Genomic DNA, 144179 nt, shown 5'->3' with positions numbered 1-144179 from the left:
TTTTTATTTTTAAAATATTTGTTTTGTTTCAAAAACCGAGGCCTAAAAAATTTTTGTACAATCGATTAATTTAATCGCTTGATCTGAGCAACCTGGCTCTGATACCACTGTTGGAGAACGCGGCTTTCAGATCAAACAAGATTGATACCCGGTGCAGCGGAAGTTTAAAATTATTTATTATATGGAACAATTCCATATTGGGTATCAAATCTTTACGATTAAATTACGTGTGTGTAAAAATTAAATAACAATTATAAAATTTTTACCTTTAATCTCGAATCGAGATTTTGGACACCAACAGATTTCTCTACTCTTGTTGTATCTCCTTGGAACCGATGGATGAACTGTTTTTCAATCAGGTCCACGAATAGAGATTTAATCCCTCTGATAGATTGCACTAGAAAATCTATCAGAAGTTTTCTACGAAGAGATTAACGAATTTGATTCGTTAAACCAGACTGTAATTCAAAATCACAAGCTGGATTTTTCTGACCGAGAGAGGGAAAGGGGGGGCGGCCACACACGTTAGAAAATTACTTAGGTTTTCGAAAATTGTGACCTATTGTATCTAATTTCTGTACTGCAATAACTTATTTATAATGTAGGCCACTAACAGCTTAGGGCCCATTAGTCATAAGTTCAGGCCCGACAAGCAAAGCCCGCATGTTCAGAAATTAATATAAAATTCATCGTGACTCCGATTGATAAACCGATTTTACCAATGTGCACAGAAACCATTTCTGCACCATTTAAAGTCAAGATAAATTTTTCTGAATCCGAATTCAGTGATTTCCAAAAATGGCCATCCCTATGTCATTTTTGGAAATCTTACTCCTCTTCTCTCAAATAAGAAGTCCAACTTCTTCGTTCATTAAATTTAACTCTTTAAATTTAACTATCTCAACGGGGATTAAAAATCCATTACACTGTGTGACCCTCAATGGTTCAGGGATACAGCTAGCCGTGGGCTCACAACTCCTTGTGACTCGGAACAACAATTTCCGACTTGCCCATCGAATCATGGTATGAGCGCCTAGCAACATCGCCCCATGATTCCCTAGGTATCACTGATAGTGCCTACAAGAACCAGTAGATTTTGGTTAGCGTACAGTACGGTCCCTTCATCCATATATCCCGATCGAATCAACAACCATTGGTATATCGAGAGTCGCTCGAGATTCGATAACTATGCAATGCATCTTGAAGATCAAATAGTGACATCGCATGTGCTACTAAGAAACCATTTCTTAAATCACATCATGTACTCTGGCCAGAGATTCGTCACACTAATATCTCCTCAGATCGCATAGGATATCCACACTCGCAAGTATGTGGTGAATCCTTGACAACAAAGCATCGACTCCTACATGTGTTGTAACTGTACCCAATCCCGACACCTGATGACCCCAATAGAGTCGGTAAACGAGTCAAAGCACAGTACTAGCATATAGAGTCTCAATGATGTCTCAAGTAGTAAGGACTAATGGTGTACAACCAAAACCGCGGACTTTATCCACTCGATAAGTGATAACCACTTGGAAAGTCCGGATAGGGTAGTTCGATCATTCATCATATGAATATCCATTTGCATGCTTTGAACATCTCTATGTTCCTTACCAATGAAACGTGGTACTCCGCATCGCAAATGCTAGTCTCAAACTCGAGCGATCCTTATCCTTATTATCGGACGGCTCAATCGACTAGGAACAGTTTAGAATATACAGTGGCTATAAGATGTGTTTCATGATAGACATCTCCATGTTCTACCACATCTTACATAAACTATAGTATATTCAAGGTCTTTATCAAAACAACAATAGTATATCACAATATAACAATATGAAGAAAGATAAAGTCATTGTCATTAATAAAAGTGTAAATTATATTAAACAAAATATTGTTTATACAAAGAGTCATCAAAGCCCTTAGCCACAAGTTGGCTCACCGGGCACCCACTCTTTCAATCTCCCACTTGCCCTATAGCCAACTAGTCATACTACGTAGACCCATTGCTTCGCGATGTTTGTCAAATAATGGTCCTGGCAAGGGCTTAGTAAGTGGATCAGCGATATTGTCTGCAGAGGCCACTCTTTCGACAGTAATGTCTCCTCTTTCCACAATCTCTCGGATGATGTGGTATTTCCTCAGTACGTGTTTGGATCTTTGATGAGACCTTGGTTCCTTTGCCTGAGCAATGGCACCCGTGTTGTCACAGTACACCGGGACTGGACCAACAACTTCAGGAATGACGCCCAACTCTTGGACGAAATTCCTCATCCAAACGGCCTCTTTAGCAGCAGCTGATGCTGCAATGTATTCAGCTTCAGTGGTGGAATCCGCTGTGGTGTCCTGCTTGGAACTCTTCCAAGAGACAGCACCGCCATTGAGCATGAACACAAATCCAGAGGTTGACTTCGAGTCATCCACGTCACTTTGGAAGCTAGAGTCGGTATAGCCTTCCAATTTTAGTTCTCTTCCTCCATATACCATGAACATATTCTTAGTCCTTCGTAAGTACTTAAGAATGTCCTTCACGGCTTTCCAATGCATTTGACCGGGATTAGCTTGATATCTGCTCGTGACACTCAGAGCAAATGCTACATCCGGTCTGGTAGATATCATCCCATACATGATACTACCTATGGCTGACGCATATGGTACATGTGTCATTTTCTCTATCTCTTCATCAGTCTTGGGACACATAGACTTGGATAGAGAAACTCCATGACACATGGGTAGATGTCCTCTCTTGGACCCATCCATTGAAAACCGTTTCAATATGGTGTCGATGTAGGTTGATTGAGTGAGTCCTATCATTCTCTTAGATCTATCTCTATAGATCTGTATCCCAAGAATATAGGATGCCTCACCCAAATCCTTCATCGAGAATCTACCTGATAACCATATCTTTGTTGACTGCAACATCCCTACATCATTCCCAATGAGTAGGATGTCATCAACATAAAGTACTAAGAATGTCACAGCATCCTTAACTACTTTCTTGTACACGCATGGTTCCTCTGGATTCTTGATGAAACCAAAATCTTTGATTGTTTCATCAAATTTTTGGTTCCAACTTCTTGATGCTTGTTTTAGACCATAAATTGATCTCTGAAGCTTGCATACCTTATGCTCGCTTCCCATGGATGTGAACCCCTCAGGCTGCTTCATATAGATTTCTTCCTTAATGTCTCCATTAAGAAAAGCAGTCTTCACATCCATTTGCCATATCTCATAGTCATACCATGCAGCTATGGCAATAAGGATTCTTATGGACTTGAACATTGCAACTGGTGAAAAGGTTTCATCATAGTCAACTCCTTGTCTTTGAGTATAACCTTTCGCCACCAATCGCGCCTTGTAGGTCAATACCTTACCATCAGGCCCATGCTTTCTCTTGTAGATCCATTTACACCCTATTGGAACAATTCCATCGGGAGGATCTACTAAAGACCAAACTTGGTTTTTATGCATCGAATCTATTTCCGACTGCATAGCTTCAAGCCATAAATTTGAATCCGCATCAGAAATGGCTTCCTTGAAGTTTCTTGGATCACATCCAACATCGGGTTCACCTTGATCCCCTTCAAGAAGAAGACCATATCGAATAGGAGGTCTAGAAGTCCTTTCGGATCTTCTAGGTATAGGCGTGTCCAGCAATGGTTCCTGAGGTGTAGGATCGTTATTTTGTATTTCGGGTTCTTCTCGAATTTCTTCGAGTTCCATCATCTCGCCTTTCTTATCCAATAAGAACTCCTTCTCCAAGAAGGTGGCATTCCTTGAAACAAACACCTTTGTTTCAGCAGGATAATAGAAATAATATCCGATTGAATTCTTCGGATACCCTACAAAATAACATAAGCTGGATCGACTATCCAACTTATCTCCCACTGTCCGCTTCACGTAAGCAGGACATCCCCAAATCCTCAAGTACGAATACTTAGGAGCTTTGCCATTCCATAACTCGTATGGTGTTTTGTCCACTGCTTTAGTGTGGACGTTGTTCAACAACAATACCGCCGTTTCAAGCGCATAGCCCCAAAACGAAGGTGGAAGCTCAGTGAAGCTCATCATGGATCGAACCATGTCCAACAAAGTTCGATTACGACGCTCCGATACACCATTCAGCTATGGTGTCATAGGAGGAGTCTACTGAGAGAGAATCCCATTCTCTTTCAGATAGTCCAAAAACTCGGTACTCAAGTATTCTCCACCTCGATCCGATCGAATTGCTTTAATACTTTTACCTAGCTTGTTTTCTACTTCAGCCTTGAATTCTTTGAACTTTTCAAATGCTTCAGACTTATATTTCATTAAATATAAATACCCATACCTTGAATAATCATTAGTAAAGGTAATGAAGTAGGTGTGGCCATATTGAGTCCCAACTCTAAATGGACCACAAACATCTGTATGGATCAAATCCAACAGATTTTGACTACGCTCAGGTTTCCCCTTAAAAGGAGATTTAGTCATTTTTCCTTTTAGGCAGGATTCACAAGTAGGTAGAGAGTTAATATCAGCCATATCAAACATGCCCTCTCCCACTAGCTTGTTCATCCTCCTTGAGGAAATATGACCTAGCCTAGCGTGCCAAAGGTTTGCCGGGTTTTGGCTATCGATTTTCCTTTTGTTTGTTGTTGCCGGTTTATCAACATAATTTATTGGAACGTCTTTTAGTTTTAAGTTGTATAGATCGTTTTCAAGTTGTCCATTTCCAATTAAACATTAATTTTGTAAATATTGCAAATCCCATTCACAAAATTGCAAGAATAACCATCTCTATCAAGCATAGAAACAGAAATAATGTTTTTAATTAAATCCGGAACAAATAAAACATCTCTTAAAAGTAACTTAAAACCGTTCTGCAAAATTAAATAAACATCTCCCACGGCTTTTGCTTCAACTCTGGAACCATTTCCGAGCCTCAGCTGGGTCTCACCCATCCTAAGCCTGCGACTTCTTGTCATCACCTGCAAATCATTGCAAATGTGAGATCCAAATCCGGTATCCAATACCCAAGAAGTAGTATTAAGTGAAACATTTATTTCAATATAGAACATACCCTTTGCAGTTCGCAACTGCTCTAGATATTCCTTGCAGTTACGCTTCCAATGACCGGGCTTCTTGCAGTAATGGCAAACATCCTTGGATTTTTCCATGTTTGAAGCCTTTGTCTTGTACTTCTTCTCGGGTTCGACTTTCTTGGGTGGGGCAGAACGTTTCTTACCCTTCGTACTTGGCCCCTTCTTAGCAGAAGAAGAGGAGCCCACCAAGAAAGCCGGTTTATCCTTCTTTAATGTGGATTCATATGTCACAAGCATATTGACCATCTCTTCAAGGGAGGCCTCTATCTTGTTCATATTGAAATTTACCACAAATCCGTCAAACGAAGAAGGAAGAGACAGAAGTAGTAAGTCCACGTTGAGTTCATGCTCCAACACCAAATCAAGGGTTACCAACTTCTGTATGAGCCAAATCACTCGTACCCCATGATCACGGACCGAAGTCCCTTCACGCATGCGACACGTCATTAGCTCATTTACAGTAGCGAACCTTTCAGCCCTCAATTGAGCCCCAAAAAGTTCCTTGAGTTGAACGTGAATGTCAGCAGCATTCACGGTGTCCTCAAATCGCCTCTGGAGTTCATCAGACATCGAGGCTTGCATATAGCATTTGGTCTTGATATCATGGTCCCACCATGTATCAAGTTTGGCTAACTCCTCCGGACTTACGTCAGCTGGTGCTTCCTTCGGAGGAGATTTCTCTAACACGTAGAGCATCTTCTCCGAAGTCAAGACAATCTTCAACTTACGGAACCATTCCGTATAGTTTGCGCCAGTCAACTTATTTTGTTCGAGGATCGAGAAAAGTGGATTACGCGAATTCATTGTATGAAATACTGAAAAGAAACAGACAAATATCAGTGATTGTTTAAGCAATTTACTAAGACATAAAATAGGCGAAATTTATTTTATGAATCTCACTCCCACTATTTTAACGATTTCACTACCCTCTAGTGAAAACGGGAAACTGTTTTCCTTAGTGAGAACATGGAGTCCAATTGACAAACTTATAGTCCCGAATAATATCAGCCAACCATAATTTTCAAAAGGTAGAGCCCAATTGCTTCCAAAGCAACCTCCACGTTTTTACCTCATGTCCAATAAGGGCCCAATAATATGACGCCGATTATTGTGACATGTCAAGATGACCCATCAATATTAAGTTGTGATGGACGGTCGCCATGTGGATCCCCCAATAATATGAGCCGATCCCATGGGAGTTCCACCCAACTTACAACATGTGTCGATCCAATGTACAGCTCTCCGACGAACGGGCCCCCCCAATAATATGAGCCGGACCGTATCCGCGGGTAGCATCTCATACATTGATCGTTGATGGAAGGTAGGAACATTTAAACAAATTTAAATTTCCTTTATTTATCTTGATATCAATTTTAAATCATATTTAAAATGAGGGATTTTTAATTATAAAAATTTGTCTCATCATTTTTAAATTTTTGTATGCTTGTCGGATTCACACAATTTTGTCTAAAACATGCATACAACTATAATATCACATATTATATAGGATGATCGATTCCATTTCTAATCGACCCGTGGTTGCCAATCACGAGTCTTAGTCCAATCCTAGGTAATATGCAGTATGCAATGCAATCCTATTACATTTGCTTCCAATTTACATTTCTTCTGTCTTTATTGTCTGCTGGGCCCACCTCCATCTTCAAATCTTGATCTCCCACTAAATCTAATGTATTTACAATAAATAACAATGACAAGTAGGGGATACATTTTTAAGGGGTGGGAACGGGCCATAAACCAAGCCCACTTTTATTACATATGACATTCATATTTGGGCCATAAACCAGGCCCATTAATAAAACCAACAACAATAAAACAAATGTAAATTCCTAACATACACCTACAAAATTGGTCATGGCAATCGATCATCCTTATCCAATAACATTTAATTCAAAATTAATTTATTGGATAACATGCAATGGCATTTTAAATTTAAAAAGATAAAATCATATCTCATACATAAAATCTTATTTTACATATAAAATCATATTTTATCTTTTTATCAAATAAAATCATATTTTATCTATAAAATCCAATTTTATACATAAAATCATATTTTACTCAATATATCCATAAGATCATATCTTATCATCAATTGTACCAAAAATTAATTAATTTCAAAATTCAATTAAAGGATAAAATATTAAAATTTTCCAAAAATTCAAATTTATCCAAAAATCAATTTTAAAATTTTCGGACTCGAACTATTCGATCCGACGCCTCGTGGACCAATCAAAACAACTTTCGATCGGACCAAAAATAGAATTTTAACATATTAAAATTTAATTTAAAAAATTAAAAATAATTTTTCCCGCGGGCCGCCCGGGACGTTCCCGGGCCGGGCAGCGACCATTGCAGCCCCTCCCGGGCAGAGATCCAATCGCTGCCCAGGTTTTTGCCCGAAAAAATATTTTTATTTTTAAAATATTTGTTTTGTTTCAAAAACCGAGGCCTAAAAAATTTTTGTACAATCGATTAATTTAATCGCTTGATCTGAGCAACCTGGCTCTGATACCACTGTTGGAGAACGCGGCTTTCAGATCAAACAAGATTGATACCCGGTGCAGCGGAAGTTTAATATTATTTATTATATGGAACAATTCCATATTGGGTATCAAATCTTTACGATTAAATTACGTGTGTGTAAAAATTAAATAACAATTATAAAATTTTTACCTTTAATCTCGAATCGAGATTTTGGACACCAACAGATTTCTCTGCTCTTGTTGTATCTCCCTGGAACCGATGGATGAACTGTTCTTCAATCAGGTCCACGAATAGAGATTTAATCCCTCTGATAGATTGCACTAGAAAATCTATCAGAAGTTTTCTACGAAGAGATTAACGAATTTGATTCGTTAAACCAGACTGTAATTCAAAATCACAAGCTGGATTTTTCTGACCGAGAGAGGGAAAGGGGGGGCGGCCACACACGTTAGAAAATTACTTAGGTTTTCGAAAATTGTGACCTATTGTATCTAATTTCTGTACTGCAATAACTTATTTATAATGTAGGCCACTAACAGCTTAGGGCCCATTAGTCATAAGTTCAGGCCCGACAAGCAAAGCCCGCATGTTCAGAAATTAATATAAAATTCATCGTGACTCCGATTGATAAACCGATTTTACCAATGTGCACAGAAACCATTTCTGCACCTTTTAAAGTCAAGATAAATTTTTCTGAATCCGAATTCAGTGATTTCCAAAAATGGCCATCCCTATGTCATTTTAGGAAATCTTACTCCTCTTCTGTCAAATAAGAAGTCCAACTTCTTCGTTCATTAAATTTAACTCTTTAAATTTAACTATCTCAACGGGGATTAAAAATCCATTACACTGTGTGACCCTCAATGGTTCAGGGATACAGCTAGCCGTGGGCTCACAACTCCTTGTGACTCGAAACAACAATTTCCGACTTTCCCATCGAATCATGGTATGAGCGCCTAGCAACATCGCCCCATGATTCCCTAGGTATCACTGATAGTTCCTACAAGAACTAGTAGATTTTGGTTAGCGTACAGTACGGTCCCTTCATCCATATATCCCGATCGAATCAACAACCATTGGTATATCGAGAGTCGCTCGAGATTCGATAACTATGCAATGCATCTTGAAGATCAAATAGTGACATCGCATGTGCTACTAAGAAACCATTTCTTAAATCACATCATGTACTCTGGCCAGAGATTCGTCACACTAATATCTCCTCAGATCGCATAGGATATCCACACTCGCAAGTATGTGGTGAATCCTTGACAACAAAGCATCGACTCCTACATGTGTTGTAACTGTACCCAATCCCGACACCTGATGACCCCAATAGAGTCGGTAAACGAGTCAAAGCACAGTACTAGCATATAGAGTCTCAATGATGTTTCAAGTAGTAAGGACTAATGGTGTACAACCAAAACCGCGGACTTTATCCACTCGATAAGTGATAACCACTTGGAAAGTCCGGATAGGGTAGTTCGATCATTCATCATATGAATATCCATTTGCATGCTTTGAACATCTCTATGTTCCTTACCAATGAAACGTGGTACTCCGCATCGCAAATGCTAGTCTCAAACTCGAGCGATCCTTATCCTTATTATCGAACGGCTCAATCGACTAGGAACAGTTTAGAATATACAGTGACTATAAGATGTGTTTCATGATAGACATCTCCATGTTCTACCACATCTTACATACACTATAGTATATTCAAGGTCTTTATCAAAACAACAATAGTATATCACAATATAACAATATGAAGAAAGATAAAGTCATTGCCATTAATAAAAGTGTAAATTATATTAAACAAAAGATTGTTTATACAAAGAGTCATCAAAGCCCTTAGCCACAAGTTGGCTCACCGGGCACCCACTCTTTCATTCAATGGATGGGTCCAAGAGAGGACATCTACCTATGTGTCATGGAGTTTCTCTATCCAAGTTTATGTGTCCCAAGACTGATGAAGAGATAGAGAAAATGACACATGTACCATATGCGTCAGCCATAGGTAGTATCATGTATGGGATGATATCTACCAGACCGGATGTAGCATTTGCTCTGAGTGTCACGAGCAGATATCAAGCTAATCCCGGTCAAATGCATTGGAAAGCCGTGAAGGACATTCTTAAGTACTTACGAAGGACTAAAAATATGTTCATGGTATATGGAGGAAGAGAACTAAAATTGGAAGGCTATACCGACTCTAGCTTCCAAAGTGACGTGGATGACTCGAAGTCAACCTCTGGATTTGTGTTCATGCTCAATGGCGGTGCTGTCTCTTGGAAGAGTTCCAAGCAGGACACCACAGCGGATTCCACCACTGAGGCAGAATACATTGCAGCATCAGCTGCTACTAAAGAGGCCGTTTGGATGAGGAATTTCGTCCAAGAGTTGGGCGTCATTCCTGAAGTTGTTGGTCCAGTCCCGATGTACTGTGACAACAAGGGTGCCGTTGCTCAGGCAAAGGAACCAAGGTCTCATCAAAGATCCAAACACGTACTGAGGAAATACCACATCATCCGGGAGATTGTTGAAAGAGGAGACATCACTGTCGAAAGAGTGGCCTTTGCAGACAATATCGCTGATCCACTTACTAAGCCCTTGCCAGGACCATTATTTGACAAACATCGCGAAGCAATAGGTCTACGTAGTATGACTAGTTGGCTTTAGGGCAAGTGGGAGATTGAAAGAGTGGGTGCCCGGTGAGCCAACTTGTGGCTAAGGGCTTTGATGACTCTTTGTATAAACAATCTTTTGTTTAATATAATTTACACTTTTATTAATGGCAATAACTTTATCTTTCTTCATATTGTTATATTGTGATATACTATTGTTGTTTTGATAAAGACCTTGAATATACTATAGTGTATGTAAGATGTGGTAGCACATGGGGATGGCTATCATGAAACACATCTTATAGTCACTGTATATTCTAAACTGTTCCTAGTCGATTGAGCCGTCCGATAATAAGGATAAGGATCGCTCGAGTTTGAGACTAGCATTTGCGATGCAGAGTACCACGTTTCATTGGTAAGGAACATAGAGATGTTCGAAGCATGCAAATGGATATTCATACGATGAATGATCGAACTACCCTATCCGGACTTTCCAAGTGGTTATCACTTATCGAGTGGATAAAGTCCGCGGTTTTGGTTGTACACCATTAGTCCTTACTACTTGAAACATCATTGAGACTCTATATGCTAGTACTGTGCTTTGACTCGTTTACCGACTCTATTGGGGTCATCAGGTGTCGGGATTGGGTACAGTTACAACACATATAGGAGTCGATGCTTTGTTGTCAAGGATTCACCACATACTTGCGAGTGTGGATATCCTATGCGATCTGAGGAGATATTAGTGTGACGAATCTCTGGCCAGAGTACATGATGTGTTTTAAGAAATGGTTTCTTAGTAACACATGCGATGTCACTATTTGATCTTCAAGATGTATTGCATAGTTATCGAATCTCGAATGACTCTCGATTTACCAATGGTTGTTGATTCGATCGGGATATATGGATGAAGGGACCGTACTGTACGCTAACCAAAATCTATTGGTTCTTGCAGGTACTATAAGTGATACCTAGGGAATCATGGGGCGATGTTGCTAGGCGCTCTTACCATGATTCGATGGGCAAGTCGGAAATTGTTGTTCCGAGTCACAAGGAGTTGTGAGCCCACGGCTAGCTGTATCCCTTAACCATTGAGGGTCACACAGAGTAATGGATTTTTAATCCCCGTTGAGATAGTTAAATTGAAAGAGTTAAATTTAATGAACAAAGAAGTGGGACTTCTTATTTAAGAGTAGAGGAGTAAGATTTCCTAAAATGACATAGGGATGGGCATTTTTGGAAATCACTGAATTCGGATTCAGAAAAATTTGTCTTGACTTTAAAAGGTGAAGAAATGGTTTCTGTGAACATTGGTAAAATCGGTTTATCAATCAGAGTCACGATGAATTTTATATTAATTTCTGAACATGCGGTCTTTGCTTGTCAGGCTTGAACTTATGACTAATGGGCCCTAAGCTGTTAGCGGCCTACATTATAAATAAGTTATTGCAGTACAGAAATAATACACAAGAGGTCACAATTTTCGAAAAACCCTAGTTTTCTCTCTAAAAGTGGCCGCCCCCCTCCCCTCTGCTCGGGAAAAATCCAGCCTGTGAATTTTGAATTATAGTCTGGTTTAACGGATCAAATTCGTTAATTCTCTTCGTAGAAACTTCTGATAGATTTTATAGTGCAATCTATCCGAGGGATTAAATCTCTGTTCGTGGACCTGATTGAAGAACAGTTCGTCCATCAGTTCCTGGGAGATACAACAAGAGCAGATCAATCTGTTGGTGTCAATAATCTCGATTCAAGATTGGAGGTAAAAATTTATAATTGTTATTTAATTTTTTACACACACAATTTAATCGTAAAGTTTTGATACCCATTATGGAATCGTTCCATATAAAATTTTTAAACTTCCGCTGCACCGGGTATCAATCTTGATTGATCTTATCGCCGTTCTCCAACACAATGCTCGATGACTCAGCCGCGAGTTTTGACAAGTGTTGGACGTAGAGCAGATCGGAAGCTCCGATTGAGTGATCGGAAGTTCCGATCCTGGCATGTCACACATGCACGCAGTGAGCTGGATCGGAAGCTCCGATCCTGAAATCGAAAGTTTCGATCCTGGCCGGGAATTTTGCCTATAAATAGGGATTCGCAGATTCATTTCTAAATACGAATTCCCGAGTTTCTTTCTTCAGTTATATAGTGTGAGTTATACACTTGAGGGCCCTATCGGTTATAATAGAGGTTCTGGAATAACCAAGGTGTGGTTATAGTCATCCGGGACTAGCGACTCCAAAGGGCTAACTACGGACGAAGGTATGGTCCGGGAATCTATTTAAGTTTTGGGATTACTTATTAGCTTAGTTAAGGCTTATAGAATTTATGTAGTGATACGGTGAAATTTTGAATATAGGCTTGGAACCTAGGATCTTACTATACTTGAACTAGCCTAGAGGTACGTACACATTGACTGAGATTGCCAGCGAGTATACATGTTTATATGTTGCATTTTTTTGGCATTATTATATGGCATGAAATATGATTTACCGCTTTCTATATTCATATGTCATGTGCATATACACGTTGAGCCTATACCTTGTTATACCTGACTATAGAGCCGCTCAGCTCTATACTCGATAGTCTGTCACTGAGAGTACCGCGACGGCGGGGGCATTTATGTCTGTCTACTCTGGTGTACTGGACGAGTGTGGTTGCACCCAGAGGTTGATCCGTGCGGTGGCAGCACTCATGTGGCGCCGGTTTTGAGCATGATTTTTCAGATGACCCTGTACCAGTCATCATGTTGCATGCATTATATACATATGTTTACTCATGTCTATGTACTGGGCGTTAGCGCTCACGTCCTAGTTGTTATCTTGGACACCCTATTCCATGAGGCAGGTCGCAGGATGGACGAAGCTGGTAGTTCAAGGCAGGACTAGGGAGCAGGAGCCTTGAGGATTTTACTATATAGCAGGATTCGATATAGCTGTATAATGTTTACTGTTTAAGATTTCGATTTGGTTGTATCACTACAGACTTAAGCCTGGATTATGTTACTAAGCTGATATGTAAATTATGGTTTTGTTTCCGCATATTTTACTCTGTTAAGTTATTTTGCTGTATTAAGTTTAATGCATGCTATTAGTTGCCAGTTAGTAGGTGATTCCATGCAGGGTCACTACATTTTTGGTATCAGAGCATGCTTAGATTTTGGGATTAGTACTTGGAATTTAGTTTAGTCTTGAGTAATTCTTGCGCATTTGGGATTTTAATGTGCAATTCTTTTCAGGATATGGCTGACGAGAGTCACGGTAGTGTTGGCCAGGGAGGTGGTCATCATCATCGTCATCACCGCCATCATGATGATCAACATCGTCATCATGAGGGTAGACGTCGCTACTCTATCAATAAGTTCATTCAAGTAGGATCGAAACCTTTGGTGGGAGGCGAGAATCCTGAACAGGCGAGTAGTTGGATGTCTAAACTCGAGAGTACTTTTCGTGCTTTCGATTGTACTGAGGATCAGAAACTGGAAGTTCTAGAATTTGTTCTAGAGGATCGAGCACGTTTTTGGTAGGATGCCAAAGCTGTTCAGGCACGTACTGAGAGAGGACAGGTGACTTGGGTAGATTTCTGTCGGGAGTTCCAGAAATTGTATTTTCCTCCGGCTGTTCGCCAAGCACGATCGATGGAGTTGCTTACTTTGAGGCAAGGATCAATGACTATTGATCAATATCAGCAACGATTTCTTGATCTGCTACCTTTCAGTCCCCATATCAATGAGAGTGATGCGTCGAAATATGATATCTTTTTACAAGGTTTGAATCAAGATATCTACTCTCAGGTTGTCGTCTGTGATGACCCGGTATTTTTTGAGACTTTGGTGAACCGTTGCCGTCTTGTAGAGACTAGCAACAGGCGGGCACAGTTGATGATACCAGGACAGCCTATTGGATCTTTTGAGCCTCGAGCTTAATCTGTTGTGCAATCTGGACCTACGTCTTCTTCTACTCCTACTACTTCATCTGGATCTCGTGGTTCACGAGGTATGTTCCGTTTTGGGAAGAAGAAGAAGATGAAGGAGTTTTGTAGTCACTGTGGAGGGAAGCATCCTGCAGCTTCATGTCGGAGAGCTACTGGTGCTTGTTATATTTGCGGTCAGCAGGGACATCTGCGGAGAGATTGTCCTCAGTGCATGAGTTCTGCTAGTGGATCGGGATCCCAGGTTGGATCTCAGGCTTCTATTGTTCCACGTCAGCAGCCAGCACCACAGAGTTCTTCTGGTTATCGTCCCCAGACTCAAGGGCAGGTGTTTGCTCTGTCTTAGGAGCAGGATACTGAGGGAAGCGATCGCATGTTGGCAGGTATCTTTTTGTTATGTGGTATTCCTGCACTTGTATTAATTGATACTGGAGCATCGCATTCCTTTATTTCTAGTCGCTTTGTTAAGAGACATAGATTACCTTATGTATCATTAGATATGGATTTAGTTGTATCTACTCCGTTGGAGCAAGAGATAGTAACTAAGCGTCTAGTGATGGGTTGCCTTCTGGAGTTTGAGGGTAATACGTTATCGGCTAATTTGATGATATTAGCGATGGCAGATTTTGATTGTATCTTGGGAATAGATATGCTGACTTTGTATCACGCTACTGTGGATTGTTATCAGCGTCTGGTACAGTTTCATCCGGTTGAGGGTGATAGCTGGTATTTTTATGGTGAGGGTGCGCGACCTCCGATGCCACTTGTGTCGGCTCTGAAGGCATGTCATGTCTTGGAGTCAGGTGGGGAGGGCTACCTCATCTATGCAGTTGATATGTCCACGAGTAGTACGGGTATTGATCAGTTACCGGTTGTCAGCGAGTTTCCTGATGTATTCCCTGATGAGATTCCTGGTTTTCCTCCGGTGCGAGAGGTTGAATTTGGTATTGATATAATACCAGGAACTACGCCTATATCCCGAGCACCTTATCGTCTGGCACCGTTAGAGATGAGGGAATTGAAACAGCAGTTACAGGATCTGCTTGATAAGGGATATATTCGTCCGAGTGTTTCTCCGTGGGGAGCACCTGTTTTATTTGTCAAGAAGAAGGATGGATCGATGCGATTGTTCATTGATTACAGTGATTGATGATCTATTTGATCAACTACAGGGTACTTCTGTTTACTCGAAGATAGATCTGAGATCTGGATACCATCAAATGCGGGTATGAGACTCAGATATATCTACGACTGCTTTTAGGACCAGATACGGGCATTATGAATTTTTGGTGATGCCATTCGGTTTGACGAATGCACCGGCAGTATTTATGAATCAGATAAATCAGGTATTTCGAAAATATCTGGATAGATTTGTCATCGTCTTCATTGATGATATTCTTGTCTATTCTCATGACAAGGATGAGCATGCACAACATCTAAAGATTGTTTTACAGACGTTACGAGATAAGAAGTTGTATGCGAAATTGAGCAAGTGTGAATTTTGGCTTGATCGGGTAGTGTTTCTCGGTCATTTGATTTCTAATGAAGGGATATCTGTTGATCCTAGTAAGATAGAGGCAGTGCTGAACTGGTCTCGTCCGAAAACGGTTGCTGAGATTCGTAGTTTCTTGGGTCTAGCTGGATATTACCATCGGTTCATCGAGAATTTTTCACAATTAGCAAGGCCTTTGACTCAGCTTACTCAAAAAGATATTTCCTTCATATGGTCCTCGGATTGTGAGGAGTCATTTCACGAGCTGCGCGGACGTCTTACTACTGCACCTGTGCTAGCTCTACCTTCTGGATCAAGATGTTATGTTGTTTATACTGATGCCTCTGGTCAGGGGTTAGGATGTGTTTTGACACAGCATGGACATGTTATTGCCTATGCTTCTCGACAGTTGAAGACGCATGAGACTAACTATCCAGTGCATGATCTCGAGTTAGCCGCCATTGTATTTGAGCTTAAGATTTGGAGGCATTATCTTTATGGCAAGAAATTTGAGATATTCACGTGTAGTAGCCCGTGCCCTAATTGAGTAATTAAAGGATTAATGCTAATTAAATAAATTGGGGATTGGACGGATCGGAAGCTCCGAAGGGACGATCGGAAGCTCCGATGGGGATCGGAAGCTCCGATGAGGATCGGAGGCACCGATGATATTACGTCATCCATGACGTGTGGCTGGATCGGAAGCTCCGATCAGGACCGGAGGCTCCGATCACCCCTATCTGGAGTCAACAAATGATATTTTGACACGTGGCAGATCAGGATCTTCGGAAGCTCCGATGGCAGGATCGGACGTTCCGATCGAGGTTCGGACGTTCCGAACGAGGATCGGAGGCTCCGATCGTTGTCTATAAATAGAAGGCCGAGACTTCATTTCTCCTTGCCAATTCCGGATTTCCTCCCTATTTCTAGTCATATTCGAGCTGTTCTAGTCTTCTTAGGCTTGGTCCGGAGGTCGGAGAGGCGTTCGATAGTCATAGCGGAGTTGTGCCCAAGTTCTGGAGGCATCGACATCAAAGGGCTAACGACGGACGAAGGTATAGCTTTTGCTTCCTATAAATATTTAGGAGTATGCAATAGCTTAGTAAAGGCTTTTAGGGCGCTATAATGATAGTAGTATCATTTCGCTGTGTAGGCAGACTTTAGGCTTGGACTTAGAGCTGGTAGTGCCTACCTGGTATTGAGGTACGAAAGTACTGTTCGAGATATCCTGACTGAGTATGCATGTATTATGTGACTGCATGATTTATATGCCATGATATTATGCTGCATTCATTTGCATCTTGCTGTATCTCTTTCGAGATGTCTGTTAGTAGGATTGTACCCTATCCTGTTAGTGGATGGACTTCCATCGATTTGGGTCCGGCGTATCCACAGTTATCTCGGTATGGGAGCCACCTCCTGAAGCGACGGCACAGCGTGCTACATACCAGGGCCCGGTCTGTCTCTGTTATCTGATCCTTGACCTCGAGTCTATAGGGAGTTCACTTTGCATGCATGTATACTCATACTCTCGCACTGAGCGTTTTATGCTCACGTCTCGTACTCTGTATTTTCTGGACACCCTATTCCATGGGGCAGGTTTGCGATTGGACGAGGAGGGTGGATCCAGGAGGGGCTAGTCAGTGGTTGGCCAGCTGGAGCTTCGTCTAGGCTTTATTACTGTTGTTTGGGTTTATACAGCTATTCGATTTGGTTGTATGTTATTGGATAATTACAGATTCTTTTACTTGGGATTGTATAATGTTATTGGTTTCCGCAGTTTTATTCTGATATCTGTTTTATTAAGTTAAATGCATGCCTAAGTTCTGTTTAGTAGGTGATCCGGGTAAGGGTCACTACATTTATGGTATCAGAGCATGCAAAAGATTTCTTGGGATTTAGTCTCATCTTGAGGTATTTTTGTAAATGTCAAATCGTGACGACCAGAGTTCTCATGGCAGCGTTGGTGGGCGTTGGGGTGATGCCGACCGGGACCCTCGTCGAGAACGGCGTCATCATCACCATGACGACGAGCGTTTCACTGTGCGTCGATTCTTAGCTATGGGTCCTAAGCCCTTAGTTGGAGGGGAGTCTCCGGAGGATGCGGAGAATTGGTTAGACCGCATGGAGACGACTTTTCAGACTTTCCAATGCACCGAGGAGCAGAAGGTGGAGACCCTTGTCTATCTTCTGGATGGGCGTGCGCGCAGGTGGTGGAGGTTTACTTCTGCACCTTTTGTTGCGGCGAGAGGAGTGGCCACCTGGGCCGAATTTCGCACAGCTTTCCAAAAGCGGTATTTTCCTCCTGCACTCCGACAGTCGAAGGCAGGCGAGCTACTGAGTCTGCGACAGGGAACCATGTCTATCGATGAGTATCAGCAGAGGTTCTTTGATCTGCTATCCTATTGCCCCGAGATTGCTGATAGCTCAGAGATGAAGTATAATCTGTTCCTTCAGGGCCTTAACCCTGAGATCCATGACCGTGTGGCGGTTGGTGACGACATGTCCTACGAGGGTTTGGTGAGCCGTTGTCACCAAGCGAAGGACAGCATTCGGCGGAACAGGTCTTTCCCTCAGTCAAGGCCTGCTAGTTCTTTGGCCCCCCGTGCCCAGTCATTCAAGAAGTCCGGGTCTACTTCTTCCTCTGGTTCTGGAGGTATTGTCCGTTTCGGTAAGAAGGACAAGTGTGATCACTGTGGGAAGAACCATCCATCCGAAAAGTGCCGCAGAGCTTCTGGAGCTTCTTTCCGTTGTGGAGAGACTGGTCATATCCGGAGGGATTGTCCACTGTCTGGGGGAGGCGGTTCTGGTTCTGGTACAGGATCGGGTTCTCAGGCTACCGTTCAGCAGAGGTCGCAGGGACAGTCTGCTGGGAGTTCTCATTTGAGGCCACGAGCTTCTGGCCAGGTGTTTGCCCTGAGACATGATCAGGCTGTGGAGGAGAATGAGAAAGTCATCGTAGGTACATTTATGCTTTATGGTATACCTTCTCTTGTACTTATTGACACTGGTGCATCTCATTCCTTCATTTCTGCACGTTTTGTTAAGAGGCATAAGTTACCATGCATTGCACTAGACGTAGTGATGTCTGTTTCTACTCCGACGGGCCAATCTGCTTTTGCTAAGCGTCTAGTGATGGGTTGCCCTTTAGAGTTCGAAGGGAACGTTCTGTTGGCGAATCTCATGGTCCTGGCGATGGACGACTTTGATTGCATTCTGGGAATAGATGTGCTGACTACCTATCGAGCTTCAGTGGACTGCTATCAGAGATTAGTACGCTTTCATCCGGAAGGGAGTGAGAGTTGGTTTTTCTATGGTGAGGGAGCGCGACCCCCGATGCCTTTGGTATCAGCTTTGAGAGCCTGTCGAGCTCTGGAGTCTGGCGGGGAAGGCTACCTTATCTATGCAGTTGATTTGTCCGCTGAGAGTATTGGGATAGAGAGCATTCCTGTTGTGGATGAATTTCCAGATGTGTTTCCTGATGAGATTCCGGGTTTTCCTCCTGCTAGGGAAGTCGAGTTTGGCATAGAGTTGATGCCGGGTACTTCGCCTATTTCTAGAGCACCGTATCGTCTGGCTCCGTCAGAGATGCGTGAGTTAAAGAATCAGCTACAGGATCTTTTGGACAAGGGGTACATTCGTCCTAGTGTATCTCCTTGGGGAGCTCCTGTTCTCTTCGTAAAGAAGAAGGATGGGTCGATGCGGCTGTGCATTGACTATCGGCAGCTGAATCGAGTCACGGTGAAGAACAAGTATCCGTTGCCTCGCATTGATGACTTGTTTGATCAGCTGCAGGGCACGTCAATTTACTCCAAGATTGACTTGAGATCTGGGTATCATCAGTTGAGAGTCCGTGATCAGGACGTAGCCAAGACGGCATTCCGTACTCGCTATGGGCATTACGAGTTCCTAGTGATGCCATTTGGTTTGACCAATGCGCCGGCTATATTCATGGATCGGATGAACTGTGTCTTCAGGGAGTATTTGGACAAGTTTGTCGTGGTCTTCATTGACGACATCATGGTGTATTCGCGTAATACGGAAGAGCATGTTTCTCACTTACGGTTGGTACTGCAGACTCTTCGAGATGAGCAATTGTACGCCAAGCTGAGCAAGTGTGAGTTCTGGATGGATAGAGTGGTCTTTCTTGGCCATATCATATCCAGGGAGGGGATTTCTGTTGATCCAAGCAAGATTGAAGCGGTACTTAATTGGTCGCGTCCGACGACGGTTGCTGAGATCCGTAGTTTTCTGGGTCTAGCAGGGTATTATCGTCGCTTCATTCTGAACTTCTCTCAGTTAGCTCGACCGTTGACGCAGCTTACCCGCAAGGGTGTGGATTTCGAGTGGTCCTCCGAGTGTGAGGAGAATTTCCGTGAGCTTCGACGGCGGTTGACTTCTGCGCCGGTGTTAGCATTACCGTCAGGATCTGGAGGGTATGTAGTTTACACGGATGCTTCTCTTCAGGGGTTAGGTTGTGTCCTGACTCAGAATGGGCATGTGATCGCATACGCTTCTAGACAGCTGAAGCTTCACGAGGACAACTACCCAGTCCATGATTTGGAGTTAGCAGCCATTGTGTTCGCTTTGAAGAACTGGCGTCATTATCTTTATGGCGAGAAATTTGAGATCTTCACCGACCATAAGAGTCTCAAGTATTTGTTCACTCAGGCAGAATTGAACATGAGACAGAGACGTTGGATGGACTTGCTTAAGGACTATGATTGCGAGATTAAGTACCATCCGGGAGCTGCTAATCTCACCGCTGATGCTTTGAGTCGCAAGGTGCGACTATCCGCACTTCAGACTTGTTCGATGTCTAGTACGATTAGTGACTGTTGTACTTCAGGTTTTACCTTCAAGCATAAGAAAGGTATGCAGAGTATCCAGATGTTCGCGATATTATCTGAGCCAGCCTTGTACTCGCGGATCCGAGATGCTCAGATGTCTGATTCGAAGACCCAGCGTTTAGATCGTCTAGCTAACGAGGGTAGCTCGTCTGGATTTCATTATCAGTCAGATGGCTTTCTATGTTTGTCTGGTAGGCTTGTGATTCCACAGGATGAAGAGTTGCGAGAGGAGATTTTATCTCAGGCACATCGCACTAAGTTGAGTATTCATCCTGGGAGCAACAAGATGTACAAGGATCTACGTACTCGTTTCTGGTGGAAGGGAATGAAACGCATTGTTTATCAGTTTGTTTCGAGATGTTTGGTGTGTCAACAGGTCAAGGCAGAGCACCGACGACCTGGAGGATTGCTTCACAGTCTGCCTATTCCTGAATGGAAATGGGAGTTTATCACTATGGACTTTGTGACCCATTTGCCGGTATCCCCGAGGAACTGTGATGCTATCTGGGTTGTGGTGGACCAACTCACCAAGTCAGCGCATTTCATTGCCTATAGCCGGGAGTACAATGTGGATCTTATGGCTCGGTTGTACATTCAGGAGATTGTTCGACTTCATGGAGTGCCTGTGAGCATTGTCAGCGATCGGGACCCCAGGTTTACTTCTAGATTCTGGGGGAGTGTTCAGCGTGCGATGTGTACTACTCTCAGTTTGAGTACAGCCTATCATCCGAAGACTGATGGTCAGTCAGAGCGCACTATCCGTACGTTAGAGTATATGCTTAGAGCGTGCGTCATGGATTTTGGTTCAGCCTGGCAGGATCATTTGCCGTTGATCGAGTTCGCTTACAACAACAGCTATCACACTAGTATTGGGATGGCACCTTTTGAGGCGTTGTATGGGCGACGTTGTCGTACTCCACTCTTCTGGGAAGAAGTGGGGGAGAGACAGGCTGAGGGACCGGAGTTTATCCAGCAGGCGATAGACATTGTTGATCAAATCAAGAAACGGATTAAGACTGCACAGGATCGTCAGGCCAGCTATGCTAATATCAAGCGTAGGCCTTTGCAGTTCGAGTTCGGGGAGAAAGTGTTTCTGAGAGTGTCACCTTTCCGCAAGATTCTCAGATTTGGCCTTAAGGGCAAGTTGTCTCCCAGATTTATCGGTCTGTTTGAGATCTTGGAGAGCATTGGCGATTTGGCTTATCGACTAGCTTTGCCACCGCATCTATCCAGTATTCACGACGTGTTCCACGTATCTCTGTTGCGACGGTATGTGGCGGATGAATCTCATATTCTGCAGCGGTCTGAGGTTCAGGTAGACAAGGATTTGACTTATGTTGAGAAACCTCTTCGTATCCTGGATTATAAAGATAAGGTTTTACGGAACAAAGTCATTCCTTTGGTTTTAGTTCAGTGGCAGCGCCGAGGCACTGAAGAAGCTACTTGGGAGCTTGAGGACAGGATGCGTAAAGACCATCCTGAGTTGTTTTGATTTCATTCTTTAAGTTGTATTCAGTTGCAAACTCTGTAAACGTTTGTTTGAATAAATAATGTTTCTGATTTCTGTATTTGCATTCGGTACTTAAGATCTGATTTCGAGGACGAAATATCTTAAGTGGGGGAGAATGTAGTAGCCCGTGCCCTAACTGAGTAATTAAAGGATTAATGCTAATTAAATAAATTGGGGATTGGACGGATCGGAAGCTCCGAAGGGACGATCGGAAGCTCTGATCGGGATCGGAAGCTCCGATGAGGATCGAAGGCACCGATGATATTACGTCATCCATGACGTGTGGCTGGATCCGAAGCTCCGATCAGGACCGGAGGCTCCGATCACCCCTATCTGGAGTCAACAAATGATATTTTGACATGTGGCAGATCAGGATCTTCGGAAGCTCCGATGGCAGGATCGGACGTTCCGATCGAGGTTCGGACGTTCCGATCGAGGATCGGAGGCTCCGATCGTTGTCTATAAATAGAAGGCCGAGACTTCATTTCTCCTTGCCAATTCCGGATTTCCTCCCTATTTCTAGTCATATTCGAGCTGTTCTAGTCTTCTTAGGCTTGGTCCGGAGGTCGGAGAGGCGTTCAATAGTCGTAGCGGAGTTGTGCCCAAGTTCTGGAGGCATCGACATCAAAGGGCTAACGACGGACGAAGGTATAGCTTTTGCTTCCTATAAATATTTAGGAGTATGCAATAGCTTAGTTAAGGCTTTTAGGGCGCTATAATGATAGTAGTATCATTTCGCTGTGTAGGCGGACTTTAGGCTTGGACTTAGAGCTGGTAGTGCCTACCTGGTATTGAGGTACGAAAGTACTGTTCGAGATATCCTGACTGAGTATGCATGTATTATGTGACTGCATGATTTATATGCCATGATATTATGCTGCATTCATTTGCATCTTGCTGTATCTCTTTCGAGATGTCTGTTAGTAGGATTGTACCCTATCCTGTTAGTGGATGGACTTCCATCGATTTGGGTCCGGCGTATCCACAGTTATCTCGGTATGGGAGCCACCTCCTGAAGCGACGGCACAGCGTGCTACATACCAGGGCCCGGTCTGTCTCTGTTATCTGATCCTTGACCTCGAGTCTATAGGGAGTTCACTTTGCATGCATGTATACTCATACTCTCGCACTGAGCGTTTTATGCTCACGTCTCGTACTCTGTATTTTCTGGACACCCTATTCCATGGGGCAGGTTTGCGATTGGACGAGGAGGGTGGATCCAGGAGGGGCTAGTCAGTGGTTGGCCAGCTGGAGCTTCGTCTAGGCTTTATTACTGTTGTTTGGGTTTATACAGCTATTCGATTTGGTTGTATGTTATTGGATAATTACAGATTCTTTTACATGGGATTGTATAATGTTATTGGTTTCCGCAGTTTTATTCTGATATCTGTTTTATTAAGTTAAATGCATGCCTAAGTTCTGTTTAGTAGGTGATCCGGGTAAGGGTCACTACATCACGAATCACAAGAGTTTGAAGTATTTATTCACTCAGGCGGAGCTAAATATGCGACAGAGACGCTGGATGGATCTTCTGAAAGATTATGATTGTGAAATCAAATATAATCCAGGTTCTGCCAATCTTACTGTTGATGCCTTGAGTCGGTAGGTGAGACTTTCTGCACTTTAGACTAATGAAATATCTCATATGATTCAAGAGTGTTGTTCATTGAGTTTTACGCTCAAGCACAAGAAAGGGAGAAATGGAATTCGGTTGTATACTATTTTGTCTGAGCCAGCATTGTATTCTCGGATCAGAGATGCTCAGATATCTGATGTTAAGACTCAGCGTTTGACACGTTTAGCCAATGGAGTTAATACATCTGGATTTCATTTTCAGGCAGATGGTTTATTGTGCTTATCTAATCGAGTGGTTGTACCTAATGATGCGGAGCTCAGGAACGATATTCTTTCTCAAGCTCACAGGAGTCGATTATCAGTTCATCGTGGTAGCATGAAAATGTATAAGGACTTGCAAACTAGATTCTGGTGGAAAGGGATGAAAAGGAGTGTGTATCAATTTGTTTCTAGATGTTTGGTTTGTCAACAGGTCAAGGCTGAACACCGACGACCAGGTGGATTATTGCAGAATCTTGAGATTCCTGAATGGAAGTGGGAGCACGTGACTATGGATTTTGTTACCCACTTGCCTATGACTATACGTCAGTGTGATGCTATCTGGGTCGTTGTTGGCCGTTTGACGAAATCAGCACACTTTATTCCTTATAACCGGGAGTATTCTTATAATCGCATGGCACGTTTATACATCCAAGAGATAGTGCGATTACATGGGATTCCAGTGAGCATAGTCAGTGATAGAGACCCGCAATTTACCTCACGTTTTTGGGGTAGTTTTCAGGAGGCGTTGGGTACCACTCTGAGTTTGAGCACTGCATATCATCCGGAGACTGACGGACAGTCAGAACGGATGATTCGTACGCTGGAGGATATGCTACGTTATTTTGTCATGGATTTTGGCTTATCTTGGCAGGATCAGTTACCTTTGATCGAATTTTCCTACAATAACAGTTATCATCGTAGTATTGATATGGCACCTTTCGAGGCATTGTACGGTCGACGGTGTCATACTCCGTTATTCTGGGATGAAGTCGGGGGACGACAAGTCGAGGGTCCTGAATTGGTGCAGCAGATTGTAGACAAGGTAGATTTGATCAAGCATAGGATCAGAGTTGCTCAAGATAGACAAGCCAGTTATGCTAATATTCGTCGCAGGCCACTTCAGTTTGAGCCTGGTGAATATGTGTTCCTTCAAGTATCACCTTTCAGGAAGGTGATGAGATTCGGCGTGAAAGGCAAGTTGTCTCCTCGTTTTATTGGACCTTTCCAAATACTGGAAAAGATCGGAGATGTTGCATATCGTTTGGCTTTACCGCCAAATCTTTCCAGTATACATAATGTTTTTCATGTGTCGTTGCTTCGACAGTATATAGGTGATGAATCTCATGTGATTCAGTCTACTGATATTCAGCTAGAGCCAGATCTGTCTTTTGTTGAATGACCAATCCGTATCCTAGACAGGAAGGAGAAAGTTCTTCGTAACAAGACTATACCACTTGTGATGGTACAGTGGCAGCGCCGAGGCGTTGAAGAAGCAACTTGAGAAATTGAGAGTCGTATGCAAGCGGAATATCCTGAGTTGTTTGCTTTGTACATTTGATTTATCATGTAAGATGTAATTACAGTTGTTGTAATAAACATGGTTTGATGTTTCATATTGTTATCTTGATTTGCCTTTAGATATTATTTCGCGGACGAAATATCTAAAGGCGGGGAGAATGTAGTAACCCAAAACTCATTTTAAGATAATAATATGTTAAACATGATTAAGGGTTAGTAATTAATCATTTTCGGAGTGTTATTGGACTTCGAAAGAGAATTTGGGCTTTTGACTTTGGGCCGGATCGGAAGCTCCGAACCCAGATCGAAAGCTCCGATCCCAGCCACTTCGGAAGCTCAGCGGAAGCATAGAGATCGGAAGCTCTGATCCTGGAACGGATTTTCCGATCTCCAGCTGCCAGCAATGCTCGATGACTCAGCCGCGAGTTTTGACAAGTATTGGACGTAGAGCAGATCGGAAGCTCCGATCGGGAGATCGGAAGTTCCGATCCTGGCATGTCACACATGCACGCAGTGAGCTGGATTGGAAGCTCCGATCCTGAAATCGGAAGTTCCGATCCTGGCCGGGAATCGTGCCTATAAATAGGGCTCCGCAGATTCATTTCTAAATACGAATTCCCGAGTTTCTTTCTTCAGTTATACACTTGAGGGCCCTATCGGTTATAATAGAGGTTCTGGAATAACCAAGGTGTGGTTATAGTAATCCGGGACTAGCGACTCCAAAGGGCTAACTACGGACGAAGTATGGTCCGGGAATCTATTTAAGTTTTGGGAGTACTTATTAACTTAGTTAAGGCTTATAGAATTTATGTAGTGATACGGTGAACTTTTGAATATAGGCTTGGAACCTAGGATCTTACTATACTTGAACTAGCCTAGAGGTACGTACACATTGACTGAGATTGCCAGCGAGTATACATGTTTATATGTTGCATTTTTTTGGCATTATTATATGGCATGAGATATGATTTACCGCTTTCTATATTCATATGTCATGTGCATATACACGTTGAGCCTATACCTTGTTATACCTGACTATAGAGCCGCTCAGCACTATACTCGATAGTCTGTCACTGAGAGTAACATGACGGCGGGGGCATTTATGTCTGTCTACTCTGGTGTACTGGACGAGTGTGGTTGCACCCAGAGGTTGATCCGTGCGGTGGCAGCACTCATATGGTGCCGGTTTTGAGCATGATTTTTCAGATGACCCTGTACCAGTCATCATGTTGCATGCATTATATACATATGTTTACTCATGTCTATGTACTAGGTGTTAGCGCTCACGTCCTAGTTGTTATCTTGGACACCCTATTCCATGGGACAGGTCGCAGAATGGACGGAGCTGGTAGTTCAAGGCAGGACTAGGGAGCAGGAGCCTTGAGGATTTTACTATACAGCAGGATTCGATATAGCTGTATAATGTTTACTGTTTAAGATTTCGATTTGGTTGTTTCACTACAGACTTAAGCCTGGATTATGTTACTAAGCTGATATGTAAATTATGGTTTTGTTTCCGCATATTTTACTCTGTTAAGTTATTTTGTTGTATTAAGTTTAATGCATGCTATTAGTTGCCAGTTAGTTGGTGATTCCATGCAGGGTCACTACATTTTTGGTATCAGAGCATGCTTAGATTTTGGGATTAGTACTTGGGATTTAGTTTAGTCTTGAGTAATTCTTGCGAATTTGGGATTTTAATGTGCAATTCTTTTCAGGATATGGCTGACGAGCGTCACGGTAGTGTTGGCCAGGGAGGTGGTCATCATCATCGTCATCACCGCCATCATGATGATCAACATCATCATCATGAGGGTAGACGTCGCTACTCTATCAATAATTTCATGCAAGTAGGACCGAAACCTTTGGTGGGAGGCGAGAATCCTGAACATGCGAGGAGTTGGATGTCTAAACTCGAGAGTACTTTTCGTGCTTTCGATTGTACTGAGGATCAGAAACTGGAAGTTCTAGAATTTGTTCTAGAGGATCGAGCACGTTTTTGGTGGGATGCCAAAGCTGCTCAGGCACGTAATGAGAGAGGACAGGTGACTTGGGGAGATTTCTATCGGGAGTTCCAGAAATTGTATTTTCCTCCGGCTGTTCGCCAAGCACGATCGATGGAGTTGCTTACTTTGAGTCAAGGATCAATGACTATTGATCAATATCAGCAACGATTTCTTGATCTGCTACCTTTCAGTCCCCATATCAATGAGAGTGATGCGTCGAAATATGATATCTTTTTACAAGGTTTGAATCAAGATATCTACTCTCAGGTTTTCGTCTGTGATGACCCGGTATCTTTTGAGACTTTGGTGAACCGTTGCCGTCTTGTAGAGACTAGCAACAGGCGGGCACAGTTGATGATACCAGGACAGCCTAGTGGATCTTTTGATCCTCGAGCTCAATCTGTTGTGCAATCTGGACCTACGTCTTCTTCTACTCCTACTACTTCATCTGGATCTCGTGGTTCACGAGGTATGTTCCGTTTTGGAAAGAAGAAGAAGAAGGAGGAGTTTTGTAGTCACTGTGGAGGGAAGCATCCTATAGCTTCATGTCGGAGAGCTACTGGTGCTTGTTATATTTGCGGTCAGCAGGGACATCTGCGGAGAGATTGTCCTCAGCGCATGAGTTCTGCTAATGGATCGGGATCCCAGGTTGGATCTCAGGCTTCTATTGTTCCACGTCAGCAGCCAGCACCACAGAGTTCTTATGGTTATTGTCCCCAGACTCAAGGGCAGGTGTTTGCTCTGTCTCAGGAGCAGGATACTGAGGGAAGCGATCGCATGTTGGCAAGTATCTTTTTGTTATGTGGTATTCCTGTACTTGTATTAATTGATACTGGAGCATCGCATTCCTTTATTTCTAGTCGCTTTGTTAAGAGACATAGATTACCTTATGTATCATTAGATATGGATTTAGTTGTATCTACTCCGTTGGAGCAAGAGATAGTAACTAAGCGTCTAGTGATGGGTTGCCTTCTGGAGTTTGAGGGTAATACGTTATCGGCTAATTTGATGATATTAGCGATGGCAGATTTTGATTGTATCTTGGGAATAGATATGCTGACTTTGTATCACGCTACTATGGATTGTTATCAGCGTCTGGTACAGTTTCATCCAGTTGAGGGTGATAGCTGGTATTTTTATGGTGAGGTTGTGCGACCTCCGATGCCACTTGTGTCGGCTCTGAAGGCATGTCATGTCTTGGAGTCAGGTGGGGAGGGCTACCTCATCTATGCAGTTGATATGTCCACGAGTAGTACGGGTATTGATCAGTTAACGGTTGTCAGCGAGTTTCTTGATGTATTCCCTGATGAGATTCCTGGTTTTCCTCCGGTGCGAGAGGTCGAATTTGGTATTGATTTAATACTAGGAACTACGCCTATATCCCGAGCACCTTAGCGTCTGGAACCGTCAGAGATGAGGAAATTGAAACAGCAGTTACAAGATCTGCTTGATAAGGGATATATTCGTCCGAGTGTTTCTCCGTGGGGAGCACCTGTTTTATTTGTCAAGAAGAAGGATGGATCGATGCGATTGTGCATTGATTATAGGCAGTTGAATCGTGTCACCATCAAGAATAAGTATCCTTTGCCACGGATTGATGATCTATTTGATCAACTACAGGGTACTTCTGTTTACTTGAAGATAGATCTGAGATATGGATACCATCAAATGCGGGTACGAGACTCAGATATATCTACGACTGCTTTTAGGACTAGATACGGGCATTATGAATTTCTGGTGATGCCATTCGGTTTGACGAATGCACCGGAAGTCTTTATGAATCTGATAAATCAGGTATTTCGATAATATCTGGATAGATTTGTCATCGTCTTCATTGATGATATTCTTGTCTATTCTCATGACAAGGATGAGCATGCACAGCATCTAAGGATTGTTTTATAGACGTTACGAGATAAGCAGTTGTATGCGAAATTGAGCAAGTGTGAATTTTGGCTTGATCGGGTAGTGTTTCTCGATCATGTGATTTCTAATGAAGGGATATCTGTTGATCCTAGTAAGATAGAGGCAGTGTTGAACTGGTCTCGTACGACGACAGTTGCTGATATTCGTAGTTTCTTGGGTCTAGCTGGATATTACCATCGATTCATCGAGAATTTTGCAGAGTTAGCAAGGCCTTTGATTCAGCTTACTCGGAAAGAAATTTCCTTCATATGGTCCTCGGATTGTGAGGAGTCATTTCACGAGCTGCGTGGACATCTTACTACTACACCTGTGCTAGCTCTACCTTCTGGATCAGGAGGTTATGTTGTTTATACTGATGCCTCTGGTCAGGGGTTAGGATGTGTTTTGACACAGCATGGACATGTTATTGCCTATGCTTCTCGACAATTGAAGACGCATGAGACTAACTATCCAGTGCATGATCTCGAGTTATCCGCCATTGTATTTGCGCTTAAGATTTGGAGGCATTATCTTTATGGCGAGAAATTTGAGATATTCACGGATCACAAGAGTTTGAAGTATTTATTCACTCAAGCGGAGCTGAATATGCGACAGAGACGCTGGATGGATCTTCTGAAAGATTATGATTGTGAAATCAAATATCATCCAGGTTCTGCCAATCTTACTGCTGATGCCTTGAGTCGGCAGATGAGACTTTCTGCACTTCAGACTAATGAAATATCTCATATGATTCAAGAGTGCTGTTCATTGAGTTTTACGCTCAAGCACAAGAAAGGGAGAAATGGAATTCGGTTGTATACTATTTTGTCTGAGCCAGCATTGTATTCTCGGATCAGAGATGCTCAGATATCTGATGTTAAGACTCAGAGTTTGACACGTTTAGCCAATGGAGTTAATACATCTGGATTTCATTTTCAGGCAGATGGTTTATTGTGCTTATCTAATCGAGTGGTTGTACCTAATGATGCGGAGCTCAGGAACGATATTCTTTCTCAAGCTCACAGGAGTCGATTATCAGTTCATCCTGGTAGCATGAAAATGTATAAGGACTTGCGAACTACATTCTTGTTGAAAGGGATGAAAAGGAGTGTGTATCAATTTATTTCTAGATGTTTGGTTTGTCAACAGATCAAGGCTGAACACCGAAGACCAGGTGGATTATTGCAGAATCTTGAGATTCCCGAATGGAAGTGGGAGCACGTGACTATGGATTTTGTTACCCACTTGCCTATGACTATATGTCAGTGTGATGCTATCTGGGTCGTTGTTGACCATTTGACAAAATCAGCACACTTTATTCCTTATAACCGGGAGTATTCTTATAATCGCATGGCACGTTTATACATCCAGGAGATAGTGCGATTACATGGGATTCCAGTGAGCATGGTCAGTGATAGAGACCCGCGATTTACCTCATGTTTTTGGGGTAGTTTTCAGGAGGCGTTGGGTACCACTCTGAGTTTGAGCACTGCATATCATCCGAAGACTGACGGATAGTCAGAACGGACGATTCGTACGCTGGAGGATATGCTACGTTCTTCTGTCATGGATTTTGGCTTATCTTGGCAGGATCAGTTACCTTTGATCGAATTTGCCTACAATAACAGTTATCATCGTAGTATTGATATGGCACCTTTCGAGGCATTGTACGGTCGACGGTGTCGTACTCCGTTATTCTGGGATAAAGTCGGGGGACGACAAGTCGAGGGTCCTGAATTGGTGCAGCAGATTGTAGACAAGGTAGATTTGATCAAGCATAGGATCAGAGTTGCTCAAGATAGACAAGCCAGTTATGCTAATATTCATCGCAGGCCACTTCAGTTTGAGCCTGGTGAATATGTGTTCCTTCGAGTATCACCTTTCGGGAAGGTGATGAGATTCGGCGTGAAAGGCAAGTTGTCTCCTCGTTTTATTGGACCTTTCCAAATACTGGAAAAGATCGGAGATGGTGCATATCTTTTGGCTTTACCGCCAAATCTTTCCAGTATACATAATTTTTTTCATGTGTCGTTGCTTCGACAGTATATAGCTGATGATTCTCATGTGATTCAGTCTACTGATATTCAGCTAGAGCCAGATCTGTCTTTTGTTGAACGACCAATCCGTATCCTAGACAGGAAGGAGAAAGTTCTTCGTAACAAGACTATACCACTTGTGATGGTACAGTGGCAGCGCCGAGGCGTTGAAGAAGCAACTTGGGAAACTGAGAGTCGTATGCAAGCGGAATATCCTGAGTTTTTTGCTTTGTACTTTTGATTTACCATGTAAGATGTAATTACAGTTGTTGTAATAAACATGGTTTGATGTTTCATATTTTTATCTTGATTTGTCTTTAGATATTATTTCGCGAACGAAATATCTAAAGGTGGGGAGAATGTAGTAACCCAGAACTCATTTTAAGATAATAATATGTTAAACATGATCAAGTGTTAGTAATTAATCATTTTCGGAGTGTTATTGGACTTCGAAAGAGAATTTGGGCTTTTGACTTTGGGCCGGATCAGAAGCTCCGATCCCAGCCACTTCAGAAGCTCAGCGGAAGCATAGAGATCGGAAGCTCCGATCCTGGAATGGACGTTCCGATCTCCAGCTTCCAGTAATGCTCGATGACTCAGCCGCGAGTTTTGACAAGTGTTGGACGTAGAGCAGATCGGAAGCTCCGATCGGGCGATCGGAAGTTCCGATCCTGGCATGTCACACATGCACGCAGTGAGCTGGATCGGAAGCTCCGATCCTGAAATCAGAAGTTCCGATCCTGGCCGGGAATTTTGCCTATAAATAGGGCTTCGCAGATTCATTTATAAATACAAATTCCCGAGTTTCTTTCTTCAGTTATATAGTGTGAGTTATACACTTGAAGGCCCTATTGGTTATAATAGAGGTTCTGGAATAACCAAGGTGTGGCTATAGTCATCCGGGACTAGTGACTCCAAAGGGCTAACTACGGACGAAGGTATGGTCCGGGAATCTATTTAAGTTTTGGGAGTACTTATTAGCTTAGTTAAGGCTTAAAGAATTTATGTAGTGATACGGTGAACTTTTGAATATAGGCTTGGAACCTAGGATCTTACTATACTTGAACTAGCCTAGAGGTACGTACACATTGACTGAGATTGCCAGCGAGTATACATGTTTATATGTTGCATTTTTTTGGCATTATTATATGGCATGAGATATGATTTACCGCTTTCTATATTCATATGTCATGTGCATATACACTTTGAGCCTATACCTTGTTATACCTGACTATAGAGCCGCTCAGCTCTATACTCGATAGTCTGTCACTGAGAGTACCGCGACGGCGGGGGCATTTATGTCTGTCTACTCTGGGGTACTGGACGAGTGTGGTTGCACCCAGAGGTTGATCCGTGCGGTGGCAGCACTCATGTGGCGCCGGTTCTGAGCATGATTTTTCAGATGAACCTGTACCAGTCATCATGTTGCATGCATTATATACATATGTTTACTCATTTCTATGTACTGGGTGTTAGCGCTCACGTCCTAGTTGTTATCTTGGACACCCTATTCCATGGGGCAGGTCGCAGGATGGACGGAGCTGGTAGTTCAAGGCAGGACTAGGGAGCAGGAGCCTTGAGGATTTTACTATACAGCAGGATTCGATATAGCTGTATAATGTTTACTGTTTAAGATTTCGATTTGGTTGTATCACTACAGACTTAAGCCTGGATTATGTTACTAAGCTGATATGTAAATTATGGTTTTGTTTTCGCATATTTTACTCTGTTAAGTTATTTTGCTGTATTAAGTTTAATGCATGCTATTAGTTGCCAGTTAGTAGGTGATTCCATGCAGGGTCACTACATGAAGTCTTTATCTAGATGTTATGAATGTTATAGCATTTTTATTCTCCAGTTTCAGTTGAGTTTGAAGGCTAATGATACAAGACGCCGAGTTGAATCGAATAAGAAGAAGTTGAGGTTTGAAATGAGATTGGTTTTGACAATATATTGATGGTTTTGATTTGTTTCTGATATAATAAGCTTGAATGAAGTTTGATATGAGTATTTTGATTGTTATATTTCAGATTGAAGAATTCAGAACCGAGATATTCGAATATATAATGATGACATTGCAAGTTAGGGACTTTGAAACTCAAAGAATGACTATTCTTGAGTTGGCCCGCAAAAACCACATACTTGATATGTTTTGATTTATGTTTGATGTTGTCGATCCATCTCAGGTAGTGGATCTTTAAGTTTGAGTCGATATGATAGTATATTGAATTGATTCTATGCCAAGGTTGCGGTTAACCTTATTTTCTAGCTCAGAATGGCTACGATAGATGGATATTCATTTCAAGATCATTTATGAATCTTGATGGCCTCGAAGTTATATGAATCAGTTCTTATGCAAAGCGTTAATTTACTCTATTTGTTGGGTCGAGTTTAAATAGAGTCGATATGATTTATTTAACTTTTTCTATATGTTGGTTATACTGAGATTGATTTCTCACCGGAGTTTATCCGGTTGTTGTCTTATTTTGTATGTGTGCATGACAACAGATGGGGCAGGAGCTAGTCAAGGACGACGATAGTAGCTCATGAGTGAAGATTAGATGTGGACTCGGGTTGTGTCTAGCTGAATCGAGGTATTTAAGTTCTAGCATGAATGTTGAAAAAACTTGAAGTAGCTGGTATTGAGTTGTGAGTGAACAACATATGTAAATTGTAACTTTTGCTAGACTTTAATCTTCTAGTTGATGTATCGATTTCCTTATGATCATGTTTCGATCTGGTTATATGCTAATCTACATATTCTAGACTTGAATTTGATGGATTGGAATTGATTGAAAGGATCATAGTTGCTGACAAAAGAACAGAGCAGGCTTTCTGCCTAGGATGCGCCCACGCGGCATAAAACAACCACCCGCGCGCAGCCTGGTGCTTAGCCTACTGTTTTGGAAAAAAACAGGGTGTTGGAAAACGTGTTCAGATCAATTAAAAATTGATACCCGGTGCAGCGGAAGTTTAAAAATTTTTTATTTTTCTATATGGAACGATTCCAAATCATGGGTATCAAAACTTTACGATTAAATTATGCAAGTAAAATAATAATAATCACAATTAATAATATGTTACCTCTTCAAGCAACGGCTTGATTATGGACACCAACAGAATTTAATCTGCTCTTCTTGTATATCCCGGGAACCGATGGCTTCACGATCAATCTCCGGAATAAGGTCCACGAACAGAAAACAGAAACCCTCTGATTGATTGCACTAGAAATCAATCAGATGTTTATCGATGAGAATAAACAGATTTGATCTGTTAATTCGGAATGTAATTTTTCACAAAAATCACAGACCGAATTTTCTCAAAAGGGACAGAGGAATTCGAAAATTCCCCTTGAATATTATGAGTGATTTTCGAAAATTGCAAGATTGAATTCTCCTGATTTTCGAACACTACTCATATATTTATAGATAATTTCTAGACTAGATTAAGTTATGATTATATTAGGACTCTAACTCCTTAGGACCCATAATCCATAACTTAAGCCCAACAAGCCAAGCCTGTTATTATAGAAATTAATATAAAATTTTTCGTGACTCTTATTGATAAACTAATTTTACCAATGTACACATAAACCATTTCTGCATCTTTTAAAGTCAAGATAATTTTTCTGAATCCGAATTCAGTGATTTCAAAAAATGCTCATCCCTATGTCATTTTAGGAAATTCCACTCCCTTTTAGTTAAGAAGTCCAACTTCTCTTTCATTAAATTTAACTCTTTAAATTTAACTATCTCAATGGGGTTTAGTAATCCATTACTTGTGTGACCCTCAATGGTTCAGGGATACAGCTAACCGTGGGCTCACAACTCCTTGTAACTCGGAACAACAATTTCCGAATTGCCCAACGAATCATGGTAAGAGCGTCTAGCAACATTGCCCCATGATTCCCTAGGTATCAGTGATAGTGCCTGCAAGAACCAGTAGATTTTGGTTAGCGTACAGTACGGTCCCTTCATCCATATATCCCGATCGAATCAACAACCATTGGTGCATCGAGAGTCGTTCGAGATTCGATAACTATGCATTACATTTTGGAGATCAAATAGTGACATCGCATGTGTTACTAGGAAAACCGAGTAACCTAAAACACATCATGTACTCTGGCCAGAGATTCGTCACACTAATATCTCCTCAGATCGCATAGGATATCCACACTCGCAAGTATGTGGTGATCCTTGACAACAAAGCATCGACTCCTATATGTGTCGTAACTGTACCCAATCCCGACACCTGATGACCCCAATAGATTCGGTAAACGAGTCAAAGAACATTACTAGCATATAGAGTCTCAATGATATTTCAAGTAGTAAGGACTAATGGTGTACAACCAAAACCGCGGACTTTATCCACTCGATAAGTGATAACTGAAAGAGTGGGTGACCGATGAGCCAACTTGTGGCTAAGGGCTTTGATGACTCTTTGTATAAACAATCTTTTGTTTAATATAATTTACACTTTTATTAATGGCAATGACTTTATCTTTCTTCATATTGTTATATTGTGATATACTATTGTTGTTTTGATAAAGACCTTGAATATACTATAGTGTATATAAGATGTGGTAGAACATGGGGATGTCTATCATGAAACACATCTTATAGTCACTGTATATTCTAAACTGTTCCTAGTCAATTGAGCCGTCCGATAATAAGGATAAGGATCGCTCGAGTTTGAGACTAGCATTTGCGATGTAGAGTACCACGTTTCATTGGTAGGGAACATAGAGATGTTCGAAGCATGCAAATGGATATTCATACGATGAATGATCAAACTACCCTATCCGGACTTTCCAAGTGGTTATCACTTATCGAGTGGATAAATTCCGCGGTTTTTGTTGTACACCATTAGTCCTTACTACTTGAAACATCATTGAGACTCTATATGCTAGTACTGTGCTTTGACTCGTTTACCGACTCTATTGGGGTCATCAGGTGTCGGGATTGGGTACAGTTACAACACATATAGGAGTCGATGCTTTGTTGTCAAGGATTCACCACATACTTGCGAGTGTGGATATCCTATGCGATCTGAGGAGATATTAGTGTGACGAATCTCTGGCCAGAGTACATGATGTGTTTTAAGAAATGGTTTCTTAGTAGCACATGCGATGTCACTATTTGATCTTCAAGATGTATTGCATAGTTATCGAATCTCGAATGACTCTCGATTTACCAATGGTTGTTGATTCGATCGGGATATATGGATGAAGGGACCGTACTGTACGCTAACCAAAATCTATTGGTTCTTGCAGGCACTATCAGTGATACCTAGGGAATCATGGGGCGATGTTGCTAGGCGCTCTTACCATGATTCGATGGGCAAGTCAGAAATTGTTGTTCCGAGTCACAAGGAGTTGTGAGCCCACGGCTAGCTGTATCCCTGAACCATTGAGGGTCACACAGAGTAATGGATTTTTAATCCCCGTTGAGATAGTTAAATTTAAAGAGTTAAATTTAATGAACAAAGAAGTTGGACTTCTTAATTATGAGTAGAGGAGTAAGATTTTCTAAAATGACATAGGGATGGGCATTTTTGGAAATCACTGAATTCGGATTCAGAAAAATTTATCTTGACTTTAAAAGGTGCAGAAATGGTTTCTGTGCACATTGGTGAAATCGGTTTATCAATCGGAGTCATGATGAATTTTATATTAATTTCTGAACATGCGGGCTTTGCTTGTCGGGCTTGAACTTATGACTAATGGGCCCTAAGCTGTTAGCGGCCTACATTATAAATAAGTTATTGCAGTACAGAAATTACACACAACAGGCCACAAATTTTCGAAAAACCTAGTATTTTTCTTTGACAGTGGCCGCCCCCCTTCCCCTCTGCTCGGTAAAATCCAGTCTGTGAATTTTGAATTACAGTCTGGTTTAACGGATCAAATTCGTTAATTCTCTTCGTAGAAACTTCTGATAGATTTTCTAGTGCAATCTATCAGAGAGATTAATTATCCGTTCGTGGACCTGATTGAAGAACAGTTCGTCCATCAGTTCCAGGGATATACAACAAGAGCAGAGCAATCTGTTGGTGTCCATAATCTCGCTTCGAGATTGGAGGTAAAAATTTATAATGGTTATTTAATTTTTACACACACAATTTAATCGTAAAAGTTTTGATACCCATTATGGAATCGTTCCATATAAAATTTTTAAACTTCTGCTGCACCGGGTATCAATTCTGATTGATCTGATCGCTGCGTTCTCCAACAATAACCACTTGGAAAGTCCGAATAGGGTAGTTCGATCATTCATCATATGAATATCCATTTGCATGTTTTGAACATCTCCATGTCCATTACCAATGAAACATGGTACTTGTCATCGCAAATGCTAGTCTCAATCTCGAGTGATCCTTATCCTTATTAGCGGACGGCTCAATTGACTAAGAACTGTTTAGAATATACAGTGACTATAAGATGTGTTTCATAATAGTGATCTCTCTTTATTCACTATCTCATCTTACTTACACTATAGTATATTCAAGGTCTTTATCAAAACATCAATAGTATATCACAATATAACAATATGAAGAAAGACAAAGAAAATGCCATTAATGAATGTAAATTATATTAAACAAAGATTGTTTATACATAGAGTCACAAAAGCCCTTAGCCACAAGTTGGCTAACCGGGCACCCACTCTTTCAATCTCCCACTTGCCCTAAAGCCAACTAGTCACACTACGCAATCCCATTGCTTCGCGATGTTTGTCAAACAATGGTCCTGGCAAGGGCTTAGTAAGTGGATCAGCGATATTTTTTGGAGAGGCCACTCTCTCGACAGTGATGTCTCCTCTTTCCACAATCTCCCGGATGATGTGGTATTTCCTCAGTACGTGCTTGGATCTTTGATGAGACCTTGGTTCCTTTGCCTGAGCAACGGCACCAGTGTTGTCCAGTTTACCTGAACTGGACCAACAGATTCAGGAATTATGCCCAACTTTTGGACGAAATTCCTCATCCAAACGGCCTCTTTAGCAGCAGCTGATGCTGCAATGTATTCTGGCTCAGTGGTGGAATACGCTGTGGTGTCTTGCTTGGAACTCTTCCAAGAGACAGCACCGCCATTGAGCATGAATACAAATCCAGAAGTTAACTTCGAGTCATCCCCGTCGCTTTGGAAGCTAGAGTCGGTATAGCCTTCCAATTTCAATTCTCTTCCTCCATAAACCATGAATATATTTTTAGTCCTTCTCAAGTACTTAAGAATATCCTTCACGGCATTCCAATGCATTTGACCGGGGTTGGCCTGATATCTGCTCATGACACTCAGAGCAAAGGCTACATCCGGTCTGGTAGATATCATCTCATACATAATACTATCTATGGCTGACGCATATGGTATGTGTGTCATTTTCTCTATCTCTTCGTCAGTTTTGGGACACATAGACTTGGATAGAGAAACTCCATGACACATAGGTAGATGTCCTCTCTTGGACTCATCCATAGAAAATTTTTCAATATGGTGTCGATGTAGGTTGCTTGAGTGAGTCCTATCATTCTCTTAGATCTATCTCTATAGATCTGTATCACTAGAATATAGGATGTCTCACCCAAATCCTTCATCGAGAATCTACCTGATAACCATATCTTTTTTTACTGCAACATCCCTACATCATTCCCAATGAGTAGGATGTCATCAACATAAAGCACTAAGAACGTCACCGCATCCTTAACTACTTTCTTGAACACGCACGGTTCCTCCGGGTTTTTGATGAAACCAAAGTCCTTTATTATTTCATCAAATTTCTGGTTCCAACTTCTTGATGCTTGTTTGAGACCATAAATTGATCTCTGAAGCTTGCATACCTTATGCTCACTTCCCATGGATGTGAATCCCTCGGGCTGCATCATATAGATTTCTTCCTTAATGTTTCCATTAAGAAATGCAGTCTTCACATCCATTTGCCATATCTCATAGTCATACCATGCTACTATGGCAATAAGGATTCTTATGGACTTGAACATTGCGACTGGTGAAAAGGTTTCATCATAGTCAACTCCTTGTCTTTGAGTATAACCTTTTGCTACCAATCGTGCCTTGTAGGTAAGTACCTTACCATCAGGCCCAAGTTTTCTCTTGTAGATCCATTTACACCCTATTGGAACAATTCCATCGGGAGGATCTACTAAAGACCAAACTTGGTTTGTATGCATCGAGTCTATTTCCGACTGCATAGCTTCAAGCCATAAATTAGAATCCGCATCAGAAATTGCTTCCTTGAAGTTTCTTGGATCACATCCAATGTCGGGTTCACTTTGATCCCCTTCAAGAAGAAGACCATATCGAATAGGAGGTCTAGAAGTCCTCTCGGATCTCCTAGATATAGGCGTGTTCGTTGAAGGTTCTTGAGGTGTGTGGTCGTTATTTTGTATCTCGGGTTCTTCTCGAATTTCTTCAAGTTCCATCATCTTGCCTTTCTTATCTAATAAGAACTCATTCTCCATGAAGGTGGCATTCCTCGAAACAAACACTTTTGTTTCATTAGGATGATAGAAATAATATCCGATTGAATTCTTCGAATATCCTACAAAATAACATAAGGTGGATCGACTATCCAACTTATCTCCCACTGTCTGCTTCACGTAAGCAGGACTTCCCCAAATCCTCAAGTACGAATACTTAGGAGCTTTGCCATTCCATAACTCGTATGGAGTTTTATTCACTGCTTTGGTGTGAACATTGTTCAACAACAACACCGCCGTTTCAAGTGCATAGCCCCAAAACGAAGGAGGGAGCTCAGTGAAGCTCATCATAGATCGAATCATGTCCAACAAAGTTCGATTGCGACGCTCTGAGACACCATTTAGCTGAGGTGTCATAGGAGGAGTCAACTGAGAGAATATCTCATTCTCTTTTAGATAGCTCAAAAACTCGGTACTTAAGTATTCTCCACCTCGATCCGATCGAATTGCTTTAATACTTCTACCTTGTTTGTTTTCTACTTCAGCCTTGAATTCTTTGAACTTTTCAAATGATTCAGACTTATATTTCATTAAATATAAATACCCATACCTAGAATAATCATCAGTAAAGGTAATGAAGTAGGTGTGACCAAATTTAGTACCGATACTAAATGGTCCGCAAATATCTGTATGGATCAAATCCAACAGATTTTGACTACGCTCAGGCTTTCCTTTGAAAGGAGATTTAGTCATTTTTCCTTTTAGGCAGGACTCACAAGTAGGTAGAGAGTTAATATCAGACATATCAAACATGCCCTCTCCCACTAGCTTGTTCATCCTCCTTGAGGAAATATGACCTAGCCTAGCATGCCAAAGGTTTGTCGGGCTTTGACTATCATTTTTCCTTTTATTTGTTGTTACCGGTTTATCAACATAATTAATTGGAACGTCTTTTAATTTTAAGTTATATAGATCGTTTTCAAGTTGTCCATTTCCAATCAAACATTCATTCTTGTAATTATTGCAAATTCCATTCACAAAATTACAAGAAAAACCATTTATATCAAGCATAGAAATAGAAATAATGTTTTTAATCGAATCTGGCACAAATAAAACGTCTCTCAAAAATAACTTAAAATCGTTCTGCAAAACTAAATAAATGTCTCCTATAGCTTGGGCTTCAACTCTAGAACCATTTTCGAGTCTTAGCTGGGTCTCACCCTTCCTAAGCTTATTACTTCTTGTCATCATTTGCAACTCATTTCAAATGTGAGATCTACATCTGGTATCCAATACCCAAGAAGTAGTATTAAGTAAAACATTTATTTCAATGTAAAACATACCCTTTGCAGTTACGTTTCCAATGACCGGGTTTCTTGCAGTGATGGCAAACTTGTTTAGACTTGTCCAATTTTGCATGTAACATTTGGCCTTGAGATCATGGTCCAACCATTTCTCTAGTTCGGCCAACCTTTCGGCAGTTACATCAGCCGGGGCTATTTTCGGAGAAGCCTTTTCTAACACTTAGAAAATCTTTTCCGAACTCTAGACAATCTTAACTTATTGAACCATTCCGTATAGTTGCGCCAGAAAGTTTGTTTTGTTCGAGAATTGAAACATGTGGATTACGAAGATTCATCATAATGATATACTGAGATGAAACAGACAATAATCTATGATTGTTTAATTAATTTACTAAGAATTACACTCCCACTATTTTAACGATTTCACTACCCTCTAGTGAAAACGGGAAACTTCTTTCCTTATAGGGAACATGGAGTCCAATTGACAAATCATAGTCCCGAATAATATCAGTCAACCATAATTTTCAAAAGGTAAAGCTCAATTACTTCCAAAGTAACCCCCATGTTTTTACCTCATGTCCAATAAGGGCCCAATAATATGACGCCGTTTATTGTGACATGTCAAGATAACCCATCAATATTAAGTTGTGATGGACGGTCGCCATGTGGATCCCCCAATAATATGAGCCAATCTCATGGGAGTTCCACCCAACTTACAACATGTGTCGATCCAATGTACAGCTTTCCGACGAACGGCCCCCCCAATAATATGAGCCGGACCGTATCCGCGGGTAGCATCTCATACATTGATCGTTGATGGAAGGTAGGAACATTTAAATAATATTTAAATTCCCTTTTATAAATCTTGATATCAATTTTAAATCATATTTAAAATGAGGGATTTTAATTTTTAAAAATTTGTCTCATCATGCAATTTATGTATGCTTGCGGGATTCATACAATTTAGTCTAAACATGCATACATCAATAATATCATATATTATTTAAGGATGATCGATCTCATGTTCTAATCGACCCGTGGTTGCCAATCACGAGTCTAAGTGTAAGGCCCGGGATTATTTAATTTTAATCCGAGAATATTTAATTTGGGAATATTTAGAGTTTAGAATTAAATTCTAATATTCTTAAATGAATAAGGATTGAAATTGAATTAAATCACTTTTCCGGGGACTGAATTGCAAATAGCTAAAAGTTCAGGGACTAAACTGAAATTTAGCCATATATATCTTAATTTCCACTTGATTTATATCTTATTACACGTGAAAGACATCAAAATTAAAGGGAATAGGCAGAAGACTCGGCTGAACCATCTTCAACACCATTTTTGATCCGAAAAAGCTTCGATAACTCGCGCTCCGATTGTCAGAAATTCCAGATAAATATATATCTGCGATCACAGCTCCGAGACCTTCGATTTGGTACATGTTTTATTCACATATCTCAGATTTTATTTTTATGTGAAAGATGGAAAATTATGATTTTATCATATATGCGTATATCAGCTGTACCGATCGTGTATTCGCAGACGGTTCGAAAAAAGACTGTCGTTCGGATTTTATATGAATTTGGGAAGAATAATTCGAACACTACCATGTTTGATTGATACTGATTTTTATGGTAATGAGATGATATGTTAGAGATTATAAGTTATCTGGATTGTTGGATTGATTTGGATATTGTTTGGATTGCCGGTTTTAGCCATTATGCCGTCGATTTGCAAAATGTCAAGACTTTGATATTGTTGATTGAACGAAGCATGGTTTGAATGGAATCTGATCTTGTTAGTTATTCGATATGTAATTTATCAGCTTTCTATCAAAGTTGCCGAACTCGAGATCTCCGAGTCAAACCGAGAAGGATTTGAAGCAAGGTTTGCTAGCATTTGCACTTGAGATTGAGTTGAGAAGTGGAGCAACCTTTTGATATGAATTTTCATTGATGTACTTGCAGAATTGAAGTACTTTCAGACGTGACATAGAAAGGTATAAATGACAGCAAATCCAGATGGGATAGAACGCTTGAAATAGCTTTCATTTCAAGTATTCCCATGTCAATCACATACTTGTTTCTTTATATTTCTTATGTAATTATTTGTTTGTACTGCTTTGTTTGCTTATATGCTTAGTTGTTCAAGATGTGTTTTATAGCTTTTAATGCATACAGCTTATGTTGCATTGATCTTGAACTCCAGCCTTAATAGCACAGAGGGCAGCCATCGCCTAGAGTGCAGATGACGTTTGGAGAGCTGTAGTGAGTGGCATGGACTGTAAATTTATTTCTAGAGTCAGCTTGACTCATGGCACAGAATAAGGATTTATGTTCAGAGTCAGAAGACTCACTATAGTTGTACCAAAGTCAGAGGACTAAAATACTTGATGCCGCCTCGAATGGGAGTATCGGTGGTTTGATAGTTATTTTATTCCTCGGGATCCCAAAGAACTAAGTTTTATTGATATCATCTTGATAGCCTTCCTTTGCCATTTGCATTGCATTCATGTTTATTATCTCGCGTTTAAAGTTGTTTATACTGGGATTTTATTCTCACCGGAGTTATCCGGCTATTGCTTTGTTTTGTATGTGTGCATGGCAATAGGTAGGGCAGGAGCTAGTCAGAAAAGACAAGGATAGCTCGAGATAGAGGCATAGCAAGTGAGGACATGGGCTTAAGTAGCACGACTTGTACTTTATGTTGTTGAACCATGCTAGAAGTGATACAAGAACTTTGTATATTATGGCTTGAATACATGCTAGTTTATGTTTATTATGTTTAGAAGCTTGAAAGACGTTATAAGATAGCATGTATTTGATTTTGTAGCATGTATAAAAGATTATGACTTGTTTATCCATTCTTTGGCAGCAAATTTTTGATAGCATATTCCCCGATCGAGCGAGACCCTGCCTTTTAAAACAAAAATTTTTTTTTAGCTCTTGTTTCTTTAATTCTTTTAAGTACTTGTTTAATTGTTAATTACAATAAATTGCTCTAAGATAAGATTAGCAACCCGGGTCCCCACAATAGGTGGTATCAGAGCATAAGTTTCTGGATTTAGATAGAAGTTGATGAGCGGGGTAGTTTGAGTCTGTCTGATTGTTTAATATTGCATGAGAGTACATGTTATATCTGATTATGTGCATTATCTGCTAGCATGCTTTATATATAGCAATAATTATGTGATTGCATGATTATGTGCTTTTATTGCTACTGCATGCTATATATATGCAATTGTATTCCAGAATATCTTTAGTCAGAACCTGAATTCTCATGAGAATGCATGAGAATGCTTATCAGAGAAGGATGGAATAAATTTCTGCATATTATATTGTTTATGCACTAATCTGTTTGACAATCAGATATGCCTCCCCGTAAAGCACCGGTCATTAGACAGCCATTAGTGGTTCCTCCAGCTGAACCAGTACAAGTACCACCGCCAATTGTTGAAACTCAGAATGCACAGGGTAGTACATCTACTGACCCGTTGGATCCCACTGCTACTCCAATGGAGACTTTGTTAAAGCGATTTCAGTCATTCAAACTGCCAAAACTGAAAGGAACAGAAAACTCAGTTGATTGTGAAAATTGGCTTGAAGATATAGAACAACTATTTGAATCACTTGACTATACAGATGATCGTCGTATCCGACTGGTAATACATCAACTTCATGAAGTTGCCAAAAGTTGGTGGATTACTACCAAACGGGCATTGGAACAACGAGGTACGATTATCACCTGGACTGTATTTAAAACTGAGTTCTATCAACGTTTCTTTCCAGTCTCCTACAGGAAGGATAAGGGTGCTGAATTTGCCAATCTAAGGCAAGGTAATTTGAATATCGAGGAATATGTGGCCAAATTTTCAAGTCTTTTGAAGTTTGCACCACATATAGCAGCTACTGATGAAGCAATGGCGGATCAGTTTATCAATGGCCTTAATCCAGATGTGTTTACCTTGGTGAACAGTGGACGACCAAATACTTTTGCTGATGCCTTGAACAAAGCTAAGGGAGCCGAAGCATGTATTTTGCGACAAAGAGGAACACCGTTCATTCCACAGCCATTTCCCCAGCCTGTATCAGCTTTCATTCCACAGAATCCGCCACAGTTTCAGCAAACATCTCCCAGATTTGAGGGAGGAAGCAGTGGCAGAAAGGATTCTAGATTCAGGCCAAAGGGAAAGCAATTTAAGAAGCCAGGTAGTAGTTCTTCAAGTTCTAGTGGACAGAGACAGTTTGGGGCAGGTCAGAGAACTGGTGAATCAGGAGCATTCTGTTTTAAGTGTGGTGGAAAACATTCAAGTGATCAGTGCAAGGGTGTGATAGGTAATTGCAATATTTGTCGTCAACCTGGTCACTATGCCAAGGTATGTCCTCAAAGAGTTATAGGTGAAAGTTCTTCTCGACCAATACCTTAGGCCGAAAGGCAATCAGTGCATTCATTTCAGCCTCAGCAAACTCAGCAACAGACCAGAGGAGGAGGAAGCCAGACTGTGACTCAACCTCCTAGACAACAGGCTCGAGTTTTTGCACTTACTGAGGAACAGGCACAGGCGGCACCTGACAATGTCATAGCAGGTAACTGCTTTATTTATGGTTATCCTGCCTATGTTTAGATAGATACAGGTGCATCTCATACATTCATCTATGAAAAATTTGTTATGATGCATTCTTTATCTTCTGAGCCATTGCCTACTGTTGTTTCTATTTCATCACCGTTGGGTGAAGGTATTATATCTGTTCGAATGATTCGAAATTGTGCGTTGCAATATGACGGGAATGTGATTAATATAGATTGTATAGTACTTGGATTATCAGATTTCGATTGTATTGTTGGTATCGACATGTTAACCAAGTACAGAGCAACTGTAGATTGTTTCCAGAAAGTGGTTCGATTTAGACCAGAAATGGCATCTGAATGGAAATTCTACGGTAACGGTTCTCGAGCCAAGATTCCTTTGATATCTGTGTTATCTATGACCCGTTTATTGCAGAGAGGGGCGAAAGGATTTCTGATTTATGCAGTCGATGTATTGAAATCCAGTCCAGCAGTAACAGATATTCCAGTTGTGCATGAATTTGCTGATGTATTTCCTGATGAAATTCCTGGTTTACCTCCAGTACGAGATATAGGTTTCAGTATTGATCTAATGCCAGGTACGCAACCAATATCCAAGGCTCCTTACAGAATTGCACCTATTGAATTGAAGGAGTTGAAGGATCAATTGGAAGATTTGTTAGCCAAGGGGTACATTAGACCGAGTGTTTCACCTTGGGGTGCTCCGGTACTGTTTGTACGAAAGAAAGATGATTCCATGCGCTTATGCATTGATTATCGTCAATTGAACAAGGTAACCATCAAGAATAAATATCCACTGCCTAGAATAGATGATTTGTTTGATCAGCTACAGGGTTCAGCTATCTATTCGAAGATTGATTTGTGATCTGGATATCATCAACTGAGAGTACGAGATGAAGATATTCCTAAAACTGCTTTTAGAACAAGGTATGGACATTACGAATTTATCGTCATGCCTTTTGGTTTAACCAATGCTCCTGCAGTATTTATGGGATTGATGAATCGGGTATTTCAGAAATATTTGGATGACTTTGTCATTATTTTTATCGATGATATCTTGATCTATTCCAAGAATGTACATGTGCATGCTGAACATCTCCGACTCATTTTACAGACTTTGAGAAATGAGAAATTATACGCTAAGTTATCGAAATGTGAATTTTGGTTGCAGAAAGTTGTGTTTCTTGGGCATATTATTTCAGGTGATGGGATTTCAGTGGATTCAAGCAAGGTTGAGGCTGTATTGAATTGGCCTAGACCTACATCAGTACCAGAAATACGGAGTTTTATGGGCTTGGCAGGTTATTATAGACGTTTTATCAGAGATTTTTCCAGCATTGCGAAGCCTATTACGCAACTGACTCAGAAGAATAAGCCGTATTTCTGGACTGAAGCCTGTGAAACTAGTTTCTTGGAGTTGAAGAAAAGGCTTACAAGTGCACCTGTCTTGACGATTCCATCAGGTACAGGTGATTTTGTTGTATATTGTGATGCTTCTCACAAGGGTCTGGGTTGTGTGCTTATGCAGAGAGGTCATGTTATCACTTATGCTTCGAGACAGTTAAAGCCACACGAGACTCGATATCCTATCCATGATCTGGAGCTTGCCGCTATTGTCTTTGCATTGAAGATATGGCGACATTATCTTTATGGTGAGAAGTTTGAAATCTTTTCAGATCACAAAAGTTTGAAATATCTGTTTTCGCAATCAGAATTGAATATGAGACAGCGTAGATGGCTTGATTTATTGAAAGATTTCGATTGCGAGATTAAATATTATCCAGGAAAATCTAATGCAGCTGCGGACGCCTTAAGTAGAAAGGTATGTTCTTTATCCTTGTCTACGATAGGTGTATCTCAAATGGTGGAAGATTGTTGTCTTTCTGGATTAATATTTGCAACAGATATGCACCCTATCTGTGTTTGTGCTATACGAGCTGAGCCAGAACTTTTGATACGAATCAAAGAAGCACAGAAAGAGGATCAGAATATTCAGAATTCGATTGCTATGGTCAGATCTGGACATCAATCTGAATATCAGGTCAGTGCTGATAATGTGTTATATGTGAATAACAGACTTGTTGTTCCAGATGTTTCAGCTTTGAAACAACAAATCTTGAAAGAGGCTCACAGTAGTCGATTCAGTATTCATCCTAGTGGCAGAAAAATGTATAATGATTTGAAAATGCAGTATTGGTGGAAACAAATGAAGTCAGATGTGACTGAATTTGTAGCCAGATGTTTGAATTGCCAACAGGTAAAAGTAGAAAGAAAGAAACCAGGTGGTCTATTGCAGAGTCTATCAGTTCCAGAATGGAAATGGGATCACATTTCCATGGATTTCGTTACACAGCTACCACGTTCATCCAGAGGGTGCGATGCCAATTGGGTGATTATTGATCGTTTGACAAAATCAGCATGTTTTATTCCATACAGAATGATGTACAGACATGATCAGATGGTAGAAATCTACGTCAGAGAAGTGGTAAGATTACATGGTGTGCCTAAATCTATTGTTTCAGATCGAGACCCTAGATTTACATCACACTTTTGGCATAGCTTGCAACAAGCTCTTGGTACTCAATTGCATCTGAGTACAGCTTATCATCCTCAAACAGACGGACAGTCAGAGCGGACTATCCAGACACTTGAGGATATGTTGAGAGCTGTAGTACTAGATTTTGGTACTAGTTGGCAAGATTCATTACCACTTGCAGAATTCTCTTATAATAACAGCTATCAGACGAGCATTGAGATGGCTCCTTTTGAAGCATTGTACGGAAAGAAATGCAGATCACCGTTGTACTGGGATGATATCTCAGATGTTCCTGATGTTGGGCCTGATATGATCCGAGAAATGACAGAGAAAGTAAAGTTTATTCAGAAAAGAATGAAAACAGCTCAGGATAGACAAGCAAAGTATGCAAATATCAGACGACGACCTCTATCTTTTGATCAGGGAGACAGAGTTTTCTTGAAGATTTCTCCGTTTAGAGGTACGGTCAGATTTGGAAAGAGAGGAAAGTTATCTCCACGTTTTATCGGTCCATATGAGATTATCGAGAAGATAGGCGATCTTGCTTATCGACTTGCTCTTCCTCCATCTTTGTCTGGTATTCATGACGTATTCCATGTCTCTATGCTGCGGAAGTATCAGCCTGATCCTTCCCATATTCTTCAGCCTGATGAAGCTGAACTTGACGAGACTCTTAGTTATTTTGAGCAGCCTATTCAGATTCTGATCGCAAAGACAAACAGCTCAGAAACAAAATAATTCAGCTAGTCAAAGTTCAGTGGAGTCGACATGGCATCGAAGAAGCGACTTGGGAGACTGAGTCAGACATGAGACAGAGATTTCCAGAGTTGTTTCATTGATGTGAGTTCTTATTTTGTTTTATGCTATTTCATTATCTTATGTGTATACAGATTGTCTATACAGCTTGCTTATGATTTCGAGGACGAACTCATGTCTTAGTGGGGGAGAAATGTAAGGTCCGGGATTATTTAATTTTAATCCGAGAATATTTAATTTGGGAATATTTAGAGTTTAGAATTAAATTCTAATATTCTTAAATGAATAAGGATTGAAATTGAATTAAATCACTTTTCCGGGGACTAAATTGCAAATAGCTAAAAGTTCAGGGACTAAACTGCAATTTAGCCATATATATCTTAATTTCCACTTGATTTATATCTTATTACACGTGAAAGCCATCAAAATTAAAGGGAATAGGCAGAAGACTCGGCTGAACCATCTTCAACACCATTTTTGATCCGAAAAAGCTTCGATAACTCGCGCTCCGGTTGTCAGAAATTCCAGATAAATATATATCTGCGATCACAGCTCCGAGACCTTCGATTTGGTACATGTTTTATTCACATATCTCAGATTTTATTTTTATGTGAAAGATGGAAAATTATGATTTTATCATATATGCGTATATCAGCTGTACCGATCGTGTATTCGCAGACGGTTCAGAAAAAGACTGTCGTTCGGATTTTATATGAATTTGGGAAGAATAATTCGAACACTACCATGTTTGATTGATACTGATTTTTATGGTAATGAGATGATATGTTAGAGATTATAAGTCATCTGGATTGTTGGATTGATTTGGATATTGTTTGGATTGCCGGTTTTAGCTGTTATGCCGTCGATTTGCAAAATGTCAAGACTTTGATATTGTTGATTGAACGAAGCATGGTTTGAATGGCATCTGATCTTGTTAGTTATTCGATATGTAATTTATCAGCTTTCTATCGAAGTTGCCGAACTCGAGATCTCCGAGTCAAACCGAGAAGGATTTGAAGCAAGGTTTGCTAGCATTTGCACTTGAGATTGAGTTGAGAAGTGAAGCAACCTTTTGATATGAATTTTCATTGATGTACTTGCAGATTTGAAGTACTTTCAGACGTGACATAGAAAGGTATAAATGACAGCAAATCCAGATGGGATAGAACGCTTGAAATAGCTTTCATTTCAAGTATTCCCATGTCAATCACATACTTGTTTCTTTATATTTCTTATGTAATTATTTGTTTGTACTGCTTTGTTTGCTTATATGCTTAGTTGTTCAAGATGTGTTTTATAGCTTTTAATGCATACAGCTTATGTTGCATTGATCTTGAACTCCAGCCTTAATAGCACAGAGGGCAGCCATCGCCTAGAGTGCAGATGACGTTTGGAGAGCTGTAGTGAGTGGCATGGACTGTAAATGTATTTCTAGAGTCAGCTTGACTCATGGCACAGAATATGAATTTATGTTCAGAGCCAGAAGACTCACTATAGTTGTACCAAAGTCAGAGGACTAAAATACTTGATGCCGCCTCGAATGGGAGTATCGGTGGTTTGATAGTTATTTTATTCCTCGGGATCCCAAAGAACTAAGTTTTATTGATATCAGCTTGATAGCCTTCCTTTGTCATTTGCATTGCATTCACGTTTATTATCTCGCGTTTAAAGTTGTTTATACTGGGATTTTATTCTCACCGGAGTTATCCGGCTATTGCTTTGTTTTGTATGTGTGCATGGCAATAGGTGGGGCAGGAGCTAGTCAGAAAAGACAAGGATAGCTCGAGATAGAGGCATAGCAAGTGAGGACACGGGCTTAAGTAGCACGACTTGTACTTTATGTTGTTGAACCATGCTAGAAGTGATACAAAAACTTTGTATATTATGGCTTGAATACATGCTAGTTTATGTTTATTATGTTTAGAAGCTTGTAAGACGTTATAAGATAGCATGTATTTGATTTTGTAGCATGTATAAAAGATTATGACTTGTTTATCCATTCTTTGGCAGCAGATTTTTGATAGCATATTCCCCGATCGAGCGAGACCCTGCCTTTTAAAACAAAAATTTTTTTTTAGCTCTTGTTTCTTTAATTCTTTTAAGTACTTGTTTAATTGTTAATTACAATAAATTGCCCTAAGATAAGATTATCAACCCGGGTCCCCACACTAAGTCCAATCCTAGGTGATATGCAAGTATGCAATGCAATCCTATTACATTGAGCTTTCATTTACATTTCTTTGGTCTTTATCGTCTGCTGGGCCCACCATTGTCTTCAAATCTTTATCTCCCACTAAGTCTAACAAATTTACAATATATTTCGATGACAAGTAGGGGATACATATTTAAGGGGTGGGAACGGGCCATAAACCAAGCCTACTTTTTATTACAAATGACAATTCAAATTGGGCTATAAACCAAGCCCATTAATAAAACCCAACAACAATAAAACCAAATGTAAATAACCTAACATACACCTACAAACTTGGTCATGGAAATCGATCATCCTTTTATCCAATAATTAATTCAATAATTAAATAATTGGATAACATGCAATGACATCATATTTAAAAAGATAAAATCAAATTTTATCTTATCATTTCATAAGATCATATCTTATCATCAATTGTACCAAAATAATTGATTTTATAAAATCTAATTTAACGGATAAAATTTATAAATTTTTCAAAAACTCAAATTTATCCAAAAATCAATTTTAAAAATTTCGGACTCAAACAATTCGATACGATGCCTCGTGAACCAATCAAAAACAATTTTCGATCGGACCAAAAACTAAAATTTCAAAATATTAAAATTTTAATTAAAAAATCAATTTTAATTTTTCCCGGGCAGCCCGCGCCCCAAAAAAGGGGCCCGGGCAGGGCAGCCCGTCGCTGCCCATGGGCAGCACCGTGCGCTGCCCTGGGCAGCGACGATCGCTGCCCGATGTGCCCATTAAATTTTAATTTAAAATTTTGTTTTTGTTTCAAAAACCCGAGGCCAAAAATTTTGTACAATCGATTAATTTAATCGTTTGATCTGAGAGCAACCTGGCTCTGATACCACTGTTGGAAAACGTGTTCAGATCAATTAAGAATTGATACCCGGTGCAGCGGAAGTTTAAAAATTTTTATTTTTCTATATGGAACGATTCCATATCATGGGTATCAAAACTTTACGATTAAATTATGCAAGTAAAAATAAAATCACAATTAATAATATTTTACCTCTTCAAGCAACGGCTTGATTATGGACACCAACATAATTTAATCTGCTCTTCTTGTATATCCCGGGAACCGATGGCTTCACGATCAATCTCCGGAATAAGGTCCACGAACAGAAAACAGAAACCCTCTGATTGATTGCACTAGAAATCAATCAGATGTTTATCGATTAGAATAAACAGATTTGATCTGTTAATTCGGAATTTAATTTTTCACAAAAATCACAGACCGAATTTTCTCAAAAGGGACAGAGGAATTCGAAAATTCCCCTTGAATATTATGAGTGATTTTTGAAAATTACAAGATTGAATTCTCCAGATTTTCGAACACTACTCATATATTTATAGATAATTTCTAGACTAGATTAAGTTATGATTATATTAGGACTCTAACTCCTTAAGGCCTATAATCCATAACTTAAGCCCAACAAGCCAAGCCTGTTATTATAGAAATTAATATAAAATTCATCGTCACTCTTATTGATAAACTGATTTTACCAATGTACACAGAAACCATTTCTGCATCTTTTAAAGTCAAGATAATTTTTCTGAATCTGAATTCAGTGATTTCCAAAAATGCCCATCCCTATGTCATTTTAAGAAATTCCACTCCCTTTTAGTTAAGAAGTCCAACTTCTCTTTCATTAAATTTAACTCTTTAAATTTAACTATCTCAACGGGGTTTAGTAATCCATTACTTGTGTGACCCTCAATGGTTCAGGGATACAGCTAGCCGTGGGCTCACAACTCCTTGTGACTCGTAACAACAATTTCCGACTTGCCCAACGAATCATGGTAAGAGCGTCTAGCAACATCGCCCCATGATTCCCTAGGTATTACTGATAGTGCCTTCAAGAACCAATAGATTTTGGTTAGCGTACAGTACGGTCCCTTCATCCATATATCCCGATCGAATCAACAACCATTGGTGCATCGAGAGTCGTTCAAGATTCGATAACTATGCATTACATCTTGGAGATCAAATAGTGACATCGCATGTGTTACTAGGAAAACCGAGTAACCTAAAACACATCTTGTACTCTGGCTAGAGATTCGTCACACTAATATCTCTTCAGATCGCATAGGATATCCACACTCGCAAGTATGTGGTGAATCCTTGACAACAAAGCATCGACTCCTATATGTGTCGTAACTGTACCCAATCCTGACACCTAATGACCCCAATAGAGTCGGTAAATGAGTCAAAGTACAGTACTAGCATATAGAGTCTCAATGATGTTTCAAGTAGTAAGGACTAATGGTTTACAACCAAAACCGCGGACTTTATCCACTCGATAAGTGATAACCACTTGGAAAGTTCGAATAGGGTAGTTCGATCATTCATCATATGAATATTCATTTGCATGCTTTGAACATCTCCATGTCCATTACCAATGAAACGTGGTACTTGGCATCACAAATGCTAGTCTCAATCTCGAGCGATCCTTATCCTTATTAGCGGACGGTTCAATTGACTAGGAACTGTTTAGAATATACAGTGACTATAAGATGTGTTTCATAATAGTGATCTCTCTTTATTCACTATCTCATCTTACTTACACTATAGTATATTCAAGGTCTTTATCAAAACATCAATAGTATATCACAATATAACAATATGAAGAAAGACAAAGAAAATGCCATTAATGAATGTAAATTATATTAAACAAAGATTATTTATACATAGAGTCACAAAAGCTCTTAGCCACAAGTTGGCTAACCGGGCACTCACTCTTTCACAGGGGCGCCCGCGGCAGTTTTTGACTGCCCGCGCGCACCCCTTTTTGAAAAAAAAAAAATTCTTGATCCTTATTCTTTCCTTATTATATTAATGATACTTATTCATTAATTGCCCCTTAAGATTTGAGATTAGCAACCCGAGGCCCCACAGATATTTTTCGGAAGTTGTGTGCGAGGTTTTTCTAAAAGTTCTGAATTTTATTTTAAGTTGAAATCAAAACTTTTTATTTGATTTTCTAGATAAAGTTTCGACTATTCTAATTACAAGCACTAAATATTTTTCATTTTACTCTCTGTGGGAACGATACTTGATTTATCACTATATTAAAACTTGACACTCGTACGCTTGCGAGTATTTTTAACAACAGTATCGAATACCCAAGAAGAAGAGTTAATTGAAATGTTCACTTCAATGTATAATGTATCCTTTCCAGAGCCATTCTAGTCAAGATATTCCTTTCATCTACGCTTATAATGTCCATGCCTAAGTAGGCGTGTTTTCTCACCAAAGAGCTCTTTGAGATGCAAATGAATGTCAGTAGCATTCTTAGCATCCGCAAAATGCCTCTGCAGTTTATCTGACATAGAAGCCAGCATATAACACTTAACTTTCAAGTCATGGTCACACCAATCATTGTAAGTCTGTAGCTCATCAAGACTACATTTAGTCGGAGCCTCGGTAGGGGGCGACTTATCAAGTGTATATGCAATCCTTTCCAAGTTCAAGACAATTTTTAGATTTTTTAGCCAATCGAGGTAATTTGGACTAGTCAGTAGATGTTTGTCGAGTATTGCAGATAACAGATTGCGAATTGATGACATGTCGAAAATTTTTGTACTGAAAAATAATAAAAGATAAATGTTAATGAATATTTTAAAATATTTTGATAAGATATAAAGTATGGACTTTTACTTCGTAAATTCTTACTCCCACAGTTTTGACATTTTCACTTCCCTCTACTGAAAATGAAAACACATTTCCTTAGTAGGTACGTAAGGTCCAATTAGCCAATCATGATCCCAAATAATATCAGCCAATCATAATTCATAAAAGGTAGTTTCCAATTGCATCTACATGAAACACTTACGTCAACTTTTGTCTCACGCTTGATTAGGATCCAATAATATGACATCGTTCATCTTTACGTGTCAAGCCTTACCCATCGATATCGAACCTTAATAGACGATCGCCATGAGTTCCCCCAATAATATGAGCCGAAGTCATGGGAGTTTCACGTAGTTCACATCACCATGTCAATGGATGTCACAGCTTTCCGGCATCCAAGCCCCCCAATAATATGAGCCAAGCATTGAATACAGGTAGCGTTCAACATGCACCCATTGTCGATGGAAGACATGGAAATTAAAAAAAAAAATTATAATTCCCCTTTTCGGGCTTGATATAAATTTTGAATCTAACTCAAAATGAGGGTTTTTAATTTTTGAAATGGTCTCATAATTAATTTTAAAAATAGCCATGTTTGATCGTATGATTGCCGGAATCATGAAACTTTGTTATTATAAACTAACTAGTATTCCACCTGTGCGATGCACATAGTGTTATTTTTGTGTAATTTTGGGTAAATTAGTAAATATGAATGTTTGAATAAATAATCAAATACAAATAAATTAAAGGTTGAGTTCGTATGAAATAATTTGAAATATATGGATTTAAATGTATATTCATTGTTTATATAATTTTAAAAAATCAAATTCTTTTGGATGAAATAATTGAAATATATGGATTTAAACGTATCATCATTATTTAGATAATTAAAAAAAATCAAATTCATCTTGATATTTTATTGACACAGTGAATCACAACGTATTTCAAATATTTAGAATATTGCAATCGATTTAAATTCATCGAGGCTAGATGGTTCTTGTCAGATCTTATAAAATCTTTAAAATTTGTTTGACAATTTTTTTAAAAAAATAATTTATATGTTGTCAAAATATAAAATGTTTTTTTTAAAGTTGTTTCATACTTTAATCCTTAATTTTTTTTTTAGAAATATCTTATTCTAATATTTGACTTCCCTATATTATCCTTATGTATTTTGTTAGATACCCTATACTCATTTTTCACATTAATCAAAATTTTTAGATTTTTAGAATTCAAAATTTTCAACCCTTGTACTCCGTAACTCTGAATATAGATACATAGATTTTTTTTTATAAATAGTTAGTTCATGATGTTTTTAATTACTTATTGGTTTTAATTTTAACACACATTTAGGAGAAAATACATTATATTTCGATGATAATTTTTTCTTCTAAATTACTTTTTTCAGCGTATTAAGTTTTGAAATCTAAAAAAAATGTGGTTTTTTATTTTGTTTTAATTTGTTGTGGAAAAAGTATTTAAATATTCCTTCAAATATTTCGATAATAATTTTTTCTTCTAAATTGTTTTTTTCAGCATATTAAGTTTTGAAATCTCAAAACAAACTGTGTTTTTTATTTTGTTTTAATTTGTTTTGGAAAAAGTATTTAAATATTCTTTCAAATATTATAAATTTAAACTTTTTTATTTTTCTAAGAGATTTATTTATCCAATAGTTATAATCAAACACGTATTATATAAAAAAAATCTAAGAGGTTTTTCTATCTAATATTAATAAAATACTCGTATTTTATAAAAAAAATGAAAAGATAAAGTTTTTAATTGTTAAAATAAAATTTTTTAATTGTTAAAATTAAAATAAAAAGATATAAAAATAAAATATAAGCAATTGCTAATAATATAGATCACGTAATAGTTTGATAAGATAAGAGACAATAAAATCCACACAGCTAGTATAAAATGCTCTTTATCTTAAATATAATAAAAATTAATATGAAAATATAAAATTAAATAAACAAAATAATATATTATGCTAATGAAAAATAATTATAATCTACTTTTGGGCGCGAAAATGTTGTGTTTTTATTTATAGCAAACTTTTGTTCATATATATATATATATAGAGTTCTTTTATTGTGCCCAACTCCGTGCCCACCATGTACAATAGGTGAGTTGACCAGCACAATTGGTGAGTTGACTTATACATGATGGGCACGGAGTTGGGCATAGTTGTTGGGTACCATAAAAGAACTCTATATATATATATATATATAATGCTAAAATTACAACAAATATCTTGTAAAATGTTATATAATGCTAAAATTACATCAAACATCCTTTGAAATCACGGTCTTGCTAGTGGATTTTAAAGGAGTAGAGACTTCATCTTCCGACGAAAGAACCTAAAAATAATAGAAACAATTGATATTTTGTTTTATTATTATAAAATCATATAGAAGATATATTTGATTTTGTAATATTTACCTCAACATCTCCTGTTTAAGTATTTTTCAATTTTGAAAACAAATCAGATTCTTGAAATAAACCAAGAATGTTAATAAATATTATATTAAAATTTAAATATTGACATTCAAGTAAAAAACAATATCATACATGACTTTCAAAAACTTCTCCACATACTTTTCCAACAGTAGGGTCTTCTGTTAGTTTTATGACAGTGTGTGTTCCATTAAATCCGTGAATCTGGTTGGTTCTAATTTGAACTTTGAACAGAACCTTCCAATCAACTAAATGATCAACTTCTTTTGGTGTTTTTGAAGAATCCGTACCTTGAAATATTGTGTGGGTGATTAAAAGCTTACGTGTGTGTATATATATATATTATAATTTACTATATGTAAAATTAATAAATAAATTATAATATATTATTAAAACCATAGAATAAAAACCTGATTCTCCATCTCGGCATTAATTTCATGCGCTGTTTTTCCAATAAGTTGAATGCACTCTCTGTCCCAAAGTAAGGAAATTGCATTTTCAGTACTGTCAACGAATCTTAAATGAATCTTAAACCTAGAAAACCAATGTTTTAAAAATATTTTTGTAAAATATATAAATTAAAATAAACTTATGAAATAAATGAGCATATATTAATAAATCAAACCCTATAACTGTATTTGTGATCGTCCCATGAATGCGTGAAACCTGTAGAATACATTTTATGCTGAAAATTTCGTTCTTCTTTGACTTAGGTTTATATCGATGAACCAAACGCAACTTCATAACACATAAACTCATGGTTGGAGAAACCTTATGGATTGCACTGAAGATGGGTGCCATTTATCAAAATCTCGGCTGAGGCTGAAATATAACGTGAAATGAAAAAAACGAAATCGTTTTGCAGTGTGATTATTTTCAAAGCAAATATTTAGCTTTATATTAATCTATGGATTGATTACCATGTTTTAAAAATTTAAATTAAACATGATCTTGTATAGATTTTTATTTTTAAAAAATTTAAAATTTAAAATATCTTGTTAAAAGGAGTTTTCAGATTTTTTTTTTTAAATGTATTATCTTGGAAGTAGCACTGAAAATCATACTGATTGTATTTTTTTTCCAAACAAATATTTAGCTTTATATTAATCTATGGATTGATTACTGAATTTAACAAATTTAAATTCAACATGATCTTGAAATGGATTTTTGTTTGTTAAAAATTTAAAATTTTAAATATCACGTTAAAATGAGTTTTCAGATTTTGTTTAAAATGTATTATCTTGGAATTTATTGAATTACCACGTGAAATGGATCTGAAAATCATGTCGATTTTTTTTTTTATGTAAATATTTAGTTTTATATTAATCCCATGAATTGATTACTGAATTTAAGAAATTTAAATTCAACATGATATTGAAATGGATTGTTGATAGAAATAAAAATTTAATATTTTTATTATCTTGTCAAAGGTGACAAAAATTTAATTTATTATTTTCTCAAAATATAATCCTTAAATAAATTCAAAGTAATAGATCAAATTTATTCTTATCCAACAACAATTTTTCTACTTCAAAAGACAAAAATATCGGTTAAGAGATGACAAAAAATTAATATATTGTTTTCTCAAAATATAATTTTTAAATAAATTTAAAGTAATAGATCAAATTTATTCTTATCCACCAACAATTTTTCTACTTTAAAAGGCAAAAATTATCGTTTATTTATTATCTCATAATAATTTATGTTAATATTTTTTCTTGTTTTTATATATAGATATAGATTAATAATATTATTTTTTTAATCTTTGGTGTGTATATACATAATTGCTAGGCAAAACACAAGCTATTAGAAAAAATTTCAATTTTGTTGAATGAAGAAAAATAATATTTTAATTTTTTTTTAAAAAAAATCACTCGTATTTTAACTATATTTTAAAATTTTTGGATAACATTTTATCACTTATAATATAATATTTGTTTTATTTTAAATATTATCTTTACCTAGTTGAAATTCAACAATATCTTTATTTTTATCTATGCAATATTTTTACTAATTTTAGAATAAACTTTAAGCGGGAAAATGGTTTTTTTTCTTTTTTTAGCATACTTTCTTGTTTATATATATATATATATATATAGATTATTAATTATTAATATATATAACATTAATTAACATGTTTTCTTGTTTTAGTAATTAAATTTTGGCGGGAAACTACTATATTTAATAAAAACTCTGCTTATATATATATATAGATAACGCACATACTCATTATTTATAATATTTCATGCATATATTATAAACAATAAATTAACAAGGATGATCAATCGCCCCAAAACTATTTGGCACGTGTGAGCCAAACACGGGCCTAGGTCCAATCCTAGAAAATGCACGGGTTGCAAATGCAACAATTACATAAGCTTCCAATATTTACATGTCTTGGATTTTCATAATTCATCATGGTCCACCATATTCCAATCTTAATCTTCCACTATCAAATATTTTACAATAAAATATCAATGACAAATAGGGATACATCTCATGGGGTGGGGACGGGCTATAAACCAAGCTCACTTTATAATTTGATAATTATTACAGCTCATTCAACACAAAATATCCTAGCATACACCTAGAAAATTGGTCTTGGGCTTTCGAACATCCTTCATGCATAATATCACATATCATACACTATCAATTAATTATCACAATAATCAATTGATCAAATATTATATATCTTGGTCCAATCACTAACCGCCATAATTATAAATAAAATAACAAATTAAACAAACACCTTTGTTTACTTTCAAATTAATTTATTTATAACTGCATTTCTTGTAAATCACAATTTACTATAAATAATCAAAGTCACACTTTAACTATTTATTTCATGAGAAAAATCATACATTATAAAGTTTAATTTTTCACAAAAATCAACTATAATGTTTTTAACAACTTAGGGCCTATGACACATGATATCCCAAAACATCTTTTGGAAACTCTAGTCGTCATAGTCGTTACCAAAACTCAGTCACTGGATTCTGGCTTAAAATAATAAAAAAATTATTAAACATGAGGGGGGCTGCCCTAGCAACCCTTCGGGCAGCTCATAGGCTTCCCAAAAAGTGACCTTAAAATTTTTTTAAAAGCAGCCCCAAAAGTTAAAAAAATTTATTTTCTCATGCGGTTAGAAATTGACCTCAATATAATACTCAATAAATGCTACACAAAAGAGTAACCTGGCTCTGATATCACTATTGGGAATCGGTTACCTCGTGCCCGGAAACGCAGCAGAAATTTAGTATTTTTTTAAAAGAAAACCGATCATTTGTGTAGCATTCAAAACATCAAACATCCATAGAGTGTTTAAAGAGTTTTACCTATCAATCTTAAATATTGATTTATGGCTCCAACCAAGTTTTGAACAACCCAGCTCTTAAAATGGTAGACACTATCTACAAGCTTCCAAGAGCACACCTTGCTCAAAATGGATTCAACTCTTCAAGAATGCACCTGGTTTGAAATTAGTTCCTCTTCGAATTAGGTCCACAACTAGACAATCTAGATCCACTCTAAATATGCATTAAAAAATTTAGGGAATTTTTCATTGAGATTTTTCTTGCCTCTTTCTCCCAAAATTAAAAGACAAAAGTGGAGAATATTTTGATGGAAGTGCACGGCCATGATATATAAAATGGAGAGTAATATATATTATTTTTATGTTCAAATGTTGATAAGTGTATTTTTACACTTAATTTAGTTATGATTTTAATTGTTAAATGTTTGTTTCGAGCAGATTTATGTGTGGGTTTTGTTGTTTTTGTGTTCGTAGAAATTAAAGATTTATTTGAAAAAGAGAAAAAAAAGAAGAAATTGAGAAGAAAAAGGAGAGTTAAAAGAGATTTATAAAAGAAAAGAAAATAAAAAGGATAAGAAAATAAGAAAGAAGAGAAGTCAGAAGCAGAAGACAAGAAACGAGAATGAAGTGTAATTGGGCTTTTGTTATTGTGCTTGATTGAAGAAAGTCAGCGCTTGTCTATAGCGCTTAATCAAGAGCTATCGCGCTAAGTTGTGAAGGCGAGAAGATTGAAGTCGAGACAAAGGCGCGCCCGCGCCTGTCTATTGAGCGCCTGCCCCGATCGCTGCCATCTCAGATTTTTATTATTTCAGGAAATTTTTATGGTCTTTATTCTTGGGCTTTTCTTACGCGATATATATAAGGGATTTTCTGATCAGAATTAGGGAGGAGCCGCCACACATATCTTACGTGCAGATATCAGAGAAATACTTTAGGGCTTTGATCGTGATTTTTGAAGGAATTTTTGGGCTTAACTTGAAGAACGAAGACGGAGATCGATAGTCCGGACACGGCGTCGACGATGGATTTGTTTTCTATATTTTATTTAATTCTGAATTTATGTTTGGATTTCTGAACATGTTTTGTTTTATTCAGAATTTTATTATGAACTAAATTTTTAGAGTCTAGAGGTCGGATGGAACTTGGTGTAGATGCTTTCATGAATTTTTGATTTTATTGAATTGAGTTTCTTCTAGATTAATTGTTTTTTCTAGAATTGATTGTCTTTTCAATTATCTGATCAATAATTGATTTGTTATATTTATTTGAAATCTGGCACTCGGGAGAGGAGATTTTGAATAGAACCATTGGAAAATACACTGTTAATTATTTATACAGCTCGGGAGAGTGTATAATTTTAACAGAGCTTTTAAAAAGAAAATTGTTTTGTGATAGATCAGTGCGATAAATTCTTAATAGGGATATTGGAATTGAATTGTAGTTAATAAAAATTATTTGTTGCTCGGGAGGGGGAAATAATAAACTTAAGTGTTCTTGGCTATTAATTGACTGGAATTCATGAAGATTATGTCGGAGTTCGCGGCGTTCAGATCAAACAAGATTGATACCCGGCGCAGCGGAAGTTTAAAATTTTTATTATATGGAACGATTCCATATTGGGTATCACATCTTTACGATTAAATTGTGTGTGTAAAAATTCAAATAACGATTATATAATTTTTACCTTTAATCTCGAATCGAGATTCTGGACACCAACAAATTTCTCTGCTCTTGTTGTATCTCCCTGGAACCGATGGACGAACAGTTCTTCTATCAGGTCCACGAATAGAGATTTAATCCCTCTGATAGATTGCACTAGAAAATCTATCAGAAGTTTTCTACAAAGAGATTAACGAATTTGATCCGTTAAACCAGACTGTAATTCAAAATCACAGGCTGGAATTTTTCTCGAGTAGAGAGAGGGAGAGGGGGCGGCCACTTTAAGAAAAATAGCTTAGGGTTTTCGAAAATTTTGTGCCTTGTTATGTGTAATTTCTGTACTGCAATAACTTATTTATAATGTAGGCCACTAACAGCTTAGGGCCCATTAGTCATAAGTTCAGGCCCGACAAGCAAAGCCCGCATGTTCAGAAATTAATATAAAAATTCATCGTGACTCCGATTGATAAACCGATTTTACCAATGTGCACAGAAACCATTTCTGCACCTTTTAAAGTCAAGATAAATTTTTCTGAATCCGAATTCAGTGATTTCCAAAAATGCCCATCACTATGTCATTTTAGGACATCTCACTCCTCTACTCTTAAATAAGAAGTCCAACTTCTTCGTTCATTAAATTTAACTCTTTAAATTTAACTATCTCAACGGGGATTAAAAATCCATTACACTGTGTGACCCTCAATGGTTCAGGGATACAGCTAGCCGTGGGCTCACAACTCCTTGTGACTCGGAACAACAATTTCCGACTTGCCCATCGAATCATGGTATGAGCGCCTAGCAACATCGCCCCATGATTCCCTAGGTATCACTGATAGTGCCTACAAGAACAAGTAGATTTTGGTTAGCGTACAGTACGGTCCCTTCATCCATATATCCCGATCGAATCAACAACCATTGGTATATCGAGAGTCGCTCGAGATTCGATAACTATGCAATGCATCTTGAAGATCAAATAGTGACATCGCATGTGCTACTAAGAAACCATTTCTTAAATCACATCATGTACTCTGGCCAGAGATTCGTCACACTAATATCTCCTCAGATCGCATAGGATATCCACACTCGCAAGTATGTGGTGAATCCTTGACAACAAAGCATCGACTCCTACATGTGTTGTAACTGTACCCAATCCCGACACCTGATGACCCCAATAGAGTCGGTAAACGAGTCAAAGCACAGTACTAGCATATAGAGTCTCAATGATGTCTCAAGTAGTAAGGACTAATGGTGTACAACCAAAACCACGGACTATATCCACTCGATAAGTGATAACCACTTGGAAAGTCCGGATAGGGTAGTTCGATCATTCATCATATGAATATCCATTTGCATGCTTCGAACATCTCTATGTTCCCTACCAATGAAACGTGGTACTCTGCATCGCAAATGCTAGTCTCACACTCGTGCGATCCTTATCCTTATTATCGAACGGCTCAATCGACTAGGAACAGTTTAGAATATACAGTGACTATAAGATGTGTTTCATGATAGACATCCCCATGTTCTACCACATCTTACATACACTATAGTATATTCAAGGTCTTTATCAAAACAACAATAGTATATCACAATATAACAATATGAAGAAAGATAAAGTCATTGCCATTAATAAAAGTGTAAATTATATTAAACAAAAGATTGTTTATACAAAGAGTCATCAAAGCCCTTAGCCACAAGTTGGCTCACTGGGCACCCACTCTTTCAATCTCCCACTTGCCCTATAGCCAACTAGTCATACTACGTAGACCCATTGCTTCGCGATGTTTGTCAAATAATGGTCCTGGCAAGGGCTTAGTAAGTGGATCAGCGATATTGTCTGCAGAGGCCACTCTTTCGACAGTGATGTCTCCTCTTTCCACAATCTCCCGGATGATGTGGTATTTCCTCAGTACGTGTTTGGATCTTTGATGAGACCTTGGTTCCTTTGCCTGAGCAACGGCACCCGTGTTGTCACAGTACACCGGGACTGGACCAACAACTTCAGGAATGACGCCCAACTCTTGGACGAAATTCCTCATCCAAACGGCCTCTTTAGCAGCAGCTGATGCTGCAATGTATTCTGCCTCAGTGGTGGAATCCGCTGTGGTGTCCTGCTTGGAACTCTTCCAAGAGACAGCACCGCCATTGAGCATGAACACAAATCCAGAGGTTGACTTCGAGTCATCCACGTCACTTTGGAAGCTAGAGTCGGTATAGCCTTCCAATTTTAGTTCTCTTCCTCCATATACCATGAACATATTCTTAGTCCTTCGTAAGTACTTAAGAATGTCCTTCACGGCTTTCCAATGCATTTGACCGGGATTAGCTTGATATCTGCTCGTGACACTCAGAGCAAATGCTACATCCGGTCTGGTAGATATCATCCCATACATGATACTACCTATGGCTGACGCATATCGTACATGTGTCATTTTCTCTATCTCTTCATCTGTCTTGGGACACATAGACTTGGATAGAGAAACTCCATGACACATGGGTAGATGTCCTCTCTTGGACCCATCCATTGAAAACCGTTTCAATATGGTGTCGATGTAGGTTGATTGAGTGAGTCCTATCATTCTCTTAGATCTATCTCTATAGATCTGTATCCCAAGAATATAGGATGCCTCACCCAAATCCTTCATCGAAAATCTACCTGATAACCATATCTTTGTTGACTGCAACATCCCTACATCATTCCCAATGAGTAGGATGTCATCAACATAAAGTACTAAGAATGTCACAGCATCCTTAACTACTTTCTTGTACACGCATGGTTCCTCCGGATTCTTGATGAAACCAAAATCTTTTATTGTTTCATCAAATTTTTGGTTCCAACTTCTTGATGCTTGTTTTAGACCATAGATTGATCTCTGAAGCTTGCATACCTTATGCTCGCTTCCCATGGATGTGTATCCCTCGGGCTGCATCATATAGATTTCTTCCTTAATGTCTCCATTAAGAAAAGCAGTCTTCACATCCATTTGTCATATCTTATAGTCATACCAAGCAGCTATGGCAATAAGGATTCTTATGGACTTGAACATTGCAACTGGTGAAAAGGTTTCATCATAGTCAACTCCTTGTCTTTGAGTATAACCTTTTGCCACCAATCGCGCCTTGTAGGTCAATACCTTACCATCAGGCCCAAGCTTTCTCTTGTAGATCCATTTACACCCTATTGGAACAATTCCATCGGGAGGATCTACTAAAGACCAAACTTGGTTTGTATGCATCGAATCTATTTCCGACTGCATAGCTTCAAGCCATAAATTTGAATCCGCATCAGAAATTGCTTCCTTGAAGTTTCTTGGATCACATCCAACATCGGGTTCATTTTGATCCCCTTCAAGAAGAAGACCATATCGAATAGGAGGTCTAGAAGTCCTCTCGGATCTTCTAGGTATAGGCGTGTCCAGCAATGGTTCCTGAGGTGTAGGATCGTTATTTTGTATTTTGGGTTCTTCTCGAATTTCTTCGAGTTCCATCATCTCGTCTTTCTTATCCAATAAGAACTCCTTCTCCAAGAAGGTGGCATTCCTTGAAACAAACACCTTTGTTTCAGCAGGATAATAGAAATAATATCCGATTGAATTCTTCGGATACCCTACAAAATAACATAAGCTGGATCGACTATCCAACTTATCTCCCACTGTCCGCTTCACGTAAGCAGGACATCCCCAAATCCTCAAGTACGAATACTTAGGAGCTTTGCCATTCCATAACTCGTATGGTGTTTTGTCCACTGCTTTAGTGTGGACGTTGTTCAACAACAATACCGCCGTTTCAAGTGCATAGCCCCAAAACGAAGGTGGAAGCTCAGTGAAGCTCATCATGGATCGAACCATGTCCAACAAAGTTCGATTAGGACGCTCCGATACACCATTCAGCTGTGGTGTCATAGGAGGAGTCCACTGAGAGAGAATCCCATTCTCTTTCAGATAGTCCAAAAACTCGGTACTCAAGTATTCTCCACCTCGATCCGATCGAAGTGCTTTAATACTTTTACCTAGCTTGTTTTCTACTTCAGCCTTGAATTCTTTGAACTTTTCAAATGCTTCAGACTTATATTTCATTAAATATAAATACACATACCTTGAATAATCATCAGTAAAGGTAATGAAGTAGGTGTGGCCATATTGAGTCCCAACTCTAAATGGACCACAAACATCTGTATGGATCAAATCCAACAGATTTTGACTACGCTCAGGTTTCCCCTTAAAAGGAGATTTAGTCATTTTTCCTTTTAGGCAGGATTCACAAGTAGGTAGAGAGTTAATATCAGACATATCAAACATGCCCTCTCCCACTAGCTTGTTCATCCTCCTTGAGGAAATATGACCTAGCCTAGCGTGCCAAAGGTTTGCCGGGTTTTGGCTATCGATTTTCCTTTTGTTTGTTGTTGCCGGTTTATCAACATAATTTATTGGAACGTCTTTTAGTTTTAAGTTGTATAGATCGTTTTCAAGTTGTTCATTTCCAATTAAACATTCATTCTTGTAAATATTGCAAATCCCATTCACAAAATTGCAAGAATAACCATCTCTATCAAGCATAGAAACAGAAATAATGTTTTTAATTAAATCTGGAACAAATAAAACATCTCTTAAAAGTAACTTAAAACCGTTCTGCAAAATTAAATAAACATCTCCCACGGCTTTTGCTTCAACTCTGGAACCATTTCCGAGCCTCAGCTGGGTCTCACCCATCCTAAGCCTGCGACTTCTTGTCATCACCTGCAAATCATTGCAAATGTGAGATCCACATCCGGTATCCAATACCCAAGAAGTAGTATTAAGTGAAACATTTATTTCAATATAGAACATACCCTTTGCAGTTCGCAACTGCTCTAGATATTCCTTGCAGTTACGCTTCCAATGACCGGGCTTCTTGCAGTAATGGCAAACATCCTTGGATTTTTCCATGTTTGAAGCCTTTGTCTTGTACTTCTTCTCGGGTTCGACTTTCTTGGGTGGGGTAGAACGTTTCTTACCCTTCGTACTTGGCCCCTTCTTAGCAGAAGAAGAGGAGCCCACCAAGAAAGCCGGTTTATCCTTCTTTAATGTGGATTCATATGTATCAAGCATATTGACCATCTCTTCAAGGGAGGCCTCTATCTTGTTCATATTGAAATTTACCACAAATCCGTCAAACGAAGAAGGAAGAGACAGAAGTAGTAAGTCCACGTTGAGTTCATGCTCCAACACCAAATCAAGGGTTACCAACTTCTGTATGAGCCAAATCACTCGTACCCCATGATCACGGACCGAAGTCCCTTCACGCATGCGACACGTCATTAGCTCCTTTACAGTAGCGAACCTTTCAGCCCTCGATTGAGCCCCAAAAAGTTCCTTGAGTTGAACGTGAATGTCAGCAGCATTCACGGTGTCCTCAAATCGCCTCTGGAGTTCATCAGACATAGAGGCTTGCATATAGCATTTGGTCTTGATATCATGGTCCCACCATGTATCAAGTTTGGCTAACTCCTCCGGACTTACGTCAGCTGGTGCTTCCTTCGGAGGAGATTTCTCTAACACGTAGAGCATCTTCTCCGAAGTCAAGACAATCTTCAACTTACGGAACCATTCCGTATAGTTTGCGCCAGTCAACTTATTTTGTTCGAGGATCGAGAAAAGTGGATTACGCGAATTCATTGTATGAAATACTGAAAAGAAACAGACAAATATCAGTGATTGTTTAAGCAATTTACTAAGACATAAAATAGGCGAAATTTATTTTATGAATCTCACTCCCACTATTTTAACGATTTCACTACCCTCTAGTGAAAACGGGAAACTGTTTTCCTTAGTGAGAACATGGAGTCCAATTGACAAACTTATAGTCCCGAATAATATCAGCCAACCATAATTTTCAAAAGGTAGAGCCCAATTGCTTCCAAAGCAACCTCCACGTTTTTACCTCATGTCCAATAAGGGCCCAATAATATGACGCCGATTATTGTGACATGTCAAGATGACCCATCAATATTAAGTTGTGATGGACGGTCGCCATGTGGATCCCCCAATAATATGAGCCGATCCCATGGGAGTTCCACCCAACTTACAACATGTGTCGATCCAATGTACAGCTTTCCGACGAACGGGCCCCCCCAATAATATGAGCCGAACCGTATCCGCGGGTAGCATCTCATACATTGATCGTTGATGGAAGGTAGGAACATTTAAACAAATTTAAATTTCCTTTATTTATCTTGATATCAATTTTAAATCATATTTAAAATGAGGGATTTTTAATTATAAAAATTTGTCTCATCATTTTTAAAATTTTGTATGCTTGTCGGATTCACACAATTTAGTATAAAACATGCATACAACCATAATATCACATATTATATAGGATGATCGATTCCATTTCTAATCGACCCGTGGTTGCCAATCACGAGTCTTAGTCCAATCCTAGGTAATATGCAGTATGCAATGCAATCCTATTACATTTGCTTCCAATTTACATTTCTTCTGTCTTTATTGTCTGCTGGGCCCACCTCCATCTTCAAATCTTGATCTCCCACTAAATCTAATGTATTTACAATAAATAACAATGACAAGTAGGGGATACATTTTTAACGGGTGGGAACGGGCCATAAACCAAGACCACTTTTATTACATATGACATTCATATTGGGCCATAAACCAGGCCCATTAATAAAACCAACAACAATAAAACAAATGTAAATTCCTAACATACACCTACAAAATTGGTCATGGCAATCGATCATCCTTATCCAATAACATTTAATTCAAAATTAATTTATTGGATAACATGCAATGGCAATTTAAATTTAAAAGGATAAAATCATATTTCATACATAAAATCTTATTTTACATACAAAATCATATTTTATCTTTTTATCAAATAAAATCATATTTTATCTATAAAATCCAATTTTATACATAAAATCATATTTTACTCAATATATCCATAAGATCATATCTTATCATCAATTGTACCAAAAATAATTAATTTCAAAATTCAATTTAACGGATAAAATATTTAAATTTTCAAAAAATTCAAATTTATCCAAAAATCAATTTTAAAATTTTCGGACTCGAACTATTCGATCCGACGCCTCGTGGACCAATCAAAACAACTTTCGATCGGACCAAAAATAGAATTTTAACATATTAAAATTTAATTTAAAAAATTAAAAATAATTTTTCCCGCGGGCCGCCCGGGACGTTCCCGGGCCGGGCAGCGACGATCGCTGCTGCCCTGGGCAGCGCCGAGCGCTGCCCTGCGCAGCGCCGTGCGCCGCCCTGGGCAGCGACCATCGCTGCCCCTCCATCGCTGCCCGGGTTTTTTCCCGAAAAAAAAAATATTTTTATTTTAAAATATTTATTTTGTTTCAAAAACGAGGCTTAAAAAAAAAATTTTTTGTACAATCGATTTATTTAATCGCTTGATCTGAGCAACTTGGCTCTGATACCACTGTCGGAGTTCGCGGCGTTCAGATCAAACAAGATTGATACCCGGTGCAGCGGAAGTTTAAAATTTTTATTATATGGAACGATTCCATATTGGGTATCACATCTTTACGATTAAATTGTGTGTGTAAAAATTCAAATAACGATTATATAATTTTTACCTTTAATCTCGAATCGAGATTCTGGACACCAACAGATTTCTCTGCTCTTGTTGTATCTCCCTGGAACCGATGGACGAACAGTTCTTCTATCAGGTCCACGAATAGAGATTTAATCCCTCTGATAGATTGCACTAGAAAATCTATCAGAAGTTTTCTACGAAGAGATTAACGAATTTGATCCAATAAACCAGACTGTAATTCAAAATCACAGGCTGGAATTTTTCTCGAGTAGAGAGAGGGAGAGGGGGCGGCCACTTTAAGAAAAATAGCTTAGGGTTTTCGAAAATTTTGTGCCTTGTTATGTGTAATTTCTGTACTGCAATAACTTATTTATAATGTAGGCCACTAACAGCTTAGGGCCCATTAGTCATAAGTTCAGGCCCGACAAGCAAAGCCCGCATGTTCAGAAATTAATATAAAATTCATCGTGACTCCGATTGATAAACCGATTTTACCAATGTGCACAGAAACCATTTCTGCACCTTTTAAAGTCAAGATAAATTTTTCTGAATCCGAATTCAGTGATTTCCAAAAATGCCCATCACTATGTCATTTTAGGAAATCTCACTCCTCTACTCTTAAATAAGAAGTCCAACTTCTTCGTTCATTAAATTTAACTCTTTAAATTTAACTATCTCAACGGGGATTAAAAATCCATTACACTGTGTGACCCTCAATGGTTCAGGGATACAGCTAGCCGTGGGCTCACAACTCCTTGTGACTCGGAACAACAATTTCCGACTTGCCCATCGAATCATGGTATGAGCGCCTAGCAACATCGCCCCATGATTCCCTAGGTATCACTGATAGTGCCTACAAGAACCAGTAGATTTTGGTTAGCGTACAGTACGGTCCCTTCATCCATATATCCCGATCGAATCAACAACCATTGGTATATCGAGAGTCGCTCGAGAATCGATAACTATGCAATGCATCTTGAAGATCAAATAGTGACATCGCATGTGCTACTAAGAAACCATTTCTTAAATCACATCATGTACTCTGGCCAGAGATTCGTCACACTAATATCTCCTCAGATCGCATAGGATATCCACACTCGCAAGTATGTGGTGAATCCTTGACAACAAAGCATCGACTCCTACATGTGTTGTAACTGTACCCAATCCCGACACCTGATGACCCCAATAGAGTCGGTAAACGAGTCAAAGCACAGTACTAGCATATAGAGTCTCAATGATGTCTCAAGTAGTAAGGACTAATGGTGTACAACCAAAACCGCGGACTATATCCACTCGATAAGTGATAACCACTTGGAAAGTCCGGATAGGGTAGTTCGATCATTCATCATATGAATATCCATTTGCATGCTTCGAACATCTCTATGTTCCCTACCAATGAAACGTGGTACTCTGCATCGCAAATGCTAGTCTCACACTCGAGCGATCCTTATCCTTATTATCGGATGGCTCAATCGACTAGGAACAGTTTAGAATATACAGTGACTATAAGATGTGTTTCATGATAGACATCCCCATGTTCTACCACATCTTACATACACTATAGTATATTCAAGGTCTTTATCAAAACAACAATAGTATATCACAATATAACAATATGAAGAAAGATAAAGTCATTGCCATTAATAAAAGTGTAAATTATATTAAACAAAAGATTTTTTATACAAAGAGTCATCAAAGCCCTTAGCCACAATTTGGCTCACTAGGCACCCACTCTTTCAGATTAATTAATTAGGATTGATTGTTGTTGAAACCAGGTGAAATCTGAACCTCTAGACCATTATTCTCTGATTGATTTTTATCCGAAATTTGTGCGTGCTGACCGCTTAATTCGGTATCAACTAACAAGTGCACTAGGTCAAGTAATAGTAAAGTGGACAGATAGTCCAAGTATCGATCCCACAGGGACTGTTGTCAATTCTCAAGAATTAATTATTTAGCTTAATCTAGACAGAATAATAAAACGAGAACTAAGAATTAAATAAAAATTTAATTACTAAACTAAAATAATAATTAAATATAAGAATAATAAATTCAATTAAACGAGACAACCAAGACACACGCAGGTACCAAACAAATCATGCAAACAAGTGGCAAATCCAGGATCCAGATTTAATCTTAAATCACGGCGAATTCTCCTAATTTATTTAACAGTCTATTTCTAGAACAGTTAAACCTATTCAAATATTGACGGATCAATCTTTCATAATTCAAATCAAATTCAAATGCATTTGGAATTGTGAGAATTCAGTTTTCACCTAAAGCCGCATACTGAAACCAAATACTATTTCTAGTCGGTTTAACCATATGTCAATTATTGGAGTGATCAAACTTAATTCCTAACCTTTCGACTCGGAATTAATTAACAAGCAAGTAAATAATTGATCAGGTTATTCACAAAACAGAATTTAAATCCAATAATCAATAAATTGAAGAAAGATCTAAAAATCTCAAATCAAAATTCACATATTCAACATAAAATTGTTCGGCTCAATCTCGCCGTCTTGGTTGAAGAAAAACTAATCAATAAACGAAAAGTATAGTTCAAACAAAAGTTTAATAATCAAAAGAAAAAGGGAAGAAAAACTCGAATGGAGTATTCTTCAATCTCCAAGCCTCCTAGCCACCGCCTCTCTGATGTGATTCCAACCCCCTTTCACGTCTGACGATCTCCTATTTATATGTCTTTGAAAGCCCAAGAAATAAAGCCCAGAAACTTGAAAGTTTTAATTCCCAAAAATTTTATTTTTTCTGATTCTGCGACATGTACGGACCCTGGATAAGGGTCCGTGTCTAGGTCCGTGCATTAAACTGAGAACGCCGATTATTTTTACGAGGATGCACGGACCCTTATCCGGACCCATGCACGGGGTCTGTGCATACATTTTTGCCTGCGCGCAGTTTTCTTAAAAAATTCATATCTTCAGTTCTAGCCATCGGATCGAGCTGAAATTTGGACAGCAGCTTCAAAACATATAAAACTTCATTTTGAACGGTAAAGATTTGATTTGGAGCTATATAAAATTAAAAATTAATTTTTGACAAAGGCTGCTCCGTAATTTATTCTTCAAAAATCCATTTTCCTACAAAATTAACCGAGAGAGTGAAATACACACACATGCACTAAAACACATAAAAACACAAAAAAATAATATGAATGCAGACAAAATAGATTTAAAAATATCACAAACTAATGCATAGAAAATGCACTCATCAACACCCCCATACTTAACTCTTGCTCGCCCTCGAGCAAGACATGCAAAAACACAATATGCACAAAAAAACATAAGTAAGGACGATTCATGAACAACATAGCCTCCGATAAGTTTCAACTTCAAGAACTAAAAACCAAAAACTTCTGATTGTTCACAATACACTGTCAGTTTAACGTAAACGTGTGTGTGTGTCAAGTCATTTCAGTTTCATGCAACTTCAAAAGAATTTGTCCTAAGAATGCTTAGCGACCTATGACAATTCAATGCAAGTATCACAATCCAGCACTCCTTCATCCCAACAATCCCAAACAAAAACATGCACTTTCATGAGATTAATTACGCACCACCGGATTTTGCACCCGGTTTTTCTCAAGCCCCAATAATTACCCGCAAACTTAGATATAACTAAGATAGGATTCGAATTTCAATCCCCTCGTCTATAGCTCGGATGGAGCTACAATCCCATTTAGCCCGCAAACTTAGCTATGGAAGAATGATTAGAATTTCAATCATTTTCCAAGCCCAGATGGAATTAAATTTTTTATTTTCCACAAAAAATTTTCAAAAAATTTTATAGGTACGCCCAAGATCATACATCCAATGTCTAACAATCATCGGGAATCCAAAGACACTATCATGATAAACAAACACCTATTGCCATGCAATGGTCAAGCAAACACGAACTTCATCAATTACATCGCTACACTACACTAGTCGAACATGCGTGCTTAATAAGATTCACGATTCAACGAACAGTTTCTCATGTTCAATCAAAAGCAACATTTTTTTAAATTTTTTTTTCAACTATATCATCATCGGCTATTACGACTCATCCTACTCATTCACACAACACAAACACAAAAAAAAAAAACAACAAAAATGAAGAGATGCAAACAAACACAAAACATTACTAATGCAACACAAACACAACAAACAAAAAAATAAACTAGTCGACCCCCCCCCCCCATACTTATCCAAAGCATTGCCCTCAATGCTTTAGAACCATGAACAGAATGCGAAACAAACACACAATGAAAACAAAAATAACACTCCCCTGGTTTTGTATTCGTCCTCTTCATCTTCCTTTGTAAAAGTCCAACAACAACTTCTGGTGGCGGGGCAATATACTGCACATATAAAGGCGACAGGTAAGGCATAGGATTAGCAAAATATAATAAAAAGAAAACAAAAAAAAACAAAAAAAATAATAATAATGAAAAGAGAACACTGGGTTGCCTCCCAGTCAGCGCTAAGTTTATAGTCTACAGCCCGACTATGCAGAAGCAACCATCAAAGAGCGGCTGCCGCCCATAGTAAGAATCATACGACTCTACGTATGGGTCTTGATTTCCTTCGCCCTCAAACTTGGCGTGATATATACTTTGTAAGCTCGTCGGTCCAACAACACTTGGTCTAAAATTTTTCTTTTGGAAGGAGACTCCGAATCTAGGCTGAAGCTCATAGATGATGGAATATGCTAGAGGTGGCGTCAATGGCAAGAACGGATCTTCTAATGGTGTGCATGAAAAGACCATTGACGAGGACAAATCTTATGCCTTGTATATTTCTTCCTCCTCCACTGTAACTTTCGGCTCTTTGTCACATTCAAATTTCTCAAACAAAATTTCTTCTTGATCTGGCTCAATTACGGTCGCAGGATCACACTCCCATGCAAATTGATAAACACAAATCGCTTCATTCTCTTGATTGATATCAGGAACTGACTGCATCAAAAGCTTCATTTGTTCATCCAAGAAACTCAAAGAATTGATGTGAGTTTCTGAAAATTTTTGGTTGATCTCTGACTGTCTATTAACAATGTCCTGCAACTGCAGTGAAGAATCCCAATGTCAATGGTAGTCGAAATCTGCCATATCATTTAACAGTGCATCACACTGTCGTAATCTCTCTGAAATAGGTGACTGCAAGTTGACAAAGCTCTATAATCCACCCAACTTCTTGTTGGCTCATCCAAACCACCATAGAAAATCTGAATTAGAGTGTCGTTCGAAAAATTATGGTATCGAAATCTGTCTGCCAAATAATTGAATCTCCTCCAAGAAACATAGAATGGCTCTGAGTATTGCTGTCCAAAACTTGTGAACAATCCATCTCCAAGCACCTCACAAGTAAGAAAAATTAATATTAATAATTAAAAATAAAACAAATGCAAGAAAAAAAATGTCTAGTCTCAAACAAATAATCTATCCTAATATTAACTAAACAGTCCCCGGCAACGGCGCCAAAAACTTGACCGCTTAATTCGGTATCAACTAGCAAGTGCACTAGGTCAAGTAATAGTAAATTGGACAGAGAGTCCAAGTATCGATCCTGTTGGAAAACTGGCGGTCAGATCAATCACGATTGATACCCGGTGCAGCGGAAGTTTAAAATTTTGTTATGGAACAATTCCATAGTGTGGGTATCAACCGTTCAACGATTAAATTATTGTGTGTGTAAAATTTAAATAACAGTTATTAAATTTTACCTTCAATCTCGCAACGAGATTACTGGACACCAACAGATTTTATCTGCTCTTGTTGTCTCTCCCTGGAACCGATGAACTCCTTCAATCAGGTCCACGAACAGAGGTTTAATCCCTCTGATAGATTGCACTAGAAAATCTATCAGAAGTTTTCTGCGAAGAGATTAAACGAATCTGATTCGTTATTCCTGACTGCGATTCAAAATCACAGACCGAAATTTCTCGTGCAGAGCAAGGCAGGGGTTCGGCCGATTATTCTAGAGGAGAGGCTAGGGTTTCGATTTTTCTCTCTCAAAAATAATGAGCTATTGTATGTAATTTCTGTACTGAAATAACTTATTTATAATGCAGGCCACTAACACCTTAGGGCCCATTAATCATAAGCTGGGGCCCGACAAGCAAAGCCCGCTCGTTCAGAAATTAATATAAAATTCATCGTGACTCCGATTGATGAACTGATTTCACCAATGTGCACAGAAACCATTTCTGCACATTTTAAAGTCAAAATAAATTTTCCTGAATCCGAATTCAGTGGTTTCCAAAAATGTCCATCCCTATGTCATTTTAGGAAATCCTACTCCCTTACTCTTATTTAAGAAGTCCAACTCCTTAGTTCATTAAATTTAACTCTTTAAATTTAACTATCTCAACGGGGATTAAAACTCCATTACACTGTGTGACCCTCAATGGTTCAGGGATACAGCTAGCCGTGGGCTCACAACTCCTTGTGACTCGGAACAACACTTTCCGACTTGCCCAACGAATCATGGTAAAGCGCCTAGCAACATCGCCCCATGATTCCCTAGGTATCACTGATAGTGCCTACAAGAACCAGTAGATTTTGGTTAGCGTACAGTACGGTCCCTTCATCCATATATCCCGATCGAATCAACAACCATTGGTATATCGAGAGTCGCTCAAGATTCGATAACTATGCAATACATCTTGAAGATCAAATTAGTGACATCGCATGTGCTACTAAGAAACCATTTCTTAAATCACATCAATTACTCTGGCCAGAGATTTATCACACTAATATCTCCTCAGATCGCATAGGATATCCACACTCGCAAGTATGTGGTGAATCCTTGACAACAATGCATTGACTCCTATATGTGTCGTAACTGTACCCAATCTCGACACCTGATGACCCCCATAGAGTCGGTAAACGAGTCAAAGCACAGCACTAGCATATAGAGTCTCCATGATGTTTCAAGTCGTAAGGACTAATGGTGTACAACCAAAACCGCGGACTTAATCCACTCGATAAGTGATAACCACTTGGAAAGTCCGGATAGGGTAGTTCGATTATTCATCCTATGAATATCCATTTGCATGCTTCGAACATCTCCATGTTCCCTACCAATGAAACGTGGTACTCCGCATCGCAAATGCTAGTCTCAAACTCGAGCGATCCTTATCCTTATTATCGGACGGCTCAATCGACTAGGAACGGTTTTTAGAATATACAGTGACTATAAGATGTATTTCATGATAGACATCTCCATGTTCTACCACATCTTACATACACTATAGTATATTCAAGGTCTTTATCAAAACAACAATAGTATATCACAATATAACAATATGAAGTAATATAAAGTCATTGCCATAAAAGTGTAAATAATATTAAACAAAAGATTGTTTATACAAAGAGTCATCAAAGCCCATAGCCACACAGTTGGCTCACTGGGCACCCACTCTTACAATCTCCCACTTGCCCTATAGCCAACTAGTCATACTACGTAGACCCATTGCTTCGCGATGTTTGTCAAACAATGGTCCTGGCAAGGGCTTAGTAAGCGGATCAGCGATATTGTCTGCAGAGGCCACTCGTTCGACAATGATGTCTCCTCTTTCCACAATCTCCCGGATTATGTGGTATTTCCTCAGTACGTGTTTGGATCTTTGATGAGACCTTGGTTCCTTTGCTTGAGCAACGGCACCCGTGTTGTCACAGTACACCGGGACTGGACCAACAAATTCAGGAATGACGCCCAACTCTTGGACGAACTTCCTCATCCAAACGGCCTCTTTAGCAGCAGCTGATGCTGCAATGTATTCAGCCTCAGTGGTGGAATCCGCTGTGGTGTCCTGCTTGGAACTCTTCCAAGAGACAGCACCGCCATTGAGCATGAACACAAATCCAGAGGTTGACTTCGAGTCATCCACATCACTTTGGAAGCTAGAGTCGGTATAGCCTTCCAATTTGAGTTCTCGTCCTCCATAAACCATGAACATATTCTTAGTCCTTCGCAAGTACTTAAGAATGTCCTTCACGGCTTTCCAATGCATTTGACCAGGATTAGACTGATATCTGCTCGTGACACTCAGAGCAAATGCTACATCCGGTCTGGTAGATATCATCCTATACATGATACTACCTATAGCTGACGCATATGGTACATGTGTCATATTCTCTATCTCTTCATCAGTCTTGGGACACATAGACTTGGATAGAGAAACTCCATGACACATGGGTAGATGTCCTCTTTTGGACCCATCCATTGAAAACCGTTTCAATATGGTATCGATGTAGGTTGATTGAGTGAGTCCTATCATTCTCTTAGACCTATCTCTATAGATCTGTATCCCAAGAATGTAGGATGCCTCTCCCAAATCCTTCATCGAAAATCTACCTGATAACCATATCTTTGTTGACTGCAACATCCCTACATCATTCCCAATGAGTAGGATGTCATCAACATAAAGTACTAAGAATGTCACAGCATCCTTAACTACTTTCTTGTACACGCAAGGTTCCTCCGGGTTCTTGATGAAACCAAAATCTTTAATTGTTTCATCAAATTTCTGGTTCCAACTTCTTGATGCTTGTTTTAGACCATAAATTGATCTCTGAAGCTTGCATACCTTATGCTCGCTTCCCATGGATGTGAACCCCTCAGGCTGCTTCATATAGATTTCTTCCTTAATGTCTCCATTAAGAAAAGCAGTCTTCACATCCATTTGCCATATCTCATAGTCATACCATGCAGCTATAGCAATAAGGATTCTTATGGACTTGAACATAGCAACTGGTGAAAAGGTTTCATCATAGTCAACTCCTTGCCTTTGAGTATAACCTTTCGCCACCAATCGCGCCTTGTAGGTCAATACCTTACCATCAGGCCCAAGCTTTCTTTTGTAGATCCATTTACACCCTATTGGAACAATTCCATCGGGAGGATCTACCAAAGACCAAACTTGGTTTGTATGCATCGAATCCAATTCTGACTGCATAGCTTCAAGCCATAAATTCGAATCCGCATCAGAAATTGCTTCCTTGAAGTTTCTTGGATCACATCCAATGTCGGGTTCATCTTGATCCCCTTCAAGAAGAAGACCATATCGAATAGGAGGTCTAGAAGTCCTCTCGGATCTTCTAGGTTCAGGCGTGTCCAGCAATGGTTCCTGAGGTGTAGGATCGTTATTTTGTATTTCGGGTTCTTCTCGAACTTCTTCGAGTTCCATCATCTCGCCTTTCTTATCCAATAAGAACTCCTTCTCCAAGAAGGTGGCATTCCTAGAAACAAACACCTTTGTTTCAGCAGGATAATAGAAATAATATCCGATTGAATTCTTCGGATACCCTACAAAATAACATAAGCTGGATCGACTATCCAACTTATCTCCCACTGTCCGCTTCACGTAAGCAGGACATCCCCAAATCCTCAAGTACGAATACTTAGGAGCTTTGCCATTCCATAACTCGTATGGTGTTTTGTCCACTGCTTTAGTGTGGACGTTGTTCAACAACAATACCGCCGTTTCAAGCGCATAGCCCCAAAACGAAGGTGGAAGCTCAGTGAAGCTCATCATAGATCGAACCATGTCCAACAAAGTTCGATTACGACGCTCCGATACACCATTAAGCTGTGGTGTCATAGGAGGAGTCCACTGAGAGAGAATCCCATTCTCTTTCAGATAGTCCAAAAACTCGGTACTCAAGTATTCTCCACCTCGATCCGATCGAAGTGCTTTAATACTTTTACCTAGCTTGTTTTCTACTTCAGCCCTGAATTCTTTGAACTTTTCAAATGCTTCAGACTTATATTTCATTAAATATAAATACCCATACCTTGAATAATCATCAGTAAAGGTAATGAAGTAGGTGTGGCCATGTTGAGTCCCTACTCTAAATGGACCACAAACATCTGTATGGATCAAATCCAACAGATTTTGACTACGCTCAGGTTTCCCCTTAAAAGGAGATTTAGTCATTTTTCCTTTTAGGCAGGATTCACAAGTAGGTAGAGAGTTAATATCAGACATATCAAACATGCCCTCTCCCACTAGCTTGTTCATCCTCCTTGAGGAAATATGAACTAGTCTAGCGTGCCAAAGGTTTGCCGGGTTTTGACTATCGATTTTCCTTTTGTTTGTTGTCGCCGGTTTGTCAATACAATTCACTGGAACGTCTTTTAGTTTTAAATTGTATAGATCGTTTTCAAGTTGTCCATTTCCAATTAAACATTCATTCTTGTAAATATTGCAAATCCCATTCACAAAATTACAAGAATAACCATCTCTATCAAGCATAGAAATAGAAATAATGTTTTTAATTAAATCTGGCACAAATAAAACATCTCTCAACAATAATTTAAAACCATTCTGCAAAATCAAACAAACATCTCCAATGGCCGTAGCTTCAACTCTGGAACCATTCCCGAGCCTCAGCTGGGTCTCACCCATTCTAAGCCTGCGACTTCTTGTCATCACCTGCAAATCATTGCAAATGTGAGATCCACATCCGGTATCCAATACCCAAGAAGTTGTATTAAGTGACATGTTTATTTCGATATAGAACATACCCTTTGCAGTTCCTAACTGCTCAAGATACTCCTTGCAGTTGCGCTTCCAATGACCCGGCTTCTTGCAGTAATGGCAAACATCCTTGGATTTTCCATTGTTTGAAGCCTTTGTCTTTTGCTTCTTCTCGGGTTCCACTTTCTTGGGTGGGGCAGAACGTTTCTTGCCCTTCATACTTGGCCCCTTCTTAGCAGAAGATGAGGAGCCCACCAAGAAAGCTGGCTTATCCTTCTTAAGTGTGGATTCATATGTAACGAGCATATTGACCATCTCTTCAAGGGTGGCCTCTATCTTGTTCATATTAAAATTTATCACGAATCCATCAAATGAAGAAGGAAGAGATAGAAGCAGCAAGTCCACATTGAGTTCATGCTCCAACACCAAATCAAGGGTCGCTAACTTCTGTATGAGCCAAATCACTCGTACCCCATGATCACGGACCGAAGTCCCTTCACGCATGCGGCACGTCATCAACTCCTTAACAGTAGAGAACCTTTCAGCCCTCGACTGAGCCCCAAAAAGTTCCTTGAGTTGCGCGTGAATGTCAGCAGCATTCACCGTGTCCTCAAATCGCCTCTGGAGTTCATCAGACATCGAGGCTTGCATATAGCATTTGGTCTTGATGTCATGGTCACACCATGCATCAAGTTTGGCCAATTCCTCCGGACTTATGTCAGCTGGTGCTTCCTTCGGAGGTGCTTTCTCTAACACGTAGAGCATTTTCTCCGAAGTTAAGACAATCTTCAACTTCCGGAACCATTCCGTATAGTTGGCGCCAGTCAGCTTGTTTTGTTCGAGGATCGAGAATAAAGGATTTCGCGAATTCATTGTATGAAATACTGAAAAGGAAAACAGACATATATCAATGATTGTTTAACAATTTACTAAGACATAAAATAGGCGAATTTAATTTTATGAATCTCACTCCCACTATTTTAACGATTTCACCACCCTCTAGTGAAAACGGGAAACTTTTTCCTTAGTGAGAACATGGAGTCCAATTGACAAACTTATGGTCCCGAATAATATCAGCCAACCATAATTCTCAAAAGGTAGAGCCCAATTGCTTCCAAAGCAACCCCCATGTGTTTACCTCATGTCCAATAAGGGCCCAATAATATGACGCCGTTTAACGTGACATGTCAAGATGACCCATCAATATTAAGTTGTGATGGACGGTCGCCATGTGGATCCCCCAATAATATGAGCCGATCCCATGGGAGTTCCACCCAACTTACAACATTTGTCGATCCAATGTACAGCTTTCCGACGGACGGCCCCCCCAATAATATGAGCCGGACCGTATCCGCGGGTAGCATCACATACATTGACCGTTGATGGAAGGTAGGAACATTTAAACAATATTTAAATTTCCTTTATTTATCTTGATATAAATTTTAAATCATATTTAAAATGAGGGATTTTATTTATAAAAATATTTGTCTCATCATATTTAATTTATTGCATGCATTGCCGGATTCACGCAATTTATGTCTAAACATGCATACAATCATAATATCACATATTATATAGGATGATCGATTCCATTTCTAATTGACCCGTGGTTGCCAATCACGGGTCTTAGTCCAATCCTAGGTAATATGCAGTATGCAAATGCAATCCTATTACATATGCTTCCAATTTACATTTCTTCAGTCTTCATTGTCTGCTGGGCCCACCATCTTCAAATCTTGATCTCCCACTAAATCTAATGTATTTACAATAAATAACAATGACAAGTAGGGGATACATTTTTAGGGGTGGGAACGGGCTATAAACCAAGCCCACTTTTATTACATATAACATTCATATCGGGCCATAACCAGGCCCATTAATAAAACCAACAATAATAAAGACAAAATGTAAATTCCTAACATACACCTACAAAATTGGTCATGGCAATCGATCATCCTTATCCAATAACATTTAATTCAAAATTAATTTATTGGATAACATGCTGTGGCAATTCAAATTTAAACAAGATAAAATCATATTTTATATATAAAATCTCATTTCACATATAAAATCATATTTTATCTCTATATCAAATAAAATCATATTTTATCTATAAAATCCAATTTTACAAATAAAATCATATTTTACTTAATATATCATAAGATCATATCTTATCATCAATTGTACCAAAATAATTGATTTCAAAATTCAATTTACGGATAAAATATTAAAATTTTCCAAAAATTCAAATTTATCCAAAATCAATTTTAAAATTTACGGACTCGAACAATTCGATCCGAAATCTCGTGAACCAATCAAAAACAATTTTTGACCGGACCAAAAATAAAATTTTAAATATTAAAATTAATAAAAATATAATTTTTCCCGCGGGCCGCCCGGGACACTCCCGGGCCGGCCCGCACCCGGGGCGCGGGCCGGGGGCAGCCCGGCTGCCCCCTTAGGGCAGTGCCGTGCGCTGCCCTGGGCGGCGCCGAGCGCCGCCCCTGGGCAGCGCCGAGCGCCGCCCCTGGGCAGCGCCGAGCGCTGCCCTGCGCAGCGCCCAGCGCTGCGCTGGGCGGCGCCGTGCGCCGCCCTGGGCGGCGACGGTCGCCGCCTTGGGCGGCGCCGTGCGCCGCCCGGGGCAGCAACAATTGCTGCCCCACCGGGCAGCGATCCAATCGCTGCCCGGGTTTTGCCCCGAAAAAATTTTTTTTTTATTTAAAAATATTTATTTTGTTTCAAAAACCGAGACTCAAAAATTTTGTACAATTGATTAATTTAATCGTTTGATCTGAGCAACCTGGCTCTGATACCACTGTTGGAAAACTGGCGGTCAGATCAATCACGATTGATACCCGGTGCAGCGGAAGTTTAAAATTTTGTTATGGAACAATTCCATAGTGTGGGTATCAACCGTTCAACGATTAAATTATTGTGTGTGTAAAATTTAAATAACAGTTATTAAATTTTACCTTCAATCTCGCAACGAGATTACTGGACACCAACAGATTTTATCTGCTCTTGTTGTCTCTCCCTGGAACCGATGAACTCCTTCAATCAGGTCCACGAACAGAGGTTTAATCCCTCTGATAGATTGCACTAGAAAATCTATCAGAAGTTTTCTGCGAAGAGATTAAACGAATCTGATTCGTTATTCCTGACTGCGATTCAAAATCACAGACCGAAATTTCTCGTGCAGAGCAAGGCAGGGGTTCGGCCGATTATTCTAGAGGAGAGGCTAGGGTTTCGATTTTTCTCTCTCAAAAATAATGAGCTATTGTATGTAATTTCTGTACTGAAATAACTTATTTATAATGCAGGCCACTAACACCTTAGGGCCCATTAATCATAAGCTGGGGCTCGACAAGCAAAGCCCGCTCGTTCAGAAATTAATATAAAATTCATCGTGACTCCGATTGATGAACTGATTTCACCAATGTGCACAGAAACCATTTCTGCACATTTTAAAGTCAAAATAAATTTTCCTGAATCCGAATTCAGTGGTTTCCAAAAATGTCCATCCCTATGTCATTTTAGGAAATCCTACTCCCTTACTCTTATTTAAGAAGTCCAACTCCTTAGTTCATTAAATTTAACTCTTTAAATTTAACTATCTCAACGGGGATTAAAACTCCATTACACTGTGTGACCCTCAATGGTTCAGGGATACAGCTAGCCGTGGGCTCACAACTCCTTGTGACTCGGAACAACACTTTCCGACTTGCCCAACGAATCATGGTAAAGCGCCTAGCAACATCGCCCCATGATTCCCTAGGTATCACTGATAGTGCCTACAAGAACCAGTAGATTTTGGTTAGCGTACAGTACGGTCCCTTCATCCATATATCCCGATCGAATCAACAACCATTGGTATATCGAGAGTCGCTCAAGATTCGATAACTATGCAATACATCTTGAAGATCAAATTAGTGACATCGCATGTGCTACTAAGAAACCATTTCTTAAATCACATCAATTACTCTGGCCAGAGATTTATCACACTAATATCTCCTCAGATCGCATAGGATATCCACACTCGCAAGTATGTGGTGAATCCTTGACAACAATGCATTGACTCCTATATGTGTCGTAACTGTACCCAATCTCGACACCTGATGACCCCCATAGAGTCGGTAAACGAGTCAAAGCACAGCACTAGCATATAGAGTCTCCATGATGTTTCAAGTCGTAAGGACTAATGGTGTACAACCAAAACCGCGGACTTAATCCACTCGATAAGTGATAACCACTTGGAAAGTCCGGATAGGGTAGTTCGATTATTCATCCTATGAATATCCATTTGCATGCTTCGAACATCTCCATGTTCCCTACCAATGAAACGTGGTACTCCGCATCGCAAATGCTAGTCTCAAACTCGAGCGATCCTTATCCTTATTATCGGACGGCTCAATCGACTAGGAACGGTTTTTAGAATATACAGTGACTATAAGATGTATTTCATGATAGACATCTCCATGTTCTACCACATCTTACATACACTATAGTATATTCAAGGTCTTTATCAAAACAACAATAGTATATCACAATATAACAATATGAAGTAATATAAAGTCATTGCCATAAAAGTGTAAATAATATTAAACAAAAGATTGTTTATACAAAGAGTCATCAAAGCCCATAGCCACACAGTTGGCTCACTGGGCACCCACTCTTACAATCCCACAGGGACTGCTGTAATTCTCAAGAATTAATTATTTAGCTTAATCTAGACAGAATAATAAAACGAGAACTAAGAATTAAATAAAAATTTAATTACTAAAATAAAATAATAATTAAATATAAGAATAATAAATTCAATTAAAACGAGACAACCAAGACACACGCGGGTACCAAACAAATCATGCAAACAAGTGGCAAATCCAGGATCCAGATTTAATCTTAAATCACGGCGAATTCTCCTAATTTATTTAACAGTCTATTTCTAGAACAGTTAAACCTATTCAAATATTGACGGATCAATCTTTCATAATTCAAATCAAATTCAAATGCATTTGAAATTGTGAGAATTCAGTTTTCACCTAAAGCCGCATACTGAAACCAAATACTATTTCTAGTCGGTTTAACCATATGTCAATTATTGGAGTGATCAAAATCAATTCCTAACCTTTCGACTCGGAATTAATTAACAAGAAAGTAAATAATTGATCAGGTTATTCACAAGACAGAATTTAAATCCAATAATCAATAAATTGAAGAAAGATCTAAAAATCTCAAATCAAAATCCACATATTCAACATAAAATTGTTCGGCCCAATCTCGCCGTCTTGGTTGAATAAAAACTAATCAATAAACGAAAAGTATAGTTCAAACAAAAGTTTAATAATCAAAAGAAAAAGGGAAGAAAAACTCGAATGGAGAATTCTTCAATCTCCAAGCCTCCTAGCCGCCGCCTCTCTGATGCGATTCCAACCCCCTTTCACGTCTGACGATCTCCTATTTATATATCTTTGAAAGCCCAAGAAATAAAGTCCGGAAACTTGAAAGTTTTAATTCCCGAAAATTCTATTTTTTCTGATTTTGCGACATGTACGGACCCTGGATAAGGGTCCGTGTCTAGGTCCGTGCATTAAACTGAGAACGCCGATTATTTTTACGAGGATGCACGGACCCTTATCCGGACCCATGCACGGGGTCCGTGCATACATCCTTTCCTGCGCGCAGTTTTCTTGAAAAATTCATATCTTCAGTTCTAGCCATCGGATCGAGCTGAAATTTGGACAGCAGCTTCAAAACATCTGGAACTTTATTTTGAACGGTAAAGATTGGATTTTGAGCTCTATAAAATTAAAAATTAATTTTTGACAAAGGCTGCTTCGTAATTTATTCTTCAAAAATCCATTTTCCTACAAAATTAACCGAGAGAGTGAAATACACACACATGCACTAAAACACATAAAAACACAAAAAAATAATATGAATGCACATAAAATAAATTTAAAAATATCACAAACTAATGCATAGAAAATGCACTCATCACGTGCTAATCAAAACTTCATTGCTATTTTATTTTTTTGCAAAATTCTGAGTTATTGATTTTCTAGATAAAGTTTAGACTATTTTAATTACAAGCACTGATTATTTTCAAATTACTCCCTGTGGGATCGATATCTGATTTTATCACTATATTAAAACTTGACACTCGTACGCTTGCGAGGAATTTTCACAACAAATGTACACAATAATTCATGCATGGAAAGATGTAAAGCATGCATGGGAAATTGTGTCCATTCTTTTAACCCTTCATATTCCCTCACACATATAATATATGAAAACAAATATGTCTAACATATATATGTATATATACATGGCCTTTAAACTTAATAATTAATTAATTGTTAAACTCAAACCCATTTAAGTTTAATCAATTAATTAAATCCAACTTAAACTCATTCAAGCCCACTAGTAAAATAATTATTCAACACTATTTTTATTTTGAGCTCTACTAGACTCAATAGTGTTTAATTAATCCAACACTTGAATTAATTTAATTATTTAGACTTCTACAAAGTATACTAGTGTAAAATTAATTCAACTCTTGAATTAATTTAATTGAGTTCATAATAATAGTTTTGAAAATCACCATTTTCAAAAACTAATTATTTATTCAAGTCAACTTTTAATCTTGGAACACATTCACAAATTAAAAGTTACTTTCCCATTTAATCTCTATTAGAAGTCAAACTTCTAAATTATTTTACTTATAAACTCATTTATAAGTTGTTCAACACATTGAACTAATTTTTAATCTCAACGGTATCTAGAAAAATAGTACTTGTGCGACTGTAGCGACCATACCCGGATCCGCTACCTAATCAGAGTTAAGAGCATAATTAAACATGCATTAAATAAATCGCTGCGGAAGACTTAAATAAAAACAAACCGGCAGAATACAACCGGTTAAACCAATTCGATTTATACAACCAAATCGAATAAATAGCCTAAAGGCAAAACCTACGGCTAATCCTGCTGTCTTCACTGGTCACTGGCTACTCCAAGCTCCTGGTGCTCAATCCTGCACCTACACCTGCCCCGTCGAATGGGGTGTCCAGATACACAGAAAAGACTGGACGTGAGCTCTAAGCTCAATACGAAAGCACTGGGTAAAACATACAAATATGATGCATGCAAATGATAGGGTATCCATATCTGGGATAACTGTATATAACTGCTCGATAATGGCGCCTAGGACATGAGTGGTACAACCCGGGGAGCAAACCCTGTGTACACTGGTCATTCTTATAGGACGTGGACTGTGTCCCCAGATGCTAACTACCCATGACCCGTCGGTCACTGGGCACTAGACATCACCCGTCCAGACAGGGCTGAGCGGCCCTACATGGCTCATCTCATAAGATGGACAGGCACAATATGATATGCACATGCTGCATAATAATATGACACACAAATGCAACATATAAGCATGCAAAACCCGCTGGCTATCTGAGTCTGTACTTACGTACCTTACTACAGGCAGTCCTAGTAGTCTCACTCTAGGTTCCAAGCCTATATCAGCTCTACAATGCAAATACCCATGCATCAATAATTAAGCTCTAAAGGCCTTAACTAAGCTATTGCATACTCATAAATAATTTAAGGAGACCATAGCTATACCTGCGTCTGTCGTCAGTCCGCTGATGGTAATTGCCTCAAAACTTAGGCACATCTTCGCCTCGACGTCGGGATCGCTATGCCACTTCCGGATTCCCAATAGGATGTCTAGAACTCCCTAGATCTGAGTTAGAAGGCCTAGAAATTGAGAGAGGAAAAGGAGAGGTGCGAGTTGAAAATGAAATTTCGGACCTCTATTTATAGGCAAAGTTCGGGCCATCCGAAATCGACTTCGGATCCTCCGAACTGGTTCGGATCCCCCATTTCTGACTTTGGAGCCTCCGTTCCTGTTCGGAGCCTCCGATCCTGACTTCGGATCCTCCGATGTCCCATCAATGATGTCACCCATGACGCATTATCTTCGGAGCCTCCGATCCGAGTTCGGATCCTCCGATCTTTGGTTCGGATCCTCCAATCCAGTTCGGAGCCTCCTAACCCGGTTCGGAGCCTCTGAACCATCCGAACCCTCGGAACCTTCCCGACCATTTTCGAGCGTCCTGAATCCATTTATGGACTCCGTTAACCCATTTGGAATTTCCTTAATCATGTTTTACTTATTATTAACATGATTACACGAGTAATTATTCATTAATCGTTAATTCTGGCTACGGGTCACTACATTCTCCCCCCCCTTAGAAGATTTCGTCCTCGAAATCTGGGGTAAAACCTTGAGAACGTACAAGAAACCCTTGCTCGAGTGTCTGGTCGAAATAGCTTCCGACACACTGAGACTCTCGTCGAATTCCCTATAAGCTCCATTAATGCTTAACTGCATTAATATTCTTTCACTGAAGATTACTGCGCTACTGGTCGAAAGTCGAACTTCCCTAGCGCTAGCGTATCGTAACACTGATACATCTTTCACTCGGACCCCGATCTTCCTAACCACGAAGGATACAATACCCGCTTGATCAAGATTATCGTCTCAAAGGAAATCTTATACTGACGAAGACCAAGTCATAACCTGACTGGTTTTACTGCATTTGTCGAATCACTAATCAAAACTAACCATCTAATGTTTCCAAAAGTTCTCGATGCTCAACACCTCTAGTTAGGAAACAATTTTTCCCAACACTGTGCCGACACAACAAAACTCAAATTTCTTCCCAAGAAAATCTAGTTGACACAAGGTCATACTACAACATAACTGCTTAACACGATTTCCAGACTGGTCATCCTTCCCATGCCTTACCAAAGCAAAGAGCTTCCCAAGCAATATGGGGAATTCAATACCATGTCCAGTGCAAATCACAGTTCACGTTTCTCAGTATAACTCAACACTATGCCTTGATGTAAACTATCATCGATCACTAATAATGACACTAAGTCATCTCCTAGCCATTGGCCTGCGAAGTCACGCATACATTGCAATAGAAGTTATTACACCTCTAATGATCTACATCACCTCACCCATAGGTTATTCACCCATGAATCCCAATCGTTGGACATCCTCCTGATAGTCATACATACTCGCAACCACTGTACACACATCAAGACTAAGGCAAGCTCCCACCAATATGCTCGACTGGGACATTCCACATTGCACAGACATATGGAAATGCTTCCTATTTCGTCTCGAAACTCGACAGTAATTTCACTTAGTATTTCTCATCATGGAATTTCTGATGATACCATCGTAGCTCGTCCCAACCTCACAAGGTTGAATCATAAAGATCCTGGAAACTAAATTCCAACGGATTCTCAATAGTCAAACCGCTCCATTGCTGAACGCATCAGTCTCAGCACTGAACGAACTAATTCGTCGATTCCATAGTCGATCCTGGAAAACACTTGTGCTTGAAGTAACTTGCCACCCGAATCACATCCAGATATCGATCATTGCTAACGCGCAATATTCTTGACGAATGGTCCGCACTGATGTGGCTTGTCGAGTGGAAAGAACAAAGTTGCTTCATCGCTATCTTGCGAAATCTTCAATTCCCACAATAATCTTGTTGGCTACTAAGTCGATCTACGACTGCCTCAATCATCCCAAGGTTTCACGGTCATAGGCCATGCTTCCCTCACATCTTAAATAGTCATGTACAATCCTCAACATCTGATATAATCCCTCACAGATGAAGTCATTCATCATGGAGTAGTTCTCGTATTCGAGTCTAAGTCTTAGAACAACATCCTATCCAAGTTCTTGGATAACTCCTATTACAGGAAAATTCTAATCACAACCCTGATGACAACCCATAGCCATTGCTGGTAGAATCCATCCACCTACTAGATCCGCACGTCTAGCAGTAACTTAAAGGTCAAAACCTATCTGCTCAGAGTACACACTCGTCAAGGAATTATCTCCAAGACTGGTTCTCACAGTAGAATACTCACCCTATATCTTTGGCACACCAGACGATATCGAGCCATCAATATCAAACCTGATATCTTATCCAAGGTCATACCCTGTTGTGACTGCTACCGAATCCCTAGACTGAGTAGCCTTCCCACCGCCAATCCTGAAGCACGAAGGCTCCCAGATAACACTGGCATAGGGTAGCGCCCCATCACGTCTAGTCATGGTCATAGTCCACAACTCTTGGCATATACTGGACCTGGTATCCTGATGAAAACCTATCATCACAAGCCTCAACCTAACAAAGGTCAGACAGCCTACTGTTCTAAGGAAACAACCTAGAACAAAGCCCAGATGTTCTAAATCGAACAATACCCTTAAGGCCTCTAGATGAGTCCACTCATCGCTGACACTATCTTAGTCCACTGAATAACTAGGTCAATCCTAGGAAAATGCCTAGACTAACCGCAAGTCACACTGTCACAGTCGGCCCACTCAAATCCCATGAGCTGCAATAGTTGAACGCTAATCAACTTGTAAGGCCCGAAAATATTAAATTATTAATTATGGGATTTTAGAATTAAATTCCATATTATGGGCTAATATTGATTTGAGAAGTTATGGAAATGATAGATTTAATTTCCGAGCTAAAAATATTTAATTTGAGAATTTACGAATTTTGAGAATTAAATTCCGAGAATTCTTAAATTAAAAGAATAAATATTCGATTTGAATATTTATGAAATTGAAGATTTAATTTCATGTTTTGGAAATTAAATAAGATGAATTTGGAAGATATGACTCGATCAGGGACTGATTTGCACATACTGACATTTGAAGGGCTGAAGTGCAAACGGTCGGGATTATTTAATTAATACGAATTTAATTTATTTTAATCCGAGTATATTTAATTTGGGAATATTTAGAGTTTTGATTTAAATTCTAATATTCTTAAATTATTTTGGATTGAAATTGAATTAAAACGACGGCCGAGGACTGAATTGCAATTACTGAAGACTTCAGGGACTAAATTGCAATTTATGCAATAGCTATCCAATTTAATCAGAATGAAACGTGTTTGAAGCAAAAAAGTTTCAGAAAGTTAGAACAGAGGTCGAAACCTCTTCCTTTTTCTTTGAATTCGATTGTTTCAAAACGCCGTAACTTTTGATCTGCTCGTCCGATTTCAATTTCGAAAGATGTTCTGGAATCCTTGCAACGAGGCCTTCGATTTGATGTAAGGTTTATAATGTCTTGAATAAGTTTTGAAATTCAAATATGGGCAGAAATCATAAGTTGATTTGTTTGATCATGTTATCGATATTCTAGCGTTGTATATTCGAAACCGAATTGAATCTTGAGTATTGAATGAAATTCATATGATAACCAGCATAGATTTCGACTTGTGTAGCATCTGATTATGCTGGTAATTAGCTGGTGTTTATGATATATAATGATATGAAGATATACAATTTGTTGGAAGAGTTGAAAATGGTTTCGATATGTCGTCGGTTACCGATTTTTAATCGCTACGCCGTCGAGTTGTGTTTTAGACAAGTTTGATAGCTGATTTTGGAGATAAGATGTTCTTTGATATGTTTATGATAATATCTGTTCGTTTGAAGAGTTGAATGACAATGAACGGATATGAAAAGCCGTATGAATGGAATTGAAATTAGAAATGAATTCGATACCGTAACGATTTCCGATTGTAAATCGCTACGATGATTGGTTATGTTTTGAAACCATACTGATAGTCATTGAGCTAATGATCTTGAGATTGTATACTAATGTTGTTACATAATAATATTTATATGTCAGATGTGTTACGAGCTCAATCAACTCCAGAGGTCGAATTGTGAACCGAGGAAGTTCGCTTGAGATTTGAAATGCATTTGACTGAAGATGTGTTGATGATTTTGACTCGATTCTGAAAGGAATGAATTGAACAAAGATTGATGTACATGTTTTGAGGTTGAAGAATTCAGAACAGACGAAATACGAAGGTAAAAGTGGACTACTATTTGATTGGGATTACAACTCGAGATGGTTTGTATCGAGTTCCCCTAAATCACATACTTGTTTGCTTAATTTCTCTTATGTGCTTTCATTTGAGTTGTTGAATAAGTTTTTGATGTTATGAATGCCTTGATGATGATATGTGTTGCATTCATCTTGAAGACTTATTCCTTGATTTTGAAATGAACGGAAACGTTCGAATAGACGATTTGAGGAATCGTATATGTATGGCCTGGGTGGTTGTTTTAGCCTAGCGTCTGATTTGCATATATGATTGCTTCAAAGTCTAGAGAAGAAAGATAAGTAACCCCACCTCGAGCGGGAGAGTCGGTGGATTAGTTATGATATCTACTTCTCGGGATCCCAACCGACGAATGATGAAATGAACCTTGTTTTGAAAACATGCATTGTATTTACTTTTATATCATGATCTTGATATATGTTTGATATGCATGTTTAGTTGCTTTTACTGGGAAATATATTTCTCACCGGAGTTATCCGGCTATTGTTATGTTGTATGTGTCATGGAAATAGGAGGAAATGGAGCAGAACAAAGGCAATCTTGAAGAACAAGGGTTGAAGAGATATAGCGTGATGATCCGAGTTAGATGGTTGAGTGAGTTGTCATGTTGTAGAGTTGAATTCTAAACATGAGCATGATTTAGATACTTGTACCAAGCTTGTAAATGATCTAGTTGTTGTCTTGTTGATGTTTATAGGATTTGAGATTTGATATAAATCCTTAAAACATCATGAAGTATCTTGATCTTGTTATATAGCATTGTGTCTTGCATATTTTGGAAAGTCTTGATTATTATGATTGTAAGGCTTGTTATGATCTAATGGTATCCATTGTATAGCATGTTAGAATGTATGTTAGATGTTGCTATGGATTAGATCATGAATAAATCCTTGTTTGAGTTGATCTTGGATGGAAATACTTGAAGAACTATTTTTGACAGCAGCTGAGAATTTTTTTCTGGTGCAGTGGCTGGTGCACGGGCGAGCAAGTACTCGCGCGCGCGCGAGCTAGCTCTTGGGACCTCGGTCTCATTGGCCGGCGCGCGCGCGAGGAGTGATGCCCGCGTGCGCAGGGCAATCCATTTAAAAAAAAAATTTTTTTTTTACTCTTTTGTTTAGACATTGTTTCTTGTCTAATATTGGACATTTGATTAAATGAGAGATTAGAACTCGGGTCGTCACAACAGGTGGTATCAGAGCGTAAGTTCTTGGACTGAGATAGAAGCTGAGCGGGGTAGATTGAGTCACATGCATGAATTGTATTGCATGATTATGAATTACTTGATTTGATGATTCGATGATTTGATAAATTGCATGTGAGCATGATCTATCTTTGAAATTCAATTGCCTGATTTACTGATTTGTAAATTTTTGGAATTTTTACCGTTTTCTTATAAGATTTTCCCGGGTGATGTAAGCACCCATACTTGAGTAGAACAGTGTTCTTTGGGTGACGTAAGCACCCTAGACTGACAGACTGGTATGGCCAGACTGAACAGAATGGTATGGTCAGATTGAACAAAACAGAACGGTATTACTCAGCTGAACGAAGTATCTCTGATTGAACAGAACAGAATATCAGCAAATGAATAGATGATATTGTAGGTAACAGTTGGCTTGAAGAACTTGACTAGTTGTTCAAATACCGGAAAGATTCAGATGGATATCGGATCAGATTGATTGAATACCAACTTCGAAACCTAGCAACCAGCTGGTGGATTTTGATAAAGAAATGATAAGAAGGCAGAGGTATGTTGATTGTTGGTAAGTGCTTAGAACAGAATTATGTTTATAGTTCTTTGCCACAACAGATAGAAATGATGAGAAAGAGAAATATACCCTGTAGAAGTTGAATCTTTTGAATTTGAGGAATGCCTTATTAGAATTTTCAAGTCTATTACAATTCTTTGAATTGTAGATGATGAAAAGCTCAAGATTGAGTGAATTATTTAATGGTTTGAATCCGCAGATTATGTCTGATAAATGTTGACGACTGAAACATTTTTTTTAAAGACATAGCCTTGTCTAGGAGAATTGAAGCTGAATGATGAGTTAGGAAAATGAAATTGTAGACATGAAAGAGTCTGTGAGATACTCACAACTTTATCTACAATTTTTATTCCAGAATGAATATGAAGCGAATGATATGAAAATAAATCTCTAACTCTAGCGAATCGAGATGAATTAGTCTGATTCTGAATGCAGAGTATATTAGAAATTATTACACTTTTTGTGGAAGAGGATATCTGAACAAACAGTGTAAGGACAAGTCAGACAGATGTGCTAAAATTTATTCAATGAATAAATAGCAAAAGTATACAGAGGATCAGAATGAAATTGCACCTGAAAATGAAATTTCAGGTAACAGATTTATTTTTTTTTGACCTGTTTATTAGTGGTGCAATAGATATATGATAGCGGAAAGCTTATTATATGATTACCTCTGTATCAGAAAAGAGATTTTGTGAATTGAACTGAAGAATAGAACTATTGCTTCGATGAACTGAAACTGAACATGATATTGTTCATAGGAGAACTATGCGTTTGCGATGCATGATAGATTATGAGAATATACCTAAGTACTGATTAGTGATAGTTTCAGATTATTGAATCACTGGATTTTGTGATTTAACCAATCAGTATGATGATAAGAAGCGATAAAATTAGATCAACAGGAACATGATATGCATATGAATATGATGATATGATATAGAATCTCGAATTAAGATTCTGTGATTTCGGTTTGATATATGATGTTTGATTACAGAAATATTCCGAAATCAGTATATTCGATGCACGAGATATGTTCAAGATCTAAATCAGCATTGATAGGTATGCCAATGAATAGAGATTCCAGATATATTTCAGTAAGATTTTTGACTTTAGTTTAAGTTGTGAACTGGAATTCAATATTGAATTGAATAATTGAAGAATTTATGAATTACCGACTTGATGAGATTATGAATTGGATATTAATCTTGAGGTTTAGAAGATATAAGATGATATGAAAATCAGTTACAGATGAGTCTTTTCTTTGATTATGCTGAATCGATTACATCAACTGGAGATATAATTCTTGAATGATTTAATCTTGACTGGCTCTCATGGCACATTGCTTTCGTTTAGAGCCTGTGTGTAGTAGCCCGTGCCCTAATTGAGTAATTAAAGGATTAATGCTAATTAATTGAATTAGGCATCGGACGGATCGGAAGCTCCGAAGGCACGATCGGAAGCTCCGAACAGGATCGGAAGCTCCGATGAGCGATCGGAGGCACCGATGTTATTACGTCAGGCATGACGTGTGGTTGGATCGGAAGCTCCGATCAGGACCGGAAGCTCCGATCACCCCTATCCGGAGTCAACAAGTGATATTTTGACACGTGGCAGATCAGGATCTTCGGAAGCTCCGATGGCAGGATCGGACGTTCCGATCGAGGTTCGGACGTTCCGATCGAGGTTCGGACGTTCCGATCAAGGATCGGAAGTTCCGATCGTTGTCTATAAATAGAAGGCCGAGACTTCACTTTCATTTGCCAATTCCGAGTTCTCCTTTCCTTTCTAGTCCTTTTGGAGCTGTTCTAGTCTTCTTAGGCTTGGTCCGGAGGTCGGAGAGACGTTCGGTAGTCGTAGCGGAGTCGTGCCCAAGTTCTGGAGGCATCGACATCAAAGGGCTAACGACGGACGAAGGTATAGCTTTTGCTTCCTATAAATATTTAGGAGTATGCAATAGCTTAGTTAAGGCTTTTAGAGCACTTTAATGATAGTAGTATCATTTGGCAGTGTAGAGAAGACTATAGGCGTGGACCTAGAGTTGGTAGAGCTTGCACTGTATTGAGGTACGAAAGTACTGTTCGAGATATCCTGACTGAGTATGCATGTATTATATGACTGCATGATTTATATGCCATGATATTATGCTGCATTCATTTGCATCTTGCTGTATCTCCTTCGAGATGTCTGTTAGTAGGGTTGTACCCTATCCTGTTAGTGGATGGACTTCCATCGATTTGGGTCCGGTGTTTCCACGGTTATCTCGGTATGGGAGCCACCTCCTGAAGCGATGGCACAGCGTGCTACATACCAGGGCCCGGTCTGTCTCTGTTATCTGATCCTTGACCTCGAGTCTATAGGGAGTTCACTTTGCATGCATGTATACTCATACTCTCGCACTGAGCGTTTTATGCTCACGTCTCGTACTCTGTATTTTTCTGGACACCCTATTCCATGGGGCAGGTTTGCGATTGGACGAGGAGGGTGGATCCAGGAGGGGCTAGTCAGTGGTTGGCCAGCTGGAGCTTCGTTTAGGTTTTATTACGGTTGTTTGGGTTTTATACAGCTATTCGATTTGGTTGTATATTATTGGATAATTACAGATTCCTTTTCTTGGGATTGTATAATGTTAATGGTTTCAGCAGTTTTATTCTGATATCTGTTTAATTAAGTTAATTGCATGCATAAGTTCTGTTTAGTAGATGATCCGGGTAAGGGTCACTACACTGTGTTGATTTACTCATTCTGAGTTAGGTGATGCAAGTGAGCTGTTTTCACTTTGCAGAGTTTGTTATCCAGAAGATTCGATTTTGGATGACCTTGATTGAGGGATTTTCTCAATCTTGATTTATTTCTTTTGATTTTGAGAATTATTGATCATTTGATGATATTTCAGCGTATTTAAGATTGTGACTCGTAACTGATAGAAGAATTTGAATATGATCCTTGATTTTTGGGTTAGATGATATGAATTGTCGGTATTTGGAGATAGAAATAAGGAATGAAATAGGCATCCGATGAATTGATTTCAGATTTCTGTGTATTCTGATTTGAATATTCAGATGAATATAACACCAATCAGAATGATTTTTTTGATTGAAAGTAAGGCAGAATTGTTCAGAAGATGAAAGCAACACAGAAAGTAAACTGAAGTTATTAGAATTCAGTACAGAATGTTAGATTGAGATATGAATTGAAGCCTCATATCCGAATGAATGAATTATATTATGATTGATTATTTGATTGTGCCTGATATTTCCGGAAAGAGATATCAGAATTTGAGGAAATGCACAACAATGAATTCAATATTCATTCGATAATTGTTTTATCAGAAGATAAAGCAAATAGTAGTAACAGAATTAGTACGTTTGTGAATTTAAACATACAGAGATTTTCTGATGAAGTTGAAAATCGTTGATCAGATGAGTTCAATGCTAGTCTGGAAACTCCAAACATTGAAACAAGATTATACTTTGAAAGAATATTTTGCAACAACTACCGTGATGAAACAGTATAGATGAGGTAAACAGGTGGTAGTTATGAACAGACTAATGAACATTACTGTATATGATGATCTGTCTGTATGAACAAATCATTGAATTGTGATTAGATTCATTGCAAAATGAACAGTAAGCCAGAAAATAATGTTTTAGATTGAAACATTGGGTTTACTATTAATTTTAATACGGAAGATCTGAAGATATTGAGTACTTTTTGAGGAAAAGGTACAATATATTATCCTTGAATGGGAAGAATAGTCAGAGATGATGAATCGAATTTGTGAGAATGAATTTTTTTATCTGATATGATACCGATTATCAAGAGTTCTGAATACGTTGAAATCTGTGACTACAACATATTATACTCTGATTAATTGATAGTCCGAATAGACTAATCAGCATTAGGCAGAATACTCTGTATGAGATGTGACGAACAGCTATCCATTTAGATCTGTGAAGAAGATAGAAATATGATGAAAGTACAGGAATGATTAAAATCTATTGTCCGAATTAAGACTTTAGATTTATTTGACAGAATGTGGCATCGATTGATTGACTGATGTTCTGAGAGTTGAATTCGATTGATGGATTATCTGAGTCGATTTTCCAAATATTGAGGATATTCTCAGAACTTTAATACCTGATTCGGTATTATTTGATTTGATATGTTGCCACTTGAGGATTATAATTCCTGTAATAGCTATTGAGCCGATTTTGAGATAATGATATGATAATATAATGAAAAGAACTCCGATTTCTTGTGTTGTAATGATATTACCGAGGTATATGACATCAGATCAGACATGATTTGTCGATATCCGATCGGAGTTGATTCGAAATACACAATGAATGTGACAATGAATTTGTATGAAATGAAAACGGAAAAGAAGAACCAGAATTAGTAATTGAATGATAGATATAACTTTGGAAGCTGAAACGGATTAGTTAAGCGACAAAGTTATTCTTGAAACATCATTCAATTCAGTATAGAGAAAAAGCAGGATTTAATCTACAGATTCAGAATATGAAGTTGAATATTGAATTTCATTGAATAAGATATCAGATGGAATTGATGAAGGGAAAGATTTATTCTTTTCAGCTTGATACAATGAATCTGAATTGTTTCACGTATCTACAGTAAGGAAATATTGATAGATTCCTTCTGTGTACTTGAATCAGACAAGAGGAATACTGAGAGAATTATATTAAGTACATCGAGTACAACTGAATACATTAGAGTTGAATGATTGAAGTGAAAATAACTTCAGATAATCATTCAGTCTATCAGACTTGATATTTGGCTTGACTACGATTTCGAGGACGAAATCATTTTTTAGAGGGGAGGAATTGTAAGGCCCGAAAATATTAAATTATTAATTATGGGATTTTAGAATTAAATTCCATATTATGGGCTAATATTGATTTGAGAAGTTATGGAAATGATAGATTTAATTTTCGAGCTAAAAATATTTAATTTGAGAATTTACGAATTTTGAGAATTAAATTCCGAGAATTCTTAAATTAAAAGAATAAATATTCGATTTGAATATTTATGGAATTGAAGATTTAATTCCATGTTTCGGAAATTAAAGAAGATGAATTTGGAAGATATGACTCGATCAGGGACTGATTTGCACATACTGACATTTGAAGGGCTGAAGTGCAAACGGTCGGGATTATTTAATTAATCCGAATTTAATTTATTTTAATCCGAGTATATTTAATTTGGGAATATTTAGAGTTTTGATTTAAATTCTAATATTCTTAAATTATTTTGGATTGAAATTGAATTAAAACGACGGCCGAGGACTGAATTGTAATTACTGAAGACTTCAGGGACTAAATTGCAATTTATGCAATAGCTATCCAATTTAATCAGAATGAAACGTGTTTGAAGCAAAAAGGTTTCAGAAAGTTAGAACAGAGGTCGAAACCTCTTCCTTTTTCTTTGAATTCGATTGTTTCAAAACGCCGTAACTTTTGATCTGCTCGTCCGATTTTAATTCCGAAAGATGTTCTGGAATCCTTGCAACGAGGCCTTCGATTTGATGTAAGGTTTATGATGTCTTGAATAAGTTTTTAAATTCGAATATGGGCAGAAATCAGAAGTTGATTTGTTTGATCATGTTATCGATATTCTAGCGTTGTATATTCGAAACCGAATTGAATCTTGAGTATTGAATGAAATTCATATGATAACCAGCATAGATTTCGACTTGTGTAGCATCTGATTATGCTGGTAATTAGCTGGTGTTGATGATATATAATGATATGAAGATATAAAATTTGTTGGAAGAGTTGAAAATGGTTTCGATATGTCGTCGGTTACCGATTTTTAATCGCTACGCCGTCGAGTTGTGTTTTGAGACAAGTTTGATAGCTGATTTTGGAGATAAGATGTTCTTTGATATGTTTATGATAATATCTGTTGGTTTGAAGAGTTTAATGACAATGAACGGATATGAAAAGCCGTATGAATGGAATTGAAATTAGAAATGAATTCGATAACGTAACGATTCCCGATTGTAAATCGCTACGATGATTGGTTATGTTTTGAAACCATACTGATAGTCTACGATTGAGCTAATGATCTTGAGATTGTATACTGATGTTGTTACATAATAATATTTATATGTCGGATGTGTTACGAGCTCAATCAACTCCAGAGGTCGAATTGTGAACCGAGGAAGTTCGCTTGAGATTTGAAATGCATTTGATTGAAGATGTGTTGATGATTTTGACTCGATTCTGAAAGGAATGAATTGAACAAAGATTGATGTACATGTTTTGAGGTTGAAGAATTCAGAACAGACGAAATACGAAGGTAAAAGTGGACTACTATTTGATTGGGATTACAACTCGAGATGGTTTGTATCGAGTTCCCCTAAATCACATACTTGTTTGCTTAATTTCTCTTATGTGCTTTCATTTGAGTTGTTGAATAAGTTTTTGATGTTATGAATTCCTTGATGATGATATGTGTTGCATTCATCTTGAAGACTTATTCCTTGATTTTGAAATGAACGGAAACGTTCGAATAGACGATTTGAGGAATCGTATATGTATGGCCTGGGTGGTTGTTTTAGCCTAGCGTCTGATTTGCATATATGATTACTTCAAAGTCTAGAGAAGAAAGATAAGTAACCCCATCTCGAGCGGGAGAGTCGGTGGATTAGTTATGATATCTACTTCTCGGGATCCCAACCGACGAATGATGAAATGAACCTTGTTTTGAAAACATGCATTGTATTTACTTTTATATCATGATCTTGATATATGTTTGATATGCATGTTTAGTTGCTTTTACTGGGAAATATATTTCTCACCGGAGTTATCCGGCTATTGTTATGTTGTATGTGTCATGGCAATAGGAGAAAATGGAGCAGAACAAAGGCAATCTTGAAGAACAAGGGTTGAAGAGATATAGCGTGATGATCCGAGTTAGATGGTTGAGTGAGTTGTCATGTTGTAGAGTTGAATTCTAAACATGAGCATGATTTAGATACTTGTACCAAGACTTGTAAATGATCTAGTTGTTGTCTTGTTGATGTTTATAGGATTTGAGATTTGATGTAAATCCTTAAAACATCATGAAGTATCTTGATCTTGTTATATAGCATTGTGTCTTGCATATTTTGGAAAGTCTTGATTATTATGATTGTAAGGCTTGTTATGATCTAATGGTATCCATTGTATAGCATGTTAGAATGCATGTTAGATGTTGCTATGGATTAGATCATGAATAAATCCTTGTTTGAGTTGATCTTGGATGGAAATACTTGAAGAACTATTTTTGACAGCAGCTGAGCATTTTTTTCTGGTGCAGTGGCTGGCGCACGGGCGAGCAAGTACTCGCGCACGCGCGAGCCAGCTCTTGAGACCTCGGTCTCATTGGCCGGCGCGCGCGCGAGGGGTGATGCCCGCGCGTGCGCAGGGCAATCCATTTAAAAAAAATTTTTTTTTTTTACTCTTTTGTTTAGACATTGTTTCTTGTCTAATATTGGACATTTGATTAAATGAGAGATTAGAACTCGGGTCGTCACACAACTAAACCCAAATCCAAACTTCCGCACAATCATGCAATCATCCACGAATTGCTGGATAAATAAAACATGTATCACTTATTTCAAGTTATGTACAATTCTCTTTATTACAATCTCATTTAATACATACAGCATTCAAAATACAATGAAATGTACAATCGAACTTGAAATGATACAACCAAAGTATGATGATTCATTACAACTGAAATACTGTTTACAACTACATTAATACAGTATTTAAATCATCGTACTAGTCTTCGTTTCTTGAGCAAAAAGCTTCTAATCTACACATGCATCGATACAAGCATACTCCCGACCAAGTCTCTCTACATGTCCTCCTACGAAGAACTCTGGAGAAATGACTCGTGATAGCTAACCAGCTATGCTCTGCGTCAGTGCATGTCAGTCGACCCCTTCTGTTCACGATCTACCATCAGCGTTCTTCTTGTATTCATATCATGCTTTTGAACATGAAGTTTCTCGTGTGCCTACCGAAATCATCGATACAAGCATACCGGCAAAACTATGTTCCGCATGAAAATCTCTCCAACTATGACTGGAGAATCTTCAGAGTAGTGTCATCATGGTAATGACTGTACAGATGCAAGCATCAAGTAAGTCCCCACCAATCCTCTGCCACTGCCTCTGGCATCCGGTACTCGATCCAAAACTAGGATCCACCTTAGTAGAAATCTTGAAAACTCGGACATGATCCATAACTCTTGTCCGCACTTGCTGGTATCCCATAAGCCAAATCTTCAGAAATCCTGCCGATGATGATAGTCTCTGGGCAAACTAATTGCCGCATCATCACCTCTTCCAAGGTCTAATCAATCCTATAAGGATAACCCAAAGTCTCTTTACTATATCCCAAGTCTCTTGCATGCCGCTCTGATACCAATAAATGTAGCCTAATCAGAGTTAAGAGCATAATTAAACATGCATTAAATAAATCGCTGCGGAAGACTTAAATAAAAACAGACCGGCAGAATACAACCGGTTAAACCAATTCGATTTATACAACCAAATCAAATAAATAGCCTAAAGGCAAAACCTACAGCTAATCCTGCTGTCTTCACTGGTCACTGGCTACTCCAAGCTCCTGGTGCTCAATCCTACATCTACACCTGTCCTGTCGAATGGGGTGTCCAGATACACAGAAAATACTGGACGTGAGCTCTAAGCTCAATACGAAAGCACTGGGTAAAACATACAAATATGATGCATGCAAATGATAGGGTATCCATATCTGGGATAACTGTATATAACTGCTCAGTAATGGCGCCTATGACATGAGTGGTACAACCCGAGGAGCAAACCCTGTGTACACTGCTCATTCCTATAGGACGTGGACTGTGTCCCCAGATGCTAACTACCCATGACCCGTCGGTCACTGGGCACTAGACATCACCCGTACAGACAGGGCTGAGCGGCCCTACATGGCTCATCTCATAAGATGGACAGGCACAATATGATATGCACATGCTGCATAATAATATGACACACAAATGCAACATATAAGCATGCAAAACCCGCTGGCTATCTCAGTCTGTACTTACGTACCTTACTACAGGCAGTCCTAGTAGTCCCACTCTAGGTTCCAAGCCTATATCAGCTCTACAATGCAAATACACATGCATCAATAATTAAGCTCTAAAAGCCTTAACTAAGCTGTTGCATACTCCTAAATAATTTAAGGAGACCATAGCTATACCTGCGTCCGTCGTCAGCCCGCTGATGGAATTGCCTCAAAACTTAGGCACATCTTCGCCTCGACGTCGGGATCGCTATGCCACTTCCGGATTCCCAATAGGATGCCTAGAACTCCCTAGATCTGAGTTAGAAGGCCTAGGAATTGAGAGAGGAAAAGGAGAGGTGCGAGTTGAAAATGAAATTTCGGACCTCTATTTATAGACGAATTTTGGGCCGTCCGAACTCGACTTCGGATCCTCCGAACTGGTTCGGATCCCTCGTTCCTGACTTCGGAGCCTCCGATCCTGACTTCGGATCCTCCAAATTCCCATCAATGATGTCACCCATGACGCATTATCTTCGGAGCCTCCGATCCGAGTTCGGATCCTCCGAACCCGTTCGGATCCTCTGATCTTTGGTTCGGATCCTCCGATCCAATTTGGATCCTCCTAACCCGGTTCGGAGCCTCCAAACCATCCGAACCCTCGGAACCTTCACGACCATTTTCGAGTGTCCTGAATCCATTTCTGTACTCCGTTAACCCATTTGGAATTTCCTTAATCATGTTTTATTAATCTAAACATGATTACACGAGTAATTATTCATTAATCGTTAATTCTGGATACGGGTCACTACAGCGACCCTCAATGGTTCATTGATATAACTTGCAGTGGGTTCACATCTCCATGTGATTCGGGATCAACAAGTCCCTTATGTGAGCATACCCTATATAGCTCCATTCTTATTAATCAACCTCTTGATAATAAGAACGTCAGAAAACTCAAGTCTGATAGTACCCAACCAGTCATGTTAAACGTATAGCAGCATCACTTACATGACTCCCTAGGTATCAAATGATAGTGCCTGCAGGAACCAATCAAGTATGGTTAGCGTACAGTACGGTCCCTTCAACTCATATATCCCAACCGATTCGACAACCATTGGTATATCAAGAGTTGTCAATGAATCGATAACTATGTGTCATGACGTAGTTGCATCGAAGGTGTAATTCAAGAAACCCCTTTCTTAATTACCACCTACTCTGATCAGAGATTTCAACCTACATATGCATGAGATCACATAGGATATCCATACCCAAAGGTAAGCAGTGAATCCCGGACTACAATGCATCGACTCCTATATGTTTCATCACAACACCCAACATTGCCACTTGATGACCCCAGTTGAGTCGGTAAACAAGTCAAAGTGAAGCACTAGCATATAGAGTCTCTATGTTGTCCCGGTTCATAAGGATTAATGGTGTACAACCATAAATTAGGAGTTTTCCACTCGATAAATGAGAACCACGTGAAAAGTCCTTTAGGGAGGGTTGTTCAGTGCACTCTACAAGGGGCACCTATTTGCATGCATGGACATCTCCATGTCCCCCTATCAATGAAGCATGGTACTCACATCGTGATATGAATATTATGTATGAAAGGCAACATGACTACAACTAATCGCACCTCAATTCTATAACAAAAGAATTCAAAGATTTTGTCCCGATTTTGAAACAGGTAATAGATTTTGAAATCTCCACCTCTAGTTGAACCTGTAACTAGCAACAGAGAATTCACGATAGAAACAATCAAAGATTCAATTAGACCTTCAAAGGAACCTGTATTTGACAACTCAATTGAAAATCGATTGACAAACGCCACAAAGCTATGAAACTTTGATAAGTTTGATTTTGGGTAAAGCAAAAGCTTTGATAAAATTCTAGAGAGAATTTTGTATTGAATAATCAATAATCAGAAATCTTAATTGTTATTAAAATAATGAATGTTGTAGTATTTATATTACAACCCAAAATATTGAAAGATAACGCAAAATAAATCAAAAATATATCAAAGATATCTCCTAAAGTTTCCTAATAGAAATAAAAGACTTTAAAAATAACACAAAATATCAAAATATGCATAATATCTCGCACACACACAAACACCTTCGGTGCATGTAAAAAGGCATGGCGCGGGCGCGCTAGGGAGAGGCGCGGGCGCACCAAAATTTCACAGATCAAGGCGCGGGCGCGCGACAAAGGCAGTGCCGGCGCACCGAGAGTTTGCAACACTTCGTCAATTTGGCATCCGGCAGTGCGGGCGCGCAATCAGAAGGCGCGGGCACGCCGTTGGTTCGTGAATCAAAAAGGCGCAGGCGCGCGGATTCCAGGCGCGGGCGCGCTGCAGCTTCGAACTTGGTCTTCAATTTCTTCACTTTCTTGACCCCCTTTGACCTCAATAAGATTATAGCAACCTCCAAACTGACTGTCAATCATTCCATCGCACTCTCGTGAATTTATCATCAATAATTGAAGTGCTTCCTTGAACTTCTGAGCTCGGCCTCTTGTAACTGGTCCTCTTGGTAACTCCAACGGATCCCTGGCCACTTGAACAACATGTGAGCCATCCATGTTCGCATCATCCTCCCCTTCTTGAAAATGATTTGTCCTCAAATCTTGATCATCACCTATATCAAACGGAGATAAATCAGAAACATTAAAAGTAGCACTGACATTATACTCACCTGGCAAATCTAATTTGTAGGCGTTGTCGTTGATGCGCTCCAATACTTTAAATGGTCCATCGCTTCTAGGTAAAAGCTTTGAACGCCGTTTTTCAGGAAACCGCTCTTTTCTCAAATGCAACCACACCCAATCACCTGGTTCAAACACAACTCTCTTTTTTCCCTTATTTTATTGCTTGGTATATTGCAAATTCTTTTTCTAAAAGTTCTCCTTTACCCTTTCATGTAAATTTCTCACAAAGTCCGCCTTTTTCTTACCATCCATATTAACCCTTTCACTCATAGGCAAAGACATCAAATCCAACGGGGTTAAAGGATTAAAACCATACACAATTTCAAATGGTGAAAAATTTGTAGTAGAATGCACACTATGATTATATGCAAACTCAACAAATGGCAAACATTCTTCCCAACTCTTCAAATTCTTTTTAATTATAGCACGCAACAAAGTTCCTAACGTTTTATTAACAACTTCAGTTTGACCATCCGTTTGAGGATGACATGTAGTCAAAAACAGTAGTTTAGTACCAAGTTTGCACCATAATGTTTTCCAAAAGTAGCTCAAGAAAGGAGTATCTCTATCAGACACAATACTCCTAGGCATGCCATGCAATCTAACAACTTCATTAAAGAACAATTCAGCAACATGAGAAGCATCATCAGATTTATGACACACAATAAAATGAGCCATCTTAGAAAATCTAACCACAACAAAAATTGAATCCCTCCCCTTCTTAGACCTCGGTAGTCCTAAAACAAAATCCATAGAAATATATACCCACGGATCACTAGGAACGGGAAGTGGAGTATACAAACCATGTGGATGTTGTCTAGACTTTGCTTTCTTACAAGTCACACATCTTTCACAAATTTTCTCAACATCATGCTTCATATGTGGCCAATAAAAATGTTCATGCAAAGTTTCATAAGTTTTAGCCACACCAAAATGTCCCATTAAGTCACCCTCATGTGATTCCCTAACAAGTAATTCACGAATAGACGACTTAGGAATACACAACTTATCCTCCTTAAACAAATACCCATCATGCATGAAGAATTTATCTTTTGGACCATGCAAACATGACGCATATATCTCACCAAAATAAAGATCACTAGTATATAACTCTTTCACATACTCAAATCCTATGAATTTAGAATCTAGAGTAGATAAAAGTACATACCTTCGTGATAGAGCTTCCGCTACCACATTTTCCTTTCCTTGCTTGTATTTGATAACGTAGGGAAAAGTTTCCACAAACGCCACCCACTTAGCATGCCTCTTGTTTAGCTTTTGTTTTCCTTTGAGATGCTTCAATGATTCATGATCTGTATGAATCACAAATTCCTTTGGCCTCAAATAGTGTTGCCATGTCTCAAGTACCCTTACCAATGCATAAAACTCCTTGTCGTAGGTAGGATAATTCAAGGACGTCCCACTAAGCTTCTCACTGAAGTATGCAATCGGTCGCCCCCCTTTCATCAAGATACCTCCAATTCCTACACCTGACGCATCACATTCAATTTCAAAAGTGTTAGTAAAATCAGGTAATACAAGTAAAGGAGCATTAATTAATTTATTCTTGACAATATTAAAAAACTTCTCTTGCTCCTCGCCCCAATGGAATGGAATGTTCTTCTTGATCACTGCAGTCATAGGTGCCGCCAAAGTACTGAAATCTTTCACAAATCTCCTATAGAAACTTGCAAGACCATGAAAACTTCGAACTTGACCAATAGAAGTAGGCGTTGGCCAATCTTGAATTGCACTTACCTTGTCCTCGTCAACTCTGACTCCTTGGAAACTCACAACAAAACCAAGAAATACAAGTTCTTTTGTACAAAACACACACTTCTTCAAGTTAGCATACAATTGTTCAGCTTTTAGGGTGATTAGCACAATTCTCAAATGTTCGACATGCTCATCCAAATTTTTGCTATATACCAAGATATCATCAAACTATACCACAACAAATTTTCCAATATAAGCACGCAACACATGATTCATCAATCTCATAAAAGTGCTAGGTGCATTAGTTAATCCAAAGGGCATAACCAACCACTCATACAAGCCGTATTTGGTTTTAAAAGCAGTTTTCCACTCATCACCTTCTCTCATCCTAATTTGATGGTAACCACTTTTTAAATCAATTTTACTAAAGACGCTAGAACCATGCAACTCATCCAACATATCATCTAGTCTAGGAATAGGATGCCTATACTTGATGGTAATGTTATTAATGGCTCTACAATCCACACACATTCTCCATGAACCGTCTTTCTTAGGAACTATCAAAACAGGCATAGCACACGGTGACATGGACTCACGCACAAAACCTTTATCTAAAAGTTCACTTACCTGTCTTTGCATCTTTTTTGTTTTCTCCGGGTTGCTCCTATACGCTGGGCGGTTTGGCAACGCACTTCCGGGCACAAAATCAATTTGGTGCTCAATCCTCCTCAAAGGTGGTAATCCTTGAGGCAAATCCTCCGGAAATAAATCTTCAAATTTCTGCAAAAAAGAAACAACATTGCTCGGAAGATTTCCGGCTATATCACTTGTGTTAAGGAGAATCTTCTTATAGAAAATCAACACAAGTGAAGTATGCACATGTAAAATCTCTCGCAACTCACTTTTTTGGGCCATAAATATTTTTTTATCGGCCTCTTTCCTCTCAATTTCTTTTTCATCTTTTTTTTTCTCAATCTTTTTTTCTAAGGCCATCTCACTTTTTTGTTCACTCTTTTTTTCGGCCTCCTCTTTCTTTTTATTTTTCAAATGGTCCTCCAACACTTGCTTTGGAGTCATAGGTAACAATACAATAGGCTCCTTTTTCAAGGTAAAAGAATAACGATTTTTAAAACCGTCATGTATCACCTTTCTATCAAATTGTTGAAAGAGTGGGTGCCCGGTGTGCCAACTTGTGGCTAAGGGCTTTGATGACTCTTTGTATAAACAATCTTTTGTTTAATATATTTACACTTTTATTAATGGCAATGACTTTATCTTTCTTCATATTGTTATATTGTGATATACTATTGTTGTTTTGATAAAGACCTTGAATATACTATAGTGTATGTAAGATGTGGTAGTACATGGGGATGACTATCATGAAACACATCTTATAGTCACTGTATATTCTAAACTGTTTCTAGTCGATTGAGCCGTCCGTTAATAAGGATAAGGATCGCTCGAGATTGAGACTAGCATTTGCGATGCAGAGTACCACGTTTCATTGGTAAGGAACATAGAGATGTTCGAAGCATGCAAATGGATATTCATACGATGAATGATTGAACTACCCTATTCGGACTTTCCAAGTGGTTATCACCTATCGAGTGGATAAAGTCCGCGGTTTTGGTTGTACACCATTAGTCCTTACTACTTGAAACATCATTGAGACTCTATATTCTAGTACTGTGCTTTGACTCGTTTACCGACTCTATTGGGGTCATCAGGTGTCGGGATTGGGTATAGTTACAACACATATAGGAGTCGATGCTTTGTTGTCAAGGATTTACCACATACTTGCGAGTGTGGATATCCTATGCAATCTGAGGAGATATTAGTGTGATGAATCTTTTGCCAGAGTACATGATGTGTTTTAAGAAATGGTTTCTTAGTAGCACATGCGATGTCACTATTTGATCTTCAAGATGCGTTTCATAGTTATCGAATCTCGAGCGACTCTCGATTTACCAATGGTTGTTGATTCGATCGGGATATATGGATGAAGGGACCGTACTGTACGCTAACCAAAATCTATTGGTTCTTGCAGGCACTATCAGTGATACCTAGGGAATCATGGGGCGATGTTGCTAGGCGCTCTTACCATGATTCGATGGGCAAGTCGGAAATTGTTGTTCCGAGTCACAAGGAGTTGTGAGCCCACGGCTAGCTGTATCCCTGAACCATTGAGGGTCACACTGAGTAATGGATTTTTAATCCCCGTTGAGATAGTTAAATTTAAAGAGTTAAATTTAATGAACAAAGAAGTGGGACTTCTTATTTAAGAGTAGAGGAGTAAGATTTCCTAAAATGACATAGGGATGGGCATTTTTGGAAATCACTGAATTCGGATTCAGAAAAATTTATCTTGACTTTAAAAGGTGCAGAAATGGTTTCTGTGCACATTGGTGAAATCGGTTTATCAATCATAGTCACGATGAATTTTATATTAATTTCTGAACATGCGGGCTTTGATTGTCAGGCTTGAACTTATGACTAATGGGCCCTAAGCTGTTAGCAGCCCACATTATAAATAAGTTATTGCAGTACAGAAATTACACAAAAGAGGTCACAAAATATTTTTGAAAACCCTAGCCTTGTTTTCTCTAAAGTGGCCGCCCCCCTCCCCTCTGCTCGGGAAAAATCCAGCCTGTGAATTTTGAATTACAGTCTGTTTTAACGGATCAAATTCGTTAATTCTCTTCGTAGAAACTTCTGATAGATTTTCTAGTGCAATCTATCAGAGGGATTAAATCTCTGTTCGTGGACCTGATTGAAGAACAGTTCGTCCATCAGTTCCTGGGAGATACAACAAGAGCAGAGTAATCTGTTGGTGTCCATAATCTCGATTCGAGATTGGAGGTAAAAATTTATAATTGTTATTTAATTTTTACACACACAATTTAATCGTAAATTTTTGATACCCATTATGGAATCGTTCCATATAAAATTTTTAAACTTCCGCTGCACCGGGTATCAATTCTGATTGATCTGATCGTCGTTCTCCAACAGTGGTATCAGAGCCAGGTTGCTCAGATCAAGCGATTAAATTAATCGATTGTACAAAAAAAAATTTTAGCCTCGGTTTTTTGAAACAAAATAAATTTTTTTTTAAATTAAAAATTTTTCGGGCAAAAACACGGGCAGCGATTGGATCACTGCCCGGGGGGCGGCGCACAGCGCTGCCCATGGGAAGCGATCGTCGCTGCCCTAGGGGCAGCCGGGCTGCCCGGTCCGAGCCCTTTTGGGGCGCGGGCAGCCCGGGAGCGTCCCGGGCGGCCCGCGAAAAATTAATTTTTAATTTTAAAATTAAAATTTTAATATGTTAAAATTTTATTTTTGGTCCGATCGAAAATTGTTTTTTATTGGTCCACGAGGCGTCGGATCGAATTGTTCGAGTCCGAAAATTTTAAAATTGATTTTTGGATAAATTTGAATTTTTGGAAAATTTATAGATTTTATCCGTTAAATCAGATTTTATGAAATTAATTATTTTTGGTACAATTGATGATAAGATATGATCTTATGGAAATATTGAGTAAAATATGATTTTATGTATAAAATTGGATTTTATATGTAAAATATGATTTTATTTGATAAAAAGATAAAATATGATTTTGTATGTAAAATAAGATTTTATATATGGAATATGATTTTATCCTTTTAATTTAAATTGCCATTGCATGTTATCCAATAAATTAATTTTGAATTAAATGTTATTGGATAAGGATGATCGATTGCCATGACCAATTTTGTAGGTGTATGTTAGGAATTTACATTTGTTTTTATTGTTGTTGGATTTATTAATGGGCCTGGTTTATGGCCCAATATGAATTGTCATATGTAATAAAAGTGGGCCTGGTTTATGGCCCGTTCCCACCCCTTGAAATGTATCCCCTACTTGTCATGGTTATTTATTGTAAATACATTAGACTTAGTGGGAGATGAAGATTTGAAGACGGAGGTTGGCCCAGCAGACAATAAAGACAGAAGAAATGTAAATTGGAAGCTAAATGTAATAGGATTGCATTGCATACCTGCATATTACCTAGGATTGGACTAAGACTCGTGATTGGCAACCACGGGTCGATTAGAAATGGAATCGATCATCCTATATAATATATGATATTATAGTTGTATGCATATTTTAGACTAAATTGTGTGAATCCGGCAAGCATACAAATTCTAAAATGATGAGACAAATTTTCAAAATTAAAATTCCTCATTTTAAATATGATTTAAAATTGATATCAAGATAAATAAAGGAAATTTAAATTTGTTTAAATGTTCCTACCTTCCATCAACGATCAATGTATGAGATGCTACCCGCGGATACGGTCCGGCTCATATTATTGGGGGGGGCCCGTTCGTCGGAAAGTTTTACATTGGATCGACACATGTTGTAAGTTGGGTGGAACTCCCATGGGATCGGCTCATATTATTGGGGGATCCACATGGCGACCGTCCATCACAACTTAATATTGATGGGTCATCTTGACATGTCACAATAACGGCGTCATATTATTGGGCCCTTATTGGACATGAGGTAAAAACGTGGAGGTTGCTTTGGAAGCAATTGGGCTCTACCTTTTGAAAATTATGGTTGGCTGATATTATTCGGAATCATAGTTTGTCAATTGGACTCCATGTTCTCACTAAGGAACTAGAGGGTAGTGAAATCGTTAAAATAGTGGGAGTGAGATTCATAAAATAAATTTTGCCTATTTTATGTCTTAGTAAATTAATTAAACAATCACTGATTATTGTCTGTTTTTTTTCAGTATTTCATAAAGATGAATTCGCGTAATCCATTATTCTCTATCCTCGAACAAAATAAATTGACTGGCGCAAACTATACGGAATGGTTCCGTAAGTTGAAGATTGTCTTGACTTCGGAGAAGATGCTCTACGTGTTAGAAAAATCTCCTCCGAAGGAAGCACCAGCTGATATAAGTCCAGAAGAGTTGGCCAAACTTGATACATGGTGGGACCATGATATCAAGGCCAAATGCTATATGCAAGCCTCGATGTCTGATGAATTCCAGAGGCGATTTGAGGATATCGTGAATGCTGCTGACATTCACGTACAACTCAAGGAACTTTTTGGGGCTCAATCGAGAGCTGAAAGGTTCGCTACTGTAAAAGAGCTAATGACGTGTCGCATGCGTGAAGGGACTTCGGTCCGTGATCATGGGGTACGAGTGATTTGGCTCATACAGAAGTTGGTAACGCTTGATTTGGTGTTGGAGCATGAACTCAACGTGGACTTATTACTTCTATCTCTTCCTTCTTCGTTTGATGGATTTGTGGTGAATTTCAATATGAACAAGATAGAGGCCTCCCTTGAAGAGATGGTCAATATGCTTGTAATATATGAATCCACTTTAAAGAAGGATAAATCGGCTTTCTTGGTGGGCTCCTCTTCTTCTGCTAAGAAGGGGCCAAGTACAAAGGGTAAGAAACGTTCTGCCCCACCCAAGAAAACCGAACCCGAGAAGAAGTACAAGACAAAGGCTTCAAACATGGAAAAGTCCAAGGATGTTTGCCATTACTGCAAGAAGCCCGGTCATTGGAAACGTAACTGCAAGGAATATCTAGAGCAGTTGCGAACTGCAAAGGGTATGTTCTATATTGAAATAAATGTTTCACTTAATACTACTTCTTGGGTATTGGATACCGGATGTGGATCTCACATTTGCAATGATTTGGAGGTGATGACAAGAAGTCGCAGGCTTAGAATGGGTGAGACCCAGCTGAGGCTCGGAAATGGTTCCAGAGTTGAAGCTAAAGTTGTGGGAGATGTTTATTTAATTTTGCAGAACGATTTTAAGTTACTTTTGAGAGATGTTTTATTTGTTCCAGATTTGATTAAAAACATTATTTCTGTTTCTATGCTTGATAGAGATGGTTTTTCTTGCAATTTTGTGAATGGGATTTGCAATATTTACAAGAATGAATGTTTGATTGGAAATGGACAACTTGAAAACGATCTATATAACTTAAAATTAAAAGACGTTCCAATAAATTATGTTGATAAACCGGCAACAACAAACAAAAGGAAAATCGATAGTCAAAACCCGGCAAACCTTTGGCATGCTAGGCTAGGTCATATTTCCTCAAGGAGGATGAACAAGCTAGTGGGAGAGGGCATGTTTGATATGTCTGATATTAACTCTCTACCTACTTGTGAATCCTGCCTGAAAGGAAAAATGACTAAATCTCCTTTTAAGGGGAAACCTGAGCGTAGTCAAAATCTGTTGGATTTGATCCATACAGACTTTTGTGGTCCATTTAGAATTGGTACTCAATATGGCCACACCTACTTCATTACCTTTACTGATGATTATTCTAGGTATGGGTATTTATATTTAATGAAATATAAGTCTGAAGCATTTGAAAAGTTCAAAGAATTCAAGGCTGAAGTAGAAAACAAGCTAGGTAAAAGTATTAAAGCACTTCGATCGGATCGAGGTGGAGAATACTTAAGTACCGAGTTTTTGGACTATCTGAAAGAGAATGGGATTCTCTCTCAGTGGACTCCTCCTATGACACCACAGCTGAATGGTGTATAGGAGCGTCGTAATCGAACTTTGTTGGACATGGTTCGATCCATGATGAGCTTCACTAAGCTTCCACCTTCGTTTTGGGGCTACGCGCTTGAAACGGCGGTGTTGTTGTTGAACAACGTCCACACCAAAGCAGTGGACAAAACACCATACGAGTTATGGAATGGCAAAGCTCCTAAGTATTCGTACTTGAGGATTTGGGGATATCCTGCTTACGTGAAGCAGACAGTGGGAGATAAGTTGGATAGTCGATCCACCTTATGTTATTTTGTAGGGTATCCGAAGAATTCAATCGGATATTATTTCTATCATCCTGCTGAAACAAAGGTGTTTGTTTCAAGGAATGCCACCTTCTTGGAGAAGGAGTTCTTACTGGATAAGAAAGGCGAGATGATGGAACTCGAAGAAATTCGAGAAGAACCCGAAATACAAAATAATGATCCTACACCTCAGGAACCATTGATGGACACGCCTATACCTAGAAGATCCGAGAGGACTTCTAGACCTCCTATTCGATATGGTCTTCTTCTTGAAGGGGATCAAGATGAACCCGATGTTGGATGTGATCCAAGAAACTTCAAGGAAGCAATTTCTGATGCGGATTCAAATTTATGGCTTGAAGCTATGCAGTCGGAAATAGATTCGATGCATACAAACCAAGTTTGGTCTTTAGTAGATCTTCCCGATGGAATTGTTCCAATAGGGTGTAAATGGATCTACAAAAGAAAGCTTGGGCCTGATGGTAAGGTATTGACCTACAAGGCGCGATTGGTGGCGAAAGGTTATACTCAAAGACAAGGAGTTGACTATGATGAAACCTTTTCACCAGTTGCAATGTTCAAGTCCATAAGAATCCTTATTGCCATAGCTGCTTGGTATGACTATGAGATATGGCAAATGGATGTGAAGACTGCATTTCTTAATAGAAACATTAAGGAAGAGATCTATATGACGCAGCCTGAGGGATACACATCCATGGGAAGCGAGCATAAGGTATGCAAGCTTCAGAGATCAATCTATGGTCTAAAACAAGCATCAAGAAGTTTGAACCAGAAATTTGATGAAACAATAAAGGATTTTGGTTTCATCAAGAACCCGGAGGAACCATGCGTGTACAAGAAAGTAGTTAAGGATGCTGTGACATTCTTAGCACTTTATGTTGATGACATCCTACTCATTGGGAATGATGTAGGGATGTTGCAGTCAACAAAGATATGGTTATCAGGTAGATTCTTGATGAAGGATTTGGGTGAGGCATCCTATATTCTAGGGATACAGATCTATAGTGATAGATCTAAGAGAATGATAGGACTCACTCAAGCAACCTACATCGACACCATATTGAAACGGTTTTCAATGGATGGGTCCAAGAGAGGACATCTACCTATGTGTCATGGAGTTTCTCTATCCAGGTCTATGTGTCCCAAGATTGATGAAGAGATAGAGAAAATGACACATGTACCATATGCGTCAGCCATTGGTAGTATCATGTATGGGATGATATCTACCAGACCGGATGTAGCATTTGCTCTGAGTGTCACGAGCAGATATCAAGCTATTCCCGGTCAAATGCATTGGAAAGCCGTGAAGGACATTCTTAAGTACTTACGAAGGACTAAGAATATGTTCATGGTATATGGAGGAAGAGAACTAAAATTGGAAGGCTATACCGACTCTAGCTTCCAAAGTGACGTGGATGACTCGAAGTCAACCTCTGGATTTGTGCTCATGCTCAATGGCGGTGCTGTCTCTTGTAAGAGTTCCAAGCAGGACACCACAGCGGATTCCACCACTAAGGCAGAATACATTGCAGCATCAGCTGCTGCTAAAGAGGCCGTTTGGATGAGGAATTTCGTCCAAGAGTTGGGCGTCATTCCTGAAGTGGTTGGTCCAGTCCCGGTGTACTGTGAAAACGCGGGTGTCGTTGCTCAGGCAAAGGAACCAAGGTCTCATCAAAGATCCAAACACGTACTGAGGAAATACCACATCATCCGGGATATTGTGGAAAGAGGAGACATCACTGTCGAACGAGTGGCCTCTGCAGACAATATCGCTGATCCACTTACTAAGCCCTTGCCAGGACCATTATTTGACAAACATCGCGAAGCAATGGGTCTACGTAGTATGACTAGTTGGCTTTAAGGCAAGTGGGAGATTGAAAGAGTGGGTGCCCGGTGTGCCAACTTGTGGCTAAGGGCTTTGATGACTCTTTGTATAAACAATCTTTTGTTTAATATAATTTACACTTTTATTAATGGCAATGACTTTATCTTTCTTCATATTGTTATATTGTGATATACTATTGTTGTTTTGATAAAGACCTTGAATATACTATAGTGTATGTAAGATGTGGTAGTACACGGGGATGACTATCATGAAACACATCTTATAGTCACTGTATATTCTAAACTGTTCCTAGTCGATTGAGCCGTCCGTTAATAAGGATAAGGATCGCTCGAGATTGAGACTAGCATTTGCGATGCAGAGTACCACGTTTCATTGGTAAGGAACATAGAGATGTTCGAAGCATGCAAATGGATATTCATACGATGAATGATCGAACTACCCTATTCGGACTTTCCAAGTGGTTATCACTTATCGAGTGGATAAAGTCCGCGGTTTTGGTTGTACACCATTAGTCCTTACTACTTGAAACATCATTGAGACTCTATATGCTAGTACTGTGCTTTGACTTATTTACCGACTCTATTGGGGTCATCAGGTGTCGGGATTGGGTACAGTTACAACACATATAGGAGTCGATGCTTTGTTGTCAAGAATTCACCACATACTTGCGAGTGTGGATAACCTATGCAATCTGAGGAGATATTAGTGTGATGAATCTCTGGCCAGAGTACATGATGTGTTTTAAGAAATGGTTTCTTAGTAGCACATGCGATGTCACTATTTGATCTTCAAGATGCGTTGCATAGTTATCGAATCTCGAGCGACTCTCGATTTACCAATGGTTGTTGATTCGATCGGGATATATGGATGAAGGGACCGTACTGTACGCTAACCAAAATCTATTGGTTCTTGCAGGCACTATCAGTGATACCTAGGGAATCATGGGGCGATGTTGTTAGGCGCTCTTACCATGATTCGATGGGCAAGTCGGAAATTGTTGTTCCGAGTCACAAGGAGTTGTGAGCCCACGGCTAGCTGTATCCCTGAACCATTGAGGGTCACACTGAGTAATGGATTTTTAATCCCCGTTGAGATAGTTAAATTTAAAGAGTTAAATTTAATGAACAAAGAAGTGGGACTTCTTATTTAAGAGTAGAGGAGTAAGATTTCCTAAAATGACATAGGGATGGGCATTTTTGGAAATCACTGAATTCGGATTCAGAAAAATTTATCTTGACTTTAAAAGGTGCAGAAATGGTTCTATGCACATTGGTGAAATCGGTTTATCAATCATAGTCACGATGAATTTTATTTTAATTTCTGAACATGCGGGCTTTGCTTGTCAGGCTTGAACTTATGACTAATGGGCCCTAAGCTGTTAGCAGCCCACATTATAAATAAGTTATTGTAGTACAGAAATTACACAAAAGAGGTCACAAAATATTTTTGAAAACCCTAGCCTTGTTTTCTCTAAAGTGGCCGCCCCCCTCCCCTCTGCTCGGAAAAAATCCAGCCTGTGAATTTTGAATTACAGTCTGGTTTAACGGATCAAATTCGTTAATTCTCTTCGTAGAAACTTCTGATAGATTTTCTAGTGCAATCTATCAGAGGGATTAAATCTCTGTTCGTGGACCTGATTGAAGAACAGTTCGTCCATCAGTTCCTGGGAGATACAACAAGAGCAGAGTAATCTGTTGGTGTCCATAATCTAGATTCGAGATTGGAGGTAAAAATTTATAATTGTTATTTAATTTTTACACACACAATTTAATCGTAAAGTTTTGATACCCATTATGGAATCGTTCCATATAAAATTTTTAAACTTCCGCTGCACTGGGTATCAATTCTGATTGATCTGATCGCCGTTCTCCAACAATTGTCACGGCCTACCCAACAGAATATGACAAGCTTGCATAGGCACCACATCACACAACACTTCATCTACATACTTACCAATGGAAAATGGTACCACCACCTGATTATGCACTCTCACCTCCGAACTATCATTAAATCACTGCAATTTATAGGGTTGAGGATGCTTTATAATAGGCAAACTCAACTTTTCCACCAACTCATAACTTGCTACATTAGTGCAACTCCCACTATCAATAATAACACTACATACTTTGTTATTCACAAAGCATCTAGTATGGAATAAATTTTCCCTTTGAGTTTCTTCCTCCTCCTTTTGTTGTACATTCAACACTCTCCTAGTCACTAACAATTCTCCAACCACCGCATCATATCCCTCTTCATCGGGATCCTCCAACGCAGGCATAACATCATAATTCTCCTCCTCACCCTCAAACTCAATATCACCACCAGCATTCATAATCATAATTTTTTTATTAGGACACTGACTAGCAATATGACCAAGTCCTTGACTTCTAAAACATTTAATATCTCTAGAGCGAATATTAGTAGTTTCAGGTGTACCTTTACTCACTTGTTTTGGTGCCTCCAATTTGGTGTCAAATTTTGGCTTGGATACCGACTTGTTGTCCTCTCGTTTTGCAACGTTTGGACGCCAAGGAGTCGACGATCCTCCACCGTTAGGAAGTCGACCAGCTCCTCTCCTCTTGAGATGCTGCTCCACCTTCATGGCCATCTGCACCATCTCATCCAAATCAAAACAGTGGCGAAGCTCCACTTGATCTTGAATTTCTCTATTCAAACCGCACAAAAATCTGGCCATTGTAGCTTCATTATCCTCCTCAATGTTGGCCCGGATCATCGTGGTTTCCAACTCCTTGTAGTAATCCTCCACGCTTCTTGGACCTTGCTTCAGAGTTTGTAATTTCCTGTACATGTCACGATAATAATAGTTAGGCACAAACCGCTTTTTCATGACACGCTTCATCTCCTCCCACGTCTCAATAGGTGGCTCTCCACACCTCCTTCTAGTGGTCACTAATTGATCCCACCATATTAACGCATAGTCTACAAACTCAACCACTGCCAACCTCACTTTCTTAAGGTCAGAATAGTGATGGCAATCAAACACAAACTCCACATGCTTCTCCCATTCCAAATACGCCTCCGGGTCAGACTTCCCATGAAACGCTGGAATTTTCATCTTAATACTACTAATATTTCCATCCTCCTTACTGCACTCCGTATGTTTTCCTTGTACTGCTTCTCGCCTATGTCTACCCCCATGTACTCTTCTCTCTCCATCCCAATTCTCATCAAAACTCTCCTCATCTCCTTCAAAATTATTCCCCTTCCTATCTTTAATTTTTTTTCCACTACCACTACTCTCCTCCAATCGACTCATCCGCTCATGGAGAGGTTCAAACTCCGACCTCATCACCCTAGTAAATTGCCCCATCAATGCCTCCATTTGAACCTTGGAAATTCCTTGGTTCACACTTTCACTAGCATCTTTATTAGGATTCATGGTACCTGCAAGAAAAAGGTTAGTAGTAAAATTCCTCACACAAGTTCTCACAGTTCACTCCAAACGAATCACTCCAACACTCGTTTTCTTTCCACTCAATTTATGTAGGCTTTTGATTTGTGTAAAAAAAAATTGAATCACTTTTAGACACTTGAAGATCGACTCTCGAAGATTGACAAAAAAAACAAGAATAAGAAATTTATGGATGCTCGAATTTTGACTTGCACCCAAGGATGAACAAGAACAAAAATTGTCCACAAGTTATCTTGCTTCTTATATATATATATATATATATATATTTTGAAGCTTTTTCGGTCTCTACTTTTTTTTCGATTTTTTTTTTGAGATAACTTGCAGCACACGACACAAACGAGAAATAGACTTAGACGAAGAATTAGAAGAAGGGCGAAGAACGCGAAGAACACAAAGAATATATAGTCACAAAGATGTGAAAACTTACTTGTTTCAAACCTTTGCTTTGATACCAACTGATATGAATCTTATGTATGAAAGGCAACACGACTATAACGAATCTCACCTCAATTCTATAACAAAAGAATTCAAATATTTTGTCCCGACTTTGAAACAGGTAACAGATTTTGGAATCTCCACCTCTAGTTGAACCTGTAACTAGCAACAGAGAATTCACGATAGAAACAATCAAAGATTCAATTAGACCTTCAAAGGAACCTGTCTTTGACAACTCAATTGAAAATCGATTGACAAACGTCACAAAGCTATGAAACTTTGATAAGTTTGATTTTGGGTAAAGCAAAAGCTTTGATAAAATTCTAGAGAGAATTTTGTATTGAATAATCAATAATCAGAAATCTTAATTGTTATTAAAATAATGAATGTTGTAGTATTTATATTACAACCCAAAATATTGAAAGATAACGCAAAATAAATCAAAAATATATCAAAGATATCTCCTAAAGTTTCCTAATAGAAATAAAAGACTTTAAAAATAACACAAAATATCAAAATATGCATAATATCTCGCACACACACAAACACCTTCGGTGCATGTAAAAAGGCATGGCGCGGGCGCGCTAGGGAGAGGCGCGGGCGCACCGAAATTTCACAGAGCAAGGCGCGGGCGCGCGACAAAGGCAGTGCCGGCGCGCCAAGAGTTCGCAACACTTCGTCAATTTGGCATCCGGCAGCACGGGCGCGCCGTTGGTTCGTGTATCGAAAAGGCGCGGGCGCGCCGCAGCTTCGAACTTGGTCTTCAATTTCTTCACTTTCTTGACCCCCTTTGACCTCAATAAGATTATAGCAACCTCCAAACTGACTGTCAATCATTCCATCGCCCTCTCGTGAATTTATCATCAATAATTGAAGTGCTTCCTTGAACTTCTGTGCTCGGCCTCTTGTAACTGGTCCTCTTGGTAACTCCAACGGATCCCTGGCCACTTGAACAACATGTGAACCATCCATGTTCGCATCACATCGCAAATACTAGTCTCAAGCTCAAGCGGCCTTTATCCTTCTTCGTGGCGGCTGAATCGACTAGGAACGATTTAGAATATACAGTATTCCAAATATGAGTTTCATGATAGTCATCCCATGACCATCTCATATTATTTATACTATTTGTATAACTATGCAGCTAGCATGGGTATACAGATAAATATGTGCCAAATTAAATAATTTAAATATTATTAAAATAAAGATTGTGATACATGAGTTATCTCAAGGACCCTTGGCCAACACTTGGCTCGATGGGCACCTACTCTAACAGTGTGGTGGGTCAAGAAGCACAAAAAATCCTAGAACAATGTCATTCAGCACCATATGGAGGACATTTCGGAGAAACACTAACTGCAGCTAAGGTACTAAAAACTGGTTTTTATTGGACTACTTTTTTTAGAGATAGTTACACCTTAATGAAATCATGCGAAAAGTGTCAAAGAACTGGGAATATATCTCGAAAACATGAACTATCCCTCACAAATATTTTAGAAGCCGAATTGTTTGATGTGTGGGATATTGATTTTATGGTTCAATTTCCCCCTTCTTTTGGTGACACTTATATCTTAGTAGTTGTGGACTATGTTTCAAAATGGGTGAAAGAAATTGTCACCTATACTAATGATACTCGTGTTGTAGTAAAGTTTCTGCAAAAGAACATTTTTACGAGATTTGGAACTCCACAAGCAATAATCAGTGATGAAGGTACACACTTTTGCAATAAAATTTTTAATCCCTTTCTCACTAAATATGGTGTTAGGCATAAGGTTGCATGTGCATATCATCCGCAAACCAATGTCCAAGCAGAGATCTCTAACAGAGAGATTAAGCAAATCTTGGAGAATACGGTTCCAACAAATCGGAAAGATTGGGCCACTAAGCTGGATGATGCTCTTTGGGCATATCAAACAGTTTTCAAGACACCCATTGGCATGTATCCCTATAGGTTGGTGTTTGGTAAGGCGTGTCATTTGCCATTGGAGTTGGAGCACAAGGCGTTTTTGGCGGTCAAGAAGCTGAACATGGATCTTGAAGTATTCGGAGAGTTGCGGAAATTGCAGTTGAATGAGTTAGAAGAATTTTGGAATGAAACTTATGAAAATGCTAAGATTTATAAAGAGCAAACAAAGAAGTGTCATGACAAACACATTGTGCGCAAGGAATTCGAATCAAGTCAAAAAGTATTGTTATTTAACTATCGTTTGAAACTGTTTCCAAGAAAATTGAAGTCGCGATGGTCCAGGCCATTTAGTGTGGAGACGGTGTATCCGCACGGTGCTATTGAGCTCCGATGTACTGATGGAAGGTCATTCAAGGTGAACGGGCAGAGAGTCAAACATTATTTTGGCAATGAAGTACGCAATTCTGAGAGCACTTTGCTCAAAGACCTTGCCTAAATCTGGACGACTCTAAACCAAGCGCTATTTGGGAGGCAACCCAAAATTTTGTTTCATTTCGCCTTTGCTTAGTTTTCTTTATTTTTGTTCTTTAAGTCTATTTTTTTCGTGCACTTACTTATCTTTCTGTTTTGTTTCTTTTGATCTCTTCATTTTTTTTTTCAGGAGCACTGTGTCAGATTCTTATGTGCGCCCACGTAGTATCAAGGGCGCACCCGCTCGTCTTTGCCTGAAAAAAAAAATCGAAACAGAAGTTTGTGCACGCCCGCTCATCAACTTAGGCGCGCCCGCGCAGAAATATACATATTACAAGATCAAGGTGCCGAGCCTTATGCGTGCCCGTGTCGTCCCTTATGCGCGCCCGCGCCGTCCCTGTGCATAAAATTTGTTCAGAAACCAAGATGCGCGCCCGCGCACGCCTTATGTGTGCCCGCCCCATTCTGTTTTTAACACAGATTTCTTTACTTATTTCCAATTATTCCTCACATTTAAACCCTACTAGCTGTCTCCTTCATCTCCTTTCTCTCAAAAATTACCCATCCACTTCAATTTACATCCTCAATTCATCATCTAAAGTCAAGCCCTCTTTTTAATCTACCTCGCCTATCACATCTTCTCTGTATTCTTCTATATCAACCTTATATTTCCTCCTATTTCTGCGGGCATGCAATCGGGATTCGCCACAGGCGGATTTTGTGGATTTTTGCTAAGTTATTTGGTGGTTGTGTGGTAAGTTTTCTCTATTGGCGGGGTTTCAAGTTTTCAAGTTTCTTTCGATTGAGTTGTTGAACCGTGTGTGGCGTGAAATTTAGGTTTGAATTTTGGTGTTCTTCGGTGCTTGTGTGTTGTGCTGTGCTTGGTGATTATCGATTGCTAGTTTGTGGGAGTTGAAGTATAGTGATTTATATTGTATTTTGGCTTGTGTACTCCGCCCACCAAGTGTTTGAGATATGGCACCCAAGAAGAAATTGAAGTCTGTTGCATCTTCTTCTTTTGCTCCTGCTTTTGATACCCACCGATTTTGGGATGAAAAGGAAGCAGATAATTATCAAGTGTTTCTCTCCAAAAGTATATTGCAAGAGAGGGGATTTGATACGTCTATTGGATTTGATCCGACTGGAACTATTTTGAGAAATGCGGGTCATGAGGTGCTAGCAAGAAATTGGCAAAAATTTGTTCAACAGCCACAAGATGCAGTGGTTCCCTTAGTTTGGGAGTTTTATGCTAATTTTAAGATTAAAAATATCGATCTCCAGGTGCTCGTGAGGGTAAAAATGGTGCCCTTTGATTCTAACTCTATCAATACTCTGTTTGAAATTCCATTGGTGCACATTTATGAATATGTAGAGTACAAGTCTGGCGAAATTGATTACGATAACATTATTCGCACTATCTGTGTTGCAGGGGCTGAATGGAGGCTTTACAGTGATTATCAACCATTAAAACTGCAAAAGACTGATTTGACTATGGATTCTAAGCGGTGGTATAATCTGGTATGTGTTCGACTGAAGCCCACTGATCACGATCACGAGGTCACCAAAGAGCGGGCCATTCTTGTGTATTGCATTGTCGTGGGTAAGGCTATAGATTTGGGACGGATATGTCAGGAGACGATTTAGCATTTTAAAATTAAGAATTTTAAACTTAGAAATTTAAAATGAGTGCAAATTATAAGCCTAAAATTGTAATAGTGAAAGAGCACTTTAATAAGTGTAGTGACACTTTTTCACTCACTCTACACTCACACCACCTACATATACATACACACACTGATACATATACATACACTACAATTAAATATAACACACACAACACCACATAACCCTATCCCACCTACTTGGCCGCCTACTTTCCCTTTTCTCTCCACAATCCTCACAGCCACCTCCATTTCACCTCCCCATCACTTTGGTCGCCGCCCAGCCACCAAACCGCTGCCGTGCCACCCTGAGATCCACCTTAGGAATATTTTCCAGCTGCTGGTTAATCCTTTGCTTCAGCTTATCCGCCCCCCGTTCTTGCTTTCTTTGAATTGGTTTAGGCAAGTTTTGCTCCTCTTTTGAAACCCAAGCATGAGATATTATGTTCTTGATTCCTTATTCTTATATTTCAAAAATTTGCATACTATCATGTGTTTAATTCGATTTTTGTTGGAAAAATCAGCAGGTTAGGTGTGATTTTGAAATTTATGCATATTTTCATTGCTAGAATGTTTAATGGATTTAATTGGATTTGACTCTTGCATTTAAATGGAATTTGGATGAATTGGATAAAAAAATCAGATTATACATGGCCAATTCGATCCAATGAAATGTGTATATGGGTGGTTATGAGTTATATGTTATGATATGCTAGCTGTTTAATTTATATGTATTGAAAAGTTGCAAATTTGACTTGAATTTTGGGCGTTTGAAACCAAATCTTGATGAAATGGATGAGGGGGTTAAGGGGCTGCCCAAGATGAGTTGTTAGGATGAAAATGTAATCTTGGAAGTATGTTAGATGGGTGATAGGGTCTGAACTTAGAGGATTTTAGATGGGGTGTTAGTTTGTAGTGCTTGAGGATGTCGGGTGATCGTGTATGATTAAACCTTTGACTTGAGCTAGGACCGGGAAAGTGACTAGATCAAGGGCTCTTACTGGTCATTTATGGAGTCTTAGGGCGTGCCTAGGAAGGTTCTTGGTGTATTAGTCCACGAGAAAGGGGTTTGGAAAGCTTAATGATAGAAGGGCCTAAAACAGAAATTTCTAGTCCATGCGGCTCGCCTCTAGGAAATGTGATCTGATCATGACCTTCTTGAGGTATGGACAGGGGCTAACCAAAATTATCTGATTGTGTATGATTTTGGGGTCGTGTCGGTTCAATTTGGGTTTATTTTGGATAAGGATAAAGCAGGAAAGGGATGGTTTAAGTTGAAGTGTCGTGAGCATATTTTTTCGGAAAGTTAGGGGTTGTCCGGGAAACCAAATTGATCGAGGAGTTCAGGTTTGCATTAAAGGATAAATACTGATTCTATTAGTGATTTAAGATGTTCTTGATGTGTTGGTTCAAACAGGAGGTCTTTTGGATAAGAATGAGCTAGGTTATGGGCCGTACGGGCCGAATGCCCAAGTTGACCCTTTTTGGGATAAGTCTAAGTGATGCTAGAAAAGTCCATAAGCCTAAGGGTGGTCACTTACACGTCATTCATCCATTAATTCAAAATTTTATATTATCTTTTTGGATCATGTCATTTCATTCACTCAACGTCCTTATCCTTTGCGTGAGTTGACTTCAAATTATTCTTGTTTTAGTCCCGAAGTAAAAATTATGAAAAATGAAAAGATGAAAAGAAGAAAAGTTAAATGTTAAATGTTAAAATATTAAATTAAATGTAAAGTTAATGAATGAGGTGAGTTGGTCGAAACTTAGAAGTGCAATATCGGTCCGGGGATGTCCTGGCTCACTGCCAAAATTAGGCGTGTAGTGTGTGGCTGAGTGACATCCCAGCTCCCCTACCAAATTAGATGTATAGATCGGTGTTTAACGGGAGAAATCTCGGCATCCCTACCAAATTCAGAGGGGAAATGTGGTGTCAGGAGTGATCTCGATATCTTTGTCATTATAGTAATGTAGTCATTGATCAATCAAAACCATAGTCACAATCAAAGATCTAAATTCACAAGATAATTGAAAAGGAAATGTTCATGAAATTCATGTTTTCATTGCATATTTTAAAGGTTCTACTTCGGGAATTAGTCGTGTTTCCTTCGGGTGAGTTCATTGTATACCTACTATTATTTTTAGTATGATACATGTATTTTAACCCTCGTTATTTCTAGTACAATCTTGTTGGGCCTTTAGGCTCACTACTATACTTGATGCAGGTTAGACCTTCGTTGTGAGGCCTAGATTCTAATCATGAAATCTCAGGGTAATTAAATTAATCAATTCAATTAAAAGAATAGGATTAAAGAATTCAAGGAAAACTTTTTTTTTTTTTAAAGGTGGTGCTCGCTCGATAGGTAAAATCTTACCGATCGAGCGGGCCAAAAGATTCCAGTTCTCTGTCCAAGGATCAGGACCCCTCGCTCGATCGGTAAAATCTTACCGATCGAGCGAGCATAAAATTCACATACACTGCCTCGCTACTAAGGTGCTCGCTCGATCTGCAAGAATTCGCCGATCGAGCGAGACCCTCTGCCCAGAAAAATTGTGGTTTTCTTCTCCAATTTTCAATTCCATTCAATCCACAATAAAAACATCAAAATCCCATTCAACAAGATACAACATATATGTAATGAGTTATACAAACCTCGCAAAATAAAGCATGCATAATAAGGTCCATCTAGTTCGAACTTATTCAATACAAAAAGGAGTTCAAATACGTAAAGACTCCTAACATCCAAGCCTCACTCTATCCTCTCGATCATCTAGCCATGCTGTCTCTGACTCGGCCCTGCCCCACCTGTTGCCAGGTACACATACAAAAAAAGACAACAGCCGGATAATCCGGTGAGAATTGATATTCCCAGTAAAAGAGACTAACATGCTATCAAGTAACCATATCAAATCATTATATGAACTCATTCTTCAAATAATCAATTAATCCAATCAAGTACTGAATTAAAATGATATGCATGTCTTTAAAACTTCTGGATTATCAGACTCAGATAATCAAATGCAATTCTTCTATTCTTTCTTTCTTTCTTTGGTTTGGGATCCCGATGTTAAAACATCCAACGATCACACCGACTCCCCTCTCGAGATGGATGTGGCATGTTTTAATCCTCTAGACTCCAGGGCATTACAGTGAGCTACTCGACAAGGTAGTAAATCGCCTACCAAGCCACTCGACCACAATCCCTAGATCGTCTAATTCAAATTGAATAATTCAGGGCTCAATATGAATTCATATGTAATCTCATGCACTCAATATAAATTCAATCATATAATCAATAAGCAATCAAATCATGCAATATGTGATTTCTTCTAGGACACTCGAATCAATCCCGACTCGAGTTAATCGTCCTATTCCATTACATAGTCATCTTATACCTCTTCTTTGTCGTTCCAAAACTTCAATCTGAAAACAACAATTCCTCAATCAATATCCAAGTCAAGATAATTAATCGATAAAGAAGGACATCGATACTATACCGGCTCAACTCTTCCGAACTGATCCAAGCTACAAGGCCCGCAACTCCAAAGACTTCTAATCAATCTATCAGAAGAAGTCATATCGATCTAAATCAATATCACAACTCATACTAAGCTCAGTATAACTCAAAACATCGAAACGACATTCAAAACTCAAACTGACGGCATAACGGCTATAACTGAATAAACCAGAAACGCAGACAGCATTTTTATATTGATAACAATACGAATCAATGCTAATACAACAACACCAGCTCAAACCCAACAAATCTCAAAACCACAACTTTCGAAAATAACTTCCAAAAATCATAACAAATCCGAATGTCGCTCTAATTCAAAATCGACAGATAATAAACGATCAGAACTCTGTCAAGAACAACATCCTCGAATCTCGCACGATTCTAACAACATCCAAAAACTAGAATGTATCCGATCGTAGAAAAACTTACGACATAACGGAGCTCTCGAAGTCGTGATCTTAGATATCAAGTCAGAATTCAATTCTATCGGACGGATTGAGCTAGAATCGAAATCACAAAAGCTTGGAAGTTTTTTGATCGTCTTCAATGGAGGGAAATCGAGATGGAGGAGATAAGGGGAGGAAATGAAGACTTAGTCAAAGTCTCAATCTTATAACAAATCCGCTTTTTGCATTTTAGTCCCTGAAATTTCCAAAAATTGCAAAAATGACCCTGGTCAATAAAAAGTCCGGTCTCGAATTCTGAAATCATTGATTATCTCAAATAACAACAATTAAGATAAAAATGGGGCGTTACAATTCTCCCCTTCTAAGAAAAGATTTCGTCCTCGAAATCTTCGATATCAACTCATAAGAAGATAATTAAGAATTCAAGAACAGAATTAAGAACTCACATCAGATGAATAAATCAAGAAATTTCTGTCTCATATCAGATTCTGTCTCCCAAGTCACTTCTTCGACTCCGTGATGACTCCACTGAACTTTCACTAAAGGAATCGTTTTGGTTCTGAGCTGCTTCTCCTTTCTGTCAAGGATCTGAATCGGTCTCTCAAAGTAACTCAGAGTTTCATCAAGTTCGGCTTCGTCAGGCTGAAGCACATGAGAAGGATCGGGATGGTATTTCCTCAGCATCGAGACGTGAAAGACGTCGTGATTACCAGATAAAGAAGGAGGAAGTGCTAATCGGTAGGCTAGATCGCCTATCTTCTGTAAAACTTCGTACGGGCCGATGAATCTCGGTGCCAACTTCCCTCTCTTCCCAAATCTAACAGTACCTCTAAACGGAGAAATCTTCAAGAATACACGGTCTCCCTGTTCAAAAGATAGAGTCCTGCGACGAATATTCGCATACTTCGCTTGTCGGTCCTGAGCAATCTTTATTCTCAATCAAATAATCTTCACTTGCTCAGCCATATCACGAATCATATCTGGTCCCAAGTCTGGGAACTCATATATCTCATCCCAGTACAGAGGAGATCTGCACTTCTTTCCGTACAATGCTTCGAATGGTGTCATTCCTATACTCGTCTGGAAGTTGTTGTTGTACGAAAACTCAACGAGAGGCAATGAATCTTGCCAAGCAGTGCCAAAGTCAAGCACCATTGCTCGTAACACATCCTCCAGAGTCTGAATCGTCCGTTTTGATTGACCGTCGGTCTGAGAATGGTAAGCTGTACTCAAATGCAATCTAGTACCAAGAGCCTCTTGCAGACTGTGCCAGAAGTGAGAAGTAAACCGAGGATCTCGGTCAGAAACAATGGATCTCGGCACACCGTGCAATCTGACGATCTCTCTGACGTACAAATCTACCATCTGGTCGTGTCGATAAGTCATCCGATACGGAATGAAACAAGCAGACTTCGTCAACCTATCAATCACAACCCAAATAGCATCACAACCCCGTACAGACCGGGGTAGTTTCGTGACGAAGTCCATCGAGATATGATCCCACTTCCATTCCGGGATAGACAAACTGTGCAGAAAACCCCCAGGCCTTTTTCTCTCGGCTTTCACTTGCTGACAGTTCAGACATCGGGATACAAATCTCGCAACATCACTCTTCAATTTCTTCCACCAAAACTGACTCTTCAGGTCGTTATACATCTTTCGGCCTCTGGGATGAACACTGAACCGACTGCAATGCACCTATCTCAGAATACGCTGTCTTAACTCATCAATCTCAGGCACAACAATACGACTATTCACAAATAAAACATCATCCCTGACCTGAAACTCAGACTGGTGTCCTGATCTCACTTTCTCTATCGACCTCTGAATACTCTCATCTGATTTCTGTGCTTCTCTGATTGACACAAACAACTCTGGCTCGGCCTGAATCGCACAAAATCTGATCGGATTCCTATCTGACTCAAACACCAATCCAGAATTGCAACAGTTGTCAATCAAACGAGACACACCGATCGTCAAAAGAGATAAAGAGCAAAGCTTACGACTCAAAGCATCGGCAACTGCATTCGAATTCCCCGGGTAGTACTTAATCTCGCAGTCGAAGTCCTTCAATAAATCTAGCCATCTTCTCTGCCTCATATTCAACTCAGACTGTGAAAATAAGTACTTTAGACTCTTATGATCCGAAAAGATATCAAAAGACTCACCGTACAAGTAGTGACGCCAGATCTTCAAGGCAAAAACAATAGCGGCGAGTTCAAGATCATGAACTGGATAGCGAGTCTCGTGCGATTTCAACTGCCTCGATGCATAAGCTATCACGTGCTTCCTCTGCATAAGAACACAACCAAGACCAAGATGAGAAGCATCGCAATAAACTGTGAAACCTCCAGAACCAGATGGAATAGAAAGGATCGGAGCACTGGTTAATCTTTTCTTCAATTCCACGAAACTGGCTTCACACTCATCTGTCCAAAGAAAAGGAGCATTCTTTTGAGTCAACTGGGTAATAGGCTTTGCAATAGAAGAGAAGCCCTGAATAAATCTGCGATAGTACCCCGCTAAGCCCATAAAACTTCGGATCTCGGGCACAGAAGTCGGCCTGCGCCAATTCATCACTGCTTCTATCTTACTGGGATCAACAGAAATTCCATCTCCTGAAATAATATGCCCCAGAAAGACAACTCTGTCAAGCCAAAACTTGCACTTTGAAAGCTTGGCGAATAAATGTCCAGTTCTCAAAATCTGCAAAACAATTCTCAAATGCTCTGCATGCTCGGAACGGCTCTTAGAATAGATCAAGATATCGTCAATGAAGATAATTACAAATTCATCAAAAAGGCGTTGAAAGATTCTGTTCATCAACCCCATAAATACCGCTGGGGCGTTCGTCAAACCGAAAGGCATGACAAGAAATTCAAAATGTCCATACCTTGTTCGAAACGCAGTCTTAGGAACATCTTCTTCACGCACTCTCAGTTGGTGATAATCCGATCTCAAATCTATCTTCGAATAAATACAAGAACCCTGCAACTGGTCAAAAAGATCATCTATACGAGGTAAAGGATACCAGTTCTTAACTGTCGCCTGATTCAGTTGGCGGTAGTCAATGTAGAGACGCATAGAGCCATCTTTCTTTCTAACAAACAGGACAGGAGCACCCCAAGGCGATACACTGGGTCGAATGTATCCCTTGGCAATCAAATCTTCCAACTGCTCCTTCAGTTCTTTCAATTCGATCGGAGCCATTCGGTACGGAGCTTTCGAAATCGGCTGAGTACCTGACATCAGATCAATGCCAAACTCAATCTCTCTAATCGGTGGCAAACCCGGAATTTCATCTGCAAACACATCAGGGAATTCTCTAACCACTGGTATATCGATCAGCTCAGGGCTAGACTTCAGAATATCGATCGCATAAACAAGAAATCCTTTGGCTCCTCTCTGTAATAATCTAGTTATGGATAAGACAGATATCAAAGGAATTTTAGAACGAGAACCATTACCGAAGAATCTCCATTCATCTGCCATATCTGGTCTGAACCGAACTACCTTCTGAAAACAATCCACGGTAGCTCTGTACTCAGTCAAAACATCTATCCCCACAATGCAGTCAAAATCAGATAGGCTAAGTACGATACAGTCAAACTCAATCGAATTCTCTCCAAACTTCAACTCACAGTTTCTAACCAAATTATTCGACACAATTCCTCCACCCAAAGGTGAAGTAACCGAAACAAAAGAAGGCAAAGGCTCAACAGGTAAATCATGCAACAAAACAAATTTCTCTGATATAAACGAGTGAGATGCACCTGTATCTATCAGAATATATGCAGAATATCCAAAAATCTTACAGTTACATGAAATCTCGTCATCAGGTGCTGCCTGAGCCTGATCCTCATACAGAGCAAACACTCTAGCCTGCGGTCGGGAAGGTTGGTTCGAACTTTGATTACCTCCCTGATGGTTCTGCTGCTGAGGTTGGAATGAGTGAACTGCAGTCGATTGCCTCTGAGGCTGAGATGACTGTCGAGAGGCATTTCCACTCTGAGTCTGGTCAGAACCCTTCTGAGGACACTGTTTGGCATAATGTCCCGTCTGCTGGCAGATGTAGCAGTTCCCAAAGATTCCCCTACACTGATCGCTGGAGTGTTGTCCTCCGCACTTGCTACACAAAGCTCCATAAGATCCTGAACCCTGACCAGAACTGAACTGTCTCGAACCACTCGAGCTCTAAGAACTGCTTCCAAACTTCTTGAATTGCTTTCCCTAGGGATGGAAATAGTTTTTCTTGCCACCACTACTGTTACCACCCTCATTCATCTGTGGCTGATTCTGATAATGCCTCTGCTGTTGCTGATGAGGCTGGTACTGATTCTCCCTCTTCCTTAACATTCCCGCTTCTGCCCCCTTGGCCTGATCCATCGCATCAGAAAAGTTATCTGGCCTCCCAGTATTCATCAGAATAAAGATGTTAGGGTGCAAACCATTAATGAACTGGTCTGCTTTTGCCTCCTCATTGTCGGCAATATGCGGGACGAACCTCAGTAAACTGTCAAATTTCGCAACATAGTCCTCGATACTCATATTCCCTTGCTTCAAATTTGCAAACTCGGCACCTTTGTCCTTTCGATAGGAAACTGGGAAAAATCTTTTATAGAATTCAGATTTAAAAAGTGCCCAAGTGATTTCCGTAGCCCTGTTCTCTTTGGCTTTCTTGGTTGTCATCCACCAACTTTTTGCTACTCCCTGCAGTTGATGAATAACCAATCTAACCCTGCGGTCGTCAGAGTAGTCGAGCGAATCGAAGAGTTGATCTATATCATCAAACCAACTCTCAGAATCTACCGGATTCTCTTTCCCATTCAAATACGATGGCCTGAAGGATTTGAATCTTTTCAGTAAGGCTTCCATACGCGTGATCGTCTCATCCATCTATACCACCGGAGGAGTTTCTGTAGTAGGAACAATCGGTGGAGTATTCATGTCTAGCCTTCTTCGAGTACCCATCTAAATTGACAGGGGTTATAAAACGGATAATTCAATTCACATCTCATCACTTCAGTGACACGAATCCTCTGATCTTCATACCAATTCGATAGATGGAACTCAGATCAATGCATGAATACAGTTCATATCTCAATCAAATCATGCTTTAACAATTTGAATCACCGAGTCAAATAATTCAACAAAATTTCAATCAATAAAGCATGCTCGCATATTCTTTAATCAGAGAATTATTCAAGCACATGCGAGAATTTAAGGTCAAGCGGACTCGATCTACCCCACTCACTTCTAGAAATAAAATCCAGAAACTTACTCTCTAATACCACTTAATGTGAGGCCTAGATTCTAATCATGCAATCTCAGGATAATTAAATTAATCAATTCAATTAAAAGAATAGGATTAAAGAATTCAAGGAAAACTTTTTTTTTTTTTAAAAAGGTGGTGCTCGCTCGATAGGTAAAATCTTACCGATCGAGCGGGCCAAAAGATTCCAGTTCTCTGTCCAAGGATCAGGACCCCTCGCTCAATCGGTAAAATCTTACCGATCGAGCGAGCATAAAATTCACATACACTGCCTCGCTACTAAGGTGCTCGTTCGATCTGCAAGAATTCGCCGATCGAGCGAGACCCTCTGCCCAGAAAAATTGTGGTTTTCTTCTCCAATTTTCAATTCCATTCAATTCACAATAACAACATCAAAATCCCATTCAACAAGATACAACATATATGTAATGAGTTATACAAACCTCGCAAAATAAAGCATGCATAATAAGGTCCATCTAGTTCGGACTTATTCAATACAAAAAGGAGTTCAAATACGTAAAGACTCCTAACATCCAAGCCTCACTTTATCCTCTCGATCGTCTAGCCATGCTGTCTCTGACTCGGCCCTGCCCCACCTGTTGCCAGGTACACATACAAACAAAGACAACAGCCAGATAATCCGGTGAGAATTGATATTCCCAGTAAAAGAGACTAACATGCTATCAAATAACCATATCAAATCATTATATGAACCCATTCTTCAAATAATCAATTAATCCAATCAAGTACTGAATTAAAATGATATGCATGTCTTTAAAACTTCTGGATTATCAGACTCAGATAATCAAATGCAATTCTTCTATTCTTTCTTTCTTTCTTTGGTTTGGGATCCCGAGGTTAAAACATCCAACGATCACACCGACTCCCCTCTCGAGATGGACGTGGCGTGTTTTAATCCTCTAGACTCCAGGGCATTACAGTGAGCTACTTGACAAGGTAGTAAATCGCCTACCAAGCCACTCGACCATAATCCCTAGATCATCTAATTCAAATTGAATAATTCAGGGCTCAATATGAATGCATATGTAATCTCATGCACTCAATATAAATTCAATCATATAATCAATAAGCAATCAAATCATGCAATATGTGATTTCTTCTAGGACACTCGAATCAATCCCGACTCGAGTTAATCGTCCTATTCCATTCCAAGGTCATCTTATACCTCTTCTTTGTTGTTCCAAAACTTCAATCTGAAAACAACAATTCCTCAATCAATATCCAAGTCAAGATAATCAATCGATAAAGAAGGACATCGATACTATACCGGCTCAACTCTTCCGAACTGATCCAAGCTACAAGGCTCGCAACTCCAAAGACTTCTAATCAATCTATCAGAATAAGTCATAGCGATCAAAATCGATATCACAACTCATACTCAGCTCAGTATAACTCAAAACATCGAAACGACATCCAAAACTCAAACTGACGGCATAACGGCTATAAACTGAACAAACCGGAAACGCAGACAGCATTTTTATATTGATAACAATACGAATCAATGCTAATACAACAACACCAGCTCAAACCCAACAAATCTCAAAACCACAACTTTCGAAAATAACTTCCAAAAATCATAACAAATCCGAACGTCGCTCTAATTCAAAACCGACAGATAATAAACGATCAGAACTCTGTCAAGAACAACATACTCGAATCTCGCACGATTCTAACAACATCCAAAAACTAGAATGTATCCGATTGTAGAAAAACTTACGATATAACGGAGCTCTCGAAGTCGTGATCGTAGATATCAAGTCAGAATTCAATTCTATCGGACGGATTGAGCTAGAATCGAAATCACAAAAGCTTGGAAGTTTTTTGATCGTCTTCAATGGAGGGAAATCGAGATGGAGGAGATAAGGGGAGGAAATGAAGACTTAGTCAAAGTCTCAATCTTATAACAAATCCGCTTTTTGCATTTTAGTCCCTGAAATTTCCGAAAATTGCAAAAAGGACCCTGATCAATAAAAAGTCCGGTCTCGAATTCTGAAATCACTGATTATCTCAAATAACAACAATTAAGATAAAAACGGGGCGTTACAATTCTCCTCTTCTAAGAAAAGATTTCGTCCTCGAAATCATCGATATCAACTCATAAGAAGATAATTAAGAATTCAAGAACAGAATTAAGAACTCACATCAGATGAATAAATCAGGAAATCTCTGTCTCATATCAGATTCTGTCTCCCAAGTCACTTCTTCGACTCCGTGATGACTCCACTGAACTTTCACTAAAGGAATCGTTTTGGTTCTGAGCTGCTTCTCCTTTCTGTCAAGGATCTGAATCGGTCTCTCAAAGTAACTCAGAGTTTCATCAAGTTCAGCTTCGTCAGGCTGAAGCACGTGAGAAGGATCGGGATGGTATTTCCTCAGCATCAAGACATGAAAGACGTCGTGAATACCAGATAAAGAAGGAGGAAGTGCTAATCGGTAGGCTAGATCGCCTATCTTCTGTAAAACTTCGTACGGGCCGATGAATCTCGGTGCCAACTTCCCTCTCTTCCCAAATCTAACAGTACCTCTAAACGGAGAAATCTTCAAGAATACACGGTCTCTCTGATCAAAAGATAGAGGTCTGCGATGGATATTCGCATACTTCGCTTGTCGCTCCTGAGCAATCTTCATTCTCAATCGAATAATCTTCACTTGCTCAGCCATATCACGAATCATATCTGGTCCCAAGTCTGGGGACTCAGATATCTCATCCCAGTACAGAGGAGATTGTTGGAAAACTGGCGTTCAGATCAATCACGATTGATACCCGGTGCAGCGGAAGTTTAAAAATTTTATCATGGAACAATTCCATGGTGTGGGTATCAACCGTTCAACGATTAAATTATTGTGTGTGTAAAATTCAAATAACAATTAATTAAATTTTACCTTCAATCTCGAAGCGAGATTAACGGACACCACACAGATTTCTCTGCGCTTCTTGTATCTCCCAGGAACTGATGAACTCCTTCAATCAGGTCCACGAATGAGGTTTAAATCCCTCTGACAGATTGCACTAGAAAATCTGTCAGAAGTTTTCTGCGAAGAGATTAAACGAATCTGATTCGTTATTCCTGACTGCGATTCAAAATCACAGACCGAAATTTTCTCACGCAGAGAAGGGAGGGGCGGCCGAATACTGAGAGAGGGAGACTAGGGTTTTCGATTTTTTTTCTCTCAAATTATGACCTGTTGTGTGTAATTTCTGTACTACAATAACTTATTTATAATGCAGGCCACTAACACCTTAGGGCCCATTAGTCATAAGTTTAGGCCCGACAAGCAAAGCCCGCATGTTCAGAAATTAATATAAAATTCATCGTGACTCCGATTGATAAACCGATTTTACCAATGTGCACAGAAACCATTTCTGCACATTTTAAAGTCAAGATAAATTTTCCTGAATCCGAATTCAGTGGTTTCCAAAAATGTACATCCCTATGTCATTTTAGGAAATCCTACTCCCTTACTCTTATTTAAGAAGTCCAACTTCTTTATTCATTAAATTTAACTCTTTAAATTTAACTATCTCAACGGGGATTAAAACTCCATTACACTGTGTGACCCTCAATGGTTCAGGGATACAGCTAGCCGTGGGCTCACAACTCCTTGTGACTCGGAACAACGATTTCCGACTTGCCCAACGAATCATGGTAAAGCGCCTAGCAACATCGCCCCATGATTCCCTAGGTATCACTGATAGTGCCTACAAGAACCAGTAGATTTTGGTTAGCGTACAGTACGGTCCCTTCATCCATATATCCCGATCGAATCAACAACCATTGGTATATCGAGAGTCGCTCAAGATTCGATAACTATGCAATACATCTTGAAGATCAAATTAGTGACATCGCATGTGCTACTAAGAAACCATTTCTTAAATCACATCAAGTACTCTGGCCAGAGATTTGTCACACTAATATCTCCTCAGATCGCATAGGATATCCACACTCGCAAGTATGTGGTGAATCCTTGACAACAATGCATCGACTCCTATATGTGTTGTAACTGTACCCAATCCCGACACCTGATGACCCCCATAGAGTCGGTAAATGAGTCAAAGCACAGTACTAGCATATAGAGTCTCCATGATGTTTCAAGTAGTAAGGACTAATGGTGTACAACCAAAACCGCGGACTTTATCCACTCGATAAGTGATAACCACTTGGAAAGTCCGGATAGGGTAGTTCGATTATTCATCCTATGAATATCCATTTGCATGCTTCGAACATCTCCATGTTCCTTACCAATGAAACGTGGTACTCCGCATCGCAAATGCTAGTCTCAAACTCGAGCGATCCTTATCCTTATTCTCGGACGGCTCAATCGACTAGGAACAGTTTAGAATATACAGTGACTATAAGATGTATTTCATGATAGACATCCCCATGTTCTACCACATCTTACATACACTATAGTATATTCAAGGTCTTTATCAAAACAACAATAGTATATCACAATATAACAATATGAAGAAAGATAAAGTCATTGCCATTAATAAAAGTGTAAATTGTATTAAACAAAAGATTGTTTGTACAAAGAGTCATCAAAGCCCATAGCCACAAGTTGGCTCACTGGGCACCCACTCTTTCAATCTCCCACTTGCCCTATAGCCAACTAGTCATACTACGTAGACCCATTGCTTCGCGATGTTTGTCAAACAATGGTCCTGGCAAGGGCTTAGTAAGCGGATCAGCGATATTGTCTGCAGAGGCCACTCGTTCGACAGTGATGTCTCCTCTTTCCACAATCTCCCGGATGATGTGGTATTTCCTCAGTACGTGTTTGGATCTTTGATGAGACCTTGGTTCCTTTGCTTGAGCAACGGCACCCGTGTTGTCACAGTACACCGGGACTGGACCAACAAATTCAGGAATGACGCCCAACTCTTGGACAAACTTCCTCATCCAAACGGCCTCTTTAGCAGCAGCTGATGCTGCAATGTATTCAGCCTCAGTGGTGGAATCCGCTGTGGTGTCCTGCTTGGAACTCTTCCAAGAGACAGCACCGCCATTGAGCATGAACACAAATCCAGAGGTTGACTTCGAGTCATCCACGTCACTTTGGAAGCTAGAGTCGGTATAGCCTTCCAATTTCAGATCTCGTCCTCCATATACCATGAACATATTCTTAGTCCTTCGTAAGTACTTAAGAATGTCCTTCACGGCTTTCCAATGCATTTGACCAGGATTAGACTGATATCTGCTCGTGACACTCAGAGCAAATGCTACATCCGGTCTGGTAGATATCATCTCATACATGATACTACCTATAGCTGACGCATATGGTACATGTGTCATATTCTCTATCTCTGCATCAGTCTTGGGACACATAGACTTGGATAAAGAAACTCCATGACACATGGGTAGATGTCCTCTCTTGGACCCATCCATTGAAAACCGTTTCAATATGGTGTCGATGTAGGTTGATTGAGTGAGTCCTATCATTCTCTTAGATCTATCTCTATAGATCTGTATCCCAAGAATGTAGGATGCCTCACCCAAATCCTTCATCGAGAATCTACCTGATAACCATATCTTTGTTGACTGCAACATCCCTACATCATTCCCAATGAGTAGGATGTCATCAACATAAAGTACTAAGAATGTCACAGCATCCTTAACTACTTTCTTGTACACGCACGGTTCCTCCGGGTTCTTGATGAAACCAAAATCTTTTATTGTTTCATCAAATTTCTGGTTCCAACTTCTTGATGCTTGTTTTAGACCATAAATTGATCTCTGAAGCTTGCATACCTTATGCTCGCTTCCCATGGATGTGAACCCCTCAGGCTGCTTCATATAGATTTCTTCCTTAATGTCTCCATTAAGAAAAGCAGTCTTCACATCCATTTGCCATATCTCATAGTCATACCATGCAGCTATGGCAATAAGGATTCTTATGGACTTGAACATTGCAACTGGTGAAAAGGTTTCATCATAGTCAACTCCTTGTCTTTGAATGTAACCTTTCGCCACCAATCGCGCCTTGTAGGTCAATACCTTACCATCAGGCCCAAGCTTTCTCTTGTAGATCCATTTACACCCTATTGGAACAATTCCATCAGGAGGATCTACTAAAGACCAAACTTGGTTTGTATGCATTGAATCCAATTCAGACTGCATAGCTTCAAGCCATAAATTTGAATCCGCATCAGAAATTGCTTCCTTGAAGTTTCTTGGATCACATCCAATGTCGGGTTCATCTTGATCCCCTTCAAGAAGAAGACCATATCGAACAGGAGGTCTAGAAGTCCTCTCGGATCTTCTAGGTTCAGGCGTGTCCGGTAATGGTTCCTGAGGCATAGGATCGTTATTTTGTATTTCGGGTTCTTCTCGAACTTCTTCGAGTTCCATCATCTCGCCTTTCTTATCCAATAAGAACTCCTTCTCCAAGAAGGTGGCATTCCTAGAAACAAACACCTTTGTTTCAACAGGATAATAGAAATAATATCCGATTGAATTCTTCGGATACCCTACAAAATAACATAAGCTGGATCGACTATCCAACTTATCTCCCACTGTCCGCTTCACGTAAGCAGGACATCCCCAAATCCTCAAGTACGAATACTTAGGAGCTTTGCCATTCCATAACTCGTATGGTGTTTTGTCCACTGCTTTAGTGTGGACGTTGTTCAACAACAATACCGCTGTTTCAAGCGCATAGCCCCAAAACGAAGGTGGAAGTTCAGTGAAGCTCATCATGGATCGAATCATGTCCAACAAAGTTCGATTACGACGCTCCGATACACCATTAAGCTGTGGTGTCATAGAGGAGTCCACTGAGAGAGAATCCCATTCTCTTTTAGATAGTCCAAAAACTCGGTACTTAAGTATTCTCCACCTCGATCCGATCGAAGTGCTTTAATACTTTTACCTAGCTTGTTTTCTACTTCAGCCTTGAATTCTTTGAACTTTTCAAATGCTTCAGACTTATATTTCATTAAATATAAATACCCATACCTTGAATAATCGTCAGTAAAGGTAATGAAGTAGGTGTGGCCATATTGAGTCCCAACTCTAAATGGTCCACAAACATCTGTATGGATCAAATCCAACAGATTTTGACTACGCTCAGGTTTCCCCTTAAAAGGAGATTTAGTCATTTTTCCTTTCAGGCAGGATTCACAAGTAGGTAGAGAGTTAATATCAGACATATCAAACATGCCCTCTCCCACTAGCTTGTTCATCCTCCTTGAGGAAATATGACCTAGTCTAGCGTGCCAAAGGTTTGCTGGGTTTTGACTATCGATTTTCCTTTTGTTTGTTGTCTCCGGTTTATCAATATAATTTATTGGAACGTCTTTTAGTTTTAAGTTGTATAGATCGTTTTCAAGTTGTCCATTTCCAATCAAACATTCATTCTTGTAAATATTGCAAATCCCATTCACAAAATTGCAAGAATAACCATCTCTATCTAGCATAGAAACAGAAATAATGTTTTTAATTAAATCCGGAACAAATAAAACATCTCTTAAAAATAACTTAAAACCGTTCTGCAAAATTAAACAAACATCTCCAATGGCTGTAGCTTCAACTCTGGAACCATTCCCGAGCCTCAGCTGGGTCTCACCCATTCTAAGCCTGCGACTTCTTGTCATCACCTGCAAATCATTGCAAATGTGAGATCCACATCCGGTATCCAATACCCAAGAAGTAGTATTAAGTGAAATGTTTATTTCAATATAGAACATACCCTTTGCAGTTCCCAACTGCTCTAGATATTCCTTGCAGTTGCGCTTCCAATGACCGGGCTTCTTGCAGTAATGGCAAACATCCTTGGATTTTGCATTGTTTGAAGCCTTTGTCTTGTGCTTCTTCTCGGGCTCGACTTTCTTGGGTGGGGCAGAACGTTTCTTTCCCTTCATACTTGGCCCCTTCTTTGCAGAAGATGAGGAGCCCACCAAGAAAGCTGGCTTATCCTTCTTAAGTGTGGATTCATATGTCACAAGCATATTGACCATCTCTTCAAGGGCGGCCTCTATCTTGTTCATATTAAAATTTACCACAAATCCGTCAAACGAAGAAGGAAGAGACAGAAGCAGTAAATCCACGTTGAGTTCATGCTCCAACACCAAATCAAGGGTCGCTAACTTTTGTATGAGCCAAATCACTCGTACCCCATGATCACGGACCGAAGTCCCTTCACGCATGCGACACGTCATTAGCTCCTTAACAGTAGAGAACCTTTCAGCCCTCGATTGAGCCCCAAAAAGTTCCTTGAGTTGAGCGTGAATGTCAGCAGCATTCACGGTGTCCTCAAATCGCCTCTGGAGTTCATCAGACATCGAGGCTTGCATATAGCATTTGGTCTTGATGTCATGGTCCCACCATGCATCAAGTTTGGCCAATTCCTCCGGACTTACGTCAGCTGGTGCTTCCTTCGGAGGTGATTTCTCTAACACGTAGAGCATCTTCTCCGAAGTCAAGACAATCTTCAACTTCCGGAACCATTCCGTATAGTTTGCGCCAGTTAACTTGTTTTGTTCGAGGATCGAGAATAATGGATTACGCGAATTCATTGTATGAAATACTGAAAAGAAAAACAGACATATATCAATGATTGTTTAAGCAATTTACTAAGACATAAAATAGGCAAATTTAATTTTATGAATCTCACTCCCACTATTTTAACGATTTCACTACCCTCTAGTGAAAACGGGAAACTTTTTCCTTAGTGAGAACATGGAGTCCAATTGACAAACTTATGGTCCCGAATAATATCAGCCAACCATAATTCTCAAAAGGTAGAGCCCAATTGCTTCCAAAGCAACCCCCATGTATTTACCTCATGTCCAATAAGGGCCCAATAATATGACGCCGTTTAAAGTGACATGTCAAGATGACCCATCAATATTAAGTTGTGATGGACGGTCGCCATGTGGATCCCCCAATAATATGAGCCGATCCCATGGGAGTTCCACCCAACTTACAACATGTGTCGATCCAATGTACAGCTTTCCGACGGACGGGCCCCCCCAATAATATGAGCCGGACCGTATCCGCGGGTAGCATCACATACATTGACCGTTGATGGAAGGTAGGAACATTTAAACAAATTTAAATTTCCTTTATTTATCTTGATATCAATTTTAAATCATATTTAAAATGAGGGATTTTTAATTATAAAAATTTGTCTCATCAATTTCAAATTATTGCATGCTTGCCGGATTCACGCAATTATGTCTAAAACATGCATACAATCATAATATCATATATTATATAGGATGATCGATTCCATTTCTAATTGACCCGTGGTTGCCAATCACGAGTCTTAGTCCAATCCTAGGTAATATGCAGTATGCAATGCAATCCTATTACATTAGCTTCCAATTTACATTTCTTCGTCTTTATTGTCTGCTGGGCCCACCATCTTCAAATCTTGATCTCCCACTAAATCTAATGTATTTACAATAAATAACAATGACAAGCAGGGGATACATTTTTAGGGGTGGGAACGGGCCATAAACCAAGCCCACTTTTATTACATATGACATTCATATCGGGCCATAAACCAGGCCCATTAATAAAACCAACAACAATAAAAACAAATGTAAATTCCTAACATACACCTACAAAATTGGTCATGGCAATCGATCATCCATATCCAATAATATTTAATTCAAAATTAATTTATTGGATAACATGCAGTGGCATTTCAAATTTAAACAGGATAAAATCATATTTTATATATAAAATCTCATTTTACATATAAAATCATATTTTATCTCTTTATCAAATAAAATCATATTTTATCTACAAAATCCAATTTTATAGATAAAATCATATTTTACTTAATATATTCATAAGATCAAATCTTATCATCAATTGTACCAAAAATAATTGATTTCAAAATTCAATTTAAGGATAAAATATTAAAATTTTCCAAAAATTCAAATTTATCCAAAAATCAATTTTAAAGTTTACGGACTCGAACAATTAGATCCGAAATCTCGTGAACCAATCAAAAACAATTTTTGACCGGACCAAAAATAAAATTTTAACACATTAAAATTAATTTTAAAATAAAAATTTAATTTTTCCCGCGGGCCGCCCGGGACACTCCCGGGCCGGCCCGCACCCGTGGGCACGGGCCGGGGCAGCCCGGCTGCCCCTTTAGGGCAGCAACAGTTGCTGCCCTGGCGGCGCCTGGCGCCGCCGCTGGGCGGCGCCGAGCGTCGCCCCTGGGCGGCGCCGTGCGCCCACTTTGGGCGGCGCCGTGCGCCGCCCGGGGCAGCAACAATTGCTGCCCCACCGGGCAGCGATCCAATCGCTGCCCGGGTTTTGCCCCGAAAAATTTTTTTTTTTATTTAAAAATATTTATTTTGTTTCAAAAACCGAGACTCAAAAATTTTTGTACAATCGATTAATTTAATCGTTTGATCTGAGCAACCTGGCTCTGATACCACTGTTGGAAAACTGGCGTTCAGATCAATCACGATTGATACCCGGTGCAGCGGAAGTTTAAAAATTTTATCATGGAACAATTCCATGGTGTGGGTATCAACCGTTCAACGATTAAATTATTGTGTGTGTAAAATTCAAATAACAATTAATTAAATTTTACCTTCAATCTCGAAGCGAGATTAACGGACACCACACAGATTTCTCTGCGCTTCTTGTATCTCCCAGGAACTGATGAACTCCTTCAATCAGGTCCACGAATGAGGTTTAAATCCCTCTGACAGATTGCACTAGAAAATCTGTCAGAAGTTTTCTGCGAAGAGATTAAACAAATCTGATTCGTTATTCCTGACTGCGATTCAAAATCACAGACCGAAATTTTCTCACGCAGAGAAGGGAGGGGCGGCCGAATACTGAGAGAGGGAGACTAGGGTTTTCGATTTTTTTTCTCTCAAATTATGACCTGTTGTGTGTAATTTCTGTACTGCAATAACTTATTTATAATGCAGGCCACTAACACCTTAGGGCCCATTAGTCATAAGTTTAGGCCCGACAAGCAAAGCCCGCATGTTCAGAAATTAATATAAAATTCATCGTGACTCCGATTGATAAACCGATTTTACCAATGTGCACAGAAACCATTTCTGCACATTTTAAAGTCAAGATAAATTTTCCTGAATCCGAATTCAGTGGTTTCCAAAAATGTACATCCCTATGT

This window comes from Henckelia pumila, chromosome 3, assembly GCF_033568475.1.
Source record: "Henckelia pumila isolate YLH828 chromosome 3, ASM3356847v2, whole genome shotgun sequence".
In the NCBI taxonomy this organism is placed as follows: Eukaryota; Viridiplantae; Streptophyta; class Magnoliopsida; order Lamiales; family Gesneriaceae; genus Henckelia; species Henckelia pumila.
The sequence above is the reverse complement of the archived record's forward strand: the minus strand, read 5'-3'. Positions refer to the sequence as shown.